This window comes from Enhydra lutris, unplaced genomic scaffold, assembly GCF_002288905.1.
Source record: "Enhydra lutris kenyoni isolate GAN:26980312 unplaced genomic scaffold, ASM228890v2 scaffoldscaffold4, whole genome shotgun sequence".
NCBI lineage: Eukaryota > Metazoa > Chordata > Mammalia > Carnivora > Mustelidae > Enhydra > Enhydra lutris.
Window position 1 is genome coordinate 9,060,347 of NW_019154088.1, and position 137,916 is coordinate 9,198,262.

General features: G+C 46.4%; 3 protein-coding genes across 4 annotated transcripts; 2 read left to right on the plus strand and 1 right to left on the minus strand.

Moving 5' to 3' along the window:
• The first annotated feature begins 29,928 nt into the window (after positions 1-29,928).
• Positions 29,929-77,999, plus strand: LOC111140380 (BUB1 mitotic checkpoint serine/threonine kinase B). 2 transcript variants are annotated; one of them, XM_022492654.1, is made up of 23 exons: positions 29,929-30,021; positions 33,232-33,378; positions 36,225-36,284; positions 37,111-37,255; positions 41,564-41,760; positions 49,565-49,734; positions 50,797-51,011; positions 51,184-51,275; positions 57,613-57,842; positions 59,714-59,826; positions 60,716-60,831; positions 61,804-61,850; positions 63,604-63,664; positions 63,780-63,885; positions 65,614-65,888; positions 67,498-67,637; positions 67,948-68,088; positions 68,575-68,675; positions 70,994-71,143; positions 73,310-73,452; positions 74,921-75,092; positions 75,891-75,997; positions 77,424-77,999. In XM_022492654.1, the coding sequence occupies exons 1-23, from the start codon at positions 29,987-29,989 to the stop codon at positions 77,641-77,643; spliced, it is 3,183 nt and encodes a 1,060-aa protein (XP_022348362.1). In that variant the 5' UTR covers positions 29,929-29,986; the 3' UTR covers positions 77,644-77,999. The 2 variants fall into 2 exon arrangements, with proteins under 2 accessions (XP_022348362.1, XP_022348357.1); XM_022492649.1 differs by having other exon boundaries at positions 29,945-30,021; positions 75,891-76,001; positions 77,424-77,998.
• Positions 78,000-115,891: 37,892 nt separating this feature from the next.
• Positions 115,892-126,387, plus strand: LOC111138801 (p21 (RAC1) activated kinase 6). The gene is given in 9 exon segments (XM_022490704.1): positions 115,892-116,095; positions 117,001-117,417; positions 117,419-117,661; positions 122,684-123,190; positions 123,303-123,436; positions 123,787-123,913; positions 124,033-124,158; positions 124,602-124,736; positions 126,125-126,387. Coding segments are annotated over 9 exon segments (2,061 nt in total). The 3' UTR covers positions 126,293-126,387.
• A 5,426-nt stretch (positions 126,388-131,813) lies between these two features.
• Positions 131,814-133,145, minus strand: LOC111158086 (ankyrin repeat domain 63). The gene has a single exon (XM_022519918.1). The coding sequence runs from the start codon at positions 133,143-133,145 to the stop codon at positions 131,997-131,999; it is 1,149 nt and encodes a 382-aa protein (XP_022375626.1). The 3' UTR covers positions 131,814-131,996.
• Between the last annotated feature and the right edge of the window lie 4,771 nt (positions 133,146-137,916).

A 137,916-nucleotide genomic window follows, 5' to 3' on the forward strand; every position in this document is an offset into this window, starting at 1 on the left:
GACACCCCCATTTTCCTGGGCAAAGGTACACCAGGACATTAGTACATTCTACTCCTTGGGCTTGTCGGGGAAACCTCAGAAATGTTCAGCTGAGGCTAGAATGTTCTGCTGATTGCTATCAAGGAAACCTGCCACCTGGAAGAGCTGGGAAGCAGTCTTTTCTGGGTCTAGAGCCTCCTGGGTTTTGAATCTGGTGCCCAAAAGGATCAGGACCAAGAAGATTAGTTGGATCATCTCTTTCCCAGCCAAGCCCTTAGTCCTACTATCCTGGAGTGGGAGAAAGTCACTATCAGGCAATGACAGAGGGGCTCCAACCCCCAGGTGTGAGTTCATCACACATTTACTGAGCATCCACCATGTTCTAGGCTCCACGTCAGAGGCTGGAGGTACAGATATCCCTGGGGGAATCCTTGAGCCTATCTGCACCCCACCCCCAAACACAAACCCTCATATGCACATCTCAAAGGGAAACTGGGGACAGGAGGAAGGTCTTTCAGGGAGTGCTGCAACTGAAAAAGCTAAAGGTAGACAGATTTCCCAGGGAGCCTCAGCCTCCCCCGAAGCAGTCCTGCCTTCTTTCACACAGAGTTATCCTGGAAATGTCTGAGGCCCCACTTCTTCCCTGTTTCCAAGGCTCACCCGTCCTCAGGTGGAGTAGAAAAATGCAAGGAGATTTGAGCTCCATTCCCAGCTCTACCATCAACAGGTGCCCTCCACCACACTTGTGTCCTCATCCCTGCAGATTCAGAGGGACATGCCTTGCGTAAACAGGCTGGCTTGGTGGGGCTTAGAACTTTGGGGTCAACACGAGCCTCTTATCCTAATTCCGCCAGAGGTCTCTGAGTTATAACCCAAACAACTCCCACTGGGTGAGCACCTATGGAATGCTAGACACTAGACAAAAGGCAGCTCATTTAATCCTGAACGAACCCAAGAGGGAGCTGTTGCAATCCGTGCCATTTTACACTCAAGGAAACTAAGGTCCCTTCTCCAAAGACAGGCAGGAAATAGCACAATAATCCGAGGCCAGTCTGTGATACCTTGAAAGCCAGGGCCCCAGTCCCCTATATCTACTGCCTTAAAGGCACATCCAGTCCTTCCCCCACAGATGGAATTCACTCCCCTTCCCCATCAATAGCACCCTGGCCCCTGTGCCCCCAGAACCGGAAGGCCAAGTCTGAGGCAGCCTAGCAAGGTAAATTCCAGCCTCTCTCAGTCGCTACCACTCCCACCACCACCTGCGGCAGAAGCGATTGCATCACCCTGCAGGAAGTGGTCCAGCGGGCCGGCATGGGCCCTGGGGCACATTTTCAGTTCCTACTTCTATCCTTGCCTACACTCAGCACATGGCCTTATCTTTTGCCCCTACACTGGCCCTGTGGGTTAAGGCTAACGTGCGTGCCTGGATAGGGGACTATGGTCTGTTGCTTGGATAGAATTTGTACCGGACCAACGGAAGCCCTTTGTCTCATTTCCAGATGCTGCCCGTTGGGGGAGGGGAGCCTTGCCAGCCAAAGCGATCAACCAATCAGAGATCCCAGGGCTCAGACAAAAAGTCCTCTTGGATGCAGGAGACAAGTCCCACGCAGCCACATTACCCTGCACCTGCCTTTCAAAGACAAGTACCTGCGTGTCTGGGCCAAGGTGCCGAAGAGCCTGCCAACACAGCCAGAATGTCTGTTGTGGTGTCTTGAGCCTATTAGATTGGCAGACACATTGCACTTGGCTTGGTTTCCCTTCCTACATTCACTGTGAGATCTTCTGGAACGGAGGATAGATCCTCAGCCCTGAACTTCTGCTCCCGCACGTCCTGGACTTCCTGTCCCTCTCTGCCAACTTCCTTCTCTCTCTCCCCTCTGCAGCACTATTTCTTTATTTCCTTAATCTCTCTTCCTACCCTGGTTTCCTCCTGCACTGGGCACTTCTGTCTGGCCTCTCTCATTTGAAGCAGCCACTGTCAGCTCAACGTTTTAGCAGAACTCAATCTGTGTAGAGAAGCTGCTTCCTTTAATGTTATCATCCCCATTTGAAAATGGTTTGTTTGAGTCTGAGTGACATTTGAAATGGCTCTATGAGTGGGGTTATCACTGTCTCTTCACCCAGAGAGAGCGAGAGAGAGAGCAAGAGAGAGAGCGCACTGTGCTAAACCACTAACTGCCAAATGGATCTCTCCAGCTCTCAGATGCTCTTTGCACCACCGACCTGACTTACTCCTTGGCAGGGGTTAGGGCACCTGAAACAATGCTTTAGATAAATATCAAGCTGTTCTTTTGGGACCAGCTTGGCCTGAAATGACCAATACTGTTTTACTTTGTTTTCAAAAAAAAAAAAAAAAAAAAGTCAAACTGCAACGTGAAACGGTGTAATGATAGGGCCAGTCAGGCTCTCTCTCCCAAGGCTTGCGGGGTGGGGCGTAGTTCACTAAACCTGTTCTAGATGTAATTCACCTCTAAGAAATGAAAGAGGACCTCTACTCTGAGCTCTCCCCGCAGATCAGACCAGGTTATGGAGACTATTCCAGGTTTCATAGACTCCCAAACATTATCTAGGGCTATGTAAACACTTCATGGAGAATATAAATGTCACGATCAATCCTGGACTTCACAGCTTGAGAAAAATATCAAAAATTCCCAGATGCTTCAGAGTAGAATCAGTTTTCAATCCTAACCCCTCTTACGAAACTGACCTCTGTATAAGCCCCTGGTATAAATTCTTATTAACTTCAGGGAGAAACTATTTCCCCCAGCTTATATCTACTCTGAGACAGGGTCATAGACTATGAACTTCACTGTGCCTTGGACTAGGTAAACTCTCAGAAGGGAGGAGAAAAAAAGAATCTCAGTGTGGCTTTGGGTTTAGAATGTAGTTCCCTGAAAAGCAGTCTACCACTTTCCTTGTCTGTAGAAAGGAAGTTTTTGCTTAAATGTTTATTGCTCAAATATTCCTTGAAGACAGAGACCTTCTGTATTCCACTTCTTTGGTACTGAAACAAAAGAGTGTGTGCCATTATCTTTGAAATGTGATTTCTAAGAAATAATTTAGTCTTATGTTTGGGGGACATCGTTTTATTTGATCTCTTTTGGTTCCTTGGCAATGGGGATCTCTTGCTATTTCTACGTGTCTCCAATAAGTTTAACCAAAATCATGATTACTTCTTCTCTGAAAAGAAACTATTTACATTATTAATTGAGCACATACTATGTGCCCCAAGCTATAATAGGAGTATTAAGAAGCCAAGAGGTATAATCTCCTGTCTACCTTTCCTACTGCCTGCCATGTAATTTGCTTACCATAAAATGCGCCTATTTAAAGTATACAAACTTGGGGTGCCTGGGTGGCTCAGTGGGTTAAAGCCTCTGCCTTTGGCTCAGGTCATGATCCCAGGGTCCTGGGATCAAGCCCCAAATTGGGCTCTCTGCTCAGCGGGGAGCCTGCTCCCCCCACCCCCTCTGCTTGCCTCTCGGCCTACTTGTGATCTGTCAAATAAATAAATAAAGTCTTTTAAAAAAATAAAATAAAAGTATACAAACTCATAGTTTTTAAAATATTTCCAGAGTTTTGTAACCATCATCACAATTTTAGAGCATTTTTCATCGCCCCCCAAAAAAATCCCATATCTTTTAGCAGTCACTCTCCATTTCTCCCCAAGCCCTCCCTAGCACAAGCAACCACCAATCCACTTTCCATCTCTAATAGATTTCCTATTCTGGACATTTCATTTATGGACTATGAATCATATACTATATTTTCTCTTGTAACTGACTCCTTTCATTTAATGTTTTCTAGATTCATCCATTTAGTAGCATGTATTAGTACTGCATTCCTTTTTGTGGATGGGTAATATTCCATTGTATGGATATACCACCTTTTGTTTATCTTTTCATTAGTTGATGGACATTTGGGTTGTTTCCATTTGGGGACTATTATGAACATTTGTGTATAAGTTTTTGTTTAAACATGTTTCCCATGCTTTTTTTTTTTTTTTTTTTTTAAGATTTTATTTATTTATTTGACAGAGAGATAGAGAGAGAGCACAACTAACTAGAGCGGCAGGCAGAGAGAGAAGCAGACTCTCTGCTGAGCAGGGAGCCCAATGCGGGGCTTGATCCCAGGACCCTGGAATCATGATCTGAGCCGAAGGCAGATGCTTAACCCACTGAGTCACCCAGGCAACCCTGTTTCCCATGTTTCTGAGATACCTAGGATTGAATTGCTGGGTGGAATGGTAACTCTATATTTAAACTTTTTTTTTTAAGATTTTATTCATTTATTTGAGAGAGAGAGAGAGAGAGAGAGAGAAAGAGAGCATGAGAGGAGAGAGGTCAGCGGGAGAAGCAGACTCCCCGTCAAGCAGGGAGCCCGATGTGGGACTTGATCCCGGGACTCCAGGATCATGACCTGAGCCGAAGGCAGTCGCCCAACCAACTGAGCCACCCAGGTGCCCCTCTATATTTAATCTTTTTTTTTTTTTTTAAAGAGTTTATTTATTCATTTGACAGAGAGAGATCACAAGTAGGCAGAGAGGCAGGCAGAGAGAGAGAGAGAGAGAAAGGAGGAAGCAGGCTCCCCGCCCAGCAGAGAGCCCGATGCGGGACTTGATCCCAGGACCCTGAGATCATGACCTGAGCCGAAGACAGAGGCCCAACCCACTGAGCCACCCAGGCGCCCTATATTTAATCTTTTAAAGAATCATTATGGGTTTGATTTGTATTTACGTAATGACAAATGCTGTAAAGTATATTTTCATGGACTTATTAGTCATTTGTATATCTTCTTTGGAGAAATGTCTGCTCAAATCTTGCTCACTTTGCAGTTAGGTTATATGTCTTTTTATCGTTGAGTTGTAAGGATTCTTTAAATATTTTGGATACAAGTCCTTTATCAAAATACATGGCTTGCAAATATTTTCTATTCTATTAGTTGTCTTTCTACTTGTCTTTTTGTCATTTGCAGCACAGAAGTTTTTAAATTTGGATGTAGTTAAACTTGTCTATTCTTTTTATGTCACTTATGCTTTTAGTATTATATCTAAGAAACCATTACCTAGCCCAAGGTCACAAAGATTCGCTCATGTTTTCTCTTAAGAGTTTTATAGTTTTATGTCTTATATATAGGCTCATTTTAAGCTAATTTTTGTGCATGGCATAAAGAAAGGGTTCAAATTCATGCTTTTGTGTGTGAATATCCAGTGATCCCACCGCCATTTGTTGAAAAGACCATTCTTTCCCACATTGAATAGTCTTGGCAGACTTATTGAAAATCAATTTACCAAATGTGTGAGGGCTTATTTCCAGACTCTCAATTCTGTTTCTTTCCTCTATATGTCTATACTTTATGCCAGTACCATGCTGTCTTGATAACTGTGGCTGTACAGTAACTTTTGAAATTGGGAAGTCCGACACCTCAGAGTATATTTTTATTTTTCAAGATCATTTGGATGTTCTTGGTTCCTTGCATTTCCATGTGAATTTAAGGATCTATTTGCCAATTTCTAAAAAAAAAAAAAAAAGCCAGATGAAGCTTTAATTGCTATTGTACTGAATCTATAAATCAATTAGGGAGTATTACCTTCTTAATAATAGTAAGTCTTCCAGTTCATGAACATGGGATGTCTTTCCATGTATTATCTTCTTTAAACTCTTTTTTTTTTAAGGTTTTATTTATTTATTTGACAGAGAGATCATAAGTAGGCAGAGAGGCAGGCAGAGAAAGAAGGGGAAGCAGGATCCCCGCCGAGCAGAGAGCCCGATGTGGGGCTCGACCCCAGGACCCTGAGATCATGACCCGAGCTGAAGGCAGAGGCCTAACCCACTGAGCCACCCAGGTGCCCCTTCTTTAAACTCTTTGAATAATATCTTAGAGTTTTCAGTTTAGACATCTTGCATATCTGTCAAAATTTATTCTTAAGTATTTTATTCTTTTTGGTTCTACTGCAAATAAAACTGTTTCCTTAATTTTATTTTTAAATTGTTCATTGCTTGTATACTGAAATACAACTGATTTTTGTACATTGATCTTGTATTCTATAATCCTGCTTAATTCATCTATTAATCTCATAAGGGTTCCCCTCCCCCTTTTTTGAGGATTCATTAGGCTTTTCTACATTCAAAATCTGTCATCTGCAAATAGACATAGTCTTACTTCTTCCTTTCTAATCTGTATACCTTTTATTTCTTTCTCTTGCCTAACTGCCCTGAAAATCCAGTACAATGTTGCATAGAAGTGACAAACATGAATGTCTTTGGCTTATCTGATCCCAGGGAAAAAGCTTTCAGTCTTTTACTATTAAGTATGACATTAGCTGTGGGGTTTTTGTAGATGTCTTCTATCAGTTGAGGAAGTTCCTTTCTATTCGTAGTTCATTGAGTGTTTTTATCATGAAAACATGTTGGATTTTGCCAAATGCTTTTTTTGTGCCTCCTTTAAGATGATATATGATTTGTCCTTTATTTTACTGCTAATGGGTATTATATTGATTGATTTTATATGCTGAACCAATCTTGCAATCTTGGGACAAATTCCACTCTATGTATAATCCTTGGTGTGTGTTGCTGATATCACTTTGCTGATCTCTTGTTGTTTTGTAGTCTTTTGAGGAGGTACAATTAACACATTATTGTGTTATTATTATTGTGTTATTATTGAGGAGGACAATAATGCAAAACAGTGTAAAGCCAAGTACCATAGGGTACAGGGAATCAGCGCTATTCATATATTAAATAACAAAATAAGTCATTTTAAAATAATAAATTAAATTAAATAAATATTTATTGTGCATCAACTATGTGCCAAGTATTTTGGTTTGGGGAAATAAAAGCTGCAGAGGTCAAGGGGTCTTGATTAGCACCCTCCCCTTCCATTCTAGCCAGCATCCTCAAGTCATCAAGACACCTCCCTCCACTCCTGCAAACACCTCTCCATTCACACCCAGGGGCCATTGAAAAAGGAGCCAGGATTCCTTGGGGATTTAATTAGATGGCCAGACATAATGCTGTGAATCAGTTAAGAAGCTAGAATAACAGGATCAGAACAGGGCTTTGGAGTCAGACAAATGGGGATTCAAATCCCAGCATTGACACCTACCGGTAATTTGGGAATAGTAAATTAATTTCTTTGAACTTAGTTATAGTAACTGTCAGGTGGAAATAATTATAGTACCCTCTTCACGTGGTTGCTGGGGAGTAGAAATTGTGATACACTATACAAGTCACCCTAGTAGAGTGCTTTGGTACATAACAGATGCTCAACAAGCTATAGCTATTACTATGTGTTCAGCACTGTGCGGCAGACACAGGATAAGGAAAGAAAGTCCAAAAAAAGAATGAAAAAACAGGGGCACCCGGGTGGCTCAGTCGGTTGAGCATCAGCCTTTGGCTCAGGTCATGCGTGATCCCAGGGTCCTGGGATGGAGCCCCTAGCAGGGCTCCCTGCTTCTCCCTCTTCTTTCTTTCTCCGTCTCTCTCTCAAATAAATAAAAAAAAATCTTACAAAATATATTTTTTAAAAAATGACTCCTGCTCAGCAGAGAGCCTGCTTCCCCCCTACTTGCCACTGCTCCCCCTGCTCATGCTCTCTCTCTCTCTCAGACAAATAAATAAATAAAATCTTTAATACCAATTAAAAAAAAAAGAATGAAAAAAAAAACGTTGGCCAAATTTTCAGAATGTTCATGTTCTGGTTGGGGAATCAAACCTAACACATACAAAATATCTGTAGCATTATAAAAAGGAGCATGTAATTTGTCTAAAAATCATATGCAGAATATGATTACTATAGGAATAAATAAAACTATAACATATAAATGTTTGACACCAAAGTGCCTGACATATAGTGAGCACTTGATAAATGCTAGTAGTTATTATTAACGGTTGCCTTTGCCTTAGGAGTCTCTCTAAACAGTGGTTTTCAAAGTGTGGTCCCTGATCCAACAGTTTAGCTAAGTATGAAGTCAAATGGAAGCCACGGTGACCTAGTGCCTATATGCCACCCTGTATAAGTGGTTGTACAAAATGAGACCTTTGGAAGAAGTAGATTTTCACCCCTAACCCTGCCTGCAATTAGGGAAAAGAGCCACCAGGCTCCTCAGTTGGGCTTGCTGGTAAAGCAGAAACTTCCTCTGCTATAGGCTGTTTTAGGGAAGTAGTTAGTAGTGAAAGAAGGGTGAGGTTTGGAATCCTTCGGCACAGAAATCCTGCTGTGCCCCCTTGTCAATTACTTAACTTGATAGAGTCCCAGTTTCTTCATCTGTTCATAAAAAACGGGGATTAAACAAGAGGACAAACATGCAAGTCCTTAGCATGTTGCCAACCACATAGATGCTCAGGAAATGTTTGTTTCCCTTCCCTTTCCCAGAAAAGGGAAGGAATGGCAGGGGTATGATCGGTCAGCTGTCCGAGTCTCCTCTGTGACCCCCCAGAACCAGTGTCCCTCTGACTCACTGTCTGTGTCTTTCAGAGCTTTTACTAATTAAGAACAGAGTAAGATTTACATGTTAAGTAAATATTCTCTGATAATTCCCCAGCGGAGGCTGCAGCAAACTAGTGGTTTAAGTCACTTTCAATTACAATCTACAGTCCCAGTCCATAACTTAGAACCTTAAGTAACAGAACATAAGTTTTGTCATTTTTTTTAAAGATTTTATTTATTTATTTGACAGACACAGTGAGAGAGGGAACACAAGCGGGGATTGGGGGGCGGGAGTGGGAGAGGGAAAGGCAGGCTCCCCGCTAAGCAGGGAGCCCAATGAGCCCAGGACCCTGGGATCATGACTTGAGCCGAAGGCAGACACTTAATGATTGAGCCACCCAGGTGCCCCCAGAACATAAAATTTATTTTAATTCTAGAATTATTAATGTAAAAAATAATATGACAGTCTTGTGATACTGTTGCTTCACAGGGGAGACAGTGCCTCCCAGGCTGGACACCTTCCCATGTGGGGTTGGGGCTTTCTTCTGTGCTTTCATTTTTGGGTTTGGGTTCACATTTCTCCATTCTCTCACAGAGTCTAGGGCTGAATTTCTAAAACAAAGAAGAAAAGGAAGTAGAAGGAAAATGAGCTGTTTTCTTTAAAAAAAAAAAGGAAACGGTCCCATCTTTTAAATCCCCCTAGCCCACACGAATGCCCACATGAACCCCACATTCCCAGCCTGGGAAACTGAACAAAAATAACACCAGGACTCTTGGGATTGCCACATATGTTGCACTTATTTGCATACACTTAGATGCAAACATACACAGCGAATTAATTGGGGTGCCCAGTGGTGATTGCAATCAACCCCAATATTAAAAACTGGCCTGTGGGAAACAGGTGACATGACCCAGGGCAGACCATGCTGCTGGCTGTGCTCTGGGGAGGACCAGAATCCCAGTGCAACAGAGACCTACTGTCCTCCCTTGATCTCTCTGCTCTCCCAACTTTCTCCCCTTTTCTCCCCTTCCAGATCCAGATCCAACTGCCCTTCCTTCTCCCTTAAGATCCAGGGGAAACCATGGCTCAGTGATTCCCTCTTAAGAGCATGGACTTAAGGTGGGCCTGAGCCCCACAGGATTCCCAGGCTGCAGAGAGCTCCCCAGTGTGGGAAGAGAGGCACCCCATAGGCAGTGCCCACCCCCAAGAGAATCTGCACGACAGCTACAGAAGTGGCATGCAAGAGCATGCCAGCAACTTGGGACCTTGCAAGGAAATCTCCAGGGAGGTGGGCAAGGCCCAGATTTGGGAATGTGGGGGAATCTGGCCCTGATCTAGGACACCAACCTTTACAGCACACTGTTGAAGTATCACACTGTCTCCCAGAGCCGCAGAGCCCTTTCCTCTCTGGCCATTGCTGACCAGTGTGGCTCCTGGAAAGAGCCAGACAGATTGTTCTAAAGTCTGGATTTCTACTGGCTCCCTGCATCCAATAGGCTGTCACTCAGAACCCTGCCCCAGAAGCCAGTTAGTGCCTGGAGGAAGTGGGAGGGGACAGCGTGTAAGGCAGGATCCACAGCTGGGCCTGTGCTTCCCCTGGGTTATGGGGAAATCTAGACTGCCCTGAACTCTGGCCCAAAATTTCACTTTCAAGGAACTCAGTGCCTTTAAACTTTGAGTTACCTGGTCTCCCCAGGGCAGAGCCCTGGGGGCAAGGTCTCCAGATCCTGCATGATCCTCAGGCCAGCATCACCCACATGGCATTGCTGCGGGTGCCTTCTCTCCTCACAGGATTGCCCACACTGGGCCCAAGACGGCAGCTGCCAATCTGGAATGCTATGGAAAGGTCCTTTCCCCTCTGGGTTCCTACAGCTTGCCCTGAGGCCTGCAGGTCCACACCTGGAAACCTTTTGGCGTAACCAGAAGGCCCTGTTAGGATCAGCTGTTGATTGGAGAAAGGGGCTGTGGCCTTCCCTACAGGAGGTGCTCCAGTTTCTCTGGGGTAACATTCAACCACAACCTCTTCCCAAGGACCAAGGGGCTTTTCCTCCTATAACCAAAGCCATGGGCCCAAACCTCTCTCTTTACTGCCCTTCATCCCCTCTCCTGCAAGGGGCTTCACACAGCACATGTTTGGCTGGCCATCGTGGGAAAGACTGCTTCAGTGGAGTGCAGCTCCTAAGTGATTAAGTACAACTGGCGAATAGAGCATAAAACCGAAGGACAGTTATAGCCACGGGGAAGAGTACTCTAGGCGCATGTCCATAATCTCTTATCTGAAATCCAAAGGCCAAAATCTAAGCAACAAAAACAAAACAAAACCCAAGAACAAAAAAACAAACAAACAAAAAAAATTGCTATATGTGTAACGTAGTTGGCATCAAAGCCTGTGAAAATGATGTGATTTCTATCTCATTTGGGTGATTATTACTACGTTTTCCTGCCAGATCAGTATTCACTTATGGAGTGCTGGCCCAGATCCTGCTGAAGGCGGTAACAAAATACATGGAATGTGACCCATAGTATATGGCTCCGACGGTTCAGATAAGGAACTGGGAACACACAGAGTAGGCTATTACAGGCGAAGAATAAATTATACCAAGGTATGAACAGCATTGCTCAGAAGACTATTTAGACTGTGTGTAGAAAGTTGGCTACGAGTCAGACCTGCTGAATTCAGATCCTAGTTCCAACATTGACCAGCTGCGTGACCTTGTAAACATTGCCCAATCTCTCTATACCTCCTGTTATGAACTGAATTGTTTCCACCCTCAATTTCCTACATCGACGCCCTAACTCCCAGCACCACAGAGTATGACTGTAAGTGGAAAAAGGTAATTAAGTTAAAACGAGGTCATTCGGGTGACCCTCTAATCCCATCTGACCTGTGTCCCTGTATAAAGAGGGGATTAAGACACACGGAAGACACTGGGAATGCATGTGTATGAAGAAAAAGCCATCTGCATCCAAGGGGAGAGGCCTCAGAGGAACCAAAGTGACAGCCAGTGAATTGCTTGACTGACACCTCGGTCTTGGACTTCCAACCTCTAAAAGCGTGAGAAAAGAGTTTCTGTTGTCTAAAGCACTCGGTCTGTGGCATTTTGTAAGACAACCCTAGCGGACTGACTAATACACCTCCTTTTTGTGGATGATAGTAATAGAACCCAACTGTAAGGGTTGTTATGAGGATTGAATGAGTAAGAATGTAAGAATTATGTCCAAAGCCTGGCAAAGTAAGCACTCAGTAGATATCATCTATTATTATGTTGAAACAAAGATGTGTCACATTTACTCATTCACTTATACCAAAAAAAAAAAAAAAAAATTATAAGTCCAGCCCATTTCTTGTCCCTGAACTGTAGACAAAAGGCCTACTCAGCATCTTTGTTTAGATGAAAGGGCACTTCCCACAGACTGGCCCCTCCTCAATCTTCTCCATTGCAACCGGCCACTCCATCCTTCTGGTCTCTCAAGCCAAAACTTTGATGTCATCCTCAACTCCTCTTTTTCTCACATTTCACATCCAATCTCTCAGTAAACCCCATTGGCTGTGCCTTCAAAATGTATCCAGATTTTGGAACTTCTCACTATATCACTGCTACCCCCCAAACCACCATTATCCCTTGCCTAGGCTGTTGCAACAACCGGCCTCCCAGTTCCCTCTCTTGCCCCTTGTAGTCTATTCTCGTCCCAGCAGCCAGAGCAATCCTGTTAACACCCACACCAGAGGGTGTCATTCCCCTGCTCAAAACCATGCAACTATTTCCCATTTCACTCAAATTAAAAGTCAAAGCCTGCAGTGGCCTGCAAGAGTGAGTGTAAGTGACTCCTGATTACCTCGAGAATCCATCTCCTCCTTCTCTCCTCATTCCCTCTGCTTCAGCCCAGTCAGCCTCCTTGCTGTTCTTCTAAACTGTACTTCGAGAAATACTAAAGGAAGCTCTTCAGGCTGAAGAGAAGTGATATCAGTTGGAAACTTAGATCTACCAGAAGGAATGACGAGCACTAGAAATGGTAAATACCATGGGTAAATAGAAAAGATCATTTTCTTAATTTATTTAAGAAGACAATAATAACCATGTATTATGTTTTTTTTTCCAAATGCACAGAAGTAAAGTAGATGAGAGGAATAACAAAAAGATGGGAAAGGGTGAATGGAAGGTATAGTAAGTTTCTCACATTATTTGTGAAGTGATATAATGTAGATCCGAAGTAGCCTGTACGAAGTTAAAGATGCACATCGTAATCTATAGAGCAATCATTAAAGATAAAACAGATATCCAGCTACAAAGTGAAAAAGGCAACAAAATGAGATAGTACCAAGTAATCAATCCAGAAGCAAGCATAAAAGGGGGAACAAAGAAACAATGAACATATGGGAAGAGTAAAAATTAATAGCAAAATGAGAGACATGAAACTAACCATATGAATAACTGCATTAAATAAAGATGGACTAAGCATGCCACAGAAAAGGCAGAACTTGTCTAACTAGTCTAAAACATAAGATGTAACCAAGTTTGTTTACAAGAGATGTACTTTAAATAGTGGACAAAGTAAAGGCCATGACAGTGAAAGGCTGGAAAAAAAGATGCTACACAAATACTAATCATGAATAACCAAATTGTATTAATATCAAATAAAGTAAATTTTAGGACAAGGAATATTGCCAAAGGTAAATAGGAACATTTCATAAAGATGAAAGGATTGGGCCACTTGGGGGACTCAGTGCAGAGTCTGCTTAAACTCTGTCTGCTCCTCCCCACCCTTTTGTGCGCTGGCTTTCTCTCTTTCTCGCTCTTCCTCTCAAATTAAAAAATCTTTTAAAAAAAGGATGAAAGTATCAGTTCATCAAAAGAAATAACTATCTTAAATGTGTATGCACCTAATAACAGGGATTCAAAATACATGAAGCAAAAGTTGACAGAACTAAAGGAAAAAATAAACAAATCCATAATTATAGTAGGAGATTTTAACACCTGGTAGAACCAACAGACAAAACTCAGTAAGGATGTAGAATATTTGAACAATACTATCAGCCAACCTAATCTTTCTGACATTTATTGATCACTATATAGAAAATATATTCTTTTCAAGTATACATGGAATACGCATCAAGATAATCTATATGCTGGACCTCTAATATCTAGACATGCTCAGGACCTTTGTACTTGCTATTCCCTAGCACTGGAATAATTTTCCTTTCAGCTATCTACATGGCTTATTTCCTCACAACTTTTATGTCTTTACTCAAATGTTACCTTCTTAGGGGATCTTCTCTATCTTATTTTATTTTATATCTTCTCTCCAGAGCAACTCCTATTTTCCTTTATTGTGGCCTCAAAGCCATTGTCCATCCTTGCATCCCAGATCTGGGATGTGCTGACTCTTCCCTGGCTTGAGCCTGAGGCCCAAGACCTCTGGAAGGCCTTTGCCCAAACAGTGCATCTTGTCAAGAGCAGTAACAAAACCAAGTGCTAGGTGCCTTATCATGGTCCTTTCTATTTACTAAAAAGCCACAACTAGTATGGAATGTGTAATGAAGGGTTCAGGTGTCACCAAGAATTTGACCATGTAGCCAGCAGAGCTGGAGAGTAAAAGAGAAGAAGATGGATGATGGACAGAGACTAGGAAGGAGAGGAGTAGGAGCTACCATCTCTATAAATTATTATCATAAAGATTCTTCCCGAACTGAGCTCCCCTGCTTCTGGGGGCTGTTGGTCCTCCGTGTCACCTGTATCTCTCTCCTCTTCTGCTGGTCATCTACTAGAGTCAGAAGACAAGGCAACTGGAGCCAAACAGGTTCCCAAGGCCTCATGCCAGCCTCTGTCCTCCCTGGGTAATGACCGCTGAATATGAGCTGAGAGAAATGTGTGGAATCCAGAGTCCCCACCCTGAAGACTTTATGGTAAAACGGTAAAACAGGCCCACAGTAAAACAGTATGTGGGGCAGTAAAACAGGCCCACAAAATATGTCATTTCAAAAGTTCATTGCTTCTAGCCACTATAGCTGTACATGCCCACTTCCTGGCTCAAGCCAACAGTTAAAGAGTACTGGGCTGGGTGCCTAGGATGGTGCTGCTCGAACCTTACGGAGTCTCCTGGACTTCTTATTACAGTGCAAACCACACTCTGATTAGCAAAGCTGCAAAGGATTCAAAGATGAAGAAGTCAAGCCTCCTGCCCTCACTTTACTTAAAATCCAGACAACATAGCATGGTGGGGGGTGGGGGGCAGAAGTGTCATGATAGAAGCATAGCAGAGAGGACAGCAGAGCGATGATTTCATGGGTTTCCACCAGAAAGTGCAAGGTTAGGGTAAATAGCAAACCTCAAGCCACTAGACAGATTTAACGTCTAAGAGCATTTGGCAAGAGAGAGCTGGGGGTACACAAAAACTTGGAATAGTATGGCTGAAACCAACTTCTGTATGACCAGGGTGAATACGCTGATGGGGTCCTCACTTCTGTCCACGCTGATGGAAATTGCTGGAGGAGAAGAGACCACCATAGTAACGTGGCCAGTGTGAATGTCTTCCCATAGGTAAAGAAGGCTCAGGATTGGCTGTGGGGAGCTTCTAGGAAATGAGCGAGAAGTACATCAGAAGGGAGATGCAAGCAGAGAGGACAGGCAGTGAGAGTATAGCCCATTGTGGGCTGGTCCTGAATTCTTGTCATTTCTAAACATGGAGCCCTGCCTGCTTCTTTCCGATTGGCCCTGCTTGGAGGGGTGCGTATTTGGGTACAGCCTAAAGTTTAATACCCTCAGTGGCCACGTAGGGTTAAGCCTGCCTCAGGCTCTTCACTCAGACTTATCTATGCAAGGCAGGAACCTTCACAGAATCATGGGATTTTAGAGCTGGAAGTTCTTCCCTCAGGCCCAACACCTTCCCTTTAACACCAAACTCACAAGCAGGCCAGGTACTTTCTAGAATAGCCCATGGTTCTACCTTTTCCCTGGAGCTGAGATTCTTACTCCCCACCCCATCCCCATGAGGATAGCCCCACAGTTCCCATAGAATCCTCCCTGGGCCCCTCAGCAAAGCATGAGGAATGCAGAGAAAAGGGGTTTGTCCTCTGCCCGGGGTGGAGGGTCAGCACGGAGGAGGGCCAGTTTGTCAGCTTTGGAGCCATCATCAGGGGCCAGCTGGCAAGACTGCATGCTTGCTGATTCAGCCCCAAGAGGCAGAACAAGCAGGAGGACCCACTACTTGGCTGCTGAGGACAGTGGCAGTTAACCTTGACTGTTAACACAGCAGCCTGGAGGGCCAGTGGGAGGAGGATTCCAACTGGTACGATGCTCAAAGTTAGAAAGGCTTGTGTGCAGATTTGCCAGGACAGTCCCAGCACATAATATATGACTGCTATGCAAGAAAAATTATTAAAATTACCCCCTTTCACTACCCATCGCTACTACTGTTTTAGATACCAATTTCTGTGGTTACCTGGTATATATAGTTCCTAGTCTCTGACAGCAAAGACTGAAGGGTCGGGCTCCTGAGCCCCTGCCCTGGCCCTATGGGGCCTTCCTTCTCTGCCCCTGCTCCCCGCTGATTGTTCTGGACACACCTCTAGTACCCAGCACAGGAAGGAGTAGGGGTCTGGGCTCTGGACTCTGTGGGGAGACTGGGAGGCTCAGCCTGGCCTCCAGATACCTCCAGAAGGGTAGCGAGAGGGCCAGGAAGCCCTCTGGGGCTGATCCAAGGTAGAAGACAATGCCAAGCCCTAGCCAGGCCTGTCCTAAAGCAGACTCAAAGCCACTTGCTGGGTAAGAGCCAGCCTTGGGACAGGGCATACACTTCTTAAATAGTTGCCGCATAGTATTGGACTTTCCCCTCTTGGGTGGGCCAGGGAGACAGCAGAGACTGTAGAGTGGAGAATCCAGGAAGCCAGGACATACGCCAAGGCAAGGTAACTCATTAATAATCATTAAAACTACAACCACACTGCTCATCGACTACTAATATCATCGCGGGCTGTTTCCTTATACGTGGGGACTGGCTCCAGCACAATCCAGCTACAGTCCTCTGAGGATGTCACATTCCAAGGAATGACATGCCAGACTTGCCTTCCCCTGGGGCCCAAAGGACCCAAAAAAAGGTCCAAAAGACCTTTGCCTTGGAAGGAGCCCTCCTTCCATTTCGGCTGATGGGGACCCTGATTCAACTCTCTCCTCCCTTCCTCCACTATCACATGCTGTTCCCCAAGGTAGAATGCAAACTCCATGCAAGCCCCAAGAGTTCCTGGAGACTAGGTGTCCAGAGGGTTCCTGGGCCAAGGGGCGGGACCTCTCTAGAGCCGGGGCGGTGGAGCCCAAGTGAGGATTAGCTAAGGGGTTGAAGCCTGCATCTGGTGCCTCCACTCCACTGAAGGGCCCTTCATTTAGTTCCTGGCAAATGATTAACAGGAGGGCCCAGTAGCCAAGCACCTGAGGCCTGTGCTCCTGAGAACTTTGTGGAGCGGAGCCAACATGCCCAACCCCCAGGCCGTCCCTTAAGAGAACAATAGCCTCCATCTTGTTCAAGCCATGCTTATTTTGAATATCTGTCACCCACAACCAAACCCAATCTCCACCAGTAGAAGTATGTGAAGACTTCTTGTTGCCGCTCCACTTACTTCCAAAAATAATTTGAGACAACTTATGGTCAATGACAAATAAATGATGGAAGCATGCAGGCAAGGATAAAGAAATCAGAGGCATATCATAAAAGCGGGGTAACAGTTTTTCCAGAAAATGTGCACTGAAGGAAATTATTGTACCTGCATACATTATTTTGCATCTAACTTCCGGGCCGCGGAGTCAAATAAGGGCCAGCTGGTGACTTAATGTACCTCTCATCATCAGTGTGGGTGGTCAGGAGAAGAAGGGTCCACCAGGGCTGCCACTGGTAGGTTACAAAGCAAACTCTTTGTTTTCAACAGCACTATCCCACAAGGACCAAGTAAATCACAAACCTGCCTTGGAGGGGCGGCCGGCTGGCTCAGTCGTTAGAGTATGCGACTCCTGATTTCTGGGTTGTGAGTTTGAGCCCCGTGCTGGATGTAGAGATCACCTAAAAATAAAATCTTGGGGCACCTGGGGGGTCCAGTCGCTTAAGCGTCCGACTCTTGCTTTCAGTTCAGGTCGTGATCGCAGGGTGGTGGGATTGAGCCACAGAGGGCTCTGAGTTCGGTAGGGAGTTTGCTTGTCTCTCCCCTTCTCCCTCTGCTCCTCCCCCTGCTCTCACACACTCTCATTCTCAAATAAATAAACAAATCTTTAAAACATAAAAGAAAACGGAAAAACTGGGAAAAACCCCCAAACAAACCTGCATGGGATGGCATGCTCTATATGGCCCACTTGTCCCATCTTCTTCTCTCTCTACTGTTTTCCGAGCAGTGTCCTAGAGGGACTGTATCCTACAGTGCTCTTGAACTCTGCCTGCCATTTGGTTTGGCTATTGGGAGGCCCTAGTTAGGGGGCCATGAGGTGAGAAGAGAGAGATGCTGGAGTATTTATTCTTCAATACCATCATGGAGGTCAGTGGCTACATCCCTTTATCTTCAGCCCCATTTCCTGTCAGGCTCTCTCATTGCTGTAATTCTCGATGGGCTCCAGGAACAAATCCAATCCTCATCCCATCAGAAGCAGATAACAGCTTTTCCACTATTGCTAGTCCTTGAGTACTTCACCATCCTATATCGGTCCCTTTTAATCCTGTCCCTGCCATCATAAATTGTCCCTCCATTAAGTCTCATTTATGGTCACTGGTTTCCTGCTAGGATCCCAACTGATTAACAGATGATATCTCTGTTAGGAATGAACTTTGCTTCGAGTAACAGAAAGCCTCACAAACAGTGGCTTAAACAAGACAGGGATTTTTGTTTGTTTGTTTGTTTCACATAATGAGAATTCTGGGGGTAGCAGTTCCAGGTTGGTGAGGTCATTTTTTCCCCCTTTTTTAATGAAACCATCATTTTCCTTTATTTAACCTTTCCCAAGCAAAAATAAAAAACTGTGTGTTCTTTACATTTTTCTTAAGTCAAATCAAGCTTCTAACAGGGTGAAGAGTCAATATACAAAGTATTCAGTGAAAATTATATGAAGCCACTCTAAAAATATCATGAGTGTGAAATCTATTTGGAGTCACATTCTTAAGAACAAATCACTGGTGAAACTCAAAGATCAGCTCTTCATTCACCTTCAGCTTCCTCACAACCATAGTAAGGTTAGAATTTTGGGGAGCTGGTTGATGATCATGAGATGTGATAATATGGTGGATTTTTGGAATGGTGTAGTCACCAGCTTCCCCATGATGGCTGCTTTTCCTTGGAACTGTTTTCCCTCCCAGAACTGTGTATGATGCTGTCATACAGCCAGGCTCTTCCTGCGTTTCTGTTCTGCTTTCCCTTAGCATATTAACTCTTATCTTTCTGTTTTCACTTCTTGGTCACAGGAGGCTGCCCAGATCCAGACATCACATCTATCTCCAAGTTAGGAAGCAAGGCAAAAGGCCTAGGCCAACTGTGTCTCTCCCACCTCCACCTTCTCTAGACTTCTGTTTGGGTCATGACCAGATCAAATGGCCACTCTCATATGCAAGGGAAGCTGTCATGACTGGGCTGAGAAAATTGTGAGGCACTGCTTGGGGCAGGGCACATAGCCATCGCAGAAAATCATCTTGTTAGCAAAGGAAAGCAGGAGGCATTAGCATTCAGTAAGCCATGAGTCCTGATGGCTGCAGTGAAGTTAATTTGGCCTGGAATTCCCCAGGGGCCCAAGATGACTGGGAACAGGTAACTGAGACAAGCTGGCCCACAGTAGTTTCTGCAATTAAAGGTGAGGATATGGATGGAAGACAGTTAAAAACCCAGTGTCCCTAAGACGGCCTGGGGCCCTGTTTCCCCCTTCAGTGAGAGTCATAGGGAAAAGCCCTAGATACAGTCAGAAAACTGCTCTGGAAATTTCTCCATGGCCGTCTCAAAGCTTCCTCCCCCCCGTCCCCTCGCCCACCTCCGTGTGGCCAAGCTGCACTCAGTACTTCTGTGGACCCACTCAGCCCCACTGTGGGTACTGCAGCTTTCTTTCCCTCCCGGCTGTCTTCACCCACTTGATGGGGGATGACTGGGGACAAGAATCTCATCTTATTTGTGACCCCACTGCCCAGTTAGTGCCTGGCTTGTAATAGCAAACACTCAATAAAGGTTTATTGGCTGAGTCACTAAGTGAAGGACTAAAATAGAGACGAAGGGGTGGAGTAGTGTTATCAGTCTTCCTCCCAGGACACTGTGTGACCCTGGGCAAAGAACTTCTCTGAACCTTGGTTCCTGGCCTGTCACCTGAGGAGCTGCACTGGAAGATCTCCAAGATGTCTTCTCATTCTGACATTCAGTGATTCTTTTTTTTTTTTAATGATTTTATTTATTAATTTGGCGGAGAGAGACAGAGCAAGAGAGGGAACACAAGCAAAGGGAGTGGGAGAGGGAGAAGCAGGCTTCTGCAGAGCAGAGAGCCCGATGTGGGGCTCAATCCCAGGACTCTGGGAATCATGACCTGAGCAGACGCCTAATGACTGAGCCACCCAGATGCCCCAGCATTCAGTGACTCTTAACTCCCACCACAGACGAAGGAACACCTCTGGACTTATTTCTTTGGACTGAAACATTAGCTATCTAGATCTCTCCGGTCAAAGTGCACAGACACCAGATGGGGAAGTTACCATAATAAAAAACCCATTGGGGGCGCCTGGGTGGCTCAGTGGGTTGAGCCGCTGCCTTCGGCTCAGGTCATGATCTCGGGGTCCTGGAATCGAGTCCCGCATCGGGCTCTCTGCTCAGCGGGAAGCCTGCTTCCCTCTCTCTCTCTGCCTGCCTCTCTGCCTACTTGTGATCTCTCTCTGTCAAATAAATAAATAAAATCTTTTAAAAAAAAAACCCATTGGCATTACTGAGGAAAGTTCTCTGATGTTTACAATTAGCTGCTCTCTGAGAGAAGTTTCTGGGGAGGGGGCACACAGGAGAGGTAGAAAAGAAAGTCTGAAACAGAGCATACTGTCCGGGTACTCTGGGACTGCTTGAGATTCTACGAGAAATAGAGAGGGGGCGAGGAGTCTGGATAACTGGGAGAGAGGGGACATAGAGACAGTGAGGAATTATGGGGACACAGAAAGCCACCAGAGAATGTATCAGTTGCCCTTGGGTGTCTAGCAGAATAACTGAGCAAGAGGAGCCAGACTGTGGATCGCAGAGAGAAAGAGGGGCAGGGATGGGGCCAACACCCTGACTAGCGGCCTGATGGGAGGTGTCTCTGCACAGCAGCTTGTCAGGATGCTACCTGGAGCCATTGGCCTTCTGCTGTGACACCCAAGGGGATGGTCCTCAGGGTCCCTGCACGACTGAAGCTGAGCAGAAGAGAAAAGAGCCTATCCTCTCTATGCTTTCCAAATCCCCCCTCCACTAGACCTGTGCAGAGAGTCAGACCCGAGGCAAGTGGCATTCTTCCCAGGATGCCTACTTTTGTCTTTTTGCATAACCTGTCATGTTCTCTCCCCCTCACAGATATTTTTGCCCTGAGTGTAATGGCATTACTTTATTATTAGTCACCCTCCCAAGTGATCCTTTTTTTTTTTTTTTTTTTTTAACCCTAGGTACATTGGCTTAATCACAATCCTGGGTCTATAGCCCTCTCTCCTCTTTGATCCAGGCATGGCCCACCTTGGTGGTTATTTGTGTTTAGTTAATTATTTATTTCAAAACAATATAAGTAACACCCATGAACACCCAGGGCTAGAAATGAAATACGGACAGACCCATATTCACCTATAAGTTCTTCCTATGTCCTATCCCTCGCCTGCCACCCCACTACCTGCCCTTGATTTTCTAAAATTTGATCTCCAAGTCTTATAAAGTATCACGACAATGACCAGAGTTGGTTCTCCGGGAGCACGCCCAGCCAGTCCTTCTGATTTCTAATTGGCTGGATGCATTCACGCTCACAGAGGCCTGAATCTCAGGCAATGACATGTGTTCATGGCACTGTGGCCGGGGCCACCCACTTGCAATGAAGTCATGTAACACACACATATATTTCACATTGTTTTAAAATTTTGTCTAAGCCAGGATTTCCCAACCTCGGCACTACTGACACTTTGGGCTGGATCCTTCTTTGTTGTGAGGGGCTGTCCTGTCTGTTGTAGGATGTTTAGTGGTGTACCTCTACCCACCAGATGCTGGGAGCTGCCCTGTCCTTGCCCCCCACTCCCCCATTGTGACAGTTAAAAATGTCTCCTGGGGGAGGAGACAAAAACCACTCCCGCTTGAAAGCCACCAGTCTGAGCAAATATTTGGCAATACCCAGTTGAACAAATTCTGCAGCTTAAATGCCCTAAGAGAACACCCATGCCCATTTGTGCTGTGCGCCTGGCTGCACAGTGTGGTCCTGAAGCCAGCAACCAGCACACCTGGAAGCTCATTAGAAATGCTGAATCTCAGGCCCCACCCTGGTCCTGCGGAATCGGGATCTGCATTTCAACAAGATCCCCAGACCATTCCTGAAATTTGAGAAGCTCTGACACAGAGATGACACAAATTCTGCTTCTCTGAAGAAAGTCGCCCAGATGCAGTGTCTCTCAGTGGGGGGAAGTTACTGCTGTTTTGGGTCAGGACAATCCTATCGTTGTGTGGGGTTGTCCTTCGCTTTGCAGGACAGCCCTGCCCCATTCCTATTAAATGTCCACAGCACTCCCCAAGCCCCAATCAGTAATACCCTCATCTTCCAAACACCCTCTGGGGAGCAGGAGAGTGTTTTCTTACAATGAGAGCACTTTGACAATGGCGCTGCCTCAGTCTGCAGACATCCAGGAGGCAAGGAGAGAGGCAGAAGTGAAAACAGCTCCAGGGCCTTTCCGTCACATCTTCAAGGTGGGAGGGCTATGGTGCCAAGGGCTGAGCACTGGCCCCCTGGGGCCAAGAGGACCACGTTAGAGCTGGGCACAGGGAGGGGAGCAGGGGAGCCCTCTGGGAGAGACGGGAGCTGTGACCCGCAGCCCAACCAGTTAGACCAGCCGGGGCAGTTCCCCCCTGGTCCTGGCAGCCTTGATAGATAGCCTCATCAGGATAAAGCAAATGAGTGAAAATAGCTAGGCATCTGAGAGGTGTGTCTGAGGTACTGAAGGGAATGCATCCAGGTGGGATGAGGGAGGTACCCGTTCTGAGCCCTGCACCCTTCTCACCTGGGACAATCTTCAGGATTTCCCCCAGCCCAGAAGATAGCTAACTCCATGTTGCTGGGAAACTTGAGACCCCAGCGGGGAGAGACCTAGCTTCCAGGCTGCAGCTGGACACTGCCCTACACTGGGAGCAGAAGAAGCTGGGCTTGCCCTCCAACCTTCCTGTTGGCCAGGCACTTGAATCAGGGACTCCCTGGCCAGATCCTCCCATCCTTCCCCCAAGCTTCTACCATTATGACTCCCTGCAGCCCCACAGACCCCCAGAATACTTACTCTCTTGCCCACCTGCATTAGATGTGCTGTTTTTTTCTGGCTAGAAAGCCCTTCCTTACCTTCCAGTAACTCCCAGTTATTTTCCAAGACCCCTCTTGGAAGCACTTTCTGACAAGGTCATGAGTTGGCTGTTCTCTTTTCCACATTTCAGTCACTCAGTCAGTCAGTCAGCTAACCGGTGTTTGTTGAGCACCTGCCTTGGGCCAGGTCCTGAGAATTTTTTTTTTTAAGACTTTATTTATTTATTTGACAGAGAGAGAGACACAGCAAGAGAGAGAACACAAGCAGGGGGAGTGGGAGAGGGAGAAGCAAGCTCCCCACTGAGTGGAGAGCCCAGTGTGGGACTCCATCCCACATCCTGGGATCAGATGCTTAATGGACAATAATGCCCCAGGTCCTGAGAATCTGATGAGGAGCAAGAACTGCCACATCTCGCCTTGTGGCTCTTACACATTCCTGGGAGGGACTCAGTGGAGTGGTGGGAGGCAGAGTCGGCAGATCTGATCTCTTTGTCCACAGTTGAGGAGGAAACTGCAGCCTGTAGACTGGAGGGATAAACCTCTCTCAGACCTGTGTGATGGGTCTGCCCCATGACAGCCCCGTAGCTAATGTGGTGCACTGTCCGTCCCCTGCAAACACCCCCTCCCCACCCCCACCCCCGCCACCTCTCAAATGCCACAGCTGGTGACAGGGACCACCCATGGCACATCTCCCTGTCTCCATTCTGAGGATGCCCATCACCTTCCCTAACTCCTCCCAAGGGGCCTGGATGGAGACTCAGAAACAGGATCAGGTTGATCCACGTCTGTCTTTTGGCTCTTAGGGGAAGATGTTTTTCTAACTTGGCTGTCTCCTTACTCTCTTCTCCCTGCTTCAGTTTGGAAGCCTGTGTTGGAAGAAAGGCCCTGAAACTTCCTAGAGGCAATGTGTCCTGAAGTCCTCTATGAAGAAGGGAAGCTTGTGTGGTTTTGTCCTGGCACAAGAGACTGGGCTTCGCACCACAGGCAAGTTCAAGTCCAGCAGTGAGTCTCGGATTCTGAAGTGGGAAGAATTCTTCCAATGTTGCTCGAGAAGGGTCCCAAATTCATGTCTCCTACTGGCTCTCAGGTTCAGAACTGTTTTTAAGAAAGGAAAAATGTTGGCCAATTCTAGGGAGGACCCACACCTTCAGACAAGGTCAACAACAACAACAAAAAGTTGGAAGGGAGGAGGGTAGAGTTGGGAACAGAGGCCTCACTTAGCTCTTCTCTGAATCATCCCACTTCTAGCCACAAACAGCTTCTCACGGTGCGATCCAAACAGCTCCATGTTGGCTCCCACATCTAACCAAATTAAGTTGTTTCCCAACATCCCATCCTCTCCCAGCCTGAGCCTGTGGGCCCCTGACCTCTGGCCTTTCCTTGGAAGAGACTTGCAGAGTCCAGGAATGCCTCCCATGGCTGGGCCTCTCAGAGTGTCAGAAGGGAACTTTCTACAGTCTGCCCCAGGACCCAGGAGGCAAATCTGGGAGAGGGAGCAAGGAAGCCTGACTGGCAGAGAACCAATGAGAGCACGAACATACCCACCCGCAGCCGTGCCATCCCCCGTCAGCTTTCCCACATTGCTTGACCCAGCCAAGAACCATCCCAAATATCATTCACCTATCATGGGATCACCTCCTCCTCGCATAAGGACAAAGAGGCCTCACCACTGTGGGCCACATGAACACAAGTGATAGAGACTGTACCCGCTCCTCCATCAGAACCTCTAGGCACAGGGCCACAGCCAGCAGACACCGTGCTTTCTGTAACTTAGAAAAAGGAGGCTCCTCTGAGCAGAAGGACTTTAGAAGGATCTCCCCTGAGTGATCCAAGCAGGAAAAAGTGTCCCATCTGTGCCTCTGGACTGGCTCTCTTGGGCATGGCATAATTTGTTCAACTATATATGTGGCCCTGGTTCAGCTCCCCCTTCCAAAGCCTCCCCTAGGTGGTCTGGGAATCTTCCAGAGCGCTTGTGCTCACCAATGAGTCTTACCCACAGTTACCCCCCAGCCTCCACCACGCTCTTCCTTTCCTGCTTCAGTTCCCTGATTGATGGCTCTACCTCTGAGGCCACTGATGGATATTTCCACTCTGCTGGAGCCTGCTGGGAGGGTGCTGATGTCCAGGCACAGAGTAGCCCCCAGGCCTTCCTGGAGCCAAAACTCTGGTCAGGATAATGGCAGAGCAAAACAGCCCAAATGTCGTCGTCTTCTTCTCTTCTTCTTCTTCTTCTTTTTTAATGTGTTCTTCTTAACAGCTACAGTTTATTTAGCTCTGCGTCTACCCAGTTTCTCAACAGCACTGCCATATGATTGCTTCTGTTCTCACCTTTGGTCCATTCTGACCTTTTGTTTGTTGTTGTTGTTGTTTCTTTGTTTGTTTTTCTGCCTGATGCATTGAAGTTGATAACTGGTATTGTTTTATTCAGCATGTATTTTTTTTCATATATCAGCATGGAAATTCGGGGTCAGGCAATTTCTAATGGTTTGAGAAGACCTATGAAAAGTAAGGTAGTTCTGCAGAAGAGCAGAAACATCATTCAGAAAAGAATTTCCACGGAATTGAAGAGAGAGAAGTCCTGCTCCTTGGAGCTTTCCCTAATACCCTATCAGCAACAGCTACTGTGGGATGCAACTGGGTAGCAGCCAGTAGTCTCCAGCCCTGGGCTAATGCATCTTTTCACCCTTCACCTCCCTTCCTCCTGCAAACACAAGATGGTTTGGATTAATATGCTCCCTTCTCATTGGTCCTTCTACCTCAAGACACCTCATCACTGGTAAAGACAAGATGCAGCTGTTGCCCTGTTTGGCTGATCTGTTGCTGGGGTAAAGGCCAGCAGGGTGATTCTGCTTTCCCAGATGTGGTCTCCTTCAGGCCCTGTAGATACACACCCCCATTCAGTCTCTCTTGACCTTCCTCCTACCCCAAGATAGTCCCTCCTTCCTCTTGTGGTTGCACAGTCACAATCACGCCATCCAAGGGTTCCCTGGGGAGATCCAGAGGTTTTCATCTTTGCAGTGGTTAGTGTGCAAAAGTAGGATTTCATATAATCCATGAAGGCAAAATTGGGGGAAATCAGCCTTTGATAATCAAGAACACATACACTTCCACAATACCAAACAAGAGGTCATAGATTTTCTGACAACTAAATCCCTCTGACAGCCACTAATGCAGATTAAGTATGGCTTTTGCACGTAAAGCAAATGTGTAAAAACACAGGGCTTTCTAGTCCCCAACTGCTACCAGTAGCCACTGTGCCTGAAATTCCACCACTAAGACTTATTCCTTTATAAATTTTCTTCTCCTGGGGCCGACTGTTAAAATACAAAGAGCCCAAAGTCTGTTCTGAAAGATGTGCGAAAAGCATGAACTCAAGTGAGTTCAAAGACACCAATATGTTTTAGGACCCCCTGTGATAGGCAGAATTGGGGCCCCTAAAGATATCCATATCTTAATCCATGGAACCGGTGGCAAAAGGGACATGGCAGATGTGATTAACATTCAGGACTTTGAGATAGAAAGGTTAGACTGGATTATCTGGATGAGTCCAAAATAATTACATGAACCCTTAAAGGCAGAAAGATTTTCCTGACTGTGGTCAGAGAAAGAGACATGGTAATACAGAAGCCAAATCAGACTGATGCTTTGTTGCTGGCTTTGAAGATGTAGGAAGGGGGCCACCAGTGAAGGAATACTTGTGAATGCCTCTAAAAATAGGAAAAAAAGGAAACAAATTCTCCCAAAGGGCTTCCAGAAACACAGTTCTACAAACACCTTGTTTAACCCAGTGAGGCTTGAGGCAGACTTCTGACCTGCCAAACTGTAAGATGATAAATTTGTGTTGTTTTAAGCTACTAAGTTTATGGTATTTTGTTACAGCAGCAATAGGAAATGAAAATAACCCTTCCTTAGAGATTCAAAATACATGTTGGCATATTAAAGAGTCGAGGGAGCCTTTCAGTAAAGATACCAGTTTAAGTCGGCATTTCAGAAACTTATTTGAAAACCACACCTGAGATGCCTGGGTGGCTCAGTCAGTTAAGCATCTGCCTTCAGCTCAGGCCATGGTCCCTTGGTCCTGGGATGGAGTCGCATGTCGGGCTCCTTGCTCCTCAGGGAGCCTGCTTCTCCCTCTGCCTGCTGCTCCCCCTGCTTATGCTCTCCCTCTCTTTCTCTCTCTGACAAAGAAATAAATAAAATATTTTTTTAAAAAAGGGAACCACACCTTTAGTCCCCTGTAACATCTATTAAGCATCTTAGAACATGATATGGAAAATACTGCTGTAAAGCATTAACTGTTACTAACATCTTAGTGTGACTTAGTTCCTGTTTTCAGTGTGATAGCTAGGTGAGAGAGAACAGCACACAGGACAGGCAAGTTTTAGCAAGCCGATACGGAGCTCTAAAGGGGTGAACTCTGGGTACAGGAAGTCAGTGGAGAGAGTGGGGAATGGAGAGGAAGTGGACACATACTAGAGAGAAACTTCAGCTGCGACAAGCCTGTGTTGACATGCTCAGTAGTTTGTGCCAAATCTTCCCTACTTTTCAGGTTGACCATCTTCGCTACAAAATCTGCCCTGACCTCCTCCTCTCCCCCAGGCCTGGGCTGGAAGCTTCTTCATGAGCCTCCATGGCCCCCTGTGTTTGTTCAGCTCTAGCCGTGGCAGCAATATAGTGAAATTGCCTGTTTATTTGTCTGTCTCTCCCACTAGCCTGAAGTTGCTGGAGGACAAGGGCTCTGTCTGGTTCACTGTTCACATCCTCTGTGTCCCACCCATGCTTGGCACATGGAAGTACTCAGGCTGAGCCTCTGTCCTCCCCTTTTTGGACCAGAACTGTATATAAGATTATTCCTTTCTTCATGACCAGTGAGTGCTGTTGAGACCCGTACCACCACTCAGCCACAGTCCAGCCCAACAAGAACTAACCTTCCCAGTAAGACCACAGAGCACCTTCTGTCATACCTTTTTTTAAAAACCCTGTCTTCCTTCTCTGGTGAAACAAACAGAATTTAGGCTGAAAGTGTTCCGTGTTGGACCACAGTTTGTGGAGCTTCTGATGAGGCTATAAGGAAGGCAGGTCAAAAGAGCACATGCTACATCTTCCAAGATGGTTTATAGGAAGCAAACGGAATTAAGGGTTGTATGTGTGAACAGGACACTCCGGGGAAAGGAAACGAGGGGCTAGGTTAGTACTGGTGTGAGGTGAGAGATAAAACAAGCCAGAGAGAGAATCCCCTACACCACCTCTCCCACAATCCCGGAAGTCTTCTTGGATGTAAAACACTTAGAAGTAAAGAGAAACCAAAATTTCCTGTGGGGAACCACCCCTTCCCCTCTCCCCCGACCAAAAAGAAACACATGATTTGGGCCTGGATGATTAGAGTCCTGAATCTGCTAGTTCCAGAAAGGGGGCGGGTCGGAGGGATAGTGGGAAGTAGGCAGATGAGAGTGACTTCTGAGTCTGAACTTGAACCTGGAAGGACAAAGTCCTGTAGCTGTCACTCAATGGAGAATGACAATAAACTAACATAAAGAAGTGCAGAGATGAGAAACAGAAAGGGTCCCAGTTCTGGTGCCACCACATGAGTCCTGGGTTAAGTGTCATCTGAAGTCTTTTATATATGAGTCAATAAACTCCCCCCCTTGTTAAATTTTATTTATTTGACAGAGAGAGAGAGAGAGAGAGAGAGAGCGAGCACACAAGCAGGGGGAATGGCAGTTAGAAGGAGAGGCATAGGAAGAAGCGGCTCCCCACAGATATGGAGCCTGATGAGGGACTCCATCCCAGGACCCTGGGGATCATGACCTGAGCCAAAAGCAGATGCTTAACCAACTGAGCCACCCAGGTGCCCCTAAACTCCCTTTTCTGAGGAAGTCAGTTTAAGTTGGATTCCCATTCCATTGCAATTAAGAGTCCTGATGATGTAGAAGAAAGAAGAGCTTACATAGTATGAGAAAATGGAGGAAGGGCACTCAGGTGGCTCAGTCGGTAAAGCCTGCAACTAGGGGTTTAACATTTGAGCCCCATGTTGGGTGTAGAGATTACTTAAAAATAAAATCTTTTAAAAAATGGTGAAGAAACCTGAAAACCAAGAGGCAAGGGGTAGTGAACACCTACTTCCAGCTCTCCTCTCTGGGAACTGCCACCTCTCCCCACCCCCAAGATCATAGGAGGAGGACTCCCTTGTTACTGGGTTTTGTTCAAAAGACCCTGCTCCCCCGGCCACAACTGAGCCCATCATATTTTTTTTCTCAGGAAACTGGAGCTGGGAATAAGAGTGCAGTGCTAATCCCAAAGATGAAAAGACGCCAGACCTTGGGACGCGAGGCATAGCTGTATTTTCTGCCCGTGGACCGTGCAGCAGAGAGAAAGGCAATACATCACATTACAGATGAGAAATTTGAAAGTCAGAGAGACTATATAGCTTTGCCTAAGGTTGCACACTTGGTACGATTTTCACAGAACTAGAGTCTAGCTTTTCTGAATTCAAAAGTTAGGCAGGAAACAGCGGGGTCGGGGCGCCCCAAGAACTCTAGACCTGTGAGCAACTTGAGCCAGACAGCAAGGCGTGATCACAGCCTGGCCAACCACCCAAGAAGAGTCAAGCCAATCGAAAGGACGCAAAGATATCTTTCTGTGCTCAAAATATCAAAGAAATCCTGGTGCTTAAAGTGTCCCTCGCTGAGCTCCAAGACTTGCTTTACAGCACTTCCCGAGAATTTACACCGCCTCAACCTGAGCAGTTGGAGCAGCCACGGACTCCCCGGAAACTGCAACTCCCACTATGCATCGCGACTGCACGGACTAAACTCGGAATAAACTACAAGCCCCAGAATTCTTTGGGAGAGAGCTACGCTAGTACGAAGGGGCGGAGGGGCGTATTCACGTCGGCCGCGCGGGACCGTTAAATTTGAAACTTGGAGGGTTTGAGGTGGCTGGTTTGCCAAGGAGTCGGGTGCAAACTTTTGTCCCTCTGGTCGCTTTATTACCTCTAAGGGCAGGTTGCGGAAGGAATTCCAGGCGGTCTGCGGCCCTGAAGAAAGGCCTGCGGCAGGAAGAGGGCTTGGACCGGGAATGCAGGATGGCGGCGATGAAGAAGGAAGGGGGTGCTCTGAGGTGGGTACCGGAGAAAAGCTGCCGGGAACTGTGCCTGCGAAACCCGAGGAGGTAGCCGGTGACAGAGGCTCCGCTCAGTGCAGTCCAGAGGAACACGGTCGGGAGAAGAGTGGGCCTGGCTGGAGCCTCCTTCCTGCTGGAGTCGGGGGCGCAAGTGTTGGAGGTGAAGACAGGGTTAGTTAGCATCGACCTCACTGGGGTGAGGGCACGGGAGAACCCAGCTGCATCCAGCTTCAAAGCAAAGGAGGCTGTGCGATCCCAATGTACAAAGAACTTGGAATTTGTAGTGTGGTCCGTGTATCTCCGCTCAGCCATTTTCTAGCTCTTTGATCTTGGACTCACTCGTCTTAATATGGAAAATGCTGGTGGGTGGGGGACGGCCCTAACTGGGTGATGGGCATTAAGGAGAGCACTTGAGGTAGTGAGCACTGGGTGTTATATGCAACTGATGAATCACTGAATTCTACCTCTGAAAATAGTAATACTGTGTATGTTAATTGAATCTAGATAAAAAAGGATAGCAGAGATATAATAAATTGCTACTTAAATATTAAAATCATACTGTAATTTTATAAATAAAATCACACATTTAAAAAAATATGGAAAATGCTGATGAATTCAAAGTATGTGTAAGGTAACTGTCTCCAAATAAGTGCCAAATGGTAGGTGCTTCCATGTCAGTGGCATAATTAAAAATATAAAAAGCCCTTCTCTGCATGCTTGCTGCTTTTCCATATATATATATATATGTATATATATATATATATATATATATATATATCAATATCAGTTCTTCTAGGTTGGAAATCTGTATGCATTTTTTAAAAAGATTTTATTTATTTATTTGAGAGAGAGTGAGATAGAGCATGAGCAGGGGGAGGGGCAGAGGGACAAACAGACTCCTCGCTGAGTGGGGCACCCTAGGTGGGGCTCCACCCCAGCACCCTGAGATCATGACCTGAGCCAAGTCAGATGCTTAAACTACTGAGCTACTCAGGTGCCCTGAGGTATGCATTTTCATTATGGGGTACACCATACTTAGATAAATGCAATATGGAGAACAATTTAGCTTACGCAACAAGTATTTATTGATTACCTACTAAGCGTTAAATATGGCAAATAAACAAAAGACACAAAAATCCCTACCCTTGTGAAATTTAAGTTCTGGGGTGGGGTGAGGGTGGGTTCAGCAGACAAGAAACAAGATCAATAAACTTAAGTTAGATGGTCAGTACAAAAAGAACTAAAACAGTGGGGATTAGGGGCATTGATGCAATTTTAGATATTTTTGAACAGGGGGCCTCACTGAGAAGGTGTCTTTTGGGTCAAGACTTGAAGGAAACTGCTCTGAGTTGGACTCCCTGCTCACCATGGAGTCTGCTTCTCCCTCTCCCTCTGCTGGTCCCCCTGCTTCTTCTCTCTCTCTCTCAAATAAATAAAATCTTAAAAAAAAAAAGACTTGAAGGAAACTCAAGAGTCAGTCAAGCACATATCTGGGGGAAGTACAGAGATTTGAAGGGTGAGGGTTGGGGGAGGGAGCTGCATCTGGCAAGTAGTTGGAGTCAAGTGAACCAGAAGAGCAAAAGGAAATGAAGGATGAGGTAGAGGTGAGGATGCAAAGATTATAAGGACTTGGCTTTTACTCTGGTTCAAAAGTCAGTGGAAGGTTTTGAGCAGAGGAAAGACAGGATCTGATATTAGTTTCAATAGGATCACTAGCTGCAGTGTTGAAAAGACTAAGGCAGAAGAGGATGAAAGCAGTTATGAGGTTACTGAAATAATCCAGGCAAGAGAAGATGGTAGCTTGAGCCAGACTAGAAACAATGGAGATGATAGAAGGTTGATTTCTGAATCTGTTTTGAAGGTAGGGCCAATAGGATTTGCCAGGTAACTGGAGGTGGGGGATAAGGAAAGGGGTGTCAAGGTTGGCACTGAGATTTTTGGCTTGAGCAACTGGAAAAATGAAATTGCCATTTATTTGAGATGAAGGAACACTGGGAGGAGCAGGTCTGGAAGGAGACAAGACAAGCAAGGAGGGAGGGGAGCAGTCCCAGCTCAGTTTGGGACATTAGGTGAGGTAGTTTAATTGCTATTTCAAGATTAAGAAAAGAAATTCAGATGGACTCAGCAAACATTTATTCAGTGCTTCCTGGAGACAGAGTCTATATTAGACCATGAGGTTGTAAAAATAAATGACATGGCCTTTAACATTTATAAGATTCACACAATATAGTTAAAAAGATGTGAGTAGTTACAACCTAAATTATTAATCACTTATAGTTAACCTTCTTGAGAGTTTTCAGCTCTCATCTAAACTAAGGTCACATGTAACTTTCACTTTATTTCAAAGATTAGTGCCTATCTGTTTCTCTGTTTTAAACCCAGAGATGGTGTCTCTCAGCCAGAAGTAAGCTTTTGTCTGATAGTTGCAGAACTCTGAAGTTCAGAGCACGTACCTCATAATGGTGATTGCCTCCAAAAAACTTGTGGGAATTTCCCCATCCACAGGCTGTGGGCAGTTGTAACCAGTAAATTGTATTTTTGTCCGCTTGTGCTCTGGGCTACCTGTATATACATATAAACTTCAGTTTTAAGTCATCAGTTGAAACATGGTGTGTTGGTCTGACAAACTGCTAGTTTTTTGTTTTTTGTTTTTTTTTTTTTAAGATTTTATTTATTTATTTATTTATTTGAGCCTAAGAGAGAGAGAAAGCACACACAAGCAAAGGGAGGAGCAGAGGGAGAGGGTTAAGCAGACTCCATACTGAGCGCAGAGCCCAACGTGGGGCTCAATCCCACAACTCTGAGCTGAAATCAAGAGTCAGGTGCTTAACCAACTGAGCCACCCGGGTACCCCAGTTTGCTAATTTTAAACTAAATGAGATGATGCATTTAGTGGTAAGCATAGAACTCCTTTTTATCTACTTTGCCAAATTTATAATTTTCTCCTTCTTTTCTTCCTTAAACTTTATTCTTATAACTGTCCTCAGTACCGTAGTTACATTCTCTCTTCTGTTAAGCAATACTACAGCCATAAACTTGGAAACCAGGTTATGGAAAGGCTCAGACACTTAGGAGTATAAGAACACTACTAATGTGCCAGCCCACCATATTCAGCCCAAAGATCATGAATAATCACTTATTTGAAAACATTTATAATAATCTATATATACATCTAAGTATGAAACTTACTTTCATTTCTCTTCACAGTGAAGCCATGTCCTTGGAAGGAGATGAGTGGGAACTGAGTAAAGAAAATGTCCAACCGTTACGGCAGGGGCGGATCATGTCCACACTTCAGGGAGCATTGGCACAGCAAGAATCTGCCTCTAACACTACTCTTCAGCAACAGAAACGGTGTGTAGAATGGTGTGGGGTGAACCTGTCATCATTCATCTCCAACTGTAGTTGGTAATGTAGATGTGGATCCATGCCTACTGGCATTAAGAAGTACTTTTCAAAATTTGATAGTGTGAGAATCTGTTCCCCACCTGCTTTTTCATCACACAACAGCTACTTAAAGATCTCCTTGAGTATGATTAAGAACAAGAGCTATAGGATTTCATTTAATTATGGAGCAGTCAAACTCTTGTATCAATAGAAATAGATCTTATACAGAACAGTGAGAACAAAGGAAAGTAAGTATCATATTAAGCAATATTTATCAAAAGTGTTATATCATGCTGGATCCCTAAATAGAATTAACTTTTGAATAGTAATCAGTTAAAAGAAATTGCTTCCTTGGATTCTGAGTACTGAGAGAGAGTGAAATCTTCTACCTTTTTTTTTTTTTAAGATTTTATTTATTTAGACAGACAGAGATCACAAGTAGGCAGAGAAGCAGGCAGAGAGAGGGGGAAGCAGGCTCCCTGCTGAGCAGAGAGCCCAATGTGGGGCTTAATCCCAGGACCCTGGGATCATGACCTGAGCTGACGGCCGAGGCTTTAACCCACTGAGCCACCCAGGCGCCCCTGAAATCTTCTATCTTGTGTATGCATTCAATTTTTAACTTTCCAGGAAAGCATTTTTGAGAGTATGCCAAAAAGAAATAGTGATCTCCAAAGAAAATATACCTGAGAGAAATTAACCCACTGAGCCACCCAGGTGCCCCGAGGACTGCTGATTTTTTTCTTTTTTAAAGATTTTATTTATTTATTTGATAGAGTTCACAAGTAGGCAGAGAGGCAGGCGGAGAGAGAGGAGGAAGCAGGCCCCCTGCTGAGCAGAGAGCCTGATGCGGGGCTTGATCCCAGGGTTCTGGGATCATGACCTGAGCCAAAGGCAAAGGCTTTAACCCACTGAGCCACCCAGGCGCCCTGGACTGCTGATTTTTATCAGTAGTGTCTTAGATTTTAGTTTTCCACCATTTCTGCAGGTAATGGCCTCATTATCTCATACCTAAATCACCATATTAACTTCATAATGGTGGTTCCTTTTCTAATTTCTTTTATTCTTAAAATGTTACTTAATTGATCTTTTTAAATCTTTACTTAACATATTCAAGATACTCTCCAATTAAAGAACCAGTAGTGGCTTGAGCAGATGGAATCCAAAGTCTTTTAGTTTAGTTTTATTTCTTTTAAGTAATCTCTGTGCCCAGCATGGAGCTTGAACTCACAACCCTGAAATAAAGAGACGCGTGCTCCACAGACTGAGCCAGCCAGGCACCCCAAGCCTTTAAATTTACATTTAAAACATGCCCTTCTTCTCCAGTAGACATTCTAACGTAGTGTTAGACTACTACTGACCTCCTGACAATATGTCAGAAGGAAGATCTTTTGCTCCTGGACCATGGTTGTGTGTTTATATGTATATCATAGTAAGGTTAATCCCTTACTATGCCTATCTCCGTTTATTCCTGATACAGTTAGTATCAGGAGCTAGTGTTAGTAACTCTCCCACTTTTACAACTTTATTCAACATTCATTTCTTGGAAATCTTGGGAAAATTCCTTTTTTTTTGTTTCAAATTTTATGGTTCCTTCAGAGTCCCACCTTTTGATGCTGCTTCTGTGATACCTCCTTTTGACTTATCAAAGCCTTTATGATCCATTCTTGGCAACTGTGATATACTATCCTGCTTTGTATTGTTAGTTAATTTTCCCTTTGTATACTCTGTCTTTCTTATTATAGATTCCTTTGCATCAGTAATTATTGTATAGTTCTTTGTATCAGATATAACCCTTTATACAGTTTTTATTATTTTTTTATTTTAATTTTACATTATTAATTTCTATTAATGTAAATTGTTTATTACCTAGTACTTCCTATCATTTATGGAGTAGTTATTATGTCTAAACACTTTATAGTAAGAGTAATCAATCTAGTAAATTAGATAGGTACTACAGTAGTCCTGCCTGATCTGTGGTTTCACTTTCCTCAATTTCATTTACCTGCTGTCACCTGTGGTCCAGGAGCAGATGATAGTCCTTCTGACATATCGTCAGGACGTCAGTAGTAGTCTAACTCTGCACTAGAATGTCTACATCATTCACCTCACTTCATCTCATCATGTAGGCATTTTTATCATTTCACATCATCACAAGAAAAAGATGAAAGATGAGTACAGTACAATAAGATAGTTAGAGAGAGAGACCACATTCACATAACTCTTACTATAGTATATTGTTACAGTTTTTCTATTTTGTTATTGTTGTAAATCCCTTACTATGCCTAATATATAAATTAAAGTTTATCATGGGTATGTATGTACAGGAATAAAACATAGTATATATAGGTTTAAGAAGTATCCTCAAATTCAGGCATCCATTGGGGATCTTGGAAATTATCTCTCTGCAGATAAGGGGGGGACTTCTTTATTTTTATTTCCAATTTAGAGATGAGGAGACTGAAAACAGAATTTGAACTGGTAGTCTAATGTCACTGTGCTATTGATTAGTAGAACTGCTAGTTTGAGCCTAGGGAGTTTTTTTTCCAGAGTTCTAAACTGCTGTGTAATTCTGTTTTTCTGTATGTTGTTTTGGAATTTATCTAATTTCCCCATGTTTTGTCCTTCCTATTATATTATCAAGCAGAATCTTGATTATTTCTATTTTTCTTCCTGTTTAACAAACCCTCAAGCTCCAGTGCAGTTATTTGGATTGATGCTAAACACTTAAAAAATGAATAAAAATGGAGGTGACGCTTGTTTATTTGGCTATTTATTTATTTTGCTAATGCTAACATTTTCTGTTTAAATTTCAGGGCATTTGAATCTGAAATTCGGTTTTACACTGGAAATGACCCTCTGGATGTTTGGGATAGGTGCGTCTTTTTTTTATTTCGCAAGGGCACTAGAAACTTAACAGATGAGTCCTTATGGCCATGCCTCTCAAATTAGGGTGTACAGAGCAGTGTGTCAGAATACAAAGTGATATCTCCCTCTCTCTCTCTTTTTTTTTTTTTTTAAAGATTTTATTTATTAATTTATTTGACAGACAGAGATCACAGGCAGAGAGGCAGGCAGAGAGAAGGAGAAGCAGTCTCCCTGCTGAGCAGGGAGCCCAATGCAGGACTCAATCCCAGGACCCCAGGATCATGACCTGAGCTGAAGGCAGATGCCCAACCATCTGGGGCACCCAGGTGCCCCAAAGTGATATCTTTGAGAGAGACAGACAGTGTTTCTTCCTGAGGTGTTCGTAACTGAAGAAATTTCAAATTTGTGGCATGCAACTGAGAGCTACACCCTTTTATCCCCATACCCATTATTTCCCAGAAGCACACGTTAGCAAAGTTAAGGAATATAGACATGTCATTGAGGGCCTCTAAATAAACATACTTTCAAATTAGATATTTTTGCTTAAGAAAGTCAAGAATGGGTCTTGGTGCAAGAATAAAAGTACACATTAAAGTTTAAAATTCTTTTTGAGCACCTGGCTTGCCTAAAAAGTGGCTCAGTCGGTTGGGTGTCTGCTTTCAGCTCAGGTCATGATCCTGGAGTCCTAGGATTGAGTCCCATGGCTAGCTCACTGCCCAGTGGGAAGTCTGCTTCTCCCTCTCTCCCTGCTCTTTTTCTTGCTCACTCTCTCAAATAAAATCTTTAAAAATCAATCAATCAATAAATAAAATTTTTCTTTTCTTTTCCATTCAGGTATATTAACTGGACAGAGCAGAACTATCCTCAAGGGGGGAAAGAGAGTAATATGTCAACATTATTAGAAAGAGCTGTTGAAGCACTACAAGGAGAAAAACGATACTATAACGATCCACGATTTCTTAGTCTCTGGCTCAAATTGGTAAGTCTTTCTCAAGTCTGTTTGAGTTTAAAGTATTACGCCAGGTGATTTTCTCTAGAACTTTCTGGTATATACCAAAAAAAAAAAAAAAAAATGGCAAAACCTGAACTATTTAGTAGGTACTGAACTAAACAATTAATACATACTCAATATTTGTCAAATTGGCTCTATTTAAAGATGGATTTTAATGGAAGTTGGGGTTTTTTTGGCCCCTTTAAAAGTGATCATAAGGGCTGTATACCTCCTCATGGGAGTGGATTATTTATTTCAAATATTACTGGGCCATGCAGCTGTACTGGGAGAGGATCTGTAGGAGCCAACACATGGCAGTAGTATGATTGTTAGTGAAAAAGTTTTTGCAGGTGATTCTGGTATCCCTTTGTCCCCTTTCTGAGAACCAATACCATGAAAAGATAGTGTTTTTTATGTAGTATATTGCTACATCCAAAAATATCAGCCTGTCCACTTTATACTGTCTCATTTGACATGTAGTTCTTTTATTTCTAGAACACTCTTGAGGCTTTTTTTTTTTATGAAAATATCTTCAAATAAGCTAATGACCAGAATTTCTTAGGTATTAATTTCATTGCCTTTATCCTAAAAGAGATTAGAAAAAGTGATTAAAAAAAAGAGAGAGAAAAGAAAGATAAAGTGATAAATATTTAGAATAGAATGTTAGATAATAGATAATTAGATAATGGATAACTGGGTACTTATAAAATAAATTCTTTTTATTAAAAATTAAACAATAAAAATAGATAATTATATAATATTTTAAATTATTCTAAATAATAGAATATTTACAACAGCCATTGTAATATAAAATATTGACAATTGAAATTGATAAAATTTTTGGCTAAAATACATCTCTTGAGACCTTATCTTAAACCTCAAATATCATTAATAAAGGGAATTAGGTGAATTATGCCTGAAGGCATAAGCTATCTTGGTTTCCATAGGACATTTGACATATCTTGGCATCATTATCGACAAGTTGGAAAAATTATCTTTGGAGCGTTAGTGACAAGAATTTATGTCAAAGGATGGTACCCAAGGAATGCTAAACAGATTTGTTAGCATGGAGACTATGGTCCCTGGTAGCTTACAAATAGATTTTTTTCTTCATTCCATCCTATATAATATTCTTATCGTAAATAATGTTCTTATATGTGATTTACCTAAAGTTTGGACTAGATAAATCTCTAAAGTAATTCTTTATCTCAGGATTCTATGATAATATTTAGTTGGAACTACTAAAAGTAACAATTAATTGGAATAATTTTGCTGTTCACAAATGCTGACCTGGTGCTGGTATTGAAGAATAGTGATATTATTATAACATAAAAAGCATAGTCTAGACCAAAACTACTGGAAGAATGGTCTGCAGACTGTTCAACATAAATGTAAAAGTTCAGAGCAAGCATTTAGAAGTTTTTTTTTTTTTTGCATTTAGAAGTTTTAAGTTTTGTTAACAAATTTGACTTTCCTACAACATCCAAACACATCATCGTATTTCTAGTAATTTATTTTTATTATATATTTTTTAAAAATACCAATCAACAATAGGAAAAAGAAAATACCAGTCAACAGGGTGCCTGGGTGGCTCAGTGGGTTGAGCCTCTGCCTTCAGCTCAGGTCATGATCTCAGGGTCCTGGGATTGAGCCCGCATCGGGTTCTCTGCTCAGTGGGGAGCCTGCTTTCCCCTCTCTCTGCCTGCCTCTCGGCCTACTTGTGATCTCTGTCTGTCAAAAAATAAATAAAATCTTTAAAAAACAAAAACAAAAAAATAGTCAACAATGGAATAGAAACTTGAAACTCTGACACACCAAAACTAGCCGCTTTCCCATGGGCAGTCTGCGAAGCGCTGTTCTAGACAACCCTCAGAGTCAAATGATCAGCCCTAGAATGATCAATAATCTGAACTTTGTAGATGGTTAACAGGGTGTATAATGAACTATTTTGCTGTTTTTTTTTTTTCTTTATGTAATGGTTAAGAGGAGTAACAGTTGGCTTCCTCACACTACTTTCCTTGCTTTGCAGAACAATTTCTCTAAGAATTATATTTATAAGGGGTAACTACAATCTAGCTAAGGAAAAAATTGTTCTTAGGCAGTATCCAGGATTTTTAGTTAAAAGTGTAAAAATTGTTTTAGTTGGCTTGTTAGGGATTACCAGAAAGATTTATTTAACTCTTGAATATATTAATCTAACCATGTGGCCCTTTTATTTATGTTATTTTTTTTTTTTTAAGATTTTATTTATTTATTTGACAGACAGAGACCACAAGTAGGCAGAGGCAGGCAGAGAAAGAGGAGGAAGCAGGCTCCCTGCTGAGCAGAGAGCCGGATGTCGGGCTCAATCCCAGGACCCTGGGATCATGACCTGAGCCGAAGGCAGAGGCTTTAACCCACTGAGCCACCCAGGCGCCCCTATTTATGTTATTTCTTAAGTAATCTCATTCAGCACTCTAGAATAACCTGATCTTTTTTGGCTTTTTCAGGTTGAACCAGAGCTATTTAGAAAGCCATTAACAAATGCAGTCAATGTTAACCTTTATTTATGTAGTAACAGATGTCGAGGACTGGATCTGATACTGATAACATGTTCAGAATTAGAACTTTGCTTGAATTGCTATCACAAAGGGGAAAACATCACTCATTGGGATAAGCAGAAAACTCCATTTATTGAATTACTATACAATTAAACTATAAAATACTATTTGTTTTTGTTAAAGATAGAAATGGAGCATTTCATTTATTCAGTTTTCTACCAGACCCTGGCTAGAGATTGGGATATAGTGGATAGTAATATTTTGTGCCTTTGTGGAGCTTACTTTATTGGGAAAGACAGATGTTAAGCATTTAATTGTCACAAAGGAGAAAGCAGGAAACAATATTGAGTTGTGTAGGAGAGAATACATACAAGGAGGACTTAACCTAGGCTAGACAATCAGGAACAGATAGAAATGAGAGAAAATATATCTGGTAAATAAATAGGAGAAAATGTTAGCCTCCTTTGTGGTATAAGAACTCCTAATTAGAACACTGAAATGCCATTTTTGTATGAAATTAAAATTAGGTATTTTCTGTGAAATTAGTATTTGGGAATAACTACTAACATTTTAAATTTGTACAACACTCTTAGAAAGCAAGTTGTTGCTTTTTAGGGTGATTCAGTCCATTAGGCGTCTGCCTTAGGCTCAGGTCTTGATCCCAGGGTCCTTCGATCGAGCCCTGCATCAGGCTCCCTGCTCCATGGGGAGTCTGCTTCTCCCTCTGCCTTCTGCTGCTCCCCCTGCTCATGCTCTCTCTCTCTCTCTCTCTGTCAAATAAATATATAAATCAAAATCTTTTAATAAAAGGGCAATTTGTTACTGTTTAACATAGTTCTACTTATAGGAATTTATTTAAGGGAGTAATATGAAACATGAAAGGTTGTGTGCATGAAGATATTTGTTATAGAAATTATTGTAATGGGGCAAAGTAGAAGCTGTCTATCCAAAAAATAGGGAGTGGCTAAATGATGGAAGATTTCTGGGTGGAATATTTTTTACTTATCTAAAAATAATAATGAATAAGCAGCAACATGGAAAAATGAATGATGGACAATTAAGTGGAATAAAAGCAAATTTTCTTGTGATTAAAACTTTATAAAATGATAAAAACCCCTTTACCTGTGTAAAATGATATATGTTCTTTTTTTTTCCCTAAGGAAAAAATATATGTGGCACTGTTAATGATGTGGGATTTTTATTCAGCCATTCCCCTACCTTCTTACTACTAGAATTATCTACATTATATCTGGTCTTATAAGACCCTCCTAAAATACAGATTTGACCATGTCATTCCCTTGCTTACAGCTCTCCGACCCAACACACATACATTCACTATCAGGTAGATTTAAAATTAATTATCTTAACATTTAAGACCTGTTACACCCTTTTTTCCAAGCACTTGTCTTGTCTGCATCCCTACAAACTTTAAGTCTCTGTCTTTGCTTATACCATTTTCTCTGTCTAGAATGTCCTTCCTTTCCCATTCTCTACCAGATATGTCTATTCCTCCTTCAACGCCACACTCAAATGTCATACTTTCTTGAGGTCTTTCCTTCTCATCCCTTTTCTTACAAATTAATTTCTTTTGTCTACTTTTTAAGTCTTCCCAGTAGAGTCCTTATAACATTGTATTATAACAGATACATATTTTTTCAATGCAGAAACTACATAAAACTCCAGTGATTTTCTGACAGATAAAAGACAGTAAGTGAATAGAAATTGATTAACTGTTAATGCTTTTAATTTGTTACAGGGACATTTATGCAATGAGCCTTTGGATATGTACAGTTATTTACACAGCCAAGGGATCGGTGTTTCACTTGCTCAGTTCTATATCTCATGGGCTGAAGAATATGAAGCTAGAGAAAACTTTAAGAAGGCAGATAAGATATTTCAGGAAGGAATTCAACAGAAGGCGGAACCACTGGAACGACTACAGTCACAGCACCGGTAAGCTTCTCTAGAGCTTGTCTTCCCTCTTTAAAACTAATAGATATAAATCATTGGTTTTGCATCTGAATAAAATGTTCTCCATGGATTGGCAAGTTTCCTTAGTTACGATTTAATTTTTTAAAAGACCAATTTATATTTAACATATAGTAAAATCTACTCTTTGTTGTACAATTCTGTAAGTTCTTACAAATGAATAGAGACCTGTAACCATTGCCATGATCAAGTTCCATCACTCCATAGGATTTCCTTATGCTCTCTGCCTTTGTAGTTTAACACATACTCTCATTCCCAAACCTTTGCAACCATTGATCCTATTCTCCAGCCCTATAGTTTTGCCTTTGCCATGATATCACATAAATGGCATCATTCACTGTAGCTTTTTGAATCTGACTGCTTTCATTTAGCATAATGCATTTTGGTTGTTAAATTGATTCTGCTTTAAAGATAGATATTCTGAATTCAAGTCTTTTGTCAGGTATGTGACTTGTAAATCTTCTCCCAGTTTCACTATGGTCTATTTGTTCTATTAATAGTGTGTTTATGGAACAAAATTTTTTAATTTCGCAGAAGTCTAACTTACTTACTTTTGCATGGATCATGAGAACTCTGTGTAGTGGAAGGTCGCCAACAGTTTCTCCTATGTTTTCATCTTGAAATTTCAAGAAAAAAAATTTGAGTATAGTTTATACACAACATTGCATTAGTTTCAGGTGTATAGTATCGGGATTGGACAAGTTGATAAATTATGCTATGCTCATCACAAGTGTAGCGCCCATCTGTCACCATACAAAACCCTTACAGTATCACTGACTTTATTTCTTATGCTATTATTCTTATGCTTTTATTCCCATGATTTATTCATTCCATAACTGGAAGCCTGTGTCTTCTTCTCTTTTTCTCCCATTTGTCCAGCCCACCCATTTTTTCTCCCATTTGTCCAATCCCTGTCTCCTCTGGCAACCAACAGTTTGTTCTCTGTATTTATAGGTCTTATTCTGCTTTTTGTTTAAGTCTGACTTATTTCACTTAGCATAATATGCTCTAGGTACATGCATGTTGTCACCAGTGGCACCAATTCATGCTTTTTTATGGCTGCATAATATTCCATAGTGTGTGTGCATGCATGTGTGTGTACACACACACACACACACACATAAGCACACAATATCTCCCATATTTGTCTATTGAGAGACACTTAGGTTGCTTCTATATCTTAGCTGTTGTAAATAATGCTGCAGTAAACATAGGTGTGCATATATCTTTTTGAATTAGTGTTTCTGGATTTTTTTGGGTAGATACCAAATAGTGGAATTATTGGATTATATGGTATTTCTATGTTTCTATGTTTAATTAAAAAAAAAAGATTTATTTACTTTAGAGAGAGAGATCCCACAAGTATGGGTAGGGGCAGAGGGAGAGAATCTTTAAGCAGACTCCCCACTGAGCACGGAGCCATGGGGCTCAGTCCCATGACCCATGAGATTATGATCTGAGTTAAAACGAAGAGCTGGATGCCCCCAATCAACTGATCCACCCAGGCTCCCCAATCTTCAAGTCTTTGTAGTTTTACTTTTATATTTAGATCTCTGATCCATTTGAGTTAATTTTTGTAGAAAGTATTGATCAAGGTTTTGTTTTTGTTTTGTTTTGTTTTTTGCATACAAACCTCCATTTGTTCTTGTACCACTTGTTGAAAAGATTTTCTTCATTGAACTGACTTTGCACCTTTGTCGAAAATCATACTCGACATAAAAAAAAACGTATTTATGTAGGTTTATTTCTGTTATTCTGTTCTGATCTATATATCTGTTAATTAGTGTATATACCACAGTATCTAGATCACTGTAGCTTTATAGTAAGTCCAGAAATCAGGTAAATAGGAGACCTCTAACTTTGTTCTTCTTTTTAGGTCTTCTAGTTCCTTTGCCTGTCTGTAAAAGTTTTAGAATTAGCTTCTGGGATTTTGATTAGTATTGTGCATAAACTTGGTATATTTCTCCATTTATTTAGATCTTTGATTTCTTTGAGTATGCTTTTATAGTATTTGTCTTTTGAGGAATTGACTAATTTCATCTATGAGTTTAGGAGCATAGAGTTGTTTATAGTGTTTATTTTCCTATTAATGTCTGTATGTTATATAGGTATCTCTCCCCTTTCATTCCTGATATTCATAATTTGTGTTTTCTCTTTTTTCCCTCAGTCTAGCTAAAAGTTTATTGATTTTATTGATTTTTTTAAAGATTTTATTTATTTATTTGATAAAGACACAGTGAGAGAGGGAACACAAGCAGAGAGAGTGGGAGAGGGAGAAGCGGGCTTCCAGGGGAGCAGGGAGCCCGATGTGGGGCTCGATCCAACAACCCTGGGATCATGACCTGAGCCGAAGGCAGACGCTTAACGACTGAGCCACTCATGCGCCCCGATTTTATCGATCTTTTTAGAGAACCAGCTTTTGGTTTCATTGCTTTTTCTTAATTGATTTTTTCTTCTTATTTTTATTAATTTCTGCTCTTTATTATTTTCTTCTTCAATTTTTTTTATTATTATTTCCTTCTTTGTGTTTGCTTTAAGTTTAACTTGCTCTGGGCGCCTGGGTGGCTCAGTGGGTTATGCCACTGCCTTCGGCTCAGGTCATGATCTCAGGGTCCTGGGATCGAGTCCCGCATCGGGCTCTCTGCTCAGCAGGGAGCCTGCTTCCCTTCCTCTCTCTCTGCCTGCCTCTCTGCCTACTTGTGATCTCTGTCTGTCAAATAAATAAATAAAAAAAAAATCTTAAAAAAAAAAGTTTAACTTGCTCTTTTTCTAGTTTAAGGTGATAACCTGTTTCACTAATTCTAGATCTGTCTTATCTAATATAAAAATTTCCTTCTTAACACTGCTTTAGCTATACACCACAATTTTTTTTTAAAGATTTTATTTATTTATTTGACACACAGAGAGAGAAATCACAAGTAGGCAGAGAGGCAGGCAGAGAGAGAGGGGGAAGACACTGAGATCATGACCTGAGCTGAAGGCAGAGGCTTAACCCACTGAGCCACCCGGGCGCCCTATACTCCACAATTTTGATATAATACTGTATTTTTCACTTTCATTGAGCACAAAATATTTTAATTTCACATATATTGTTCCTTTGACTCGGGTTATTTAGAAGTGAATTAATTTAATGGAAATGTTTGGAGATTTTTCAGATGTCTCTCTGTTACTGATTCCTAGTTAAATTCCATTAAGGTCAGGGAACATTTGTATGGTTTCAGTTTTTTTTTTTAATTAAGTTTTATTTTATGGCCCAGAATATGTTCTGTTGTCAGTGAATATTCTATGGACACTTGAAAAATATGTGTTTTCTGCTGTTCAGGGGTAGAATGTTTTTTAAATGTTATGTAGGTCAAGTTGATGGATAGTCTGTTCTGGTCTTCTGTTTCCTTGCTGATTTTCTGTCTACTTGTTCTATCAGTTACTGAGAGGAGAATTTTGAAGTCCCTTTTATTATGAATTTGTCTATTTTTTTCTCTTAAGTCCCATTTGTTTTGCTTTATATATTTTGAAATCCTGAAGCATACACATTTAGAATTGATCCCTCTATCATTATACAATGTCTATCTTTATCCCTGGTCATACACGTTCTGAAGTCTCCTTGGTCCGATATTAGTACAGCCAGTCTGGCTTTCTTTTCTTTATATGATATATCTTTTTCCTTTCTTCTTTCTTTTTTTTTTTTTTTAACAGTTTTAGAGTTGTGTGACCACCACTATCTAATTTTAGAACATATTTAATACCCCAAAATGAACCCTGTACTCATTAGCAATCACTCCCCATCCCCACTCAGCCACTTTCAGGCAATTGCTTATCTGCTTTCTCTCTCTAGATTTGCCTATTCTGGGCTTTGCCCATAAATGAAATCCTACGTTATGTGGTCTTTTGTGACTGGTTTCTTTCACTTAGCATACTGTTTTGAAGATTCGTCATACTATGTTCATCATTGATGAACATAGTTCTGTTGTATACTAGTATCTCATTCCTTTCTATTGCTCAGTAATATGCCATTCAGTGGCTATGCCACATTTTGTTTATCCATTCATCAATTAATGAGCAATTGGGTTGTATTCATTTTTTTGGTTATTATGAAATAATGTTGCTGCAAACATTCATGATGCAGGCTTTTGTATGGATTTTCTTTCATTTTCATCCCATGTCTTCATATTTAAAGTGGGTTTCTTATACACAGCGAATAGTTGGGCCTTGTTTTTTCATCAGCTCTCATAATATCTTTTTAAATGTTGTGTTTAGAACATTTACTTTAATTATTGTGTTGGATTTAGATCTATTATTTTCTTATTTGTTCTCTACTTGTTCTATATATTTTGTTCCTCTCTTGCCTCTTTCCTGCCTTCTTTTGGATTGTCTGAATATTTTTTAATATTTCATTTTAATTTATTTTATTGGCTTTTTTTTGTCTGTTACTGTTTTTTTAGTGGTTGTCTAGGGTATACTATAAACATACCTGACCTTTCATGGTCTACTTAGAGTTGATATTTTACCACTTCAAGTAAGAAAATACTGAAGCTTTATAACTGTATAGGTCCCTTGATCTTCCCTACTTTTTTGGTATACTTGTCATATGTATTACATCTACATATGCTGAAAGCCCCACCAGACAATGTTATAATTTTTGTTTTCAACAGCCTTACATATTTAAAGAACTATGGAGGAAAATGGTCTTTTGTATTTATCATTTTTGTTCTTTCTTCATTCCTTAAGTCCCAAATTCTCCTCTGGAATAATTTCCCTTTAGCCCCAAGAGGTTTGTTTAGCCGTTCATTTAGAGTGGGCCTATGGCTAATAAACTGCCTTAGTTTTTCTTCTTCTTTTTTTTTTTTTTTATTTTTATTTATTTGACAGAGAGATCACAAGTAGGCAGAGAGGCAGGCAGAGAGAGAGGGGGAAGCAGGCTCCCTGCTGAGCAGACAGCCTAATGCAGGGCTTGATCCCGGGAATGACCTGAGCCAAAAGCAGAGGCTTAACCCACTGAGCCACCCTGGCGCCCCTTTAGTTTTTTTTCATCTGAGAATGTCTTCATTTCATCCTCATTCCTAAAGGATATTTTCGCTGGATGTAGAATTCTGGGTCAACAGTTCTTTTTTTGTTGTTGTTGTTTTTTATATTAAATTTTATTTATTTGAGAGAGAGAGCACGAGTGGTGGGGAGGGGCAGAGGGAGAGGGAGAAGCAGACTCCCCAGTGAGCAGGGAGCCTGACACAGGGCTCCATCCCAGGAGCCTGGGATCATGACCTGAGCTGAAGGCAGCTGCTTAACCGTTGGAGCCATCCAGGTGCCTTTCAACAGTTCTTTTCTTTCAGTACTTTAAAGATGTTGTACTGTTTTCTGGACTCTGTGATTTCTGACGAGAATGGTTCCTTCTCTATATGTAATATGTTGATTTTCTCTGGGTGCATTTAAGATTTTTTTTTTTTTTAATTTTATTTATTTGACAGAGAGAGAGTGCACAAGCAGGGTGGAGGGGTAAAGGGAGAAGCAGACTCCTCACTGAGCAGAGAGCCCTACATGGGACTGGATCCCAGAACCCTGGAATCATGACCTGAGAGGAAGCAGACACTTAACCGACTGAGCCACCCAGGCACTCCTAAGATTTTTTTCTTTAACATTATTATTCAGAAGTTTGAATATGATGTGTCTCTGTGTGATTACCTTTGCATTGAATCCATTTGGGGTTTACTGAGCTTTTTGAATTTGTAAATGTGTACCTTTCCCAAAATTTGAGAAGTTTTCAGCCATTATTTATTTCTGCACTTACATGTCTTTTTCTGAGACTAAAGTTACACATGTGTTAGACTTTTTGATATTATTCCATAGGTCCTTGAAGCTCTTTTTTATTGTTTTGTTTTTGTTTTTATTTTTTTAATTTACTTTTTTTAAAAAAGATTTTTATTTATTTATTTGTCAGAGCACAACCAGGGGGAGCAGCAGGCAGAAGCAGAGGGAGAAGCAATCTCCCTGCTGAGCAAGGAGCCCAAAATGGGGATCGATCCTAAGACCCTGGGATCATGACCTGAGCTGAAGGCAGATGCTTAACCAACTGAGCCACCCAGGCACTGCCCTTGCCTTTGTTTTTACTTTTTTAACCTTTCTTTTTTCTGTTCTTCAGAGTGGCTAATTTTTGTTGATTTGTCCTGAGGTTCATTTACTCCTTCCTTAGCCATCTCCATTCTGATATTGAGTTCATCCAGTAATTTTTTATTTCAGATAATGTGTCTTTCAGGTCTAAATTTTCCATTTGATTCTTTTTTATAGTTTTTCTGTCTCTGCTGAGAACTTCTGTCTCTCTATTCATTTCAGATATTTTTACCTTTATCTCTTAGAGTGTCATTATAATAGCTGCTTTTAAATTTCTGTCTGGAAATTCCCAATACCTAGGTCATCTTGATTTTGATATGTGTTGATTGCCTTTTTCTTTGAGAATTGATCACATTTTCCTGGCTCTTTCTCTGTCAAGTCATTTTGGATTATATCCTGGACATTTATCCCATTACTATGTTATTAAACTGAGTCCTGTTGGTTAATATTCTCTGGGGAATCTGATATTTTTGTCTTACCAGGCAACCAACCTTTAGATATCATAAGTTCTTTTTCATGTGGCTGGTGGTTCCATTGGCAGTTCAATTTTCAAGACCTTTGGGTCTATCCCATGTGTAGGGGGCTCAGTGGTTAGTCTAGGACTTGGCCAATGGTTTATATCATAGTTCAGTTCTCAAAGCCTTTTCTGTTCTGCTTTGGGCCTGCCTTCTATATGCATAGCTCAGGAGTGAGTCCAGGGCTTGTGCCAGTTCATGTAGAGAATTAGGAGATCCCCTGCTTCAGCTCATTCTCTCCAGTATCTTTCCCACATTGGTTGGCCCTCAGAGTCCCCTTTTCCCAGTACTTTGGCCAGAAAGATGAGGTTTTAGCTTCCCACACCATTGTTGCAACAATTTAAAACCACAACAGAAAAGAGAAGAAGAAAAAAAAAACAGGAAACAGCCCTGTGTGGGTTGTTTCTTCAAGTTTGACTCCTCTCTACAGTCCACTTGCTTTTGTTTACTTTTCAGAGGCCTCAGTTGCTTTTTTTGTATTTTGTTTAGAATTTTTAATTCTACCCAGTGAGAGAGAGGCTATCACAGGCTTACTCCTTCTTGGCCAGCATTTACAGTTTATTCTGCTTTTTTACCCTTTTGATAATATGTAAAACTTCAGCAGCAGCACAGGAAATTTAATCTTCAAACTTCTGCAAGCTTTGCTAAAATAAAATGACATGTGGAATACAACTTCATTTCATATGGGTTGGGAAAAAATGGTATGGGGGTGAGCAATGTGCCTAAAGAGAACAAGAGACATAGACAGTGATAGAATAGATGTGGCAAGACGTTAACAGTTGCTGAATCTAGGTGAAGAGTATATGGATGCTCATTTACTCTTCCAACTTATCTTGTAAGTTTAAAAAGTTGGTGGGAACTCTGAGCTTAATAAATTCTTTAACCTTAGTCACCCCGATCTGCTCCTGAGATCAGCCTAATGGTGCTCTTCAGAGTATGCCAATTGGTTGAGCCTTGGACATTAAAGGAGAAGTTAAATCATCCTATTCCAAACTTTCTCTGAGTTCAAGGTAGCTTTCTTTATTCCTGAGAGAATAAACACTTTCTTTGGGCTATTTCTCTATATTTCTTCTCCCTTGTTTTAATAAATCAGAAATTTTGATTCCAATGAGTAGTGTTCATCTCCCCCAAAAGTTAATTGTCCATTCTCTTAGACAATTCCAAGCTCGAGTGTCTCGGCAAACTGTGTTGGCCCTTGAGAAAGAAGAGGAGGAGGAAGTTTTTGGATCTTCTGTACCACAACGAAGCACACTGGCAGAACTAAAAAGCAAAGGGAAAAGGACAGCAAGAGCTCCAATCAGCCGTGTAGGAGGTGCTCTTAAGGGTAAGTTTGTTAAATGTTATCATGGGAAACTCTTAGTCGCGGGCGGTAGGCAAATTATGTAAAGAGATAATGTATAAATATATATGTGGACACTGTCCTAGTTTTCTGAATACTAGGTGGCAAAAAGAAGGAAGTCTTCAGAGAGCTGAGATTACAGTATGCAGTAAAAGCAAAACATGTCAGCAATTTTGTGTCTTAATTAAGAAAAACCTAATATATAGGGAGCATCGAGAGTTTCTGAGTTTGAGTTGTTCGGCTAATTTGTCTTCTCTAGATTCAGCACATTTCAGCTGATATCCACTGAGAGAAAGTTTTAAGTTGACAAATGAAGATTTAGCTTAGGGTAGTCTCTGAGAAAACTAGACAATGTTAGAATGATGATTGAAGGAAGATGTAGAATTTTTTTTCCCGAAGATTTTATTTATTTATTTGTCAGAGAGAGAGAGAGAGTAAGCACAAGCAGGAGGAGTGGCAGGCAGAGGGAAAAGCAGGCTCTCTGCTGAGCAAGGAGACCAATGTGGGGCTCTACCCTAGGACCCTGGGATCATGAACTGAGCTGAAGGCAGACATTTAACCATCTGAGCCACCTAGGCATCCCTCTTTTTTTTTTTTTTTTTTTAAACATATCTATAAATAAAAGACTGTAGGTGAGGGAAAGGAGGGGGAGAGTATAAGTAACAATCAGAATAGATTAAAAAGTTAGTAATTTGATTCATGTAAGGTTTAAAAAAATTATTGTTTAAAAAAATCTCTTTGGGGCGCCTGGGCGGCTCAGTGGGTTGAGCCTCTGCCTTCAGCTCAGGTCATGATCTCAGGGTCCTAGGGTAGAGCCCCTCTGCTCAGCAGGGAGCCTGCTTCTCCCCACCCCCTCTTTGCCTGCCTCTCTGCATACTTGTGATCTCTGTCTGTCAAATAAATAAATAAAATTTTAAAAAAGAAAAACCTTGTTTCTATGGTAGTAGGGGTAATCTCCTTGGCTTTAGGAAGAATTAGGTATACCTTACTAGCACCTCAGTTGATAATTAAAAGATTTTACATGAAGTTTTAATATTTTTCTCCTAGCTCCAAACCAGAACAGAGGACTCCAAAATCCAGTTCCTCAACAGAGGCAAAATAATTCCAGAATTACTATTTTTGATGAAAATGCTGATGAGGCTTCTAGAACAGAGTTGTCTAAGCCTACAGTTCAGCCATGGATAGCACCCCCTGTGTCCAGGGCCAAAGAAAATGAGCTGCAGCCCGGCCCTTGGAATACAGGCAGACCTTTGGAATACAGGGTAAGGACTATTATAGCCAGTGTACTTGCCAACATAACAAAGACTTCAGATTTAGTGTAGAGAAGTATTTTTAGTGTCTCTTTTAATTCCTCCTGAATGATTAGGCATGGTCTGCATATACTTTGTCAGAATGTATAACTGTGGTAATTTTCATTTTCTTCTTCATCGCCAGCCTCGTGGTGGTACGGCTTCTGTGACCACTGTACCCCCTCTACTTCCCAGTTTTACTCCATATGTTGAAGAAACTGCACAACAGCCAGTTATGTGAGTTTGATTTCCTGATGTTTTGAGGGGGTAATTATTAAGAGTGAGCAGGGGTACCTTTATTCTGGTTCCCAGAGGCATTTCCTTCTTTACAGTGATGAAAGTAACCAGACAAAGAGAGAGAGAGAGAGAGAGAGAGAGAGAGAGTGTGTGTGTGTGTGTGTGTTTTAATGTCTTTCTTCTTTAGAGTATATTAGGACTAAAAGACCATTTGGTAAATTCTTTTTAAGGAATAAACTTCATAGGTTAAATTTAGATTGCTATAGTCAAAGATAATCCCTTTGATTTAAGTGAGATGTTCTATTTTTGTTTTGACAGTAATTAGAGATTATGATAGTTTTTCCTCTTACCCTGCTCTTCTGAATATCTTTTTCTTTTTCTTCCTAACCCTTAGTATTTCTGTTATAGGAAAAAGAATGATAGGTGATACTTAAATCATCAGGCAGTGTGAGATCTAGTCTAATACACACTGCAGAGCTTATAATACTAGGGTCAGATTCTGTGCCCCGATGCAAGAGTTTTCTCATAACTTATCTGTAACCCATCATCACTACATGCTAGGTACGGTAGGAAGGCAAAAATAGATAAGATTCATAACAAAAAATTCTGCCTAATAAGAGCTCAACACAGGGGAGGATATTCTTAGGAAATTTCTATGAGGGACACCTGGGCGGTGCAGTCATTTAGGTGTCTGACTCTTGGGTTTGGCTCAGGTTATGATCTCAAGGTCATGGGATCATCTGAGTACAGAGTCTGCTTGAGACTCTCCCTTTGCTCCTCCCCACTGTGCTCACTCGCTCTCTCAAGCAGATGAATAAACCTTTTAAAAAAAGAAGAAAAGAAAAAAAGTCCCATGAGTCTTTAAAAAAGATTACCTGAAGAAATTGCTAGCACACATTTGTGGATATTTAATTTTTCTAATGTTTCAGATCACCTATAAATACAATTATGGCAAAATAAATATGGTATAGAAAATGTTGAACTTTATTTGAACTCTTCTTCTTGGCTGCCTTATTTGACCTATCTGCAACACTTTTCTTTAGTTTGTGTTTTCTTAATGATGTGTTCCAGGGTTTCTTCATAGATTAAGATAATCAGTGAAAATCTTTAATAGGAGTTGCAAATATTTCCCCCTAATTTGTTGCTGTTTTTTATCTTGTTTAGCAATAACCATTACCAATATATTTCTAATTCCTATATAGATTTAACAGTCTTCTTTATGGTGTCTGTGTCTCCATCATTCTTTGCTGGGATTACTACAACCTACCTAATCTTTCTACTTCTACTGTTACTCATCCCATTCATTCTTTATGCTGTCACAGGTCTGCATTGCAAATCTGATTGATTCATTTTCCTGACCAGAATCCCTCGCTAGGTCCCCATAACCTTTGGGATGAAACCAGAACTCCTTAAGATTAATTATGAGACTGTTCTTGATGTGGCCTCTGCTAACATCTCCAGTTTCCTCCCCAACATATAGTCAAACCAGATTGTTTGCAAGTTCCTGAACTTGTCTAGAGCAGCTACTGTTTGGATGTTTGGGTTGTTTTTAACTTTTTGGCTAATTATGAATAATGCTTCTGTGAACATTTGTGTATATGGAGTTTTTTGTGGACATATGTTTTCGTATTCTATGAGTATATACCTCGGAAGGGAATTGCTGAGTCATATAGTAACTCCATGTTTAACATTTTCAGGAACTCTCCAATTGTTTTCCAAGGAGGAAAACAATTTGTTCCCAAATTGCCATAATGAATGAGGGCTCCAGTTTCTCCACATCCTTACCAATACTTGCTATTATTCACTTTCTTTTGGTTTTGTTTTTTTGGTTATTGCCATCCTAGTGGGTGTGAAGTGGTATCTCATTGTGGTTTTGATTTGCTTTTTTCTAATGATTAATGATGTTGAACATCTTTTCATGGGCTTATTGGCCATTTGTATTTCTTTGAAGAAATGCCTTTTCAAATCCTTTGCCTATTTTTCAATTGGATTATTTGTCTTTTTATTTTTTTAATTTTTTTTTATTTATTTATTTATTTTTTAAGATTTTATTTATTTATTTGGCAGACAGAGATCACAAATAGGCAGAGAGGCAGGCAGAGAGAGAGCGGGGGAAGCAGGCTCTGCTGAGCAGAGAGCCCAAGGTGGGGCTCAATCCCAGGACCCGGGGATCATGACCTGAGCCGAAGGCAGAGGCTTTAACCCACTGAGCCACCCAGGCGCCCCTCTTTTTATTTTTTTAATAGATTTTATTTATTTATTTGAGAGAGAGCACAAGTGTGAGTGGGAGGAGGGGCAGAGGGAGAGGGAGAAAATCCCAAGTGGACTCCCCACTGATGTCTTAGCCTAAGGCAGGGCTTGATCCCATGACCCTGATATCACACCCTGAGCTGAAATCAAGAATTGGTCGCCCAACCCACTGAGCCACCCAGGTGCCCCTGTCTTTATTTTTGAGTTGTAAGGATTTATATATTCTGAGTACAAGTCTCTTATCAGATATATCATTTACAAATATTGTTTCCCATTCTATCAGGTGTCTTTTCACTTTCTTTGTTTTTCTTTTCACTTTCTTGGTGTTACCTTTTGAAGCCCAAAAGGTTTAAAAATTTTGACGAAGGGGCGCCTGAGTGTCTCAGTCATTAAGTGTCTGCCTTTGGCTCAGGTCATGATCCCAGGGTCCTGGGATCGAGCCCCACCTTGGGCTCCCTGCTCAGCAGGAAGCCTGCTTCCCCGTCCCCCACTCCCCCTGCTTGTGTTCCCTCTCTCTCTCTGTATCTCTCAAATAAATAAATAAAATCTTTAAAAAAATTATTTTTGATGAAGTGCAATTTATTCTTTTCTTTTTTTTCTTGTATTTTTGGTGTTGTATCCCAGAAGGCTTTGCCTAGCTCAAGATCATGAAGATTTACTCTTGTGTTTTCTTCTGAAAGTTCTATAGTTCTAGCTCTTACATTTAGGTCTGTAATCCATTCTTAGCTAATGTTTGTGTCTGATATAAGGAAGGAGTCCTACTTCATTCTTCTGCATGTGGATATACAGTTGTTGTTTGAAAAAACTTCTTTCCTCATTAGATGGTCTTGGTACTCTTCTTTTCTTCTCTTTTCTTTTTTTTTTTTTTTTTCCAGAGAGGGGTTCAGGAGGGACAGAGGTAGAGAGAGAGAATCTCAAGCAGGCTCCATACCCAGCACAGAGCCTGATGGAGAGCTCAATCTGACACCCTGAGAGCATGACCCAAGCTGAAGTCAAGAGTCAGATGCTTAACTGACTGAGACACCCAGGTGTCACAAATGGTCTTGGTACTCCTGTTGAAAATCAACTGACCATAATGTATTTTTGAGACTTTTCTATCACATTGATCTACATGTGTATCCTTATGCTATATCCTTGATTACTGTAGATTTGTTGTAACTTTTGAAATCTAGAAATTTGAGTCTCCTAACTCTCCCAACTTAGTTCTTCCTTTAGACTGTTTTGACCATTCTGGCCCCTTTGCAATTCCATCTGAATTTTAGGATCATTTTGGTAATTTGTGCAAAATAACCAGCTGGGATTATGTTATAGATTGTGCTCTGAATTTGGTATTCAATTTAATGAATATTGCCATCTTAATAATACTAAATCTTTTGATCCATGGACATGGAGTATCTTTAATTTATATCTTCTTTCATTTCTTCCAACAGTTTATCATAGTTTTCAGAATATAAGTTGTGCACTTTTTTTAAAAAATGAGTAGATGTTGTTTTTTGAGTTATTTTAGGTTTATAGAAAAAGTGTACAGAAAGTACAGAGTGTTCCCATATACTTCCTCCTCCCCCACCCTTTACACAGTTCTCCCTATTAACATCTTGCCTCCAGTGGTTCTTTTGTTGTAATTGATGCACCAATACTGATACTTTTTTTTTTTTTTAATTTGACAGACAGATCACAAGTAGGCAGAGAGGCAGGGAGAGAGAAAGAAGGGAGGAAGCAGGCTCCCCGCTGAGCAGAGAGCCCGATGCGGGGCTCGATCCCAGAACTCTGGGATCATGACCTGAGCCAAAGGCAGAGGCTTTAACCCACTGAGCCACCCAGGTGCCCCCAATACTGATACATTATTAACCAATGTTCGTAGTTTACATTCAGGTTCATTCCAATGTGTTTTACAGTTCTATGGGTTTTTCAGGTGTCCATCATTACTTTTTCACATAAATAGTTTCAGTACCTTAAAACTTAACTCCACCTGTTCATTATCCCTTCCTCAAGTCCTTGGCAAACACTGATCCTTTTGTGTCTTTTTATTTCTACATTTTCCAGAAGTCCTAGAGTTGGAAATAAACAGTGTATAAGCTTTTCAGACTGGCTTTTCTCAGTAATATGCACTTAAGCTTTCTTCATATCTTTTTTGTGGCTTAATAGCTCATTTATTTTTAGTACTGAATGATATTCCATTGTGTGGATGTTCATCCATTTATGGGAGGACATCTTAATTGCTTCCAGTTTTGGCAATTATGAACAAAGTTGCTCTAAACCCTTGTGTGCAGGGTTTTATGTGGACGTAAGTTTTCAACTAATATAGCTGGATTATATCATAAGACTCAGTTTTGTAAGAAAGTACCAAACTCTCTTCCAAAGTGGCTGTACCGTTTTGCATTCATTCATACCTCCACATCCTTGTAAACACTTGGTGTTGTCAGTATTTTAGATCTTAAAGATGTATGGTGGTATCTCATTATTTTAATTTGTAATTTCTTGATAATATATGATATTGAATATCTTTTATATGCTCATTTGCCTTCTGTATATCTTCTTTGGTGTTTGTCTATTCACACTTTTAAAAATTTATTCTGAAGTACTTCACTCTTTTTGGTGCTGCTGCAAATAGAAATGTTTTCTTAATTTCCTTTTCTGTTCATTGCAAGTGTATAAAGCACAATTGTTTTTTCATATATTGGTTTTATATCCTGCTTTTTTGGTGAATTCATTATTTGCCCTTGTCGTTTTTATAGATTCTTAGGATTTTCTGTATATAAGATCATGTCATCTGCAAGTAGAGATCATTTTACTTCTTTTCCCACCTGGATGTCGTGTTTCTTTTTTTAGTTATGCTTTATTTCTTTTTTTTTCCTGATTGCCCTGGCTAGAAATTCCAGTACAGTTTTGAGTAGAAGTGGCAAGGTTGGCTCAGTGGGTTAAAGCCTCTGCCTTCGGCTCGGGTCATGATCCCAGGAGTCCTGGGATCGAGCCTCAGTCCCACATCAGGCTCCCCTCAGCAGGGAGCCCACTTCCTTCTCTCTCTCTGCCTGCCTCTCTGCCTTCTTGTGATCCCTGTGTCAAATAAATAAATAAAATCTTAAAAAAAAAAAAAAAAAAAGAATGGACATTCTTATCTTGTTCCTGATCTTAGAAGAGAAGCATTCAGACTTTCATCATTAAGTATGATGTTTGTGTGTATTTTTTGTAGATGTCCTTTATTAGGTTGAACAAGTTGAGGAAGGCTTTTAGGTATGTAGATGCTTGGTACCTACCATTAAAAGTTCTGATTTAGTAGATCTGGGGTAGGGACCAGATGTCTGGGCTTGTTTGTTTGTTTGTTTGTGTATATTTTATTTGTTTATTTAGAGGGAGTGTGAGCAGGGGGAGAGGCAGAGGGAGAGGGAGAGAGAGAATCTGAAGCCAACTCTGCACTGAGTGTGGAGCCCAATGTGGAGCTCCGTTTCAGGACCTGAGATCATGACATGAGCTGAACTCAAGAGTCAGATGCTTAACTGACTTAACCAGGTGACCTGGGACCAGATATCTTTAGCTGTGAAAAGGCACATAAGAAAATAAAAGGTATATAAGTAATTCTGTCCATAGCCAGGATTGACAATATCTGCCCTATTTTGCTTGAAGTATTTTATGCTTCATTCTTTTCAAACCTGTGTTATCACTTTCATTCTTCCCCTTAGCTGAGAACCTTGAACTTCACATTCCTGAATGTTGTATTCCTAACTCTAATTGTTTTTGGCAATAAACAGGAGCAAATGGGCTATATTGAGTAGGTTAATTTTTTTTCATACACTGGGTTTGATTAAGATATGATATTCAGATCTGTTTTACCTATAAGGAATATAAGCTATTTGATGACCCTAACTTATGGCTAATTTCATTCCTCATCATAACAGTAATACTCAGAACATAATTGTTGATAATCCACATAAATTATTTTTTAGCCTCTTTTCTCCATCTTCTTTTTTTTATTTTTTGAAATCAATTATACATAGTCTTACTACTGACATTGTCCTTGTGTTCTTTCAAAACATGTAAGAAATAACTCATTTGACCTGTATGGTGAATAATAATTATTTTGCTTCTTTAGGACACCATGTAAAATTGAACCTAGTATAAACCATATTTTAAGCACAAGAAAGCCTGGAAAGGAAGAAGGAGATCCCCTGCAAAGAGTCCAAAGCCATCAGCAAGAGTCTCAGGAGAAGAAAGAGAAGATGATGTATTGTAAGGAGAAGATTTATGCAGGGGTCGGGGAGTTCTCCTTTGAAGAGATCCGGGCTGAAGTTTTCCGGAAGAAATTAAAAGAGCGAAGGGAAGGTATGTGTATTGATCTAGTTCACAGCAAAATTTCTTGGGAATTGTAATCTTTGTCCCTGCCCATTATTTTCGCAAGCATTCCCTCTATTCCAGTGAAGCAACTCTGATCATGGTCACCAGAAACCTCCTTTTTGCCAAATCCAGTGGCCATATTTCAGTCTTGATCTTTTTTGCCATCTTGGCTTCACTTGACACAGTTGATGAGATACTTGTTTATGAAATGCTTCTGTTGGCTTCTTCCTTTTTGTGTATTCCCTCTCAGTTTCCTTCACTGCTATTCTTCTCATCAAAGAGCTATTCTTCTCATCAAAGACTTCTTCCGAAGACCCAGAACGGAGTCTTGGAATATTCCAATTATCTTTTCTTTCAACAACTCTCACTAGATAATAGATTAAATACTGTTTACACGGTGGGGATTCTTGAATTTATATCTCTATCCCTGACATTTCACCTGAACTCTAAACTTCTATTTAGTTAACTGTATCTATTGGCTATTCCAACAGACATTTTTAGAAATTGTTTTTTAATTTTTTTTATGTTGTTAGTCACCATACAGTACATCATTTGTTTTTGACGTAGTGCTCCATGACTCATTGTTTGCATATAACACCAGTGCTCCATGCAATCCGTGCCCTCCTTAATACCCACCACCAGGCTAACCCATTCCCCTCACCCTCCAATAGACATTTTTAAACTCAACATAGCTAGAACAGAATTATTGATTTCTGCCAAAAACTACACCCCAACACATGCACATACCACAGGCTTCCCCATTTCAGTAAAAGGGAACAATATGCGCAATCAACAATATGTTGATTCAAACCAAAAAAAAGCCAGAAGTCATCTCTGATCCCTCTTTCTGTACCATTCCCCCATATCTAATGAATAAGCCTATCAACCACACCACCAAAAAAATTTCCCAAATCTTTCATTTATACCGTTCTCATTATTAAGCCAAACCGCCATCTTTTAGATAGACTATTGCAGCTAGACTTTCTGCCTTCAGTCTGGCCTTACTGTAGTCCATTTTGCTCATAGAAGATGATTTTTATAAAAAGTTCAGGTCCTGTCATTACTTTACTTAAAATTCTTCAATGTTTTCTCATTGTCTTACTATGCAGTACAAACTCTACCCACACATGGTATTAGCCACATAATATTATATATTTTATATATATATGTATGTATATATATATATATATATATATATATATATATAACATAATATATAGCCACATAACATGGCTCCTGCCTACCTCTCCATCCTCATCTTTTACTTTGCTCCCTCTTACTTTGCTACAGTCATACTGGCTTTCTCTGGAACTCACTCTTGAACATAGTGATCTTGTTCCTGCATTTGGGCCTTTGTGCCAGCTTTGGCCTAGAATCTTTCCCCAGATCTTTATATGACTGGCTCCTTGTCATTCAGGTTACAACTTTATGAATGTCGTTCTCTTAAAATGATCTTCCCGGCTTACCCATCTTAAGTAACTCTTGACCTCCATTCTCCTACTCAGTCACACATTCTTATATCACCTATTTTATTTTTAACACTGATTTCCTTATTAATTTGTGTGTCTGCATGTCTCCCCCAAACTGAATATTAGTGTCACATGGCCAAGAACTTTGTGTTATCACTGACAAGTAAATGTTCTGAATTGTGCTTGGTACATCATAGATATTCTGGTTCTTATTGATTAAATAAATGAAAGAATAGAGACCTAGACCTCAAGTAGAGGACTTTGGTCCATTTATATTAATCTCAATCTGTAATATTAGCATACATGTTGAGGCCATGAGCTCCAAAGACATTTTTTGACAGAATAAATTGCTATGAGGACTAATGCATCAGCCAACCTTACTGTTTCTAGCTGAGCTACTGACCAGTGCTGAGAAGAGAGCAGAAATGCAGAAACAGATTGAAGAGATGGAGAAGAAGCTAAAAGAAATTCAAACTTCTCAGCAAGAAAGAACGGGTGATCAGGTCATTTCTCTCTCTCTTTCTCATTTTTTTTTTTTTAAAGATTTATTTATGTATTTTAGAGAGAGAGCATGCAAGCAGGGAGAGGGACAGAGGGTGAAGGAAAGGGAAGGCAGATTCCCCACTTAGCGCCGAGCCCCATGCAGGGCTCTATCTCACACCCTGAGTTCATGACCTAAGGTGAAATCAAGAGTCACACGTTTAACTGTGCCACCCATATGTCCCCATTTCTTTTTTTTAATATAGAAAACTATGCTTATTGAAACAAATTTAAGCAATATCAAAGCATAGAAGATAAAAATTCTCCTAACCCCCATTCAGAGTTTCTGGTAGTTTCATAGCTATTAGTAGCAACAAAGTCCAGCAGGAAAGTAATTTAACAGGTGACCTCAAATGGAACTTGAGCCACTAAAAGCAGTGCAATTTATTGACTTCTTTTTATTCTAGTCATGTTGCATGTCACCCAAAGAAATTTGGTATATGCTTGGCACTGCTCAGTTGAGTACAACAGAAACAGCTTATACTAGGAACGTAAATTATTAGAAAGAACTTTTTTTTTTTTTTAAAGATTTTATTTATTTATTTGACAGAGAGATCATAAGCAGGCAGAGGCAGGCAGAGAGAGAGGAGGAAGCAGGCTCCCCGCTGAGCAGAGAGCCCGATGCGGGGCTCGATCCCAGGATTCTGAGATCATGACCTGAGCCGAAGGCAGCGGCTTAACCCGCTGAGCCACCCAGGCGCCCCAGAAAGAACTTTTATAGCAGAGATATTTTATATGGTTAGTGGTTATCTATGCAAAGAGTATGGTAAACCTAATTTTGGAACTAAAGCTTGAAAATAGGATTTTTTAGATAGGAGGGACACATTCATTTTGTTTATTTAATGCAAATAGCACGAAGAGAAGATGCCTACAAAGGAGACAGCTGAACTGCAAATTGCTTCAGGGTCTCAGGAAATACCAGGAATGGCTCTATCCAGTTCTGTTTGTCCAATAAACTCTTGTGCCAGGTAAGACCACATTTGGTGAAAGGGATGATGCTTATAGGAGGGTACTTAAAACCAACCTTTTACTCTAATGACTTGGTCTTTTATAATATCAAGACATAATATCTGCAAATCTCTGTCACAGCATAAGTTCTGATGATGAGGAGGGAAGACAGGGTACTGACTTTTTTTGTTGTTGTTGTTAAAAAAAATACATGTTTGGGGTGCCTGGGTGGCTCAGTGGGTTAAAGCCTCTGCCTTTGGCTCAGGTCATAATCCCAGGGTGCTGGGATCGAGCCCCGCATCAGGCTCTCTGCTCAGGGGGGAGCCTGCTTCCCGCTCTCTCTCTGCCTGCCTCTCAGCCTACTTGTGACACGGGGCTCAATCCCAAGACCCCGAGATCACAACCTGAGCCAAAAGCAGAGGCCCAACCCACTGAGCCACCCAGGCGCCCCTCAAATATAATATTTAAATTAAAAACACATTTTTTTAAAGTGGGCTCCATGCCCGGCTCCATGCTGGGCATGGAGCCCAGCATGTGGTTTGACTTGAACTCATGACTCTGAGATTAAGATCAGAGCTGAGATTAAGAGTTGGACACTTAACTGACTGAGCCACCCAGGCACCTCTCAAATACAATTTTTTAAAGATAAAACCACCCATTTCTACCACCAAGAGAGTATTGCTATTAACATAAGTATATTCCTTATGTGTTCTGGTTTTTGTTTTATTTGATAAAAATGAGAGCTTACCATTTTGTTATCTGCTTATACTGTTAATGTTACAACATCTATTATCAAATATACTTCTCTAAAGCAATTTTAACGACCGAAGGTTTTATCTTCTTAAAGAATTTGGATTGACAGTATTAGAATTTTTTTTTTTTTATCTTAGAGAGAAGTTTATATTTAATAAAAAAGCCTCTTGGACTTACAAGAATTAAGTAATTCTTTTTGTGGGTACTTAGGACATGTATTAAAACAAGTTTCTTTACAGAGAGACTTCACCTGAAGAAAACATTTGGCAAGAACCTCATTCTAAAGGTGAGTTGCACTTGACAATGTCATGAAAAACTTACCAATAACAAACACATTATGTAATATGTGTAAATATTTTTAATTTTGGTAAAGGGAGTTGTAAGAAGACAGAGGGGAACTAAGATAGTATCATATCTTTGAGTTATGGAATTCAGTGATAAGCATGTAATTTGAGATAGGGAAGACATTTAAGAGTATTTTTGTTTTTTAAGATTCCTTGGTGCTTTGAAATGTTTAGTTTAAATGTAAATTTAAACTTATATTAACTACTGAATATCATCTTCCACCTTAGCAATGTACACTCAGCTAAACCTATCAGTAGTATTTAGCAGCCAAGAAAGTGGTTTTTCACAAGAAAGAAAAAGAAATGTCTAAAACTGAAGCAATTTAGGGGTACCTGGGTGGACAAGTGCCTAAGTGTTGCCTTTGGCTCAGGTTATGATCTCAGGCTTCTGGGATCAAGGACCGCGTCGGGCTCTCTGCTCATCGGGGATCCTCCTTCTCCCTCTGCCTCTCCCCCTGCTTGTGCCCTCTCTCTCTCAAATAAATAAATAAAACTTAAAAAAAATTAAAGCTATTTATATTCAAATTTATTATCTTTTTTTTAAAGATTTTATTTATTTATTTGACAGAGAGAGAAAAAGAGTGAGCAAGCACAAGCAGGGGGAGCGGCAGGCAGAGGGAGAGGGAGAAGCTGATTCCGCATGGAGCAGGGCGCCTGATGCAGGACTCAATCCCAGGAACCTAAGATCATGAACTGAGCCAAAGGCAGACACTTAGCCAACTGAACCCAGGCGCCCCAAATTTATTCTCTTTTCATTTGAAAATACATTAAATGTGGTAAAACATAACTATCTACCTATTAGTAGTTTAAAAAATATATAGGATATGATTAAAACCCCAACTCTAACCACCAATTTATAGGAAATACAAAGCCTGGAGGAACATGTTAAGCAACACAGGAAGATGTAATTGGCAAAAAAAATCCAGGCTTATTGGGCAAACAACCCAGTTTCTTCAACAGAAAATTACTAAAACAATAACAAACCCTAAAGAATCAAAGTGATTTAGGAGGCGTTTCAACCAGTCACAATATATGAATCTGCATTCTCAATTCAGACTTTCTAAATAATTTTGGTAAAAAGCAAATCTTCTGATTGGATATATGATACTCAGAAATTACTAATCTTATAGGTATGATTATGTTTTGAGATTATGCTTTTTTGAACGAGCCTCTCTTTTAGAAATACATACTAAAATATTTACAAATGATATGATGTCTTAGATTTGCTTTAAAATAATTCAGAGTTGAGTTGGGTTTGGAAAGTAGTAGCAGTGGTGGGGAATAAAGATGAGACACAGTCATTCATGTTTAGGTAACTTATTAAATGATCTCTACTTTTATATGTTTTTAATTATTCATTTTATTTTTTTATTTTTATTTTTTTTTAATTTTATTTATTTATTTGACAGAGATCACAAGTAGGCAGAGAGGCAGGCAGAGAGAGAGAAGGGGAAGCAGACTCACCTCTGAGCAGGGAGCCCGACACAGGGCTGGATCCCAGGACCCTGGGATCATGACCCGAGCCAAAGGCAGAGGCTTTAACCCACTGAGCCACCCAGGTGCCCCCAAAATTATTCATTTTAAAGAACAGATTACCTTTCTGCTTCCAAATAGCACAAAATATTAATTGACCTAGATGTCTTGAAGAATAGGCATTTACTCTTAAGAGCATAAATCTGTTCTCTTTTTCTATAGGTCCCAGTTTACCTTTCTCCATTTTTGATGAGTTTCTTCTTTCAGAAAAAGAAAACACCAGGTTTGAAGTTTTTGTTTTGTTTTGATACTTTAAAGTCTTCTATTATTATAAATAAAGATGCATTAAGGGCTACTGTTACCTATGTGAACAGAAAAATAAATTGTTTCTTTTGCAGTCATCCTGCAGCTCCCCCACGGATTTTAGCCCAACGAAGACCCCTTGCAGTTCTCAAAACTTCAGAAAGCATCAACTCAAATGAGGATGTGTCTCCAGATGTTTGTGTAAGGAACAGTATTCCTAAGTTAATATAAGCACATTTGTGAATTGTTTCATGCAGTTCTCACAAAGTTAGGGTTAAAATTAAAATCACAGGCTTCAAATTTAAGCACATGAAAAGATGCGTAACATCTTCAGTCATTAGAGAATGTAGATCAAAACCACAGTGAGATAGTACTTCACATGCACTGTGATGACTATAATCAAAGACAGAAAATAACAAGTGTTGGTGAGGATGTGGAGAAATTAGAACCCTCATACAGTGCTGGTAGGATTATAAAATGGTGCAGCCACTTTGGAAAACAGGTAGGTAGTTCCTCAAAATGTTAAACATAGAGTTACCATATGTATGACCTAGCAGTTCTCTCCTAGGTATATATCCAAGACAATTAAAAACATGTTTACATTTTAAAAAATTGTACGTGAATGTTCATGGCAGCATTATTTATAATAGCCAAAAGATAATAGCATTTATCCTATAATTTCACTTGTTATAAACCCCCTTATTTATTTATATTAATACTATTACTTTTTTTTTTTTTTTAAAGATTTTATTTATCTATTTGACAGAGATCACAAGTAGGCGGAGAGGCAGGCAGAGAGAGAGGAGGAAGCAGGCTCCCCGCTGAGCAGAGAGCCCGACGCGGGGCCCGATCCCAGGACCCTGGGATCATGACCTGAGCCGAAGGCAGAGGCTTTAACCCACTGAGCCACCCAGGCGCCCCCTATTACTGTTTTTTAAGAGGATCCACACCCAGCATGGAACTTGAACTCACGAGCCCAAGACCTAGAGTCACCTGCTCTACCAACTGAGCCAGGCAGATAGCCCTGAAACCCTTTCTTAAGTATATGCGTGTAACCTACCAGGAGTTAAAACAACTGTTCCCTCTGGGGAATAGTAGTTGAAGTGGAGATGGGGGTCAAGTGCAAGAGGGAGACTTTTTCACTATATATCCTTCTCAACTAGTTGACTTTTTAAACCATATACATGTATTACTTTGAAAGACAAAAGAAGGCACTTGAGTGGCTCATTTGGTTGTATCTGACTCTTGGTTTCAGCTGAGGTCATGATCTCGAGGTCCTGGAATCGAGCCCTGTGTCAGGCGCCAAGCTCAGCCAGCACTGTGCTTGAGATTCTCTCTCTCCCTTTGCCCCTCCCCACTGCTTGCACATGCACTCTCCCTTAAATAAATAAATCAATCTTTGAAAGACAAAGGAATATTTTTTTAAATTTTCCATTTTTTTAATACTTTATAGTCCATCTTTTCTACAATGACTGTGAATTATCTTTAAGAAATAAAATAAAAATTAAAAAAAAAAGAAATAAAATAAAAATTCAACATTTGGCATAGAAGAAGACTTAAAAGCTAGGAGGATACCAGATTATTAGAACATTTTCTAGGTCAAAGCCAGAAGAAAAATAGAATTACTCCTCTAGTTCTTAGGTGAAATTGGTTGGGAAAAAAATTATCCAGTATTTTTCCTTTGTATGGTGATTCCTCACAGTATACTTTTTGATAATACATAGTTTGCTATTTTCATGATATAAAACCTTTTCCCTCAAACGTTATGATGTGCTTTTTAAAATTATCTTTTCTAGAGATTCTTATACTCTACTTCCATACCCTACATCAAAAATCACTTATCTAATGTTTGTCTCTCTGAATAAAAAAGGTAGGTCCTCTAGATGCTCACTGAAATATTTCAGCTAAACTTCATGAATTTTTTTTCAGGATGAATTTACAGGACTTGAGCCCTTGAGTGAGGATGCTATTATCACAGGTTTCAGGAATGTAACTCTATGTCCTAACCCAGAAGATACCTGTGACTTTGCCAGAGCAGCACGTTTTGTATCCACTCCTTTTCATGAGATAGTGTCTTTGAAGGATCTCCCTTCTGATCCCGAGAGACTGCTGCAGGAGGAGGATCTAGATGTGAAGATCTCTGAGGACCAGCAGACTGCTTGCGGCACCATCTACAATCCAACTCTCAGCACCAAGAAGCTCAGGTAATTGATTGTAGGTTGCACAAGCCAGACTGTCTGAGTGATCTCATATTCTGTGTGTGCTTGTCAGTTGGAGCAATCATTTATCAAGTTCTCACTACCTGCCAGGTTCCATGCTAAGTGCTTTACATGACAGTGGGACCCCCCTGACAAAGTGGTGGTGGTATTTGGTAATTGATTTGAGTATGAGGGTTAGAATAAGTCAATTTTGATGGTTATGAGACTGAGAGCCCCAGGAGGATTCTGGTATCTTTGAGGAAACTTGGTAAACTATGCCTGATGGGGAGACAGGAGGCATTTTGTTTTTCCTTTAATATTAAGTTTTAAATAATGGTAGAATAGCTTGATACTAATTTCAGATAGGCTAGAAGTGTACTTTTTCTTTTCTTTTTAGATTTTATTTATTTGAGAGAGAGATCATGAGTTGGGGGGTGGGGCAGAGGGAGAAGTAGACTCCCCGCTGAGCATGGAGCCCTATGTGGGATCAAGTCCCACATCAGTGATCCTGGGATCACGACCTGAGCTAAAGGAAGGTGCGTCACCGACTGAGCCACCTAGGCACTCAGAAGTATACTTTTTTAAAGTATCTTTTAGGGGCACCTGGGGGCTCAGTTGGTTAAGTAGCTGACTCTTGATTTTGGCTCAGGTTATGATCCCAGGATCATGAGATCAAGCCCTGGGTCAGGCTCTGTGTTTAGCATGGAGTCTGCCGGAGATTCTGCCTCTGCCTCTGTCTCTCCCCCGCTCTCTCTCTCTCCCTCTACTAAATAAAAATAAATAAATAAATAAAATCTTTTTTTTTTTTTTTTTTAAGTATCTTTTAATGGGGAAGTGGAAATGAAGAAATGGTATGAAGAAATGGTGTAGAGAGCCACAGACAAAGCCTTTTGATGTATTTGTATTTAAAAGTTGGCTAAGTTAAACAAATAAATGTTGGTTTTAGGAATATTCTTTAATTTGCCAATTTGTGCTTTTAAAACTGCATTTTTAAATTTTTGTCCAATAAACTTTTTATCACATGTTAGCATGTTTTCATCTTGAGTGATTCGGGTTTCCCTTTTTCTTTCTTGATCTTTTCTTATTAAAGAATAAACTGTCGGGACGCCTGGGTGGCTCAGTTGGTTAAGCCACTGCCTTTAGCTCAGGTCATGATCCCGGGTTCCTGGGATCGAGTCCCGCATCGGGCTCCTTGCTCGGCGGGGAGCCTGCTTCTCTCGCTGCCTCTGCCTGCCTCTCTGCCTGCTTGTGTGTACTCTCTCTCTCCCGATCTCTCTCTCTGGCAAATAAAAATAAATAAATAAATAAACTGTCTAGAGAAAGGATAAACAAGAAAAAAGTACCTCAGTCAGTGTTTCTCAGTAGTATAGAATAGATGTAGATTAGGCATTTGCTATTGATTAGGTAAATAAAGCATAAATTTAGGAAATCTAATGCTTAACATTGATTGTCAACCAGGGTAGATAAAGTCACCTAAATTCTGATTATAAATCTATATCTGTTTCATGAAAATAATGGACTTTGAAAATTAGACTAATGAATATTAAATAAAATAACAAAGATAAAGTGATATCTATTATCCCTATGAAAACTGACTCATTTGTGGTTCTTTCAGCCCAATTATTGAAGACAGCCGTGAAGCCACACACTCCTCTGGGTTCTCTGGGTCTTCTGCCTCAATTACAAGTTCCTCCTCCTCCTCCATCAAATGTCTTCAGATTCCTGAGAAATTGGAGCTTACTAATGAGACTGCAGGTAGCTTCATACCACTTGTAAGCAAACCTCCAGACCCGTGTCTACTGAACACTTACTTATCTCAGCAAACTGAACTATGTGGGGTTCTTTTTCTATAGAAAAAAAGTTCCCATAAATTGTACAGTTTCTAGAATGAATCAGTATTAATTGAACACCTTAAAAACCTGAGGTAGATGAATTTTGTTACGTTAGCCGTGTTGATTGTGCATTCTTGTGTTTTTTCCTCTCCTCTGTTTACAACATCCATTTTAGGTTTTGGGGGTGATGGGGTTTTTGGTTTGTTTGTTTGTTTTCAACTTTTTTCCCCCAGACACTCCTACTCAGTCACCCTGGTGTCCCCAGTATCGCAAACAACTACTAAAATCTCTAATGGAGCTGAGGGCCTCTGCAGAGTTTTTTATAGAAGATAGACCATTGCCTAAGTTGGAAATAGAAAAGGAAATTGAACTGGGTAAGTATCATTGAACACATGGGGTTTTTTTGTGTGACACTGTAGAAGTAAGTTATTATTTGTACTTGAGCTTGTTGCTTGAGCACAGTAAATATTTTTAGAATCTAAGAACAACATAGGGGTACCTGGCTGGCTTATTCAGTAAAACATGCAACTGTTGATCCAGGTCGTAAGTTGGAGCCCCACACTGGGTTTAGAGTTTACTTAATTAAAACAAAAAACAAGAAAACTCATGTATTAAAAGAAAAAAAAAGAACAAAAAGAAACAACATTATAGAGGTTGACACACTGATAAGTTCATGTTCTAGTAACAGTATGGATTCTGTCTTCCCCTCTTTCAACTTTTAACAATGATTTTGAAAAGTATTCTAACTAGCTGTTAACTGGCAAATATAAAGTACCTTTAGCCCTTAAGCCAGGAAGTAAAAGCTAAGGGGCTGTACATATTCACGGTGATCTTTAAATGGAATCAAACCTTCTCAACAGGTAATGAGGATTATTGCATTAAACAAGAATACCTAATATGTGATGACTACCAATTATTCTGGGTGACACCAAGAAACTCTGCAGAGTTAACCATAATAAAGGTAGGACTGATTCTTTGTCATTTCAGTTACCTTGTAAAAAATAATGTGGGTTGAAGCAGTAACTTTGGCCACGTGGTACCATCAATTCCCTTGAACAGTCCATTAGCTTCCTGATAGAAAAGTTGCTGAGAAATTAAAAAATCACTCAGCATTGTGTGCCAGGATCAGATGTCAAAAATGAGAGGCAATTGTGTATATCTCTTAAAAGTCCAAACATACTAAATATTCTATCAATTCTATCTTTTTGAGGAAATACCCTGAAATTTTCTGGCCTGCTCCAATCCGGACAAATTACATCCTGGGCTTCTTTCTCCCTCTCTGTCTCTCTCTCTGTCTCTCTCTCTCTCTCGCACACACACATACACACACACACACACACACACACACACTCAGAGTACTACCTTGACATTTCCATTCTCCATTTTCCTAGGGAGTCACATTACCTCTTTCTTATATTGGATGCCCAGTAGTATTGGCTCCCATTTTTATTTCTTTCTTGATTTAAGCCTTCACATTTTAGTAGTCTCCCGAGAAAGGATGCATGGGTATAAATTTTTTTGAAATGTTTCATGTCAGAAAATTTTTTATTCCACATCTTTACTGGATTGGTAGTTTGAATATTAGAATTCTAGGTTCAAAACTTTTTTTCCTTAGAATTTTGAAGATAGCTTTATTATCTTTGGGCTTGCGGCCTTGGTTTTTAAAGTCTTTTGCCATTTTTTGTGTGAGACTATTTTTCCCTCTCCCTGAATCCTTGTAGGATCCTCTGTTTGTCCCTAGTATTCTGAAATTCCACAAGTACATCTTTTGGTAAAAATCTATTATTGCCCATCTGCTAGACACTGAATGGCCATTTCAGTGTGGAAACTCCTTCAGTTTTGAGAAATTTTCTTCAAAGAATAAATTATTTCTTCTTTTTAGTCTTCTCTGTTCTCTACTTCTAGAATTCCTTTTATTAGGATATAGGGTCTCTTAGAGATCCTTTAAAAATCTTATCTTTTTTTCTCCTTTTCTCTTTGTCTTTTTGCTTTACGTTCTGAAATGTTTTGTCAACTTTATATTCAGACTTGTTATTGGGTTTTTCATTTCTTTTGTCATGCATCTGATTTGCCAGCGCTCTTTTTTATTCTCAGAATTTTCTTCTTTATAACATTCTGCTCTTCATTTCAAAGGTGGAATATTCTTTCTCTGAGTGTATTTGCGAGGCTTTAAATTTTTTTCTCCTTGCATCATGTTTCCTTTTGTCTGTTTTGAACTCTTTCATATTAGAGGTTTTCTTCAAGACTTTGACTCTATTCATATTTAAGTATGAGACTCTAAAAGCTAATTGAAAGCTCTATGTATTTAGGACCTTGACAGCTGTTGGGCCTCACAGTAAGAAGATCTTGCTTGGCCATTCAATAAAATGCCTCAATTCTTAATGCCTTTTCTTTTGAGCTGATCAGATTCTTCACAGAAAACTTCTAATATCCTTCCTGGAGCACATAATCCTGGCTGCTAGCTTCTTAAAAGCTAAGTGGGAAAATTAGTCTGGAGAGTGGAGGGGCGGACAGATACATCTTAACATTTGAGGTATAAGCTCCCCCCCACCCCTATCTCCCTTAAACAGTCCCTGGCGACCTCTAGCCCAGAGCCCTTCTGCTTTATACTTTCTAGGGGTAAACTTTTGGTCTTCTAGAATGGAGGAGAGGCAGTTGTTAGGCTGGGCTATAGGAGCAGCAGAGGAGTCTGGGGTTTAACTTTCTCATTAATAGAATTCAACCACTCCTGTGTTTGTTCCTTCTCCACCTTATTTCTCTAGGTAATTGGTGCGATCAGTTTTATACCATGGGGAGATGGTCCTGTGGCATAAATTCAGTTGTGCTCAGCTTTCTCTACTGCTAGAATCAGCTTTCCTTGGGTCTGCTAAGTGGATTGTTACTTCTTACTGTACTCTTTTTTTTTTTAGATTTTATTTATTTATTTGACAGAGAGAGATCACAAGTAGACAGAGAGGCAGGCAGAGAGAGAGAGAGAGAGGGAAGCAGGCTCCCTGCTGAGCGGAGAGCCTGATGCGGGACTCGATCCCAGGACCCTGAGATCATGACCTGAGCCGAAGGCAGCGGCTTAACCCACTGAGCCACCCAGGCGCCCCTACTGTACTCTTTCTAGCTTTCAGAATTTGTTGCTGCTGTGTTTTTTACTATCGATTTATGACTTTTAGAACATTCCTTTACTACTATTTCTGTTGGGGTATCATAAAGGCTGGAGGGAATGTTTTGAATCTGCCAACCATAATCAGAGATTCTAATAGCTCTTATTTTTAAAATTTCTTGCAGGTATCATCTCAACCTGTCCCATGGGACTTTTATATCAACCTCAAGTTAAAGGAACGTTTAAATGAGGAGTATGATCATCTGTGCAGCTGTTACCAATACCAAGATGGTTGTATTGTTTGGCACCAATATATAAACTGCTTCACCCTTCAGGTTTGAATAATATAAAAGCATTATCATTTAAAGCCCTTAAATAGAGAGATTTGTGCTCCATTTAGCAAAAGAATTTAGTGCAAAATTCCTGTTAATCTTCTAGAAATAGACCAATTAAATTATAAACTTGAAGCATTGATCATTTTCCTTTCCCAAGTTGTTTTGACCAAAAACTTCTTTGGTACATTTTTTCTTAACTTTTTATTATGTCAGTTTTCTTTTTTTTCTTAACATTTGTTTGTTTACATAATCTCTATACCCAAGAAAGATGGGGCTCGAACTCATGACCCCAAGACCAAGAATCCACACTCTACTGACTGCGCCAGCCAGGCCACCCCTATTATGTCAGTTTTCAAACATAGACAAAAATAGACAGAATTGGGCAGTGACCCAGTAATCTAACTATGATCGTCATCAGTTCATGGCCACTCTTATGTTAAATTCCTGGTGTGATAATTCCAATATTTTTTCCATGTCTGGTTTTGATATTTCTCTGTCTTTTCAGATTGTGTTTTTGGCCTTTTAGTGTATCATATAATTTTTCTCTTTTCTTTTTTAAAGATTTATTTATTTGAGAAAGAGTGCATGTGCGTGTGTGAGTGGGAGGAGGGGCGGAGGGAGAGAATCTCTAGCAGACTCCCTGCAGAGTGCAGAGCCCTGTGTAGAGCTCCATCTCACTCACCCATGACCTGAGCCAAAACCAAGAGTCGGCACTTAACTGACTGAGCCACCCAGGCGCCCCTAATTTTTCTTGACAGACAGGCATGATGTACTGGATAAAAGGACCTGCTATAAATTGACCTTTAATAATGTGGTGATAAGGTATGAGGGGAAGGAAAGCATTGTATAGTTCTATGCGTTATGTTCTTTTATAGTAAGCCTATGCCTCTGGACTGTGTTCCTTCCAAGAATTTCTCCTCCCTTAGGTGGGACATGATGGCTAGAGCAGGCTGGCGTTGGGTATTTCCCTTCCCCAGGTCAAGTAGGCTCAGATAATACTCTAGCAGGTTAGGCTCTGGTTAACTGGTTTCTCCTGATGACAGAGTTTTTAAAAAAAGAACAGTGCCTGTGGCCTATTTCAAAATGGTTCTTCTTCCCCTCCACCTCTGGAAGCACAAGGAGAATTTTTCTCCAACACTTATTGTGAGAACCTGATCTAGCTCCTAGACATAAAACTCACAGAAGTGTGAGGAACCCCCTTTACCACTGCCACCACCATGCTTATAGATCCTAGAAGAGTTGATTTTTCAGTCTGTGCAGCCTTTTACTTGTTAGGACAGAGTGGCAACTTCCAAACTCTTTACAGAAGGAATGGTCTATTTTTGCTACTCTTTTTCTATCTATGCTATCCCCCAGTAGATTATTTTTAGAACCCAAACACAATATATCACTTTATTCTTTGGAGTGTGGTTTTTTTTTTTAAGGTTTTATTTATTTATTTGAGAGAGTGTGCAAGCCAAGGAAGGGGAGGAGCAGAGAGGGAGGGAGAGGGACAGACTGTGCTGAGTGCAGAGTCCAACTCAGGGCTTGATCCCAGGACCCTGAGATCATGACCTGAGCCAAAACCAAGAGTTGGTCGCTCAACTGACTGAGCTACCCAGGTGCCCTTGGAATGTTATTTTGATGGTAATATGAATTTCCAAAATGGTTAGAATGAGGGTATTTTGAAATTACCATTTATAAAACACCTCTTGTGGGCCTGGCTAATCCTTGATGCTCTTCATCTATTATTATTATTTTTTTAAGATTTTATTTATTTATTTGACAGAGATCATAAGTAGGCAGAGAGGCAGGCACAGAGAGAGGGGAGGAAGCAGGCTCCCTGCAGAGCAGAGAGCCCGATGCCGGGCTTGATCCCAGGACTCTGGGATCATGACCTGAGCCGAAGGCAGAGGCTTTAACCCACTGAGCCACCCAAGCGCCCCCTCTTCATCTATTATTTCGTTAAGTCCTTATAGTATGGGATATATATATATACACTATTTATACTATATACTATATAGGAGAGCAGTGTTGTTAGAACTGGGACAAAAAGACCCAACCTATGAAAGCCAGATTCTAGTAGAGAACAACAAGGAGTACAAAGCAGCAGCTGATAAGGTACTGAGTGTAAGTACAGTCACCCCAACTTAAGAAATAGTGAATTTTCTGTCCTTTTGTTTCTAGGATCTTCTTCAACACAGTGAACTTATTACCCATGAAATAATAGTGTTAGTTATTTATAACCTTTTGACAATAGTGGAGAAATTACACAGAGCAGAAATAGTCCATGGTGACTTGAGTCCGAGGAGTCTGATTCTTCGAAACAGGTTGGTCCTTTTCATTTTCTTAAAATTCTGTCAACTTTCTCTTAAAATATGGATAGTTTCCATTTCCTTTTGCCTCTTGACAAATGCCATATTAAGGAACACAGTATGTTAAAGTATTTGCTATCTAAAAGTAAATAATCAAGGGGAATGGTTTGAAAGAGTTCAAAGAAAATACATTGAGGAAATACATTAATTCAGAAAAAAAATTAACCACTCTGAGTATTGTGATGATTCCTTGCAAGAAGAGATATAAAATATGATTACTTGGAGGAATGTGACTTAAATTGGGTAGTCTTTCTCTGCGTGCGGCCAGTATGGATTGAGTGAGGGTGCTAGCAAAACCAAGGCACTTCTCGGTTTCAAAACCAAAATTTAAGTCAGGCCAAATTGAGGTCATTGCTAAGAGCAGTGGCTAAACCAGAGTGCAAATGCAAACTATGCCAAGGAAAAGGGCTTAGAGTTCCAGTTAAACCCAGTTAAGCCATCAAATTCAAGGGATGAACACAGAGCAGGATATACATGGTTTTGTGATGGCAGAAAAATGTATCTTGTGCTAAGGAAAAATGGGAGCAATTGTAAATTTTAAAGTAAAATATATCATTCTGTGCTGTGGAGGTATGTGATGGGATTAGTCAAAGCCTATACTTAAAAATATAACATTTCTCACTGATACTCATCAGGGATTTGGGGGAACTGAGGAAAGCAGAGACAAAAGGAACACAAAAATAATTCATTATTTTCTCTCACACAAATAGTTTATGTCTCCTTGGAGAGTAGCTTTATTGCATGGAATAGATAAACCCAATGAAAATATAATTAATAGTGAATTAGTGTTATTAGGTTTCCTTTTATCTGTTTTGGGGGTTAGGAAATAATGGTTGGAATTACAGGTAATAGTTAGAGAATATGGTGTTAAATAAAAACAGGATAGTTTACAGTAGAGGTGGCATCTTACACAAAAACAGCCTTTTGTTGTTTCAGTTAAACTCTGAGAAGGAGGAATCTGAATGACACTTGGAAAGCCTAATCTATAGTAGTGAACAAGAAAGGTTATGACATCTATAAAAGCTTCTAATTTTCCATAGTTCTCATCAGTGTGTAAATCATTGCGATTGTACATATTAATGTGTCTAGTATAAGACAGAGGCTTGTACTCTACTTCCAGTACTTGTTTTATATAATAACTATAATATGATAAATGTTCTGTGGTGGCTATACATTATGGTTTAGATATCCTTGTGTCACTAGACTAACCTCAACATTCCCCGCTTAGCTGGACACTGCCGCGGCCCTTACAGGTGCATTTTCATAGCTAACCACAGGAGGGAGCTGTTGGCATAGCTAAGACACACCTGCAATACCTTTTTTTTTTTTCCCTTTTTTTTTCCTCTTTTTTTTTTAAAGAGCAGCTCTTCAGCTTCTTTCATGGCCTATTTTTATTATTTCTTTCTCTTAAATCTGGGCTTAGAATTCACGATCCCTATGATTATAATAAGAACAATCAAGCTTTGAAGATAGTGGACTTCTCCTACAGTGTCGACCTTAGGGCGCATCCTGATGTTTTTATCCTCAGCGGCTTTCGGACTGTACAGATCCTGGAAGGACAAAAGATCCTGGCTAACTGTTCTTCTCCCTACCAGGTAAGTGTAAAACAAGCCTGAGCAACTATGGGGAGGGTTTCTTAATCTCATTCTTCCATGGATAAACCATGAAAGATAGTATTTACTGATATTGCCTCCCCTGGAATAGATGACCTAGTTTTCAGATATCACCTAGTCAAGCAAAATGTACCATTTTTGTGTTACAACACTGAAGACTGTACACATACACGTGCAGACACATGACACACAGTAACCTAAGTGTCAGGGCCATTTCTGTCACTCATCTATGTGATCTTCTGTAAGTAATTTTCTATAATCTTTGTAAAATAAGGCTAACAATCTGCTCTGTGTGCATCAGAATTGTTGTGAGGGTTAAATGAAACAATGTACATAAAAAGAAGATTACAAGTGTTAAGTGCTTTATGTGGTAGTGTTATATACAAAGTCCCTTCTGACTCATCTCTGGATATTTGGCATTTGCTGATTGAAAATGTAGCATGAACTTGAATTAGTCATGTGGACCACATTTAGATCACAGCTAGAGTCCATGCACATTCAGTAGGTCTACAAATTTGAATTTGACAGTCTGTATAGTTTTGTTCTTCAGGATAATTTTGTTCCCATCTTTTGTTCTTAAGGGTAATTCCCAGAGTTAGCTTTATAGATCACCCCTTTGGGGAGCTTTTCTCTTCATGGTAGGAGTAGGGAACAGTCTACTAAAATGTATGTCATAAAATAAACTTCAACACTATAATAACTTTCTGCTTTCTACATAAAGAAATTGCCATGATAGTAGCAGAGAAATATTTTAGCTGATGGTGCTTTTTGTGATTTCAGGTAGATCTGTTTGGTATAGCAGATTTAGCACATTTACTATTGTTCAAGGAACACCTACAGGTCTTCTGGGATGGGTCCCTCTGGAAACTTAGCCAAAATATATCTGAGTAAGTACTGGCGATTTCAGGGTCTTTGCCTATCCAGATAATTTTCTTTTACTCTTGGGTGCCCTCTGCTCGAGTGGCCTTAGTTTTCTTAGTCCGAATGCCATGATTCCATTAATTTCAAACAGTTTTCATTAGTGTGTCAGTGGAGCATCTAGTGCAGAAGCAGAACAAAGGAATTGCTAATTAAAAATAAGAATCAAACTATTCAGACTTTAGGACATTATTCTGGACCTAGATATATCATATAGACTATGACTATGGTATGGAAACCTCTCATTCTAGAAGTGTTAATCCTCTCATTCTGGAAGTGTTAATAGAAACATTTCATGAGAATAATTTTATAATCAATTGATGTTAGTCTAATAACGCTTTTTAATAGCTATTGTTATCAAAGTTAATAAGCATCTCTTGAAGAGAATTAAATTTCTCAATTATATACTAATTTTAGGCTATTATTTATTTAATGAATGGGTAGAATCAAAGCAGAGAACTGAAGTCTCCTTAGAGAAGTAAATGCTCCCTTAATAAGAGCTGCTTGATCTCAGAACCTTAGTATTCCCTCTAGCCAACTCATAAAACTTATTAAATATCCCATGGTCCACTTTAGCTTATCATAGCTAATAACTTCACAGAATAAGCTTACCATATACCAATTTATTGGTATATTCTTTGGCTTTAAAAAAAAAAAAACAAACCACTATTGAGAATTTAACACCCCTTCTCCATTCCCCCTACTCCCAACAAGTGAATTGTATTTTTTCTTTATTTAATTCAGAATTTGGTAAGTCTCATATGTCTATGAAACATACTTTAAAAATGGGCTTTAAATATAATGTAAGACCTGTAGGATAAATTCAGGTATCTCCACTTGGCTGTGGTCCTAGGTGGGTGTAACACAAACAAATAGGTAGGGTCAGCTGGGGTTTCCTAACAACTCTGCCTTGTCTGATAATACAAGCTTCTTTGGTTAAAAAAAACAAGGAAGTTAAACATCGTAGACATTAGCAGTAGTTACTTCAGTCAAGCTTAGGATTCTCGGAGGATTGTGAAGATAATAAAACTCTGGGCAGGGGAGAAGGAGAACTGCAGTCTGTCTAATGACCTAGACTTTAGGAAAGTTAGAGGAGAGGAGCAAATTCACTTTTCTTCTTTTTTTGTAGAGCAGTGCTGCATCTTAGCACACAGAGGAAATGTGTAGATTCCCAACAGAGACTTATGGGAAGACTCTCCTCTCTTTTTTATTATCATATTATGGCTCTCCTCTCTTTTATATAGTTCTACCCTGGGCTTTGAAAGGATTACTTGAGTTCTAACCCTAGACTTTTGCTGTTACCTTAGATCAGTCAGTGCATAATGTAGCACTGATTTAAATATAGAATTCTTTTATATGCCTAATCTTGATGGAAATGGTGTTATGTATTTTTAGGCTAAAAGGTGGTGACTTGTGGAATAAATTCTTTGTACGGATTCTGAATGCCAGTGATGAGTCCACAGTGTCTGTTCTGAGGGAACTTGGAGCAGCAATGAGTGGGGTGTTTGATACCACATTCCAAAATCACCTGAACAAAGCTTTGTGGAAGGTAGGGAAGTTAATCAGTCCTGGGGCTTTGCTCTTTCAGCAGGATAGGCAATCAAATCTCTCATAGATTCCTGCCTAAAACCAATGGTTGTATTGTGGAACACTGGACCTGTGTATGCTATAATTTAATTTAGGACACATTTAGATACACTACCAACGCATTGCTACTTTTTAATAGAGCTATATTTCTAGTAAATGGCATTTTTAACATAGCACTATATCTGTTCTTGACTTTGTCTAACAAAGAACTGTTTTATTCTTAATGGACTCCGTATGAATGGGTGCCTTGTTGTCATTTAACACATTTGTCTCTACTTTTCCCTGTACATTTTTCTTTTGTAATTTGTGACATATACCCTTATGATCACTCTGTATTTTTTTTTTATCACCATGTATTTTTAAGTAATAAAATAGTCTTTGTTAAATTTGTGCTTCTAACTTCTCATCTACTTTTGCCAGCTAAGGTAATAAATGGCTTGATTTCGCAGACAAGAGCTGTTTTACCATGGAAATTTATATATCCTAGACTTGGAACTGCCATGATAGAATCATAACAAGACAGAATAGCCAACCATTCCTTTGGGTGTTCCTGACCTTCCACTAAGTGGTCTAAATTTAAAAGTATATAAAATGATTTAATACAAGGCCAAATTTTCTTAAATTTCAAGTGGCAAAATTGTTTGTTCTATTTTAATGTTTTCACTTTTTTTAGCCACCAAACCCTTTGGACTATTTATATAATCTCGTGGTGTTGCAGCTACTGGGTCTCTTGACTGGGACTGTGGCTCTAAGAAAGGAAGAGAAAAGGTTTTGAACAGGTTGTAGCAACCTTTCAGAAATAGAACAGTCACCATTCTACTACCTGCAGAATAACTTGGTGGGGCAAGTGTTCACAAAGGAAAGGAAGGAACTTTTGATTGGGAGATTTGAAGAGATAGAGGCCAGGATAAAAAGATAACTTGGAAGCATGTAATAATCTGGGAAAGACTAGATCTAGAGTATTAGAGGAAGTATTAGACCCCTCAAACAGAAGCATAAATTATACCTGGCTTTGGGCTTAGGGAGGAAAGCTGGAAGAAAGGGCAATGAAAATGATCAATTCCATATCCAAATATCAAAATTCTCATCTCTGCCTCCCTCCATTGCTGGTGCCTGATTTTTTTTTTTTCTTTTACTCTAGTTGTCCCTGTTAGTGCTCTAAGATTGCTGGAAAGCAGAAAATTCTAAGTATATCTCAACTAAAAATATTTAAGCATATATAGTTGATGCACTGAAATATAACTTGAATCTGAAAGATAATCAACTTAGAAAATTTTGCTCTTAGCCAAAATACAACTTTTCAAACATTTTCATGTTTGCTTCTTGTACAACTGATGATGTAAAATTATAGATCTGTATCTTTGATGTAATTGAGCCCTTCTTTCCCCTATGCTCTCCTCATTTTTTTCAAGATTTTATTTGGGTGCCTGTGTGGCTCAGTGGGTTAAGCCTCTGCCTTCAGCTCAGGTCATGGTCTCAGGGTTCTGGGATGGAGCCCTGCATTGGGCTCTCTGCTCTGCAGGAAGCCTGCCTCCCCCGCCCCACCGCCTGCCTCTCTGCCTACTTGTGATCTCTCTCTCTCTGTTGAATAAATAAAATAAGAAATCTTAAAAAAAAAAAAGGATTTTATTTATTTATTTGTTGGAGAGAGAGCACAAGCAGGTGGAGTGGCAGGCAAGTGCAGAAAAAGAGTCAAGGATCCCCATGTAGGACTCGATCCCAGGACCCTGGGATCATGACCTGAGCCAAAGCCAGCGGCTTAACGGACTGAGCCACCCAGGTGTCCCATGCTCTTCTCATTTCTTAATCCACCATTTCAACGCATAAAATCCTTAATCTGAGGATGGACAGTAAATTTAGATTCTTTCTTAACATAGGCTTAGCTACTAATTCGTGACTTCTTCAAGAACCTGGCAGCAAGATGGAAAACCCAAAGCTTTATCTCTGAAAGTCACCTCTGAGGAGAGGGAAGAGAATCTGGGGAAGTTCCTTTATCAGAGAATTTGCCAGTGTTTTGCCACCTCTCCCTCCATTCCCCATCCCCTCCAACCCTGACGGTTCTCTGTAGTGGGAAGAAAACAGTAAGGACCTGTGATGCCTTAGTTTTCTCTTTGCCTGGGCATAAAACCACAAAGTGTTTCCATTTCCCTTGTATTTTATGCTTGTCTTGGAAGAAGGAAGCTTTTGGCAGAAGCTTCAAATGGTTATTTCTTGTCTCACTAAGGCAGAAGTAGCATAACAATGGACCCGGCAGGCGAAACAGCTGAAAAGACAGGATTTTTACTGTTCGTTGAAAAGAGACCATGGAATGCGTAGAGCCTCACCATTCACAAAGTCCGCATCCACTAATTTTTACTGCTGTTAGAGCCCTCAACTTCCTGTGCTGCTTGAATAAGAAACCTTCCACCCAACTCAGTGCTCTAACTGATGCCAAAGCTGAATCTGGAAATAAAAAGGGTTTTCTTTAGCAGTAGGACTTTAGACTGTTAGTTGAGCTATTATCTCAAGGTAGATAAGAAAGCCTTCCAGACAGCGCAGGGCTCTCTGGAAAGACCCTTGATGCGTTTAAGCCAAAGTCTTTAAGCAAAGACACCACAGAAAGGCTTCTTTTCTGTTGCATTGGAAAATGTGGAATTCTTCCTCCAACTGCACCATCTCTTCCTAACATGCCAAAATTTGCTGCCAGTCTCTAAAATTAAGACTTCCCTAGTGAGAAAGATGTATTTTTAAAACTTTTTTTAATATAGAAACTTCGACCTTAACGAGGTCCTTGGTTCCACCAAAGACAGAAGGAGCTATGAATACTTAACAGGACAAATGCGGCATTTTCAAACCAGTGTGTGAGAAGATGGGGCATTCACTAACTGGTGCGGAAACAATAGGTTCGAGTTTGAACTCTGTCGCCAGTGCAACCACTGGTTCATACCTTTGTGCAAATTACAAAAAGGCCCCTTCCTCTAGTGGATTCTGTACCTCACGGTGCACCGTAGCCTTGCTGGATTTCAGCCCCCACATAGCCTGTCAGCCTGCTGCCCTTGTTTGCACAGCCGTATGCAGTGGGCTTGCCTATTTCACTGCCTGTCTGCAAAACCATCTCAGACAGATCAAAAGTGTTAATGTAAGAAAATGAAAAGGTAAAATATTAGGGGCACCTGGGTGCCTCAGTTGGTTAAGACCCCGACTCTTGGTTTTGGCTCAGGTTGTGATCTCAGGGTCCTAAGATCAAGCCCCACATTGGGCTACTCACACACACACATACACACACACACACACACACACACACACACACGCTCAGTGCAGAGTCTGCTTGAGAGTTTCTCCCTCTCCCTGTGCCCCACCTGTTCGTGCTCTCTCTCTAAAATAAGTAAATAAATCTTTAAAAAAAAAAAAGAAAATATAAAATACTAGATGACTTTGTGACCTTTTGTCACTGTGATGTAAAACCAAGATACAGGCAAGAAGATTGCTATTTACTACTATAGTAGATAAAAGCTAAAATCTAATACAGCTACCTATCTCTCCCATCTAAAAAAAAACATAAACTGAAAATAACTTGCAACATATATTTGCATCATCTTTCACTTGCATTATCTCAAGTTCTCGTAACTGATCTTTATGCTTCCCTACCCATCTCCAGTCATAACAGAAACTTATCACAGCCTGTGAGACCCTACCAGTCTGTCCCGCTACCCCCTAACCTCTTCCTTGACTCTCCTTTTCCTCCTCGTGCCTCTTGAACCTGTTCGCCTCCTTGCTCCTCCCTAAACATGTCAACTATTTTCTCTCTTTACGGCCTTTGTGCCTGCCATTTCTCCCGCCTGTATCTTCACATGGATTACTCCCTTACTTCCCTTTAGGTACCCTCTCAAATCTCCACCTTAACAGAGGTCTTCCCTGGCCATTCTGTTACAGCAGCATCCCCCCCCCACACACACACACTGCTGCTTTCTGTCCCTCTTTATCTGCTTTGTTTTTTACAGAGCACCTATCACAACCTCATGTGTGTGTAACTTTTTTTTTTCTGCAGCCCACTGCTAGAATTTAACTTCCTTAAGGGTGGGGATTTACTTTGTTTCCTGTTTTAAACCCAACGTCTGAATGAATAAAATATGACAAAGCACTATCTAACCCTAAAGTACAAAGAACTCTTTAAAATTTTTTGAAAACCAATAGAAATAGACAAAGGACATGAACAATCCATTAAAAACATCTTAATGGCCAACTTACCTGAGATGTTCACTCTTCATTCCTAATTAAATCAAATGCAAAATAAACCTGAAATTTTTATCATTCACATAGGCTATAGTTGAAAATTGTGTTTGTGATGGTGAAAGGAAGCAGGTGCTCGTATATTATTTGAATTATTAGCTGGAGTGCAAATTGTACCTTATCAGAAGGTGATTTGGCAATATTTATTAAATTTAAATATTCCCTCTGGCTGAGGAAGTTTTTTAAAAACATATCTTAAAGAAACATTGCCACACTCCTAAGAAAAGCGCCATTTGTATTTTTGTCTTCCTGCTTCCAAGGCTCATTAGTCCTAAAGGGATGATCAGTATGACAGACCCCAGGAAAACAGGAATTCTGGACTGTGCAGAGGTGACCTGGGACCATTTTTGTAAACTGCAGGGGTGCTGAAAGTCTTCCCATTTGGTCCGAGTGCATAGAGACGTGCATTAGGCTTGGAGAGAGAAACTCCATTTTCAGCTTCGGCTAAAGACAAAAGAGAAGCTGAAGAGGAAATGTGATTACCTTTGGGGAGAGCCATAGGAGTGGGGAGAGAAAAGAATGAAGGCTTTTACTTTTCATTTTGTGCATTTCTGGACCTTCTGAATTTTCTGACCATGTCCATGGATTACTGCTTTTTTTTTTTTTTTCTTTTTAATCTGTGGTCTGAGAAATGATGGGCCATGGTTTGTGATCTTTTCTTTATATTAAAAAAATAAAAAGCCGGGGCGCCTGGGTGGCTCAGTGGGTTAAGCCGCTGCCTTCAGCTCAGGTCATGATCTCAGAGTCCTGGGATCGAGCCCCGCATCGGGCTCTTTGCTGTCTAGGGGAGCCTGCTTCCTCCTCTCTCTCTGCCTGCCTCTCTGCCTGCTTGTGATCTCTCTGTCAAATAAATAAATAAAATCTTTAAAAAAAATAAAAAATAAAAAAAAAAATAAAAAGCCTAACAACTGTTAGTTTTGTTTTAGTTTTTGTTTTAATAGGGAATTTGGGAAGCTTTATCATTCAAATATCAAAGCAAAATAAAATTGAATTAAAATGAGACTGAGGGGTGCCTGGGTGGCTCAGTCGGATAAGTGGTTATGTGTCTGCCTTCAGCCCAGGTTATGATCCCCAGGTTCTGGGATTGGCCTGCATCGGGCTCCCTGCTCAGCAGGGAGTCTGCTTCTACCTACCCCTGCCCATGCTCTCTCTCTCTCTCTCTCTCTCTCTCTCTCGGGAATAAATAAAATCTTTTAAAAAAATGAGAGTGAAAATATTTTAAATCATTGAAGATAATATATCTAAACTTCTATTTTTAATATGTTAAAAACTCATATATATTCAAATCTTTTGTAATTTTTCTATTTGAGATATGCTTTCCAAAATTACCATCTTCTTTATATTTTAATTTCCTATGTCTGTGAACAAAGGATTAAATTACATAAAACTTTTTTCTTTCTTTTTGGTAAAGATTTTTATTTATTTGAGAGAGAGAGAGAACAAGTAGGAAGAAGGGGCAGAGAGAGAGGGAGAGGAGCAGACTCCCTGCTGAGCAGGGAGCTCCATGAGGAGATACGGGGCTTGATCCTGGGACCTGGAGATCATGACCTGAGCCCAAGGCAGACGTTTAATCAACTGAGCCATTCGGATGCCCCAAAACTTGACTTTTTTCAAAACAAAATGCATTCTTTGGTTTTCATATAAAAACTTGAGTTTCTACAAACTGACATTGATTAAGAAAGGAACAAATAGACCATGATGAACTTAGGCTAAACTTCTATAAACTTAGACCTTTTTTCTATCAAAGCATGCCATTTCCAGTAATTTTGCTCCTCAGAGGCCCCGGTGGCAGATTTTCGGCTGCTCAGCAGTATTGTCCCATAAGTTCAGATTGGTGTCTCCGTGGGAAAGGAGTGGTTGCCCAAACTGCTAGTTTTCAAACTCCTTGTGAACAAAGGACTCTGCATCTATTAATTTTATATATTCCCAGAAATTAGCACATAGTTGTCAAAAAGAAGTCATGAATTAAAATGTTGGAAAAGAGCTGCTCTGAGTTCAAAAACTAGTTGAACTGGAGCCTTGACAAGGGGGGTAAATCTTTCGTAGGCTCTAGATGTGCATAGAATCATAATCTCACTTTTCTTGTGTGTCTCTTTATGTTTCTGTAACCTTCTGTTGGAACTGATTGCTGACCTCACATTGTGATACATTTCATTGTCCTGTTCACTCCTTTCAAAATTAAATGTTATTTCCCCAGGTATATTTACTCCATTGGAATGTGTACTTTATTTCCCACATGTATTTAATCCAGCCTCACATTCATTTGAAAGTTATGCAAATCAGCCTATGCTGTGATTTCAATCTTACTGGCCTGGTCATGTGATGTATTTTTAGTTAACTGCTTCAGTCCTGCAATTAGCAAAGTGAGAGTGGCATAAAAACAAATACCCATTAAAATCTCTGAACAAAATGATGAATATATACATTTGTTTGCTTTTGCATTTTTTCAGACAAGATTGAAAAATCTGGTAATGTTAGAATCAGGTGATAAAAACATTGAAAAGGTGACACGTGAAGCTTCAATGAGATTGGCTTGTTCAAGGAAATGAGATCACTAAGGATGAGTGCATGTGTGGTACAGTAAGTCAAGGAGTCCCAGCAAATCATCGAGGGGTTAGGCGGGCAGAAAAAGGACCTAGGCAGAGTAGATGAAAGTTAACTAGTATTGCTGGAAGATACCTTCCACCTCAACTGGACTCGTCATTGAGCAGATCGCCAGTGGTTGAGGGTGTATGGTATATGCCATTAGGGGGCGCCCCATAGCTCCTACCTGTACCATTTCCCTGCTGCCATGTAGTCCCGTGTATTAACCCTACCTTTCTCACTCAGATGACCTCTTTGGGGCAAGATCTGTGGGGTTTTTCCTACCTTAGTTATGACTTCCATGGAGTGCTCATATTATAGGGAGTCAATTGCTCAGGTCTAGAGCTTTCTAGAATGTCCTCATTATTGAGGTGGCTCCCTGCCTATGGTGTCAAATCAAATACTAGCATGGTGGTTAGAAATGCCTCCAGAGCCAGAGTACCCGGGCTTAAGTCCTGGCTGTGTGGCATTGAGCAAATTACTTACCCTTTCTGAGCTAGTGTCCTCTATGAAATGAGGATAGCATGAGTACCTGCCTTATAGAATATTGTGAATTAAAGTTCTTAGTATGGATAACATGTAGATATCTGTATTGATGTAGTTCTAATGTTGCTTGAACGGTCTAAAGTTCTCTGGAATCCTCTCAAGTACATTGGGATCCCAGCTAGTTGATCCCTACCTTTACTGTCTTTTGAGTTAATTTATAGTATAGCGTATAGCCAGACTGTGATATGATAAAGAAGCATGGTGTTCTGTAATCTAAAGATAAGGGGAAAGGAGTTGTTTCTGTTGGAAGTGACCTACAGGAAACCAAGTCTTTGTCCTTAAGACAGTCTCAAGATCAGCCAGGCACAAGCTATCAGGAAGGTCCCCAGTCTTCAGTCCACAAGGGCGTTTTCAGTCTGCAGGGTCTCCTCTGCCTTACAGCTCTCTGCTGCGTCTGTGCCATGTTCATAGCACAGGAATCCTTAGAAGACTGCCTCCCGTCAGTTTGCTCTGACACATCAAGCAGGGTCTTGCTGCCCTCAGTGGTGGGCAGCAGGATGCAGAGTCCCTTCCCTCTAGCCATTGACAGATACAGCTCCCCCCCCCACCAAGGGAAAGATTGTCTGGCTTAGGGAACAGGGCCTACTTACCCCACTTAAGGCCAAGACATTTAGTCTCTTTCTACACTCTTCCTGCTGGAGCTTAGGCTTTTGGAACGCTTTCTATTTCACGCTCTGCTATCTCCCTCTCTCGAGCCAACGAGTAAAAGATGACCACTTGCTTAGTAGGAAAAAGAAAAAGGGGAACCGAGGGAGCCCTGTAAATTCAATTCAAAAACTAGAAAACTTGGGCTCAAACCCTAGGTCTGCTCCTTACCAGCTACTTGAGCCGGGCAGGTCAGTATTCCATCTAGAAACGAATGTCAATGGCTCCTACCCCAAAGGGCCGTTGTGAGAATTGAAAATAAGATGTGGTTGCTCAGCACGAAAGTTCCTTGGCTCATGGCAAGCAGCAGATTCCTCTGTCTCCCCAGCAGCCCCCATAGTTGAGTGCACAGGAGGTGGCTGGAGGTGGCGTCATCCACTGTGGACTCTAAACCAAGATGGAGACACCTGACATTGTGACTGACTCAGGCCTCCAGCTACAACCTGTTGACGCCTGTTATATTCTTTGCTGATGTGTTCACTTACCCCTCTAGGGCAGCAAATAATCTCTCGGAATGCGTCAAAGAAGATGAGCCAAGAAATAGTTATTAAACTCTATTGGAGTTCCATATTAATGACAGGCACCACGAAGGGCAGAAAGAAATATAAGAATGCTCACTCTCTTCAGGGAGTTTATGATTTAAAGAAACAGGATATTAGAGGTTAAAACCAATGGATGTAGCGAGAAGAAAGTCAAAGGACCTGCCAAGGTAAGCAACCAAAGGTCAAAGGAGCAGAGCTGAAGTGTTTTAAGACACTCAGGAAGTGAGGGCCAGGTGAGGTTGGGGTGTCATGGCATGGCAGGGACTGGAGTTCGTTGGTATTAGGTAGTTTTCAACTACAAAAATCAGGAAAATAATCCAAAATTTCATAAGGGTAAGAATATCTGTTACCTCCCATAACAAGCCCAGAGCTCAGCAAATGTGGAGGGCCCGTTTCCATTCCATCATCTTCAGCATCTTCAGGCTGGTCACCTTATGGAACCCAGCTGGCACCCCAGTTCCCAGATCCACCACTTGGAACAGCACAAGAAAACTTTGCCCAGAAACCCTCCCAGCAACCTTCCCCTCTTGTCACCCACATGGGGATCCCTGGGGCCTAACTAATCCCTGGCAAAAGGAAGGGAATTAAGAAGGTTGGTTCAAACTAGGCAAGATTCACTCATGGGGCTGGGGCTGGGAAGGGGCCCTTCCCCAAGCACACAGGTATGAAAGTGCAAGTCCAAATAAATTGGGAATCTTCCAGCAAGTAAGAAGGGAGATGGATTCCAAGAGGCAACCAACCATGTCTGCCATGTGAGTGGTGTTGGGAAGAAAAGAAGGAAGCATTTGGTAACAAATAGCATCCTGGACTCTGAAGCAGACTGCCTGCGTTCAATGCTCTGCCCTGTCACTTAGTGACCTGAGCAAGTAAGTTAAATTCAGGAGGCCTCAGTTTTCTCATCTCTGGAATGGAATAATAGGTCCTACCTAGATTATAAACTTTATGAGGACAGCAACTTATCTTGTTCACCGAGCTATGCTCAGCACCTAGCACCTTTGCCCCTAGCAGCTACTCAGTAGATACTTACTGAATAGATTGATAAATTAGATTGTTGTGAGGATTAACTGAGTTATTATATGGCAAGGGTTTAGCCCAGTGCATAGCCTATACATTGTGCCCAAGAAAATTAGATTTTAGCCACATGATAGAGACCGTGGGAACCCTCTCCTATACTTGTCCTTTTGCTGTTTTGTCCCGCCTGGGCTGCCACATGATCACAAAGCCCTTGCTCGTGCAGAAGCTGAGATGTGTCAAGAAAGCTCTGCTCCTAGTGGACTGGGGCTGGGACAGTGAAGGCCCATCACGCCCTCAGCTGGAAAGAGGATAACACTTGTGAATTCAATACTTGGGACTCTAGTTTGTAGCTCTGACCAGTTTCTGAGTCGGCCTTCATATTGTTGTTAACTCCTCAGGGCAGATCCCCTGAAACCACCACCACCACCACTGGGACCAGCTCAACTCACTTCTAAGGCCAGAATGGGAGGGTGCCTGTTTCACTCTGACAGAAAGCTTCCCACCCCAACCCACTCCCATCTCAAGTGAGGTCCCAGCCAGTCTGACAGAAGGGGCCATGCTCCAAGGAAAGGCTCAGCCTGTTTCTCTTGGGGAATCTCCTGCAGGGCAATAGCAGAGTCCCCAGCCAGGGTCATTCCTAATCCTTTTAAGATTCTGATCTGTCCTCCTCTCCCTCACGTCCCCTATAGCATCGTGATAGAGCATAATGGCAAGAAGGGAAGACCATACAAAATGGCGCCCACCTTCTGCCCTCTCAGCCATCTGCTGCCACCGGCCTCTCCTCTGGGTCTCTTTCCCCACTGGCCATGCCCCATCATCCTCTCTTCCTGCTCCCCCTAGTTGACCCAGAACAGGGGCACACTATGGGGATGGAAGCATGGGGGACACTAAACCAGTTTCTCAGGGAATAATCCCAGTCTTCCCAAAACTGCACTATGGTCCCTTGGCCTCCTCCCAGCTTCCCATGCCCATTGGTATCCAGGTAGGTTCTGCGACCCAGACGGGGCTACCAGGAGACCTCAGCATTCCCTCTTCACTTTTAGGCAGCACTGGGCCTTCTGATCAAGGCCAGAGGGTCAGTGGCCTGATGGGAAGGCTGTTAGCCCACAGCAACAGTAACTACCCCTGGGCTTTTCCAATCTGCTTTTGTTGAGGAAAAGAGTTCCTGAAGAAATTGCCTAATCTGCAGCCCGCAGACATCCCTACTCCACGGAGCATGGTGGAGAAAATTCCCTTGCCATCTGTCTTCCACACGCCTTGCCCAGCCCCCAGGGCACCTCATGACCCTGGGCTCCCTTTCCCCCCTTCACAAGATGGACAGAGGAGCAGGGCCAGAGAGAGGGCACAGAAGGGACCCACAGCATCCCTATCGAACAAGGCCCTTAAGCTTCCTTCCCACTGAGGACCTTTATTGACCATCTAACCCTAACCCTTCATTACCAACACCTTGGAGGGTGTGCAGGTATCCCAGAAACCTCTTCTTCCCAGACACCCTACCTGCCATGTAGAAAGCCATCTGGGAAAATCTCTTGAAGGTGGGCCTCTCCCTCTGGTCTGGTTCTCCTGGAGGCCTGAGGCTTAGGGGCCCCTCTAATGTGAGGCTGGCCTGGAATGTAGGACGCATAGGCCTCCAGTGGCAACACATGGTCATTAATCCAAGCCCTTCCTTTCCCGGTAGGGGATGAAGGTGGCAAGAATTGTCCCTCCCTTCCTGGCCCTGCAGTAGAGCTGTTGACAAGTGTAGGCAGGTGGAGACAGGCCCACACAGCCATTAGAAAGGTCTTCGGAAAGCTTCCTATATACACTCAGCACAAGGGAAAGCCTGGAGAAGAACCTAAAAGTCTAGAACAATTCATCTAGAGAGAGGAATTTTTACCACAGACTAGGACCCTCAATGTTGTTTCTGGAAATTTTTATCCTTTGGGAAAACCTGGGAAGCATTCGTTTATGAAAATTTTTGGACTTCCCTGCTGCACGGCCTTTCTGAGCACATCTCCAGTGATTTCTTTAAACCGTGCAGCAGCGGGACACTCCTGATATAAGCAATCCTTCCAGCTGAACCTGAGTGACCCAAAATGAGGCAGGTTACCTTTGAGGCTGTATCTCCATTTTCAAGAACAAAAAAATCAAGTGACAAACTTCTGTTAAATTGTAAGACCACTGTCTTGGCAGATTCTCAAGGCTGCCACTCCCAGGGAGCCAAGACTCAAAGGCAGAAAGGTCCCCCAGTGACAGCACACGCTGCCTCTGACTGAATTACAGAGACATCACACACTCAGGGCTGGAGCCAGAGCAGGTCTGTGTGGGCAGCCAAGGGAACAATCCAGGCCTGTGAGGAGGGAAAGCTGAGTTCCAGTCATGACTCTGCCTCTCATTTCCTCTGTGGCTTTGCTGAGTCACTTAATCTCTCAGGGCTGCAGTTTTCACACTTGTAGAGGGGGGAGGGGGGTGAAGGGGGGAGGAGGTTAGTGATTCTAGAATCCCTTTCAGTTCCATGATTCACCATATTCTAAGTAAGGCTGGCCAGAGCACAGAACCTCTTCAGATGTTCATTCATTCCACCACGTTTCCAGGAGCGTTTACTATGTGCCAAGCCCCATGCTGGCTTTCCTGCCCTGGGGAGCTCAGAACCTGCTGGAACTAGCAGAGATGTGACTTGGCTGGGATAAAGGAGGGCACAGGACATAGCCACTGGCCCAGGAACATCTGGGCATCTGCCCACCCGTCCCTACAATGGGCGGTCCAGCTAGGCAGGGGGTCTCCCAATGGCTGGCAGGTCCCCCTGCCCCTTGCACCACCTGTGAAAGAAATGGATCCCAGTGGGCAGGTATTCTCACCCAATCAGGAAGTCACACCACAGGATGGAGCAGAGGAGGTCTCTGTGCGTGGGGGCCATCCGTTTCCAGAAGCTCAGGAAGACAAGAAGAATAAAAGAATCAGCAATTAGCAATCATCAGGCTCAGGAACTGAAAATAAATAGAAAAAAAAAAAAAAATAGCAAAGAGGTGCCTGGGTGGCTCAGTCCGTTAAGTGGCTGCCTTCAGCTCAGGTCATGATCTCAGGGTCCCTGGATCAAGCCCTGCATCAGGTTCCTTGCTCAGTGGAGAGTCTGCTTCTCCTTCTCCCTCTGCCGCTCCCTCTGCTCTTGGGCACACTCGTGTACACACACACACACACTCTCTCTCTCTCTCTCTCAAATAAATAAATACAATCTTTAAAAAAAAATAACAAAGATGCTGTTTGGAGCATCAGCTGGTTTTTGGCCCCCGGCACCCATTCCCCTTTCCTTCAATAACAGCACCCTAGTTTTCTTCCCCACCTCATGTGTGAGAACAAGAGCACTGTGCCCAGGGGACCCCCCCACACACACACACACATGACCTGAGCCTGCCAGCCACTCCCCTTGCTCTTGGAGTAGATGCCGGGATGCCTTCGGTGATACACGTGGTAGGGCACAAGGTGTGGCCAATCCTGATGCCGGGAGCACTGGCTTCTGCCCTGGACTTCATTCGCCAGGCTTCTCAGCAGGACTAGGACTCCATTACCTGACAGTCACCAAAAAACTCCTTTCCTGCTCGGATGGAGCTGGAGTGGGTTCTGTGGCTGGGAGTTGGGGGACCTGACTTAACGAAATTTTTGTGCTTAATGCCATGAGGTCCAGTATTGTGCAGTTCAGTCGAAGTGTCTGTGTGTACAGCTTGTGACCTTAGCTCACGAGGGGATGGTCATGGTTTTAGAAGGTGAACCCGCCACACTTTGGTGGGTGGCTAAGGACGAGCGACAAAAAACACAGTCATGAAAGTAGAGACAAAGATTAATGTTTATTGAGCTTTCAGGATGAGCAGTCCCTATGCCAGGAGCTTTGTTCATTTAATTCCCACAGCCCTAGGAGGCAGGTGAAAGCATCCCCATTTTGTGGATGAGGAAATTGAGTCCAGCTGGTTAAATCACAGACCAAAGGTCACTCAGCTGATGACCAACAGCTGGGATGTGAACTCAGGACTGTGGAAACTCAGAATCTGGGTTTTTAACCAGATACCACATTGCTTCACTCTGGGAGATTTATGAAAGTGTTCTCAAAAATAATGTGAGCAACCTAGTGCCACCTTGGATGTAAGGGCCTAGGGCTGGGAAGGATGGGCAAGGAGAACAGCAGTCTCCACCAGCCGTCAGCCACAGCGGGCCCTGGCAGCTGGGCCCCTGGCTCATCAGGGCTGGGGTCTGCAGTGGGGGAGCCAGACACGAGTTTTGGGAGAGCCTGCCCAGGTTGACAGTCAACACCACGGACAAGATGGTGTTTCAGCGAGTGTGGTGAGAAAGGAGCAGGGGGCCAAGACTGGGGGACTCGGCCCCCCCCCCCCCGTTGGACACTGGGAGGAGAAAAGGAGCTAGGGAAGGATACAGCAAGGCTCAGAAACCAGGAGTGCGTTTTGGAAGGCCAGGCTCCCCCTGGTGTATTCAGGGGAGCTGGCCTGCAGGCACCCAGAGGGGCTCAAGCTGCCGACCCACACATCCCCCTGGCTATAAACAGTCCGGCTGAGTGGCTGACTTCTGGCCCCTGCCCACCCAGGAAGCTGGCATTGCTGCCCAGCACCCACCATGTGCCGTCCTCCCTGTGCCCTTCATGCCGACACCAGCTGAGACCCTGAAAGGGGCATTCAGCCCAGCTGTGGCAGGGGCCAGCCAGTTCTGTGGTGTGGGGGAGAGCGTGGGGGTTGCAGAGAGGTGGGGGGGGTCTGGCTTCTTCAGGCTGGGGGAGGCTTCCACTGAGCCTGGCAGGCAGCCCTTCCTTTCCCTCCCCCTCAGTAAAGGAAGGCAGGGAAAAACGTGTTTTTATAAATAGCTCCAGCCCCAGCTGATTTGTAAATTCAGTGGGTTTTTTGTGTCAATGACATCACCCTCCTCCCCATAGCAACCCCCGACGATATCAAAATTGCCAAGCAACGTTGGAGCGGCTCAGCGCCCCAAACGAGCAGGTCGTTGCCTGAGGATTTAATGGAGAAATCCCAAAGTGAGCCTGGGTGCGTGGGGGAGGAGGGGCACTCTGCGGCTGGAAAGGAGGCCGGAGCTCGCTTTCGCTCCCAGTACAGTCTGCCAGGCAGCCCCCGGCCAGCTGGCTCTCTCGGGCCAAGGCCACGCTCCCTTTGACAGCCCTGCTGTCGACAGCAGCTGGGGGAGGGCACCGGCCTGATGTGCCAGGAGCTGGGAGCAGCCATCCAGGTGACTAAGCCGGCCCACCGGCACTGAGTCACCTGCTGGCCTGGGATTTCTTCCTTCCCTTTTGCGTCTGATTGTTCTGGGAGCTGAAAACTCGGAGCTGCACCTGGGTCCCGCCCCTTCTAGTTCTCCTCTCTCTCCTTTGGGCTCCGAGGAAGATGGGACCTATCAGCAATCTGCTGCCACCCCGTAAGGATATGGAAGATGCTGTGGGGGGCCGAGGTTCCGGGAGAGAGATGCCGGCCGGCCAAGTGCAATAGCAGATATGGTGATCGGGCTGCCGTGTCCTCTGGAGGTGTCAGGAGAGAAGGGGAGACTGGTCCATGCTAACTGGAGTCCTCCCGGGCTGGCTTTGAACTCACCTCCCACAGGACACCGCTGTACACGAGTGGCTCGTAGGGTCAGAGTGGCATTTGAAGAGCAAGGCTGGATTGGCTTAGGCTGGCCTGGGCAGGTAGGTGGCTCTGTGCTGGGTGTGGCCCAATGTGTGTGTGAGACTGTGCATGCCCCCCCCCACACACACACCCTCGGCTGAGGACAGAGGGCTGGGGATGGTGGGGGGCTTGGCAACACTTTGTCCAAACTGATGCTGGGCCCACCCAGGCCCTGATGTGGCTGCTGTGGAAAAGGACGATGAGGCACCCAGCCTAAACGGGATGAAGCTCCAGCTCAGACAGGCCCAGGCCCTCTCGGAGCCCCCAGGACAGAGACCTGGGAGGATTTCCAAGTAGGAAATGGTCCAGAGGGGCAGCCCAAGGATGGAAGCCAACCTGCCAGGGGGCCAGACGGAGCCTTGGCCGCCCCCTCTTTTGACAGCCTCCTCCCAAGGAATTCCGTCATTCGCCCGTGTAGTGCCAGCCAGCACCTAAGTGTGTCCTCTGGCCAGCCCACAGGGACACATTCCCTGCACAGGGGCGGGCGGGACATGGCTTCCCCGCACTCAGGACCCAGCTGAGGGACACCGCTTGGCCCCTGGAGTCCCCTGGTCCCCACAGAGCATGCTCCAGTGTGTCAGGCAGAGGGGCGTGGGCCACCTCCCGCCGCATCCCCCCCACCAAGGCCGCCCCCGTGGAGCTGGCAGCCTCACGGGCACACCGGTGAGTAAGCCATCAGGGGGAGGAAGGCTGTGTGCCCGCAGAGGCAGGACGACACCAACCAGGAGCCTTCAGGAGAAGCGGCTCGGCGAGCAAAGCACCGAGGTTTCCTTCTTTTCCTTTTTCTCCTCTCCTGCCTGAAGGGAGTGCCTCTTCCTGAGCTAGAGACAAGCACCAGCCTGCAGTGAGGAGCTCAAGGCCCGGCAGCCCCCCAGCAGTGGCCACGGTAAGGTTCCTGCGGCCACGGTGGGTTCAGGCTCCACAGGCAGGGCTGGGGGGGGACCCAAGCGTCCAGGCTGCCCACCACCCGGGACAGGGCCAGAGGTTGAGGGTTTCTAGGACAAGGAGCCCCCACACCCCACCCAACCTGCTGCCGCCTTTCCTGGTTCATTTGGAAACAGCCTCTTGTAAGCTGGCGTCTGGCTTCCCGGGTGGAGGAAGAAAGGCTTGTTTCTGCTATTCCTGCCTTTACCTCCCCCTCCTGCCCGTCAGAGCTGGTGTGGGGCCCTCGGGATGCCCCTCAGGGAGGCCCTTCTCACCCCACCACCTCTGAGATACTCCACTCAACTAGTCATCCCACAAATATTTATGGAGCATTGCTGGGACCCAGCTCCCAGTCACGCCCTGATGCAGAGTTTGACCTGGCAGAGGTTCTGATTCTGAAACTTGGCATCAGGTCAGGTTCAAGGGGGGCTGCCTGGCTGAGCACCAGCCCTTCTCACAGGTCTCAGGCTCCCCAGCTCTGCTGCAGGGTTAATGACCTGGTTGGCTCCATGGGGTCAAACCCACTGAATTTGGGGTTTAAAGTGCTGGGGCCTCACCGAGAAGCCAGACAAATCCAGTGTACACAGTTCGTTCTTTCCCTGGTGTCCCACAGCAAGGTTGGAGGGTCCTGCTTGAGGGTCTTTCCCTAAGCTGGTTCTGGTGGGAACAGGGCTCCAGGATGGACTCAGCTCCACAGAAGCTCATGGAGTTAGGAATAAGGCCTTTGGGCCAAGCAAGGGGTCTCCTCTGCAGCTTAGGTTTGCCACTCCTAAGTTTGGCACCAGGAGCAAGGCTTCTGGAAACACCAAGACTGGGGTGAAGAGCTTTGCATTGCACACCTGAGAATGGGCACAAGGTGGGAGTGTGGGGACTGCGCAGACCTTCTAGTCACCCAAAGACAGACTAATTGCTTGTGAGCTGAGCTCTCTGGGATGTCCCAGGCACAGGGAAGGTGCAGGCAGGTCGGGGGCTCTAGACACAGCAAAGCCCACTCAGCACAATTCCCAAGGATGACCAGGAATGCCCTCGGTCCTAGAGGAGCACATGGGACTGCAGTGCAGATAGAATCCTAAGTGTCTCCTGTGCAATTGATCCCCACACCTGGCTCCAGTATGAGGAAAATGACCCAGTTGTGGGGGTATTTGCCTCCTTGTAAAAGGTGACGCCAAGCCTCGGGCACATATGCAGAGCTGAGCAGCTGCTGGTCACCAGCTAGGGGCCAAGTGGCAGAGACTATGGAGGGCAGACACAGAGCAGACCAGCTGCCTGGGCGAGGAGAAAGCAGAAGATAGAGGCCAGGGCACGGGGGGTGGGGGGGTGGGGGGCAGGAGGGGCAGGAGGAGAAAAGGTTGCCTGGGTTTTTAAGAGGGCTCAGGGAGGGCTCTGGATGGCTGGCTTTCTTATACCTGCTCCCCTCTGTGGGAGGCAGCCTGGGCAGGAAAGAGGTAGAGACACTGAGAGACTGTGCCCCTTACCCAAACAGTCCCCCAGATGCTGCTTCTGTATTTTTTTTTTTTTTTGAGATTTTATTTATTTGAGAGAGAGTGAAGAGCGAGAGAGCACGAGGAGGGGGAAGAACAGAGGGAGAGAGAGAACCAGAAGCAGACTCCCGCTGAGCAGGAGGCAGACGCTTAACCGAAGGCAGACACTGTCCTGAAGGCAGACGGTTAACCAACTGAGCCACCCAGGCGCCCCCAGAGATGCTTCTAACACACAGCGTCCTGGATGCACTGTCCGGAGGCCTGAGCAGGGCCCTTCCTGTAGGAGACCCTCCATACCATCAGGGGGAAGGCCCAGGATTCAGGACTGCCTTAGGCAGTAGGAAGTTTGCTGGCAAACCTTATAAACAGGCATAGCCTACAGGTTAGAATGGAGCATGGAAGGAGGAGCTGCTTTGGAGGCAGAAAGAACTCTCCGCTTCCCGAAGCCGAGTTGGCCCTGTTGCCTGGGGGGAGCACACTGACTGGAAGCAGCTGTCCCCTTCTGAGCTCTGCTTGAGGGCCCCACAGGGCTACGGTGAGACAGCAGGAGATGTGAGATAAAGGGGAACTTGACTTGTCTGTTCTTGGCAAGACGCAGGGTCAAGGCAGCACGTGGAGATGGCAGTTGGCACCTGGTCCTGGCTCCCCGGCGTGCAGGGAGGGAACAGGGCTTGCCTGACTCATACAACACCCAGGTGGCGGGGACAGGTGGTGGGGGAAAGTGCTGATACATGAAGGACCCAGCCCTTCCCCTGGGGAGCTAACAGCTCTTAACAGAGGAGTGGAAAGGGAAGCTGAACCTGGAGCCAAGCCCACCAGAAACCCGCTGAGCTACCGAGCGTTGATCAACCAGCCACGGGGTGGTGGTGGTCTTTTGCCCACCCTGAGCCCCAGACTCCTGGCTGAAGCTGTCCTCCGTGACCCATCCAGTCTAGCGAATTTATAAATTTAGACCACCACTGGGAGATGGATCTTAACACAGAACTTAACAAAGATGGACAAAAACAGATTCGTTGGGAATGGAAAGCAAAGAAAGAAGCGGTGTGAACAGCAGTGGGCAGAGGATGCGGGCTCAGGGAGACCGACAAATGCAAGAAGAGGGAGAAGGCGGGGAAGCGACGCAGCACCGGCTCCAGTTTTTCCTGGAGAGCAAGTCGCCTGCCGCTGAGTTTCTCTAAGGAATGACTTGAGTCTGTTGAGAGTTGCCTTCTCCAGTGGGGGTCTAGTTTCAGGTCTTAAGGACTTAGAACAGGCCAGAGACAAGGAAGGAATCAAGAGGCCTGATCCCCTCTTTGAGTCTGGAATTTTATCACAGGGTGGCCCTGATTCATTGAGGAACTATGTACTCATGAGCCCCATCTGAAGCACAAATCTGGAGGGGCTGCACACAGGGGGCCAGACCGAAGACCACAGGGGGCTTCTCAATCACTCCAGCAGGTGACTTTGAAATGCCCAGGAACCATAAGGTTCAGGCTCAAGAGACTTTATGCTTTTTTTGCCAAAGTTATCTGTTCTTTGGGAAAGGTAATCCCAGATTCTCTTCACCTGAAAGAACAAGAACAAAGTATGAACCAGAACATGACATACTTTCGTATGCAGGGGGAGCAATTAGCATGCAAAAAATGGGTTCTGGTTCCCCTGTAACTGCATGGGGCCACATCAGCCCCAGCAAAGGGATACCCATGCTGGCCAGCATTTTCTATAAAACCTCATTGTAACACATCAGCCAGGGCAGAGAACCAGGTCTTCATAGAAGGAAGACAATGACAGTTTTTTGCACACCTGTGGGTTGTTTGCTTTTTTTTTTAAGATTTTATTTATTTATTCGAAAGAGAGAGAGAGTGCAGAGGGAGAGTGAGAGGGCGAGCAGACTCCCCGCTGTGAGAGGGAGAAGCAGACTCCCCGCTGAGTGGGGAGCCCAATGCAGGACTCGATCCCAGGACCCTGGGATCATGACTTGAGTGAAAGGCAGGCGCTTAACCAACTGAGCCACCCAGGTGTCCCCACCTGTGGGTTTTCTGTGGCAACCTTCCCTCCTTGAAGTGCTGCCTCAGTCAGCAAATGCTGGCGTCTTTCTGCTTGGCTCTGATTTGCCCAAGTCTCAGAGCACTCCAGCCCCCTGGGGCTGCTGGCTAAGCAGGTGGAGGCAGATCTGGGTTCTCTTGCACAGTCAGGCTGATTAGGACGTGGAGAGAGGGACCTCCGGGTGCTCAGGGAAGCAGGTCCGGAAACCTCAGGTCAGCTAGTGAGTTGTTCTGGTCTTCCATCCCAGCGCCCAGGGACCAGCCCAGCCCGCTCCACCCCTCGCCCCCGGGGCAAATAGCAACCAGCCAGTCACCTTTACTCAAGGTAAGTTAAGGTGCTGCCTGCTGCCTGCTGCCTGCTGCCTGCCGGCCTGCCCCACCTCCCGAAGGCTGTAGGAGCAGCTGCAGGGTTAAAACTGGGAGGACTGGTTCTCTGCTTCAGCTTTCTGGCCTGGAGCCTCCAGCCTCCATTTTCTTTCTTTTAGCTTCAAATGAGGAATTGCACAGGAAGGCACAGAGGGGAGCGGGAGCAGGGGGCCATTTATTCCATGGCCTCACCGGCAGCCAGAGCCCAGTCTGGGGTCAGTGAGGTGGGGTGCCAAGGAGGAAAGGACTGCCCTCGAAAGTAGCTCACCGCCTTGGAGGGTCACAGCACCTTCAAGCCAAAAGGACTCCCTAAGCATGTTTAATCAAGCCCCATAATTTTATAAAGGGAAGCAGAGGCCCAGAGAAGGAAATTGGGTCCAGAGATCACACAGCTAGCTGGAGGCAGAGCCTTGGTTTCAGGTCTTGGGGATCCCCACCTCCCAGTCCTACATCCCCTTACTACCCAGGCTGCCTTTCTGTCAGCAGCGGCATCCAAGGGGCCCCCCAAAGCAGGGGCAGGAAAAAAGCTGCAGTGTAACCTGATGGCTTGAGGAGACAGCGCGGCCCAATTCACTAAGAGGCCAGACAGGCCCTGATGCTTGTCTGTGCCTCCTGCCCCAATAGGGGCCCAGCCCTGCCACACCTGCCCCCCGCCGTCCTCCCCCTTGCACCTTGTTAGCGTGCAGCCTCAGCTCAGCCCAAGTTCATTCCTCAGTGGCCCCCAAGGAGAGGCTTTGTCCCACCCTACCCCACCCCAGCCCCCTTCCCAGATTCTCTCCGATAAACGGACCCAGCTCATTCGTAAATGGATTGATTTATGTTCTCCTTGTCCCACAAAGCATTTTACCTTTTAGCCGTAAGGCTGGCGGTGTCTTAAGCCCAAGAAGAAAGCAATGATGAAGGTATCTAGGAATGAAAGAGATTCTGGGGCAGAATTCAGATGCGGCCCACAGGAGACCCTTTATTTCCAGTGGTCTTTTCACCAGTATATACTGTGACCCCAGGCAGGAAATTAAATGTCCAACGGCCATGACCAGAGGTTAAATCCCAGAAGCAGGAGGCCTGTTGCCTGTCATCGGTCACCCTGTCACCAGGCCCAAGCTGGACAAGAAAACTTTTATTTTCTGTTATGGTGGGTCTTGCTGGAAGACAGTGTGTCTGGGATCCAGATCCATGGGGTCCCATACCCTGGGGAGGGATGAAGCCAGGCCCAGAGGCAAGAAGGAAAGGCCAGGAGTTAGCCTGCATGCAGAGCTCCTGTGGAGGAGAGGACAGTCAGACAGGAGGAGCTGGCCTCACACAGTCCCTCATCCTGAAGAAGGCTATCATGCCAGCCGCTAGTGAGGACGGCAGTGCACACCAGGACCCCTCTCATGTCCATGTTCACATCAAGTTCCCTCAGGCACCATCCCTGGGGTGGTCAAAGCATGAGCCAGAGAATAAGGCAGGAAAGCCCCCACGAAGGGATGGCAGTAGCTTCCTGGGCCCTCCAGGCCCCTCTAGACATGAGCCCACCCATGACTTAGATAGGTCATGCCTTCTAACATTGACCCAGGGCTGATGCAGAAGGCAGAATTCTGGGAGCACTACAGCCCAGAATGTGTGAACTTGGCACATCCAGAGCTAAGGTGTTGACCCCCAGAGGGTTGCGGATGGGGCTTGGGCAACCAATAGCATGTGTCCTCAGATTCTTCCCTTCCCTGGGGCTCTGGCCTTACCCTCACCCGGTCAGATACAGCCTTCAGCTCTCCCCCGACTCACCTGTCCTCAGGCCCTGGGACCCAGGGCCTGGGTGCCAGACATGGGCCTGACCCAACCTTAGACCAGGGACAACTGTGAGAGGCTCAGAAGAGAGAGGGAAGGACAATGAAGGGTTTCCATCCAAGCAGCTTCCAGCTGTTAGTTCTGCCAGCAAAGATGCCAGCCAGAGAGTGAAACTACCGGCAACAGACATCTGGATGGAGCTTTGGAGCCCATTAAGAGCAAGGGCGCAAAGCGATCACAGTGAGAAGATATTAAATGAATTCATCATGTTTCTAAAACGAGTGCCCTTGGCAGGTAGGTGGCCCTTTCTGTTTCCAGCACCCCGCCCCGGGTAGCCCCTACCCCTGTGAAGCTGGGAAGGGTGTGTCACAGCCGCTGGCTCTGTCCCTGCTTCCGCCCTGTGAGATGGGTGGACGGTGGCCCCCCCATTTGAGAGCTCACCCACATCCCTGGGCCGCTTAGGGCTATCGGGCCAGCTCAGCCCACAGGGGCAGTTTGCATCTGGGGAGGACAGGCCTCTGTGGTCCCAGGGGCACAGGAAATCTAGTACAGATGCAGAACTTGAGGAAAAAGCAGATGAGATGCCTGGAGCCTTCTGGGTATGGCTCACCTCTGTTGAGGTTCAGCACGGCATAAGGACACATCTGTCCAGCCACTGGGCAGGTGAGTCCCAGAAGCTTTTCCCAAACACCCAACTGGGTCCAGATGGGGCTGCCACCCGGGGCTAGGGTTCTCTCTCTGGGATCTGTGGTGGATAGACCATGGGTTGACATAGCCGTGAGTTCCCCTGGAAGAACCCAGGGCTTCTGCCCCTGCGGCCCGCACACTGGGCTCTTACTGCTTCCCTGTAGCAGCTGTGTGTGCGTACGGCCTAGGGGAGGGGAGTTTCTGCCTGGGTCCCTTTAGCAGCTATGAGGGCCGGGGGTCAAGAATCTCTCACCCTGTCTGGGAGTGCAGGTCCTCGGGACTCTGGTACCCCAAGGCTCTAGCTTCGCCATTCTATCCCCTTCCCAAGACAGAAGGACACCATCTCCCCTGTTATGCACATCAAAAAACTGAGACTGAGACATGCTGGAAGCCTAGAGAGGCACAGGGCTCCAATCCTGCAATATCCCTGGGTCTCTCCAGCAACAGTGCCCACCTCTCTCCCGCCTAAGGGCCCCAAGGGCTTGGCAGTGTCCGCTCCCTCCATTCATACTCCCAGACCCTCAGAGGTCTGCACCTGCCTCTCGGCCCCAAAAACAGACAGGCGATCCCATCAGGTGAGGGGCACTGGCACAGGCTGCCCCATGAGCAGGAAGGGACAGGTATCGGGCACCCCGGAGGAGAGGGAGAGGAAGCGGGGTCTTTTCCCAAGTGTGCCTCTCTCTTGGGGCTGAGGGCTGCAGGCTGAGTGAGCAGCTACCCCTCCTGGGACCCAGACTCCAGGAGCTCCCCCAGCCAGGTAGCAAGTGGGTGCACCAGCGCCCACTGGCCCAGCGGCGTGCATGCGGGACCGAGAGCGCCCAGCCTGGTCTAGGTCTGTGAAGGCCAGATGGCTTGTTGCAGGGACTTCATGACTGGCAAAATCTAGCGCCTGGCTCCTAGCAGGGAGCTCAGGGACAGGGTGGAAGAAACCGAGGCTTCCCTGCCCCACATACCCACTTGTCATGCAGGGGCCCTCATGCCCTTGTCAGAAATGGGGGACCAATATTCCCCACAAACACTCTACGTCACGTGACCCACCCTTTCTGGGTGGTGGTCAGAGTTGACACAAGGAGGCCAACGTTCTCCCCCACCCACGCCAACTGTTTCCTGGGACCCGACTCCACATGGTCAAGTCATATCCGACATGGTCAAGTCATATCCGACAGTCCTTGGAACCAGGGACCTCTGAAGAGCCCGGATCAGAGCACAAGCTGGGGGCAGATACAGCTGGGTTGAGATTCTGGCTCCATCCTTCAGCGACTACAAGGCCCTGAACTAGTTCCTTACCCGCTCGGAGCCTGTTTCCTCGCCTGCGAAGTGAGAATATAATAGTATAGGGTTTCTGTGCCAGGGCTGTTGTGAAGACTTGAGGGAGACATGTGTAAATACTCACTGGCAGGCATTACTAGTTCGGTTACTAGAGGAGGGCAGAGTCACCCGCAGGAAGGAGCCCTGGAAGGAGTAAGTGAGCCTGTCAGCAGTTCTTGATCCCCAGGAAGATTCTCAAGGCATGGAGCAGAAAGGTACAGGGAAAGGATAATGTGTTTTTGTTTCTAAACCACAAGCAGATGTGTATCTTTCCTCTTTGGCCCTAACCTGGGCTCTCAGCCCTGGCTGGAGGTGCTCAGATGTTCCAACAGGCCCCAACAGCCAAAGGCTGAGAGAGAGAGAGAGAGAGAGAGCTAGCTGGGCGTACCGCACCCACCCTGTTCCCCTGCCCTCTCAGACGGTACCGCTGGCCAGTGCCCCAGACTGTTCCTGCCACTGCCTGGGCAGGGCTGAGTTGGTGCGTAGGTCAGAAGAGGATGGGGTGCGGGGGCTGGGGGAGGGAATTCACATGCCACACTTAATCACTGAGAACCCAATCTTCACATGCCAGTTATCCCATTTTGCACAAGGTCATCCAACACAGGGCAGCAGACCCACCTGTAGATGGAATTAGTCATGCAGAGACTTGGGGTTGGGATCAGCCTGAGAGGTCCCCTAGTCTTATCTAGTATCCAGTATGAAAACCTTTTCTCTAGTGTATCTGACTGATAGTTATCTGGGTTCTTGAACACCTCCAGTGATAGGGGATTCATTACCTCCCAGGCCAGTTGTATTTGAGAGTCTCTGCCTCTCTTGAGGCCCCAAACTCACCTCTGCTCCCAAAGGACCCCAGGGTTTCCTAGAGTCACTCCTACAGGGTGAGGATGAGACTTGTCTAGTAGTCTTTCTGGGACACCCAAGCCTAGATTCAAATCAAATTAAATACCAGTTCAATTCTGATAATATTCTAATGATCAGACACACTTTTTCGTAGTTCAACAGGTCAAGAGTACTGCTTGGAGTGCTGGTGTTGGTATATGAGTTGTTTGTATTTTTTATAAGTTATTTGTATTAAAAGAAAATAATTCATGTGTGCATTTGTGAGTCAGTAAAAAATAATTTAGGGTGTTCAATCTAGGCTCAACAACATCATGCTGTTCATTCTAGCTTTGTTCCTGGTTCATCTAAAATCCTCAGCAACCAGTTTCCCGAGCCCTCGCACCCAGCACAACCTGCTCCTGGTAGCCAGCACTGAGCCAGCATTCGTACATGGCTAGGTACTCTACTCTGTGGGGAAAGTCACCCTTGTACCTGCTGCCCCCTCCCCACATGGCCCCCTGAGCCTAGGGTCAGCAGGCAGCTTCCTGAGGGGCCACCGGAGGTCAGGGGTTGGCTCACAGGATCAGGCCCTGTCAGAGGAAAGTGAAGGAATCCTCTTGGGAAAGATGTAAAGAGGAGGAAGGGAGGCAGAGGGCAAGGAAAGGAGCAGAGACTAAATGTAAGTATGAGTGTCTGGAGGCAGGCAGGGGACCTGCACTGAGCTGCCCAGCTTCTACACCACTAACCCAAAGCTCACCAGGGACAGCATCTCCACCACCATACTTTCCCCGGGGTGGGGGGTTGTGGTGTAGCCACACAGGGTGCAGGAGTTCTGGGCTGGCGACTTCCCCCTAGCCACCTTAACTGGGTTTGGCAGGAGCCTAGAGCAGATCATTCATAAGCAATAGTCCCCATATGCAAATGCTTTATCTAGAAATTGCATTGATCTAAAGAATCAGTGAATAAATACAAGACTTGGCATTGGTGAATTCAATAATGAAAGTTTGAGGCCACCAACAATGGCAAAAATCTCAGCACTGTCCTCAGTCCCCACTGTGACATTGGTAGTCATCCAGCCACTGCCTGGGGGCAGCCACTCAAGGGCTAGATATACTGGAATTTCCATGCCAGAATCCCCTCAGTACTAAGTGGGATACAGCCCTCTCTGGGGGTCTAGGACAGCAAGGGTCTGCTCACTTGTTTAGGAAAAGGACAGACAGGTGGCCATTCCTGTCCCCCACAGCATCTCTACCCTCTAATTCAAAAGAAGCAGGGTAAAATGCAGCCAGGAGTGACCCACTGAATGACCTTCCTGCTCCCAGGTCAGGTCATTCCAGGGGACAAACAGGGGATGCCAGCTCTGTCACCATGCCCATTCCCTGAGACTGCAGGGCACGCGAGGCTTTCTTTTTTCCAGAGGTCCCCTTGGTGAGGAGGTGGGAGGGTGGGAATTCTGGGGCAGAGGCTAGCAGATCGCAGCCAGGTCTGACAAGGCAATGGGAACCTCTGTAAATCCTGGCTTTCCTGCCTGCGCATGGGAACTCCTCAAAACTGTCTCAGGGCCAGGTCCAGATGGGACAGACATACCAAGACGTCAGGTTTAAGGCCTCCGGCTGAGACTCCCCAGCGTACGTAGGTGGGTGCCCTCGCCCCGCTGCACCTCTGGAATCCAGGAGGAGTCGGGCCTGCGGCCTCCAGATGTACATCTGCAATGCAAATTAATGAGTTAATTACAGCGGGAGGCGCTCAGCGGATAATCCAGGTCAGGCCCCTGCGCGGCCATTCAAGGGCCACGGGGCCACCAGCAGGTCGCAGCGGGCCCGACCCGGATCAGGGTCCCAAGGCAAAGGGCCAGTCAGAGCTGGAGCCGAGGGATTAGAGGAAAAGGGTCGAGCAAGGAGGTGGGGGTGGGGGGCGCCCCTCCGGCGAGGAGGCTCCTGGCCGCGGCCCCTGCACCCCTTGGCGACTTTTCCCGGGCTTTGTGTGCGCCCTGTCCTACCTGAGGCCACACCCTGAAATCAAACTCGCGGCCAGGTGAAGCCGGCGCTGCACAAACAAGTCAGCGCGGCCTCTCTTCGCCGTTCCCGGCGCCGAGGTCCCTCCCGCGGAGGGCGGGCCCGGCTCCCGCCGCCTCCCAGAGCTCTCCAGGGACTTCCCGCTGGGCAGGTGGGTGCTCCCGCCACCCCGGGAGACCGGCGCCCCCCTCCCCCCGGGCGGGGCCCGGGACGCGGGGACAGCTCTCCTGCCCGCGCGGGCCCCTTTCCCTGGGTTTTCATTCCCCAAAGTTCAGGGCTGGCCGGAGCCCGGTGCACCCAGGAGAGGCCGTGGGGAGGGCGCGGGGCGGAGGGGCCCTGATCGCGGGGACCGGGACCGAGACCGACCTCCGCGTGTGCTCGGGCGCTTCCGGCCCGGCTGCCGGGGCTGCCGGGACACGGGGCTGGGGGATTCGCTTCCCAGAGGGCGCCCCACTGGGGTCTGCGAGGTGGGGCTGGTGGCCGCGCTAAGTCCGAGCGCGGTGAAGACAGGGGCCCCAAAGCCCTGCTGCGCCCACGGCCCCTCCTCCCCGTGAGCGGCGCGGGGAGCCCGCCACCTCCCCTCGTACCTGAGATGGTGGCTCTGTCGGGAGGCAGGCCTGGGGCGGTTCCGAATGCTCTGGATTCCGGCCAGTCGCAAAATCCAGGGAGACACCTACTACATTTGTCACAATGCATTTCTCATCTGTTTCCACCCAGGCCTCGGAGGACTGGCCAGGGAAGGTCCTCAGTCTTCCCTCTCCTCGGTGCCTGAAAGCTCTGCCAAGGAAAGGGTGAGGAGTCGGGAGGAAGAGGAGGCAAGGAAGGAGGCCAGGAGGTGAGTGAGGGGCCTTCAGCCCTGGTAAGGTGTCCAGGAGCCTTCTCAGACCTCCTTGAGGGACAAGGCTGGAAGGGGCAGTGGACAGGCAGGTGGCCCTCCTGGGATGTTCTTGGTACCCTAAGGCACGGGCAGTGGTCCCTTCCAGGTGCCGTTTCTCCATCCGTAGTGGATGGGCATTGTAACTTCCACCAGCCCAGCCCACAGCAGATGCCCTGCCTGCCCCTGGCCCAGCCTCTGCTGGCCTCAGGTGTGATGCCTGTCTGGGGCAAGACGGTGTCACCAAGCCCAATGCCCTGAATTCTTGCTTGGGAAAGACACTCCCAAACAGGAAGGGCAGTAGCCTGCCCAGTGTCTGCGCCGAGCCCACCAGGAGGCAGCCCCAGGCAGAGGCGCTGCTCTGCACATCCTGCCTCCTAGCTCATTCCCCACATCTCCAACCTGCTAAAATGGATCCAGCTTTTCCCACACCTGCAAATGATGAGCAGCTGGCCCCATCTGGGATATAGATGCTGCTAGGAACACCAAGGGTTAAGACCTGAAGAGCTCTTGGGGTGTGGGCTGTGTTTTCTGTGTCATGTCCTTTTCTCGTGTGTTTTAGGCTCCCCTGGTCTCTTTTTCTAGGCAGGGGAAAAGAGGGGGGTCAAGCCTATGTCTTGTGCTCGGCTCTTTTGGAACGGTTGCAGCATATACCATAATACATAGGACAGTAGCTGAGAACACATTTGGAATTGGAAAGAGCTGGGTTCAAATTCTGACTTTGCCTTCTATTCCTCAAGCAAGTTGTTTTATGTCTCTTCAAACTTGAATGTCCTCACCTATAAAACATGGCAATCAAGCCTGCCTCAGAGGATAGTTATGAGACGTCCCAGTGATTAAATAATAAATGTTGGACAGCCCTGGCTGTGAGCCCCCTCTCCAGCCTCTAATTATTACTTAAGAAAGGTTGAACTACCTAAGCCCTGAATTCTGGAGAACTCTGAGAATGGTCTGGCTCTGTGGCGGGAGACTCTGGGGTGTTAAGAGCAAAGCCATGGGAATAAAGTCAAGTCAGGGGGTCCGTGGAGGGCAGGTAGTGAGGTGGCCTGGAGAAGGGGCCATTTCTGGAAGAGGATCCAGCTGTGGAGGCCGAGACAGCATGTGTCACCTGTGCTCACATGTCCATGGGAGACCCGGACACACCTGTACATGTCACATATGCTCACATGTCCATGGGAGGCCCAGACACACCATTGCCACAGGGCTGCCTTGGGCACAGGGAGCCTCTGGCTTGAGGCTTCTAGTCCTAGCCCTGCCCTCAGCGGCTGTGTGACCGGGGCAGGTTGTTTGACTTCTCTGGGCGCCAAGCATGTTAGAGAAGCTTAGATACACTGGGTTTGAATACAAGCTCCACGCTTACCATCTCAGACAGCCTTTCTCTCCGAGCCTTGGTTTCTTCACCTGTAAAGCAGAGCTCATAATATCGAGCTTGTAGGGTTGTGGCCCTTAAATGCACTCTAAGAAGCCCTTAGCGCAGCATCTGACATATGCCACACACTTTACACCCGTATGTGTGTGTATATTCCCTTTCTGGTCTCCTCTGTCCTCTCCCCGGCCACCTGTCATCTTTACAATGCTCCCAGTAAAGCAGGTTTGACCCGTCTCACAGTAGTGTGAGCAGAAAGAGGGGAACAAAATGGAGATATCAAAAATAAGAGCTGTGAGATGTAATCTTTTAGTGTGGTTAGGGGCCCTAAGCCTGTGACTGGGGACTCGAGGTGCTCTTTCTGGCCAGACTCTAAGGACTCTGTGATGAGGACTCGGGCCTCTGCATGTGGAGGCTGCTAAAAATTGGGGAAAGGGAAGAGGTGCTTGGCCTACAACCCTCCCAGGAAGGCCATTCTTTACTCTTGCCTTGGAGATAATACCGTGCCGGGAGGGAGAGCCCACTGCTGTGGGTTCTAAGTGCAGTGAACAGGGGTCAGAGGGGCTGCTCTGACTCGGGCCACTGCTGGACCACAGCACAGCATTGGTAGGCTGGGGCAGGCCCGAGGCAGGCCTGAGTCAATATTGACCTTCCTGGCTGGCCAGCCTGGCTCTTTGGCCTCTCATTCAGCTGGAGTGTTGACACAAGAGATTGAATGAGCTTTATTATCATATTCTTTTCAACAACAGCCCCATTATCTCTCCCCTGGGGATTTGCTGAGACCTGTAGTGTGGGAATGGTGACAAGGGCAGGGAACTGAGGCATTTTGGCTTATGAGCATAATGACCTCTGCCCTGCACACTCAGCTTTTCTCTGGGCCTGTCCAGGGTGACAAAGAAACCTCAAGGTCTTGCTGAGCATCCTGGGGACCCCGCATACTTCAGCACAGAGGCCCTGGGCAGATCTTATGAGGCCCGCAAGCCATGGCAGTGAGGGGCACAGCCTGGGTCTAGGACCCAGCCACCCTGCAGGTGACCATTGAGCAGAAAAGCACATGAAATTCTCTTCAGGCCCTTCCCCCTGGTGAGACTTCAGTGGCCAGGAAAGGAGTCTCCTGACTCATGTCATGTGAAGAGGGGTAGACGGCAGGCCCAGACCCCCACTAGAGTCTGAGGGAGGACAGAGATCAGCTCCATATAAAGGGTGAGCAGCAAGGGGACAGAGGGACAGAGGTCAGGGGCCTCGGGGAGCAGGAGGGAGCCCCCCATCACTGAACGCATTCTAGCAGGGCACAGGAACAGGCCACAGGCACGTCCCTGTCAGGAATGCCACTGAGTGACTGAAAGTTGGCCAGGGACAGAGGAGAGGCTTAGACCCCATGAGCAAGTCCCCAAACATGTGCACTCTTCTGGCAGGTGGTGGGGTCTAGCCTCGTCTATTTGGAAAAGCAAGCCAAACTGCATGAGCCCCAGGATGTTGTATCCACCACAGTCCCTAGGACCCGGAGCAGAGTTGATGTACAATAAACGAATTTATTGAATTAATGAATGAATAACATACTTTTACATTTAAACAAACTCCAGAAAGTAACATTTGAGAAAAATATTCCTGGCCAATAAGAACACCTCAGTGAAAGGCTGGTATTCTCGGCCAGGGTCCAGTGAGGCCCATCATTCTTCACAGAAGTGGGTGTGGGATGACAGTTCCCACGTGGGTCACAAAGAGGTCGGGAAACCCAGCCACAAATCTCTGAGAGGAAGGGCCCAGCTCTGGAGGTGACATGGTCCTTTTTAGGCCCCTCTGTGCCTGGATGGTGACAGTAGTGGAGGTACCTTTCTAAGTGCTCTAGAACTTGGGCTTGGGGTAGGGGTGGCGCCTGCCTGGGTGGCTCAGTCATTTAGGTGTCTGACTACTGTTCTCAGCTCAGGTCTTGATCTCAGGGTTGTAAGTTCAAGCCCCTCATTGGGCTCCATGCTGGGCATAGAGCCTACTTTTAGAAAAAAAGAAGGAAGGAGGGAGGAAGGATGGATGGATGGATGGAAGGAAGGGAAGCAGGGGGCTGGCCTCTATCTCAGCATCTTGCTTCTAGAATCGTGCCTTCCCAAAGCATCATGAATGGGTTTGAGAACGAGACAGGGGCTGGTGATGGAGGATGGCAGCCACCTGCAGCAGCATTCACATCAGGCCAGACAGACACAGGTCTTCCCCTTCTTTGCTGCTTTACTTGGGCAATGCCTTGATCTCTGTGAACATGGGTTTCCTCGTCTGTGTAATGGGCACAACAACAGCCCTGCCTTATAGGCTGGTGGGGAGCAGAGCCTGTTTGTGACATGATCAGCCCAGAGCCTGGTACTTACACCAAGCACTTCCTGAGTGATGACTGACTGAGTGGGTATTTACTACAAATACCTCAAATTGTCCCTTGAGCTAGAACAGGTACTGTTTCTCTCCTCATGTACCTAGAGAAGCTGGCAGAGGGGAATGGTCCATTGCCTGGCCGCCACTGGAAATGCTACAGCCTAGAAAGGAAGAGAGTAAGCTGAGGTTACAAGCAGGAACTCAGGAACCCCATACTCTGGGGCCACCCCAAGCCAGCATTCAGTAGTGACAAGCAGCCACCAAGCCTCCTTGAGGCAGCCCATGTGTCCTTCCAGTCTGGCTTCATAGCACTTGGAATGGAGCCCATGATGCCTCCTTCCCAGTCACCCAGTGTGGAGGGAAATCCTGCTGACCTCGTTCCTCAGAATTTACCCAGATCTCAGGACTGACACAACCAACTAAATCCTGCCCACCCCCATCCCCAGATTAACTGCAAACTCCTCTAGACTCACATTCTGGAAGCCACTCCCCAGCCTGCAGTCCCTTCTTGTGGATCCCTTCAGTGGGCCACAAGTCTTCCTTTGAAAGGGATTTGATATGGGGCAATAGCCAAACCCCACTCCAAGCTGGGCGTGGAAGGTAAGGTAGGTGACTCAGTGGGCCACCAGCACTGCTGGGCAAACAGCTTGATGGCTTTGGCACGCCAGGCCTGAGCAAGTGGCTGTCTCCTCCCCCCGAGGAGCAGTTTGAGAGGGTGACCCACCCACAGTAAGCTCTTTTGCTTATTCCCGATGTGGTCTCTAGACCAGCCTCACCACAGCACCCAGACCTCTCGGAGTCATGGAACAGTGGCATCAACCACAAAGCCCTGCCCCCCACTCCTTGAGCCAAGCCTGCAGGTTGCCTGGCTTTCAGCTGAGGACCGCCCCCCCCACCCTGAGGGGCCGTGGATCCGTGCTAGAGAGAATACACCCCTCCTGCTTCTGCAGCTTTTCTCATATATACCAGGCCCTCATATCACAGCCATCCACGTGAGCTCTCTGGAACATTCTACCCACCCCTTGCAGGGTAAAACCAAAACCTGATGCCAAACAAAGGAAGGGTCAGCCGACAAGTCAGGACAGCCCCAATCTCCTCTGGCCTCTGACTCACAGAGGAGCCCAGGGAAAAGGCCTAGCAATCTTGATTGAAGGAGCTGGCCCTGCTGCCCCCCACCCCCCCCCCGCTTCTCTATGATTCTATGCAGGCAGCTTGGCCCCACGGATGTTCATGGAGACCCCCAGGAAAGAGAGGAACAACAGCCCAACTCCCTCAGAACTAGCATGGTGGACAGAGCAGGGGCTTTGGAACCAAATGTAGGTTCAGACCCCCAACTCAGTCCTTTCCAGACTCTGTCCCCTTGGGCAAGTTATTTAGGCTCTCTGAACCTCATCTAGAATCGTGGATAATAATAGTAATTCCTACCCTCCGGGGTTGGCGGGAAAATGAAATGAATATATCCTTGGAAAGAGCCGAGCACATTCCCTCTGAGGCTCCTGCTTCTCTAACATGACAGCCGTGCCCCTCAGGGATGTCCGGCTTGTGGTTCCCCGAACTCTCTCCCCAGTTCCACCCTCGGGAGCTGGGTGTGGCAGGATTTCCTCCAGAAAGCGTCTGCCAGGAACTGCCAGGCTCCCCATCTGCCAGCTCTGGCTGGAGGAAGCAGCCTCAGTAGGAACTGTACCTGGGGAGATTCCTTCCCAAACTGGTTTGGGCAGGGCTCCTCCCCTCCCGGTGCTGGGCATCCCCGCTCTGGTCCAGTTTGGGGCCAGCTGGCCAACGGGGCAGCCAGCAGGTGATGGCTGTAGCCATTCAGAAGAGGGAAGTTCAAAGCATTCCCCAATCACAAGGATGGATCCCAGCATGGGCACCTCTCTCCCCTTTGTTGGGATGAGGAATCCGGCAGGAGGGTCTGGGGCAGCAGAGGGTACCCTGAGCCTGAGCTGGTGCCCTGTTTCTGGCCGTTTCTACTGCTGAGTGTCGGGTCCTAGTGATTTCTATCAGACTAGGCAGAAGAAAAGGCAGGGCTCGCTCTCAGCGGGATCATCTTCCTTCCTCCCTCCCTCCTCCTCCCTCCCTCCTCAGGATGTCTTCTTTGAGGAAAGCTCCTCTACTAGGTGAATTGAGTGTGCATGCAAGGAGGTGGAGATACTGGGATTGCAACTTGAAAGGCTGGCGCAGGCTCGTTTACTACTACAGCCCCATGGCGGAAGTAGCAACCACCCTCCCTCGGCCCCTGGGCCCTCAGCCTTGGGTCAGTAGGTGGGAAACTGGGCTGGAAAATGGAGCCCTAGAAATAGAAAATCAATGCCTCTGTCTTGGGGGGTGGTGTGCTCCAAGGACACAGGGCCTGTTGATGGTGAGATGTGGGATGTCTGCGTCTCGGGGGTTTCACACTCAATGACTTGGCAGCGTTGGACCCCTGAGTGGGTGAGTGTGTCTCCTAGAAACTCAGACCTCATGATCACTCTTTATTCTAAAATGTTCTGTTTTCTTTAGAAAGAAATTCTAGAGGAGCGCCCGGGTATCTCAGTCAAGGTTAAGTGTCCAACTCTTTCAGCTCAGGTCATGATCTCAGGGTCCTGAGATGGAGCCCCATATTGGGCTCAGCGCTTAGCAAAGAGTCTGCTTGTCCCCCACCCCTTACCCCCGAAACAGATAAATAAAATCTGGAAGGAAGGAAGGGAGGGAAGGAGGGAGAAAGGAAGAATGGAAGGAAGAAAGATCCTAGGAAGAGTCCCCTCCTCCTAACATTTGCCATCAAGAATTCTATTTTGGACAAAGAAAACTTTGGTAGTTTAATTTATCCCTAGGACCCGTGGGTGTGGAGGTTTTGGCCCCAGCATGTGAGGGGTTCCAGGAGAGCCCACCAAACTTAGGCCCCCACATAGTCATCCACACTGGACCTGGGGCAGGCGATGGCCAGACTGTGGGTTTCCTCCTCTCCCATCCCCCCATCACTGCCTCCAGCTTATTATTTTACCGTTCACATTTAGATCTGATTAATTTGGGGGTATGACATGAATTCATTTTTCAGGATTCTTTTTTTTTCCCCATATGGATATCTAATTGTTTCAGCTACATTTTTTGAAAAGATCATCTGTTCCCTACCATATTGCAGTGTCACCTTTGTCATAAATCAAGTGACCTTCTATGGCTGGATCTATTTCTAGATTCTCTCTTCTGTACCATTGGGCGATTTGTCAGTCTTTGTGCCGGTTCCACACTATATCAATTATTGTACTGTTACCATAAATCTTGATATTTAGTAGTGTAATCCTTCAACCTTGTTCTTCAAGATGGTGTCTACTATTCCTGATTCTTTATGTTTCTCTGTACATTTTGGAGCAGAGTCAGCTTGTCAATTTCTTTTTTTTTTTTAAGAGTTTTTTTTTTAAGATTTTCTTTATTTGAGAGAGAGTGAGGGAGCAAGAGAGAAAACACAAGCAGGGAGAGAGGCAGAGGGGGAGGGAGAAGCAGGCTCCCCACTAAGCAGGGAGCCCAATGTGGGGCTCAGTCCCAGAACCCTGGGATCATGACCTGAGCCAAAGGCAGATGCTTAGCTGACTGAGCCACCCAGGCTCCCTGTTTGTCAATTTCTACCAAAAGAACTATGCTGGGATTTTTATTGAGATTGAAACAAATCTGTAGGTTAATTTGGAAATAATTGATATCTTTATATCATTGAGTTTTCCAATCTATGAACGTTCTTTAATTTCTTTAATAATGTTTTCTGCTTCTCAATGTAGGGACCTGGCACATCTTTGATTAGGTTTATTCCTAGGTATTTGACATTTTTAATGTAAAATGGTAAATGGTGTCTGAGGGGTTGTCTCCCTAATAACACTTTTGACAGCAAATGAGAAGGGTTTTTTCCCTCTTGCGGCCATTTCTTCGACTTTCAGACACCAACTGGCTATTCAACAATTCTGTTCAATTCTGGCAGTACTTGGAGTCAGCACAGACCCCAAGGGCTCAGTCCCACAAGCCACCCTCCGCCTCAGATGCCAGTTGTGAGTCTCAGGACTCCCGTACTTCTGACCAGCTGGGTACGAGTTGAGGGTTCCCATGAGCCCCTCCTCAGGTTCTATAATTTGCTGGAATGGCTCACTGAACTCACTCATTATAAAAGATACAAGCCAGGCACAACCCAACGGGAGAGATGCATATGGGAAGGGCTGGGGTAGGAGGCACAGATCTGCTTCCATGCCCTGCCTAGCTGCCTCACCCTCCCACTACCTTGATGTGTGCACCAACCCAGAAGCTCCCAGAATCCTGTCGTTGAGGGGTTATTCTATGGAGGCTTCATTACATAGGCACGATTGATTAAATCATTGACCACTGACAATTAACCCAATCATCAGCCCCACTCCCTCCCCAGAGGTGGGGCAGGGCCAAAAGTTGGAATATTCTTTCCATCTGGGATTGCAAGGGTGTTAGGAGTTGTATGCCAGGAACAGGAAACTGAGACTAAGAATCTATTCCCCATTGTACCACAGAATCTTGAAAAAATATATATATGTATATATATATATATTTTCTATTTGTTTGCTGTTGGTATGAAGAAATAAAACTGATTTTTTTCTTTATATTGACCTTGAATCAGGGACCGTCTAAAGTCACTTATCTAATTCCAGCAGTTTGTGTGTAGATCTTTCACGATTTTCTGCATACACAATCGTGTTGTCCCAGGCAGTATTAGCCTCACCACATTCTGGATGAGTCTTAGCAGCCTCTCTTGAGGTGGGGATTTCCGTTAGCAAAGTAACTGGCCCTGATTTCTGGCTCTACTCCCCCCTCCTCCAAAACTTGAGCTCTGGTCATTGCTTCCAGCAGCTCCCCACCCTCACTACCACAACCTTGGGTCCTATGACTCTGCAGTGTCCTTTTTCCTCAGACTTCTCCTACTGCCTCTTGGGAAAAACTTGTTCTCAGGAGGAGGATCCCAGAGCCATTTACCATTTGCTAATGATGCTGTCTCCATGCATTCCTGCAGAAAAAGCTGGGCACTCAGGTGGGGCTGGGGGAGTTGGGAAGAGTATGTTTGGGGCTAAAAGTATTAGCCCACTCTTCTTTAGCTTGCAGGTATGTCCCCACACCTGCAAAAGAGTTTGAGTTCACAAAGAGGCTGGGGGGGTGGGCGGCGGCGGTGAAGCCATCAGTGAAGCTAATTTAGGGACAGAGGGTCTATCTGTGAGGCCATGAGCACAGGACTGCAGAATGAGGACTCTGGGAGCCAAAGGCTGAGAGGGAGGAGGGTATTTTACCAAACCACAAAGCGTCTACACAATGGAGAGGCAGTGAGGCTCCCAGGTCCCCCAAATGAGGCATGGTCCCTTGACCAGCGAATCTGCAAGGAAAGGCATTGGACATCTCTCTTGGATTTGGATCTGTTCCCATCCCGTAGCTGCAGGGCCCTGAGGTGCACAGAGAGGCAACGAAAAGAGAATCAGCCCCCGTTCGTTGGGGGTCTGCCCACTGAAGCCTCCCGAAGCTTTGTGAGGCAGCCTTTACTAACCCTGTTTTATAAGTGAAGAGCCCTGAGGCACAAATCGTTTAAGAAGCTTGCTCAGAGCCTCCCCAAATTAGTGGAAGACTCCCCTCAATCGCCTGCAGCTCAGCAGGTGTATTTCATTCCTAAGGGCTCTCTCCGTGGGGCTCCTGCACACGTGGGTTTGCCTATAGGGAGCATTTGGTAGACGCCCAGTGTCAAGGCCACCAAAGAGGCTGACACTCCCAAGACTCGGGATGTGGATTCACATTGACTCACAGGTGCTGAATTCCTCGTGGCAAAGCTGTGGGACAGATGAATGAGGCAAGCATGCAATTCAAGAAACAAACATGTCTGCTTCTTAAAACCTAGAAGTGACCTTTCCAGGGGACAGTAGAGCCCACTAAGTGTATTTTCCATGATAAGGAAAAAAAAATTAAAAACAAACAAACCCCATTGAGCTGCGTTGAGCTCCTTCGGAGACAGAAGCATTCAAGTGAGTCTTCCATCCACATGTGGTCTTGGCTCAGGACTCCCAGAAGGTAAGCCGGAGTCCTCACTTCACCCTGGGTTTGCGGTCTCCCCGTCTCACATCTGCATGCCCACGTCCCTGTCGACATTGCTCAGAGAGCCTTAGGCAAAGCCCAGATCAGCAAGGGACAGAGGTTTGGCTGCAAGTGATATTTTGCCTGGAGTTCTGAGACTCCAGGGAAAAGGGCCCAAAGTGGAGAGGCGCTTTCTTCCCTGGGGAGACTTACCCCTAGACAGCTGTCCTCACCCACACCAGATGTGCCCTTGACTCAGGACCCTGCTGGAATTAGGGCCAAGCACTCGGTGACCAAGAGGGCCCTTTTGGGGGTTCCTGCTCCTATGATACGTGGCCCCAGGCTGGATAACATGTTGGCTTTTTATGAATGTTGCTTATCACATAAATAGGTTTTCTGTCATTGGACCATCACAGGTCTAATCTGAGTTAAACAACAACAACAACAACAAAAACTGTAACATGCTGTTGGATTCAGTTTATTCATTTTGTTTCGGACCTTCACTTTTGTTCATACGTGGGATTGGTTCAAATTTTCATTTTCTTGCCCTATTCTTACCTGGTTTAAGAGTCAAAGTCGTACTTGCTTCATAAAAGGAATTTGCCTGCTTGCTTCCCTCTTTCCCCTTTTTAAATTATTCGACAGTGGAATGATATTTGTAATGGGCTTTGGAGCTTATAAAAACACACCCCCAGAGTCTGCCTGCTCGGCAGGAGACTTGGCACAGACAAGAAGACAGACACCTCTTTTCCTTGTTTATAGTCTGTGTTGGCTTATTTCTGGCACTTTTGTTGTTTCTGGGACTGCTTCGCTGGGAGCTAGCCATATCCCTGAAGCAGTAGGGACGAGAGGTGAGGGGAAGCCCTGGGCTGGCGGGAGGGGGCCCTGAGGGGGGGGGGGGGGGGGGGACCCCAGCACCCACTGCCGCCAACTATGCTTCCTGGGGCCAGGCAGCCATGAGGCCCCTCCCTAGAGCTCAGCCCAACCCTCCCCACGCAGGCACCATGTTCCGGAAGAAAAAGAAGAAACGCCCTGAGATCTCAGCCCCACAGAACTTCCAGCACCGCGTCCACACCTCCTTCGACCCCAAAGAAGGCAAGTTTGTGGGCCTCCCGCCACAATGGCAGAACATCCTGGACACCCTGCGACGGCCCAAGCCTGTGGTGGACCCTTCTCGCATTACGCGGGTACAGCTCCAGCCCATGAAGGTAAGGTGGGTAGGGGCGGGAGGTCGGGGGCTGCTGAGGTTAGCCTTTCCCACTCCGCAGAAGCCCATGCCTGGCCAGACCACAGAGGCCCTGGAGGGACCACCTCATCACCAGCTATCAATCGGCTGTTTTCATATCCCCACCCCCCCATGAGCCTCACCTGGTGAGGACTCCATTTCCAGGAAGAAGGAGCCTGGGGCGCCTCTCTCTGTAGGCTGAGAGTGTTGCCAGATTTAGCAAATCAAATTACAGGATGCCCAGCAAAATTTGAATTTCAGGTAACAACACATAATCTTTTAGCATTAAGTGTGTCCTGTGCAATATTCGGACCCGCAGCTGGGGCTGGGACTCCCAGACCAGGGGGATTTTGGTGTGTGGGTCAAGAAGGGCAAGAGGAGTTGGAGTCAGGGGCCTGTCAGTGTATGTGGAGGAGAGCCCTGCCCTGGTTGCTGCCTCCTCTGGGAGCTCCGTACATCTCCCATAAAGCCGCAGATAGAGCTAGAGAATGACAGCAGGCCCCCCGAGGCGGGAGGGACTCCCCCACCCCGCCCCCTCAGCTCCCCAAGCTCAGCTGCCCCCTCCATTTCAGGGGTTTACCCGCTGTCTCTGCTGCTGCGAGCCCCATGACAATAGGCTTTCTCCTTGGATCTCTGCCTCCATCCCCGCCCCCCCCCCCCGCCCCACAAGGGTCTGTCCCCTCTTCTGCCCCGCCCCTTGCCCCGCCGCCCCTGCAAGGGTCTGACCTGCCATGGTCCTGACGAGTAGCTGAAAAGTTAAGGAAGAGATGGATGACACAGGAAGGGAGGTCCTTAGGGGTCCTTCCCCAAGAAGCCCCCCACCCCACCCCATGGAGGCTTCCTACCATGAACAGGCTGCTGGCTCATGCTCTTCTCCCTCCCCCACAGACTGTGGTGCGGGGCAGCTCGGTGCCCACGGATGGCTACATCTCAGGGCTGCTCAACGACATCCAGAAGCTGTCGGTCATCAGCTCCAACACCCTGCGTGGCCGCAGCCCCACCAGCCGGCGGCGGGCACAGTCCCTGGGGCTGCTGGGGGACGAGCACTGGGCCACGGACCCAGACATGTACCTGCAGAGCCCCCAGTCTGAGCGCACTGACCCCCATGGCCTCTACCTCAGCTGCAACGGGGACACACCAGCAGGCCGCAGGCTGATACCGTGGCCAGAGCCAGAGAGCCCGAGGGTCCTCCCCAATGGGCTGGCCACCAAGGCCCAGTCGTTAGGCCCTGCAGAGTTCCAGGGCGCCACGCAGCGCTGTCTGCAGCTGGGGGCCTGCCTACAGAGCTCGCCACCCGGCGCCTCGCCCCCCCGCAGCCGCCAGCAGGCGCAGGACCAAGGCTGCCAGGCATGGTTCCGAGGAGGCCCGGCCACAGTCCTGCCTGGTGGGCTCGGCCGCAGGCAGGCCAGGCGGGGAGGGCAGCCCCAGCCCCAAGACCCAGGAGAGCAGCCTGAAGCGCAGGCTGTTCAGAAGCATGTTCCTGTCTACTCCTGCCACGGCCATGGCCACTGCGAGCAGCAGCAAGCCGGGCCCTCCCTCCCAGAACAAGGTAGGTGGGGCTGGGGCCGCCCTCAGCAGGGCCTGGGAGCCCAGCCGTCCTCATTTACAGGGTCAGGCTAGGGAGAGCGAAAGAGAACAGAGTGACCAAGAGCCTCAGCTGAGGAGTCTTCCCTGAACCAGCTGAGTCTGGTCTTCCAGGCGCTTAGCCCTGGCAAGTCAAGAGGTTGCAGGCCCGCTCATTTTCTGGGGGGCCTCCGAGGGACTTTCAGTACACCCCAATTTACATTCCTGCCCCTTACTGTGTGTCTGGGTAGATCACAGTGGGAGGCAATCACCTTTAATGATAAGCCCAGATACCCCCAGTCAGGCCGTGGCAGAGACGGGTGCTCCAACACTGGTTGGCGGCAGGGTCTTGGCCTCCCTCTCCTCAGAGCTTCTTTCCGTCTCCACCCCTCGCTTGCCCTAGTGCCCTCCTGAGGGCGACCAGAGGTTCCCTGAACTGCTTCTCCCTCAGGAGTCACAGATGTTCATGTGAACCCCTTCTCTGGTGAGGAGGATTCTTCCCTTCCTCCCCTGCCTCCACCTTTTTTTTTTTTTTAAGATTTACTTATTTATTTGAGAGAGAGAGTACAAGTGCAGGGAGGGGTGGAGGGAGAGAGAAATTTGAGCAGACTCCTTGCTGAGCTCAGAGCCTGATGTGGGGCTCAGTCCTACAACGCTGAGATGAGGACCTGAATGGAAAACTAAGAGTCCGACGCTTAACAGGCTGAGCCACCCTGGCATCCCCCTCCCCTTTCCTGGAGAGGTTGTTTCGTTTACCGTTTCTGTAATGATTTGTTTTGGGGTTCGTGTGCTCTGTGAAAAGCTGGGGGGTTGAGTTTGCCTAGGCCCGGGAGCAGCAGGAAAGCCAACTTTTGGCACGTGCCACAGCATGGAATGCACAGATTTTTCTTGTGAAATAGGAAACAGTGAAGGGACATTTCTTGGCAGGCAGAGGAGACTGCACTTGTTTCTTCCATGCCCTGTGATGTCCTGTCTGTGGTGATAGCACCATCCTTTCCCATTTGACCAATGAGAAGGTGGGCTCAGAGAGGGTTGGGGAAGCCTCAGGGGTGGAGAAAGAGTCAGGGAAGGCAGCAGTGAGAGGGCCCTCCAGGCTCTTGCTCCCCAAGGCTTTCTTTTTTTTTTTTTTTTTTAAAGATTTTATTTATTTATTTGACAGACAGAGATCACAAGTAGACAGAGAGGCAGGCAGAGAGAGAGAGAGAGAGAGAGGGAAGCAGGCTCCCTGCTGAGCAGAGAGCCCGATGCGGGACTCGATCCCAGGACCCTGAGATCATGACCTGAGCCGAAGGCAGCGGCCTAACCCACTGAGCCACCCAGGCGCCCTCCCCAAGGCTTTCTGATCATGGCATCTGCACCTCCTCCATGAGGAGCAGGCAGAAATGACCTTATGCTGCAGCACGAGGTTGGGAAGTCAGACCTAAGAAACAACAGGTGACGGAGACACAAGTTACAGAGCTCCTGTCCCCCGAGGGCTTTCAGAGCAAGCCTGGTGCCTCCCCAGCGGTGGTGCTATCTGAGTGTGCTCCAGCCAGGACTTGGGTGGAGAGTTTGGGGAGTGGCCTGGACCCTCAACCTTTCTAAGTCACTGCCAGCCCAAGGCACCCAGGGAAGGTTCTGGGCTTTGTGCCGTCACTGGGATGAAGGACGCGGGCTAGGCTCCCCCGTGGAGTGGGGGGGGCGGGTGGAGGGCCAAACAAGTGCCCAGGAGGTGAGAACTGGAACTTGATCGCTCGCTGGCCTCTTGGGAATCCTGTGGCGGGGCTTTGGGGATTTGGAAAAAGGGGTTGTCAACACTGGGCTGGGCGTGACCTGCACGTTTCTGAGCTCCTGCCAATACCCCACAGCAGGGAACAGGCTGTCCAGCCAGCCTCAGTAGGCCTGTCCATCCTTCTTTTTACCAAGGATCTACCGTAGGCCACTGCAGCAGGGTGTGCAGTGGAAACAGGGGGTCATCGTCTAGGGCTTGGAGACACCACCATTCCCAACCCAGGGCGATGGTTTCCTTCCCGGCACCTGGAGCATACATTTCTAGAGAAATACTTTCGAGCCAGGCCTCTAAAAGCCAGGAGAGAGACTTCCTCTCCGCTGATCTGGGCCAGCGCTTCTCACCCCCTGCCCCAGTGACATTTGGGTCAAATAATCCTTTGTCCTAGGGGCTGTCCTGTGCATTGTGGGATATGTAATAGCATCTTTGGCTTCTACCCACTAGTCGCAGATAGTATTTCTCAGCTAGGACAACCGGAAATCGCCCCCAGACATTGCCAGATGTCCCTTGGTAGGGAATAAAATCAGCCCCAGTTGAGAACCACTGCGTCCAGCTTCCTAGCCTACTCCCACAGCCCCAGGAACCACCAGACCAAACCAGCAGCCAGCCTTCTGCCCCTCCGTGCACCCCAGGGCTTGCTTCAGGACCCTCAGCACCTGGTTGGACACTGGTGCCCTGGGAGGTCAAGCCACCAATTGCCACCTCGGGCCAGGAGAGGCTACAGAAGGGTGTGCGGCTCTAGGGCTTTCGTACTTGGCCCCAGGAAGCGTGACCCGCAGTTACTCACTTTGACTAAAAGCAAAAGACCTTGAGGCCTGACTGGGGGCAGGGAGGCCAAAGCGTTAAGACAGGAACTGGGGGGATTTAGAAGTGGTTCCTCTTAGGCAAAAAGGCTAAGTCAAAAGACCCCAACAAAATCAGCATATCTTGGTTAAACACCTGCTGTGTACCTTGTACTTTGTTATACGTCAAGGACATCCATTAGGACCACAGCTGAGGGATGAAGGGTCAGGCTGACCAGGACTGAAGTCAACCTTGCTCTTACCATTTAGTGCCTCTGGGCAAGTTACTTAACCTCTCTGAGCCCATTTCCTTATCGACAGATACAGGTAATAATAGCACCCGTGCAAAGATAAAACAACCCAGAGGTTATGAGAATTAAATGAGATAATGCATTTAAGGGCCTTGTCGAAGCGGGACACCCTCAATAAATGGCTTTATTATTTTTAAAATATTAAGGACATGGCCTTTGCCTCCAAGGCACTTAGATTATAGGCCCCAAGCCATGGCTGGAGAGCCTGGCCCTGTTGCCATGGCCCAGGCAGGAAAGATGGCATCACTGTAACCGCATGCATGCCCCTTCTGGTGGCTTCCCACCCAAGAAGATGTCTCAGTCCACAATCCTCTGGCATCAGAGCCCAGGGGCCTTGTTAAAATGCAGAGTCACTGCTCTAAGGACTTACTGGAGCAGGATTCTGCATTCTCTCCAGCTCCCCAGATCACGTGCCCTGACAGACAAGGTGGGCTCAGAGAGGGTGAGTTGCCTGAGAGTCACGGCTGGTCAGAGCAGGAGCCATACTGGAGTCTAGGTCATGACCCCAAGTCCAGAGGTCCCACTGCTCCACTACACAGAGTGGGGAAACATGGATGAGGGTCGGGCCTGGCAAAGACATGGGAGGGTCTCTTTACCCCCCAGAGGTGCTCACTGGGCAGGATGGAGTCATGCAGCAGTGCTGGGAGGCTCTCCTGGCTCCTTGGCTGTGAAGGCTGAGCCCGAGCCAGGCATAGCCTGCCAGAGGCTGGTGCACATTTTGGAGTGTGCAGGTGGGGCGGGGGTGGCAGACTGCCACAGCTTGGCTCGCTGCTGGCAAGGGCATTTGTGTACATGCTCCCCTCTAGGCAAGATCAGGCACTGGGTAAGGGGGTGCACCCTGAAGCCCGGGGAGAAGGTGCAGAAGAGGTTGACAAGGCTCTGCTGAGCCTGGTGGGATCCAAGGCCCAGACTTGGGGTCCCTCGGCCCAAGCTGAGCGCTTAGGGAGATTTCTTGGAGGTTGCTGCAGTTCTGGGGATCTGGGCCAGGACCCAGAGGGCAACTAGACCACTGCCATATGATGGGTTCTGAGATGTTCTGGAAAGTTCTCTGCAGCCCCTCAAGTGTCCCTTGTTAGGTTATTTAGGGCCCTTTCCAGGTGCCCCTTCTAAAATCATATAATCCCTGGGAAGAATCACGTTGCACTTCGCCAGCTCCTTGGAGAGAACCCAAGGAGGGAACCCTTTCCTGTCAGGCTGGCTGGAGGGCTTGGGCTGGAGGGCTTGGGCCCTGAAAGGCGAGGAGCCTCAGAGGCTTCAGGGCTGGGCCTTGGTCTTACTGAGGCCCAGTCTGCCACTCAGTTCCATGTTCCCTCCCTCCCTGCCAGAGGCCATAAGGATTGGGGGGGGTGGGGGGCGTGCCTCCTTCCCTTCCTTGGGGGCGGGGCAGTCATCAGCCAGGAGTCATGTTTGGGACAGAGGCTGCTCTGGGGGCCTCTAGGAAACCTCCCTACCCCTGGCCTCCTAATTCCAGATCTCTCTGGCACCAGTTCCCAACCCCGGGAGACATACCTATGAATCCCCAGAGGGTAACACAGCTCTGTGGTCCTCTGTTGGGGACATACTCTCAGGACAGACACACAGGCTCCTGCTGTCAGGCACGAGTGGGGCTAGCAGACCCCTTGCTGTGGCTTCCCTGCCCTGGGCTGGGGAGCAGTCCCAGCTGCAGCGCTGCCCACCGACCCCCTGCCACCCTGCCACTGCCCAGGGCCTCTTCCGCCCACGTGGGCCCTTGGGTGGGAGCACCCCAGGAATGCAGAATGCTTCTGACCCAGATTCCCCACACAGCCCAGCAGTACAGAGGGAAGACGGCCTCTTGGTGGCCTCCCTGGGGTCTGGCTGTCAATTACCCAGGAAGAAATACCCAGCAGAGGACACCCCAGGGACTGCTCTCTTTGGCTTCCCAGGCGAGGCGGAGCGGATATAAAGAGCCCATGTTTGGACTGCTCACCTGGGAATGCTGGGGACTGAGCTCCTGAGCATGAACTTCGGGGCTCCCTTTGAAAATCCTTGCCCATGGCACCTCCCTTATTTGGTCCAATGCCCTGCCAGACACACCCCTGTCCAGAGGTCACCCCCTGCTTCTGGGAAGGTCACTCCAAATGCTCCCACAGCCAAACCCTTCTCTGTTCCTCTTTCCTTCCCTGCAGCCTAACTCCTCCTTCCGACCACCACCACCACTGCAGAAAGACCCCCCACCGAGCCTGGTGGCCAAGGCCCAGTCCTTGCCCTCGGACCCACCCATGGGGACCTTCAGCCCTCTGACCACCTCGGACACCAGCAGCCCCCAGAAGTCCCTCCGCACAGCCCCCGCCGCCGGCCCCACCCCAGGCCGGTCTTCCCCCGCGGGCTCCCCACGCACCAGGCAAGCCCAGATCAGCACCAGCAACCTGTACCTGCCCCAGGACCCTGCAGCGTCCAAGGGCGCCCTGGCTGGTGAGGACACAGGTGTTGTGACACATGAGCAGTTCAAGGCTGCACTCAGGATGGTGGTGGACCAGGGTGACCCCCGGATGCTGCTGGACAGCTACGTGAAGATCGGCGAGGGCTCCACGGGCATTGTCTGCCTGGCCCGGGAGAAGCACTCGGGCCGCCAGGTGGCTGTCAAGATGATGGACCTCAGGAAGCAGCAGCGCAGGGAGCTGCTCTTTAATGAGGTGGGAGGAGATGGCGGGACAGGGTCCGGCACTGAGGATGACTGTCCGGGAGTGGAGCCATGGGGACCGGGCCCAGCACTCAGGCACCCTCCCTCCCCATTCTGCTCCCCAGGTGGTGATCATGCGAGACTACCAGCACCTCAACGTGGTGGAGATGTACAAGAGCTACCTGGTGGGTGAGGAGCTGTGGGTGCTTATGGAGTTCCTGCAGGGCGGGGCCCTCACGGACATCGTCTCCCAAGTCAGGTGAGCAGCTGGGGCAGGGGCTGGGCTCTGAGCACTGGCTGCTCCCATCATTGTCCCAGCAGGGGGATTGAGCAGCCTCAGGCCAGGAAAACTCAGGGTGCCTATCACATCACCGTGAGCACCCCCTGTCCGTTCAGGTTAACAGACCCAGGAAGGTTCAGGGGAGTGGGGTGGGGGTCTCCAGCCTCGGTCCAGGCCCATTTCCACCAAGGCTCTGGCCTGACTGGATCCCCGTGTGTATTGCCCAGGAGCTATGGAGCGTGGGCCCAGGGGCACACGATCTGCCCAGCCCTGCAGCTCTGCCAAAGCTCATGTCTTCTTCTGTCTGTGGCCTGGCCTTCCCTGTCCAGGCTGAACGAGGAGCAGATCGCCACTGTGTGTGAGGCCGTGCTGCAGGCTCTGGCTTACCTGCATGCCCAGGGTGTCATCCACCGGGACATCAAAAGTGACTCCATCCTTCTGACCCTCGATGGCAGGGTAGGGCCCTCCCCAGCCTGGCGTGCCCCGCCCCCTGTGTCTGTGCTTGGAGCTTACTCAGCTCCTGCTTCTAGTTCACCACTCCCTGTCCTCCGCGCCCCACCCCATCTCAAATACAGGTGAAACTCTCGGACTTTGGCTTCTGTGCTCAGATCAGCAAAGATGTGCCGAAGAGGAAGTCCCTGGTAGGAACCCCCTACTGGATGGCTCCTGAGGTGATCTCCAGGTCTCTGTATGCGACTGAGGTGAGCAGTCCCTCCATACCCCCGTCCTCCCAGAAGTTCCAGTTGGGAACAAACAGTTCCTGTGGTCCCTGCAGAGACATCCCTCCCCCAGATAGCTCTGGTTTTCAGATTCCCACTTAGTCCATACCCTACCCCACTTCCCAATGCCCCCTACCAGCTCATGAATGGGTCTGCCCTCACTTGTGACTTTGCTGCCACAAACTGTTCCCTCCTGCAGCTCGTGGGCAAGGTGGGGTATGACCAAGCTTCCTCACATCTGATGGCCAGTCTTCGAGAATGGCTGACAGCTCTGTTCCTCTAGTCAGTGGGCACTCGTGCAGGAAGTAACTGGTCACAGGGCAGGTGGCCAGGAAGGAGGCCAGCTGCTCCCATCCCTGTGCAACACACTGCTACCCAGGAGCCCTACTCTGGCCGGCACCATCCAGGACATTCTCTTCCTACAGGTGGACATCTGGTCCCTGGGCATCATGGTGATTGAAATGGTGGACGGCGAGCCACCGTACTTCAGTGACTCCCCAGTGCAGGCCATGAAGAGGCTCCGGGACAGCCCCCCACCCAGGCTGAAAAACTCTCACAAGGTCAGTCAGTGCTCAGGGTGGACCCTGCTGACCCCATTCTTCCTGAGGCTGAGGGGACCAGAGCCTGGGTTCCTTGGCCCACCCTCTCCCTTCCACGGAAGCCAGAGGCTCCCAGAAAAGGCTCTGCCTTCTCCACACAAAGCCTGTGGCAAACTCCTGTGGCCCCTCGAACAAGTTTCCACCTGCAGTCAATTGACAGGAGGCTGAGAGAAGGGAAAGCAAGACTGCCAGGAATCCCTGATATCCTGGGGAGGAATTCTAGAGAAGCTAACTGAGCAGGAGCCCCTCCACTCCCTCTGTCAGGGGAGCCATCCCATGGCACAGTGTTCCCAGTCTCGTTCAGCAGATCGGTTTGTCCTCCACCAGTGCATATCCTGGCCACAACTGAGCCACAGGTTTTCCCTTAAAACCAGTGAACATGTGCGAGTGCACATTGCATTTAACCCTTTTCTGCCAAATCCACCCAAACCCCACAGGCCTTACCTGTGGACACCCCCTGCTGGTGGCCAGGTCAGCACAGGGCGGCAAAATGGCCCTGCCATCTGGTGGCCAGAGTGAGAAATGTCGCAGAGGGTTGAAAACCAGTCCCTAAATGATAAAATACTCCTGTGGCCCCTACACAGCTGGATGGGAGGACAGTCAGGAAACACCTTCCCAGACCACTGGTCCTTGGAGCCTGCACTGCCAGCCCCAGGACCAACACATACAGGAGATTTCCAGTTGGCTAATTCCCCAGAGGACGTAGCCTTCCGCAACAGCCCAAGACTTAGCCTCATCCCGAGATACTGGCTAAAAATGAACCAAGATAAGCCCTTGACTTAGACTCCAAGGCTTAGAGCACTAAAGAAATCTTCCTTGTTAGGTCTCACTTTGCTCTTTTCTATTTTTCAAGACACTTCATCCCTAGCCTCTTTTTTGATCTTCACTAAAGACAGGGCAAGCATATTTTATCACTAGCCCATTGGACAGATAAGAAAACTGACGTCTACAGAAAATCACAACTTGTTAAAGATCAGGGATGGACCCAGGACTGGATCACTAATACCAATGCCATGCCCCTTCCAGAAAGCCACAGAGCCTGAAGGTTGAGAGCCTCCAGCAGCCGGGTGGGGAGTGGGCTGTGTATTTGCAGCCAGGCTCCCCAGGAGCGGGGCATTTTCCTTCCTCTGCTCAGCAGCACCCCCTAGAGGTGAACTAGCCATTTTTCTGGACTGAGGCCAAGTTTCTTTACCTAACTGATAATCTGAAAACTGCTGAGCCTGGGAGCTGCCAGGAAGTAAGAAACAAGAGAATTTAAGACCTTCCAGTGATGGTGGGGATGGGCAGACGAGTCACCCCAAAGTGACTGTATGCGGCAGCTTGCTTTCAGTGCTGCCCTGTCTCCACAGGTCTCCCCAGTGCTTCGAGACTTCCTGGAACGGATGCTGGTGCGGGACCCCCAGGAGAGAGCCACGGCTCAGGAGCTCCTGGACCACCCTTTCCTGCTGCAGACGGGGCTGCCTGAGTGCCTGGTCCCCCTGATCCAGCTCTACCGCAAGCAGACCTCCACCTGCTGAGCCTACCTGCAGAGTGCACCTGCCACCAATACCCCCAGGCAGGGGACACTGGGCTGCCAGCCCACCAGCAGGGCCCGCCTGCCTCATTCTCTCAGTATTCTCTCCAAAGATTGAATGTGAAACCCCACCCACACCCTCCTGCCCTTCCGCCCACTGGGCCAGGCCGGACCTGCCCCTCGGTCTCTCTCTCTCCCAAGAGAGTCCCCAGTTGCCTTTGGGATGACGGAGACCCCTTCTACAGGATGACCCTTTGTCATTTGCACAGGGATATTTCTAAGAAACGTGGAGACCAGCACTCCTGGCCACTATGGCCAACCCAGCCGAAAAGGCTGCTGCAGTTTTTTAAAGATAGTTGTACACAAGCATCCTGGGCTACCCAAGAGGGCAGACTGCTGGTCTTCCCCAGGATAGCTGCTGTTCTCCGCTCCAACTCTAGACCCTGGGGTCTCGAGAGGGCCACGGGGAAGGTTTCTACTGCCTGAAGCTGTCTTCCTCCCTCGTGTCTGACATCCTGAAGGTACAGTCCAACCTGCACCTGCTTTCCAACTCACCTGCACTGACATCCACTCTCCCTGCACAGCCTGCCCCAAAGTGTGACCAGCCTGCTCACAGGCCAGGGAGGGAGGTGGAGCGTTGCTCTGGGTGAAAGAGAAAGAATGGAGTTGGTGGTAAACGTGGTCTCACGTTACAGGATGGAGAGAACATCACGTGCACGTGTGTGTGTGTGTGTGTGTGTGTGTGTGTAAGTGACAGATGGTCACTCCGACAGCTTGGCTCCCTTCAGGTCACCCACAGCCAGCTTCCGAAAAGTTTTTCCAATCTTTTTGCCACTAAGTTCTACTCCAAAGGGACCTGCTTTCCTGCCCTGGCTTCCCACCTCCCAAGTCCTTTGCTTCTACCTGACCAGCGGAGAGGTTTGCATTGAGTCTAATACATCCTAGGGGCTTGGCAGATTTCCAAGTTTCTCCTCTACACTGGAGTCTAAGAGCTGAGACAGGAATGGTGAGGGAACACACTTTGTTTCGGCTATGAGCTTCCTCTCAATAACCAGGTCATCAAGGACCTGTTCTTTTCAAAATCTTGGTCTGGGGGGAGGTGAACCACCTCCTGGGGCCCCATCCTGTCAAGAAAATGGGTACCCCCTTTGTGCAAACCATATGCCCTTGCTCCTTCCCTCCTCCTTCTTCCCTCCCCACCTTCAGGGATATTGTGAGTCAGGGAATCCAGGGAAGAACTCCAGGTGTCAGGACCCTATCTAGATAATATTTTTAGATTCCTCTGCTCCCCAATGGCCTGCTTTGGGGCCGGAAAAAAAAATTGCAAGGACTTTTTTAAAGGTCAGAGTTTTAAAAACAAAAGCATCTTCCCTAGAAACTTTTGTGAATTGTTTGCACTTGTGCCTGTTTTAAATTAAACTGAGTGTTCAAAAACCTCTGGGCTGTTGTCTCTGAGAATGGAGCCAGGCTGTCTTCAAGCTGGACACCTGCAGTGGGGGTCTAGTGGCCCCCTCCCCACCATGTAAGCTCCCCAGCAGCCACTCCAAGTCCACAGAAAACCCAACTCCCTGGTGGCCTGTGGGCATGTGAAGGCAGATAAGGAGGGAAACAGGAAGTAAAAGGCCTTCGGGGCTGAAAGAGCTGAGAAAGAGACAAAGCTCTCCTTCCAAGGGACCAGAACCCAGCCAGGAAGGCCCAGGGCCATGGGCTGTGCTTGCTGGTACCAGAGGGGTTCTGGGGGGCACCCACCAGGGCTATAACCACTTTCTGCCTCAGTGCCTCCCTTCTCCCTTTCGCTTCTCACTCTAGGGCAAGTCAGAGGCTGCTCTCCCCAGGCTGTCTCTAGGAAGTGGCCGGGAGCTGCTTCCAGAGAGAAAGCAGTCTCTGTTTCGGTTCTCAGAACTGAGGGGTTATTAAAGAGCAGTGCAGTGGCTGAAAATCAAGAGACCTTGGTGCTAGTCCTGCAGGTAGGGGAGGTGGCTGGAATTCTCTTTCAACTTCTAGCTCTGACTCTGGTTCCAGCACTGCCTTCCTGAGAGCTCATCCTGCCTCCCTCACCCCCCCTCCACTCCACTACCCTCCCCCCCAGCCCAGGGTTCAGGGAAACCTCTCAGGCAGCATCCTGGAGTCATGCCGACCTTTTCCTGCTCTCCGCAGCAGTCCCACCCAGACAGCTGCCCTGGTCGGAAGGTCCTAGTCCCACCAACTCAGTCCTGCCTCCAGGTTGCAGCCGCAGTGCCTAGTAGGACAGGCAGGGATGGAGGCTGATGGAAGATGGAAGCTTGTCAGGAAGCAAGCACACCCTTCTGCCGCCCCAAAGGGAGCCCCCAATCAGGAGCCGTTGGCAAGGCAAAGAGAGGCCAGTTCTTGCAACTGAATAATACTGGATTTATTAACTATTCTTCTGAGTTCTAATAGTCCTTCCACCATGCAGTGTCATTCCAAAAGCATATGTGTACGTCACTTAGCCTCCCACACAGACTAGTTCTGAGCTTAATGTTAGGGTACCGAGATCCAGTGGCCTGGGCAATTCTGCACAATGATGAAAGCAACAAGAGTTGGGAAAAGAAAACGATTTAGAAAAGTCTCTTCTAAAATGGAGTGAGCTCGAGAGGACACCAGCGTCAAAGCTCTGGGGCTGACAATGAGTAGGAAGAGCAGGAGAGCAAAATGCAGGGACACAGAGAACTTCTGCACGGAGCTGGGCCCAGTAAGAATCTGCAAGAACAGCAAGTCATTCAAACACAATTCAGTGCAGACAGGAAAGATCTACTGTGGTTTTTTTAAAGAACATTGCTTTCAACCACCAAGCCCTTGGCAATTCGGTGGAGAGGAGCCCTCATGGTTGTTTATTCAATAAGGAAGGAAGGCCCCAGGGTGACAATGAACCAGAAAGTCACAGGTCAGCGACATTTGAAAGATGAGAGCACCTCCTACCTAATGTTCAACCCAGACCTTATGGTGTTCTGAAGAAGCCAAATACTTGGATCCTTACACCATTAAAAAACTCCGTGAAGGTGGCACCTGGGTGGCTCAGTGGGTTAAAGCCTCTGCCTTGGGCTTGGGTCATGGTCCCAGGGTCCTGGGATCAAGCCCTGCATTGGGCTGTCTGCTCAGCAGGGAGCCTGCTTCCCCGTCTCTCTGTCTCTGCCTGCCTCTCTGCCTACTTGTGGTCTCTGTCTGTCAAATAGATAAATAAAATCTTAAAAAAAAAAAAAAAAACTCTGTGAAAATTAAACACAGGGAATAAGTGAGCAAGCCAGGATCAGGGGGAAAAAAAACAAACAAACGTAGTTTGTACTTGGGATGTCCAATTATCCCCCATCCCACCCCAGATCCTCTCCTTCTGGCTTTTCAAGTGCATCTGTATTGTTCCACCGCCCAGACAGTGGTACTGAGGAGAGGCAGTTGTGTGGGAAGAAACGAGTAGGGGGAGGGCAAAACACCCCAAAATGAAAGCAAATCTCATCAGAAGAAAACAATGCAGGTCCCAAGCTTCAGAAATTATAAACAAGGGGTTGGAGATTCCTATTGTTCAGAACAGAGCAGAAGCTCTTTGAACTTGGGAGCCTTAACTTGGAAGATCTTGGGGTCCTTAGTGAAGACAGGTCTGGGCTCCTGCTATTCCAAATCCGAGTTTTTGTGTTTACTGTCCCTCACTTCACTGCTGGGAAATGACTTCAAGTATCCGGATTTAACATACTACTAGAGGAAGAGGGTCAATGCACACAGAGAGAGAAGTACATTGCAACGATCCCTAGTAAAACCAGAAGTCCAAACTCCTAGCCCAGGTGCCGCGAGGAAAGCGCAGCGCTGCCACCAGGGGGCACCAGAGATCACGTCCAGCGCAGGGCGCGGGGAGAGGGCGCGGCCTTGCAGACCTTAGGGAAGTGGAATGATTGGGGAGCAGTCGGACACCTACACCAGGCCCGCTCACCTCCGGGACCAGTTTCTCAGCACAGATCACTCTCGCTCCGGGCAGTTTCCTTAGAGTTCATGTGAGAAACCTTCCGTTCTGCAAAGGCGTATAGATCGACGTCTTGAAAGGACCCCACTTCAGACGGGTGAGGCGCTGCACGTTCAACCTTCCGGGTTCACAAAGAGAGCCCCCAAGCGCCAACGATCCCGCGGGCTGGACGCACAGATACCTGTGCTAGCGCTTCCGCAAGATCCTGGGGGCACGCATTCTCCAGACCCGCTAAAACTCTCCCCACCCCCGCCAGCCTCTCAGGCCTGCACAAAGGGGAAGGCAGGGAGGGAGGGGAGGAGGAAGGACCACGCCGGAAAGGGCATTTAACCACCTCTCCACGGTTGCCTCTGACTCACTAATCTGCCCAGTAATGAAGCTGGGCCGGGCTGGCGTCCCACGCGCCTCGGCAGAGGCAGGGGTCCTTGTCTCGACCTCCAGCATCCATCATCCGCCCTGCCCTCCATTAACGGCCCAGCGAGAAGCAGGAGCCCTTTAACAGCCCCCTTCCAGCTTTCTCAGGAGTTTGATGTAATTTAAACCCGGACCTGCGGCTCGTGTGGGCTTCCCGACTCCCGCGCGCCGCCGTTTAACGTGGCAAACACTTCAGTCAATTATCCCCCTCGCAGAGCTTCTATTTAAAGAGATATTGTCAGGTTCTTAAGCCTCGGATCAGACCCGCTGCTTTGGGCTTCATATACAAAGACTCAAAACACGAGTTCTTTGAGGATTGGAAGAAATACAATTAAGCCAAGCCTTCGCAACCATTCCACCCTAGGGGGGAACCCACGTGCACCGCCAGGGGAGCTGGGAAGTGGTGGGAGCGGGGAAGGGCCAAGTCCTTTCCATTTCAGGTTCTAAGAGTGAGAGGAAATAAGGCTGGACCCTGAGGGGTGAGACCTCAAAGGTACAACTCAGATGCTGCCCAGCTGAAGCTGGGCTCAGTGCTGGGAGCTGGGCTCGCCAGGCGTTGCTGTAGTCCAATGACCCCACATCGTGAAGGTGAAAACTGGGTCTGCGGGTGGGAACTGAAATTACCCAGAAGCTATTTCAGGGGACAATTAGCCTTCAATACCAGGGCCTCTCCCACCCCTAAATATGATCTCATCTTCTGGAGGCAGGAGCTTTTCCCCCAGAAAACCTTAACCTCCAGATTCCTTCATCATCAGCCCTCCTGTCCAGAAGGGCTCAAAGGCTGGTCTTCTTGCTTTCTGTCTCCAACACCTAGGGAGGGAGACTTCAGTAGCCTGTGGCATTACGGGGCACATCACTAGGCAAAGGGGGGGAGGCTAGGTCTTTGTTCTACAAGTCAAGCTCTTCTGCTGCCTGGCTGCCAGGGTGTGGGAAAGGGGTAAGGAGGAGGTGACCCAGCAGGAGTCGGCAAGGCTCAGAACCATGCCTTAGGGCTCAGGGTAGGGGGTCCATCTTCCTGGCTGAAAGGCTATCTAGCCTCCAGAATCCATCTTCTATTCCTCCCCTCTAGGACAGGAAAGGTACACTGTAGGGAAGGTGAGAGACCTAGGCAGGGAATACCGACGAGCACAAATAAATAAATAAATAAATAAATAAAATAGGGCTTCTTTTCAGAGAGAGGATTAGGGAGTCTGGTCTGGGCAGTGGGGACAGATTATGGGATCACAGGCCAGGGAAACTGCCAGGAAAGTGAAGGACCTGGAAAAAAGAAATCCCAGCAGAGGAGAGACATAAGAGGAGGGGGAGCAGGGCTCAACCTCGACGCTGTTTACCGCTGAGCGTGCAGCACCACGGCCTCCGTGCCCCCCTGCCAAGGCTGAGGCCCAGGCACCGAGTGGGGCAGAGCGTTGGCCTCTAACTCCGCGCCGCTTTCGGGCCCTGAGGCCTCCCCGACCAGGCTGGGGATGTCTGGAGCTGTGGAGCGTCGGCGCAAACCCAAACGGCCAGAGCCGGGGCCGCCCTCCGGGTGGGGGCTCAGGCCAATGGGGGCTTGCACTAAGGTCGGAGGCGCTCCCTCCAGCACCTCCTGCGAACGCCACCGCCCGGTCCCTGAAGACTGAGGCGAGTGTGGTCGGGCCATCAGTGCTCCCGCCCGCAGCCGAGCCGCTTCCTCCTCGGTTACAGCACCCAGCGCCAGGCTCATGCTCCGGCCCAGCTCGGGCCTCTCGCTGCCCTGTGCGCGGTGCCGGCCGGAGCCCTTGCCCCCTGACCCAGCCTCGCCGCCATGACCGTGGCCGCCGGCAGCTCGCGCAAAGCGCGCCAAGAGAGGCCGAGGTAAGCGGCGGGGGCTGGGTCGTCGGCGCTCCGGGCTGGGCGCGGGAGTCGGACGGCCGGGGGGGCTGTCGGAGTTGGAGCCCCGGGCCGCGGCGGCGGCAGCTGCGCGGCCCCAGGGCCCGGTGAGGGCTTGCACGCAGGTCCCGTGGCCGCGAGCGGCTGCCAGCTGCAGCGCCGTGAGACCCGCTCGGTTGGTGCGGTCGAGGCGCAGGCCGAGGCGGCGGAAAGAGCGCACCAGGAACTCGAGCACCGCCCCGTGGCCGCACGCCGCCGCCCACATCACTGGGCTGTTGCCCGCCGAGTCGGCCGCTTCGGGGTCGCCGCTGAACTGCACCAACAGCTGCACCGCGTCCAGGTGGCCGCGCTCGCACGCCAGGCTGAGCGCTGTGCGGCCGCGCTCGTCCCGCAGGTTCACGGCCGCACCCTGCTCCAGCAGTAGCCGCACGAAGCGGGAGCGCAGCGCGGGGTCCGGCAGCCCCACCGCCACCATGAGCGGCGTGCGGCCCTGCTCCGCGCGGCAGTCGATGATGCTGCGGTCCAGCGCATCCAGTACAAAGCGGGCCAGGTGCACTTTGCCCGCCTGCATGGCCTCCAGGAAGGTGCGCGTACCCGCTCGGGGGCACAGGTCCTTGGGCTTGAGCATGGCCCCTGCCGCCGCTCCTAGGCGGCCGGCAGCTCCGCACGGGGGCGCCCCTGTTCCCGCGCCCCGCTGGGCTCTGGGCCCCACTGGTGCTCTGGTGTGGCTCCCTCAGCGCGTGGGCGGCTGCAGCCGAGGGTCCTGACGTTTCCACTCTTGTGCCCCAGTGGATCCCTTTTCCCTGCCGCTCCTGGGCCGCACGCCTGGCGTCTCGCAGCTCCTTCCCTGGGCTTCCCGCCTGGAGGTGTAGGTTGCTTGCTACTCTGGGCTCCGCGCCTGGCCCGCCACGAGACTACGGGAGCCAAAGCTCGGCCCCCTTCTGTCTGTCCCGCTGCTTTCCGCTTGTCCGGTGCCCCTCCGCCCCTTGTGGCTTAGAGCCGCGCCACTCACCCTCACCCGGGACAGCCCCCGCTCCCCCGATGAGACGGTGGCGCCCGCCGTGCGCGCCTGCATCCAGCCCTGGCGGGGCGCGCCGCTCCTCAAGCTGCTGGCGCCGCTCCTCCGCCTCCTCCCCGCTCGCGGGGGCCGGGCCACACCGGGGCGCTTGCTCCTTACTTGGGGGGCTCAGCGGCGCGGAAGTCGCCGCCTGCCTGCTTATCTGGCTTTATAGCCTCGGGGGTCTCCATAGCAATGGCTGCCCTGGAAGCGGGCTGGGCCGTCAGGGCAGGAGCGCACCCGGCGGGAGAGACCGCCCCTGACCCCCACCCTTTCGTGGGCCACGAAGTCGGGGAGCGGCTCCTCCTCCGCGCTCCCCTGGGGCTGCCGCGGCGGTTGCGGGGCGCGGGCGGCGGCTGCTAGCTGGGGGGCCACATGCACCAGGCCAGGCCAATCCCAAAGTCACAGCCGTCTCTTCTCGTCTCCCCGCCCTCCGCCCCTACCGGAGTCGGTGCCCTCGGAGCCTTACAAACTTAGGACCTCGCGCCCGTCGAGGAAGGCGGAGGACTGCCTCCCAGCGGTCCAAGTGGAAGGAAATGGGACCCCATTAGGGCAGAACTGACCATAATGGAGCTGGGTGGCGGCGGCAAAAGGCGAACCGCGAGTAATTGGCGGGGGTGTGGGGGTACCTGCGCTGCGCGCGGGGTGAGGGGCGCTTATTCTGGCTGAGAACTGCCACTCGAAGTGTAGCGAATCACGCACTCGCACACAATTGTTCCTCCCGCACACGCTCGCTCGGAGCGGGGGTGGCGGGGAGACTGCGCCCTCCAATCTCCGACGTCTCCAACCCCGACCACGCGCCCGAGCGCCGGTTCCCGGCGGTTGACAGGCGGGCGGAGCCGAGACGCGGCGGCCAGGACGGGCGCCTGGGGATTCGAGAGTGCTGCTGCCGCGTTCACAACTCCCCCGCGCCGCCTCCCCGCCGCTTCGGGGCCGGCCGCCACCCCGGAAAAATGTGAGAGACCTACGCAAGGCTTCCCTACGGTCCTCGCCTCCCTCCCAAGCACAAAACCACCCCCAGCCCACCGGGCTCTGATTTTGACTACTAGCTGACCCCTTTCGAAGGGAAGGAGAGAGCCAGCGTCACTGGGGGGTGGAAAAACTACCGCATCCCCTCTCGCTCCTGAGGTGGGGGGCGGTGGTGCTCAGGCCTGTGTTGAGGGGAGTCAGGGCTCCTCAGAGGGGGATGGTAGGGGGGGTGGAGGTGTATAGGGGTAGAATGAATTATTTGTGAAGTCTAAAGAAGTGAATCAGTTATCAACTCATAACAGAATTTACTGAGACTTTTCCCGAGCTGGGCATTGTGTTCCCCAGCTGTAGGACATACAGAAGCAGAAGCTCAGTTCTAGATAGAAGAGACCATCCCTCTCAAGCAGGAAGACAAGACCAGCATAAAAATGTAGAGGCTATCAGCAGAGGGCTGGCTACACCTGTTATATCCAAACAAAACCAAGCCTCTGCTTAGAGGAAAAGGTAGAGCTGGGTGTGAGGGGCTCTGGGGCAATCTGGAGGTGGTCTTCAAGGATGTGGGGGGATCTGGCTTCCAGGAAATAAGGAAGACATTCCTGAGGGTTCCTGAAGCAAAGACATGGAAGCAAGAAAAACACCTCTAGGGGACAGTACTGAGGTCTGCTTTACCAAGTACCTTCCTATGGAAGATATAAAATGAGGGGAATGATAAAGCTGTCGTGATGCTGGGCGGAGCCATGATAAGATGCTGTCTGGGAAAAGGTTCTGGGAAAGGAGAGGATTCACCTTTGGGAAGGAGACAGTGGGCCCAGATAGGTGAATGGCGAAGAGCACACAGGGCCCTGCGCTGCAGGCTTCTTGCCTTTCTCTAGCTCCTAGGCTTCAGGGAAGCCCACCTAGCATCCTGGGCCCAGCCATGGAGCAGGGTCTCCTACTTCCCTCTATTGGGGGGGGGGGGACAGTGCATGTGATGTATGCCTGTATATACTGTCAAGCACCTACCCCCTTTATCATTTTTGCATTCTCTAATCCCCCTGCTCTGCCAATTTTCTCTCATGGTGCCACGGAAAGGGCACGGCATTTGACCTCAGAATTAAGTCCCAACTTGAAGGCCTTCGTCTCAGCAAAACGAAGCCCAGAGTACTAGCTCTGCCTGCTTTAGGCAAGATGAAGCTAGAGAGTGTCAGGGAAAGAGCTGTACGGTTAGGTTATTCAGAGTGTAGAAAGCCACATCTCACCCCCAGATGTGGGGGCCTCACCTGGAGTGTCACCCTGGGGGGGCACAGACTATCCAACCCCAGGAGGGTTTCAGGAAAGCTCTCCTTCTACTCAGATAGCAGAAGAAAGGCTTTCCTTCCCTTCATGAATCAATTTTTTCTGCAGCATGAGGGAAATTGCTATCTTCCTTTCCTTCTGTTTCCAGAGTCAGAGAAGGAGGTAACCCTGGAATCTGTGTGTGGCAGGCCAGCCTGACAAACTGGAGGTGACCCAGTGCAGGGAGAGGAGAAAAGCAGTGGGAAGATGGCATGGGTGCCTGCTTGGTCCTAAAGAACCAGGGCCCCTCCTCTGTGAGCTTCTCTGAGACAACTCTGCCTCATTTGTGTCCCTCCTGCTGGGGTGGATGGAGACAGTTGCAGGGAAGCTGAGGAGTGGAAGCAGGTCCCTGTTAGGGCCTCGCCCTGGCCTGGCCCAGAGCGCCCTGCTGGCCACTGTTCCGGAAGGAGCAGCCAGTGCATCTGCTCCAACTGGTACCCCCAGCTGGGCCAGGCCTGTGGTGGGATGGGATGGTGACAGGTCTCAGGCCCCAGAGCCTTTGCTCTGACTTTTCCGTAGGCTCAGTACGTTCTGAACAGAAAAGAAATAGCAAAACTGAAAGGGGGGGAAAAAAACCGCTGTGCGTGTGCTGCAGAGCACTGAGGCCCCGACAGCCGGAATTAGAAGCTGTCGCTTAGGGAGCCGGGAGCCGAAGGCTGACAGGAGAAGGAGCTGCGGCAGGGAGCAGGCAGGCGCACAATCGGCACTCCCCCCTCACTTCCCCTCCACCTGCCGAGCCTCACCCTTTGCAGGCCCCAGGCCGGCAAAAGGGCTTCTTCCCAGAGGCGCACTAAGCTAGGCTCCTAGGTTCCTGTCTGCAGTCTGTCACTCCGTCTGCCGCTGCCCCCCCCCTCCCAGACCCCCTTCTTTCCTCCTCAAGTATCACCAGCCCCCTCAACCTGTCACGTTGCACCAGCTCAGCAGGGTTGGGCCTGGTGGCACATGGCTGGGAGATCCAGAGAGCTGGGGAGGAGTGGGGGGTGCAGGGGATGGGGTGAGTCAGCAGGGGACTCTGGTATCTGAGTCAGCAATGGGACTGAGAAGGGGGTAGGAACCCTTCCCTTAATGTAAAAAGTGAAACTGACGCACAATGAGTGGACAGGGAACCTTGCCCCTGCCCCAAGGGTACACAACAGGAATTCACCTACCCCGGGCCCTGAGGGAGGGCATTAACTCCTCCCCAGCACTTCCCCTGCAGCCAGAGATGAAGTCATCTCCAGGGCCCAAAGACTCCAGCATTTTCCCAGGGGGCACCCCGCCCTTTTTCCAGAGTACAGGAAGCAGAGAGGTGGGTATCTGGGCCTCCTAGGAAGCTCCCAGCCTCTTGTGCTCTCCTAGCCCATTCCTGGGCTTCCCAGCTCCACCCTGGGGGCCCAAAGACTGCCTGGTCTGGTCTCCTTGCCCTCAGCAGTCATTGGCAGAAGCTGGGGACTCTCCAGTGGGCTCTCTTCGGTGTTGGCTCTGGCTTATGCCCACGTGCTTGGGTCAGTGAATTCCTCTAGCTTGGATCATCATTCCTGTAAGGCTCTACCCCTGGGCTGGCAGGGAGATGGGGCAACTGAGTGCCCAGCAGGAGAGCTAAAGACAGGGCACTGCTCTGCGGTTCAAGCATCCCACCCTTGGCTATAGCCAGTACGTGTGCAAACCAGATGTGTCAATGACGGGCCTTACTACTGTGAATGGGCAGGGCCCCTAGTCCCAACCTGTAACCAGGGAACGCTAGGATCCCAGAGGTCAGGGCCCCAGAGGGATGGAGGGTAGTGGTGGTGGTTCCGTTTATTTTCCGAAGGCACAGGGCTCAGAGCTAATGGCATTTGTAATAACTCTCTAATGAGAAAACAACCTCTTCCCAGAATCAATCCCTACCTGCCTTCTCCCAAGCCAGTGCCTGTTTCCATTTGGGATCTGGGATTACGCCACAGGTGCAGTGAACAGCTGCCCACAAACCCCTTTCGAGCAAGTGTTGGATTCAACCATAACTGCCTGGTGTAGAATCTGACCGTTGTTACGCCTGCCTAAAGGGGCCCAGGTGGCCTGGAGGTTCACAACACCATTGCCC

Coding starts and splice junctions, on each gene's coding strand:
- LOC111140380 (XM_022492654.1), top strand. CDS start 29,987: ATGGCGGCGATGAAGAAGGAAGGGGGTGCTCTGAG. Junction 41,761..49,564: donor CGACTACAGTCACAGCACCG/GTAAGCTTCTCT, acceptor CCATTCTCTTAG/ACAATTCCAAGCTCGAGTGT. Junction 59,827..60,715: donor AAGAAAGAACGGGTGATCAG/GTCATTTCTCTC, acceptor TAATGCAAATAG/CACGAAGAGAAGATGCCTAC.
- LOC111158086 (XM_022519918.1), bottom strand. CDS start 133,145: ATGCTCAAGCCCAAGGACCTGTGCCCCCGAGCGGGTACGCGCACCTTC.